The sequence below is a fragment of the Panthera uncia genome (genome assembly GCF_023721935.1).
Source record: "Panthera uncia isolate 11264 chromosome B2 unlocalized genomic scaffold, Puncia_PCG_1.0 HiC_scaffold_24, whole genome shotgun sequence".
In the NCBI taxonomy this organism is placed as follows: domain Eukaryota; kingdom Metazoa; phylum Chordata; class Mammalia; order Carnivora; family Felidae; genus Panthera; species Panthera uncia.
The window spans coordinates 68,680,603-68,824,781 of record NW_026057580.1 but is presented as its reverse complement, the minus strand read 5'-3'; the positions used below and the strand labels follow the sequence as shown (position 1 = coordinate 68,824,781).

Below are 144,179 nucleotides of genomic sequence, written 5' to 3'. Positions count from 1 at the left end.
AAATCATGATTAAAATTAAGGAGATAGTGAGACTTAGAATATTTTTCAAAGCTACATAATATGATGTAAAACATAAGATGTGATAGAGATTTTTTTGTCTTTCACAGAGCTATGGTTTTTGTCCTTTGGTAACTTTACTGGAGCAAGTGACTATATGTAAGAATTAATTTTATTCTTTCATCCACCATGTGTCAGGCACTGTTGTAGACACTGGGTATAGAATGGTGAACAAAACAGAACTCCGCCTTGTCTCCCAAATTTTGTTTCCTCAAGGAGTTTATTTTTTAAGAGTTTTTTAAAAAACGTTTTTCATTTTATTTATTTTGAGAGAGAGAACACGAGCGGGGAAGGGGCAGAGAGAGAGGAAGAGAGAGAATCCCAAGTAGGCTCTGTGCTGTCAGCACATGGAACCCAATGTGGGGCTCGATCTCATGAGCTGTGAGATCATGACCTGAGCCCAAACCAAGGGCTTGACTGAGTCCCTTTCCTCAAGGAGTTTAAATTTGAGAGGACCTAAGTTCTAGTCCTGGCTATGTTACAGATTAGCTAGGAGTCCTTAGAATCTTCAGGTTTATATACTCCCATCTTTAAAATAGGGACTCTATTGTGTGTTTGTTTGTTTATTTATTTTATTTTTTTAATATAATTTATTGTCGAGTTGGCTAACATACAGTGTGTACAGGGTGCTCTTGGTTTTGGGGGTAGATTCCTGTGGGTCGTCGCTTACATACAACACCCAGTGCTCATCCCAACAAGTGCCCTCCTCAATGCCCACCACCCATTTTCCCCTCTGGGACTCTATTTTAAAGTACAAGATCTTTTGGGGCACCTGGGTGGCTCAGTTGGTTAGGCATCCAACTTCATTAGCTCAGGTCATGATCTCGTGGTTTGTGAATTCCAGTCCCTGCTTCGGAGCCTGCTTCGGATTCTGTGTTTTCCTCTCTCTCTGCCCCTCCCCCATTTGTGCAAGCTCTCTCTCTTTCTCTCTCAAAAATAAACAAACGTTAAAAAAAGTTAATGCACAAGATTTTTAAATTCTAAAGGACAAGATCTTAAAGCTGATTTAACCACCTATTCTAACTCTAAGAGGTCAGTAGTACATATAGCACAGGCTAGGCACTGTATTCATTCTTTATGGTTTTGTAGCAAATTGCAACTAATTTAGTGCCTTACAACAACAGATTTATGTTCTTACAGTCTGGAGGTCAGAAGTCTGGCGTGGGACCTCACTGGGCTAAAATCAATGGGTTGGCAGGTCTGTGTTCCTTTCTGGATGTTTTATGGGAGAATCTGTTTTCTTGCCTCTACCAGCTTAAGAGGGCATCCACATTCCTTGGCTAGGGGCCCCCTTCTACCATCTTCAAAGCCAGCAGCAGTAGGTCAAGTTCTTCTTACCCTACATCATTCTGACCTCCTCTTCTTCCTTCTTCCACATTGAAGGACCCTTGTGGTTATATTGAGTCCACCAAATAATCCAGAACAGTTTCTCCATTTTAAGGTCAGCTGATTGGCAATCTTAATTCTATCTGTAATCTTCATTCCCTTTTGCCATGTAAGAGAATGCATCCACAGATGCTGCAGATTAGGTCCTGGATGTCTTTGGTGGGGGCATTATTCAGCCTACTATAGATGTTTTTATTTTTATGTTTTAATTTTTTTTTTTAACGTTTATTTATTTTTGAGACAGAGAGAGACAGAGCATGAATAGGGGAGGGTCAGAGAGAGGGAGACACAGAATCTGAAACAGGCTCCAGGCTCCGAGCTGTCAGCACAGAGCTCGACGCGGGGCTCTAACTCACGGACCGTGAGATCATGACCTGAGCCGAAGTCAGACGCTTAACCGACCGAGCCACCCAGGCGCCCCTAAGCCTACTATAGATGTTTAACGAAAACATGAACCAGCATTTCTCTGACTTTTGAATTTCCTAAACTGTTTAGATAAATAAGCTGTTTTTAGTATGTATTTCTGTATTCTCAAACTTAGTGGTTTAAAGCAACAAAAATCATTTATTTTCCTCACCTATCTGCAATTTGGGCAGCATCTGTGGGATTCATCTCTGATCCATGTAGTATCAGTTGTGGAAGTGGGACTGGAGCTGAAGGATCCACTTCCAGAAGGACTCACTCAGTGACTGACCGGATGGTGCTGGCTATCAATTAGGAGCTCATCCAGTGTATTGACCAGAGGCCTTGCTTCCTTCCTATATGGGCCTCTCCTCGTGGCTCCTTGGGCTTTCTAACAGCATGACAGTTGGGTTCCAAGAGTAAGTGCTCCCGAGGTCCTAGGAGGAAGCTGAAAGGCTTTCTATGACCTAGTTTCAGAAATTCTAGACTATTGGGGCACCTGGGTGCCTCGGTCGGTTGAGCGTCCGACTTCGCTTCAGGTCATGATCTCGAGGTTCGCGAGTTTGAGCCCCGTGTTGGGCTGTGTGCTGACAGCTTGGAACCTGGTGCCTGCTTCAGATTCTGAGTCACCCTCTCTCTCTGCCCTTCCCCCCACCCCATGGTCTCTCTCTCTCTCTCAACAGTAAATACACATTAAAGAAAATTTAAAAAAAGCGTCCTAGGCTGTTATGTCCACTATATTTTATTAGCCATGTAAGTCAACAAGGCCAGCCCAGATTCAAGGGGAGACAAATTAGATCGACCTCTCAATGGGAGAAGTGCCAAAGAATTTGTGACCATCTTTAAGCTACTACACACACGAATAAAAACAAAATCGCAGACAAAAGGGAAGGCTAACATAGCACTGCCATATTTTATTTTGATGGAGAGGAATATTAAACAGCAAAGCCAAAAATGTTATCATCTATTACATTATCCCATCTGTTTCTTAAAAGCAAGTCCTTTTTTTTCCACGAAAAAAGTAGAAAGGACATAGTCCCAGAACAAATGGTAGTTCTCCAAAATTAAGCAAATTTAGCTTCATTAAAAATACACTATGCTATACTTGTTTTTCTCATTTCAAGCCAGGTTAAAAAAAACTCGGTTATGGAGAAGGGCATCCAGACAACCCACCAGGCATTAGGCACGAATGCCTCTGGGGTTCAGAGCAGCAGTCTAGTGCCACCCCTTTGGCATGGTTTGCAGCTAGACTATCCAGAATCCCATGTCCTGCTGGCTCTGGAGGTTCACCGCCCTACTCGGTTCCTGGGCCCCAGGGAGCTGCCAATGGGCTCATAGGCAGGAGGATCTCCCTGTTGTCTAGGGTTCGGTTGGGGTGGCAATGTTGGGGCTTTTCTTCTAGCAACGTCAGGCTCTCCGGCCACAGCTTGAACTTCTTTCAATGTGGCTTGGGCTTGGTGAGCCGGGCTCTTCCGACCCTGCAGGCCTAGACAAGGCACTGATACGACTGGCCTGGGGCAATGTGAAACTTGCCCAAGACCATCACCATCTCGCCATCTGAGCTTATCAGAATCCCTGCGGGAGGCTTTTCAGTGCCAGCTTCCACCCACCTTACAATTCTGGCACCTCTTGGGTACTGTGGAGCCTCCCGTCCTGCAACGGAAGTGTTTTTGCTAGATCAACAAGGGACCTTTACTTGGTCTTCTGCGACCAAGAATGCAGAGACCTCTAAGCCAAGCCAACCCTGTGCTTCTAGGCCTTGGCCACCTCAACCAGACCTGGGAGGTATTAATTAATAAGATGGTTCTTAAAAGGATGACCGAGGTTTTTACCTGTAGAAGGCAATTACCTGCTGTTAGCTACTCAGGTGGTTGAGGATTGATTTCTTAAGTGTTTCTGACCTACACAGAGAAGTGGGGAACCTTAGGGTCCGAGTCAGGAAGATTCATACCCTCTGGATTACCTCCTCGCTCCAAGGCCTTGGCGGTTCAGGGAAGCGGAGGCCTTCTCTATTTTCATTTCACAAATGTCAGAGTGGGATATTTCTAGAATTCTTGATGTGGAGGGAGGAGCCAGTGTATATTATCCACCCTACTCCTTTTAGGTAAATTGTTCCCTCTTAGAAAAATGGCCTCAACCTGGATTTCTGTAAATGAGAGGTGTATGGAGTAAAAGGACCAACTAGAAACTGGAGTCATGATGCTATTCACGAGGCCTTATTTTTAATGACAAGTGAGATGAGGGGGAGAGAGCACGTCCCCTCGGTGTTTCTCCTGATACAGGAGAGCAGGGCTCGGGGTTGGAGAGGTCACCCATCTAGTGATGCATCGAAGAAGCAGGTCAGCCGAGTACAGGCCGGCACAGAGCCCTCTGTTTGCAATTAGCACAAAGAGCCAATTCAACAGCCCACAAAGCCCGTCCTCCATAATAGTTCTAATTAGAAACATTATACATAGGAGGGAAACAATTCACACCAACTCCAGCATGAGCTCATGGCAATAGAGTTGTCTGTCAGCCCTGAGGCTATAGACACACACGGCCCCCAAAATAATGCATATGTATTTTAAAGACTGATATTTTCACTCTAGAAAACCATGGCAGCAGCTATATGCTGTGCCAAAGCAGCCTCAGTCACGACTGGCCCCCGCCCCCCATTTTCCTTCCTCTGCTGTCTGTCTTGGTGAGTGTGAGGGTTTTGTTAGTAGCTTAATATTTCAAAAAATAATTTACAACCTGTTCTCTCTTCTCTGTTCTCGTATAACCTTGAAATTGAAACATCTTTCCATCTGCTTTCAGTCCTTTTCCACCAGGCAGACCCTGATGATGTTTCCCTTGCTTAACGGAGCAGAAATCAGCGTGCATTTCTGTTTAGCAGTCATGCTGCCCGGAGCGACAGTCAAGTAAGCGTGCTGTGTGTTAGCACTGATGTTACTGAACTGTTGCTAGGGGAGCCAGAGAGGGAAGACAAAGAGCTTAAAACACAGCGTCTCGCCGATACTTTGCCATCAACACTCCTCTTTCTGGCTCATTTGGACCGGGGATGTTGGGGTTTGTTTTGTTTTTTGTTTTTTGTTTTCTTTCTCTCTACAGTCTCTCTATCTGGTGCAGTGGAGAGGAATTCTCCATCCGGGCTCTGGGAGATTCACAGGGGATGTCATCTGAGCCACACCTTCATTAGAACCCCACCTTCCTGCCCCTTTTTTTCTGCCTCCTGCTCCTGTTCGCCGGCTCCAACAATAGCTGGTGGGTAAGTGCATGGTCTGTGTGTAGTGTGGGTCCACTCGCTGGCTCTCGCTGTATGATCTTGGGTCACTTAAACTCTCTGAGCCTGTCTCCTCCTCTGTGAGACAGGATAGGCTGGTCCCTCCTCTTGGTACTGTTTCGAGCATTAAATGAGATACTGCACGGAAGAGCCTAGCATAAAGTACTGCGGGGTTCAATAAACATCATTTATCTTGTCATTAATATTCTTGTGGCTTTCTAGATTTTCTTGGCGACTGGTCCTCAGTGAAACTGTGATAGCGGAGGATAACAGCGTGTTCAGAGTACACATCGTAGATGCTCAATAAATTCCATATGATGAGTACCAATTTCAGTTAATCCCCAAAACTGTGCTGGACAGAATGCCACTCCAGCCCAGTTGTCCCTGCCCCCTCCTCCTCGCCCAAATTAAGGCCTTTTCCCGTGGTTGAGATAAATAGTCCCCCCACTTCACGCTGTAGGGGCACTGTGGGGGAGTATTAAGTAACACCCATTAAATTGCCTTAAAGACAATGTTTGAAATCATTCTTCCCTCAGTTGGATAGAAGATGTATTTTGCCACGAGGATCTTCCTGATGACCCAATTTTATTTTCCCACTTTTTTCGGTGTGAAAATTCTCCACTTTCAGACTCGCATAATTTAACTCTCTGAAAATTTACACATTCACAAAAGTTAAAATAATCACCACCGTGTGTACAGAGGGGTGGTTTCTGACCACTACAAAATTTCTTTATACAGTGTTTCCCTAGGTGGACTTTGCCCTGGCCCCACCTCCTCCTCTGGGAGCCTGGCCTGGTTCTGGCCACCCATCAACCCCAGAGGTGTCAGGGAAGGGGTAAAAAAGTGCAGCTGAGTGGCTCAGGCCATTGCCCGAGCCCTGAACTGAGGAGCAATTGCAAGTAACTCCAAACACTAACACTGCACTCACAGCACAAAGACAAGTTCCGTTCCTTTGTGCCGCCCAGAGCCTTTGCCAACTCTTAGGTCACGTTGCCCGGAACCATGTGCTTCTGCAATGAAAGGCCCCATTGTGATGGCTAGTCAACAAGGCAAAGCAAAGTTTGCCCCATGCATCAAAACCTGGACTGTCCTGACTTTTTACGTGCTGAGAAGTGTGTGCCTGGTATCGTACTAACGTAAACGGGGAGGGGGCAGTTCCTAAAGCAAAGAAAACTAGACACCTATCTGCTCAGTATCTCAAATTGGAGGCTTTTAAAATGACCTGAGAAATGGGTTTATTGCTTTCATTGTTTCCTTCCTTCTTCCTCCTCCTTCCCTCTGACATTTGCCCTCCTCTCCACAACTTCCTTTCACAATGAGCCCAGGTTTCTGTCGGGAATGTTCACCCTGCTGCATGGATAAACAAGCAAAACAGACTGTTATACGTGCGCTGAAAACACGGACAAAAAGACGTGGGAAAGTTTCTGATACAGAAACCCAGCTGGGTGTGAAGTGGTTCTTGTCGGTAAACAATGTAGTGAGCTGAACATGTATTGAAACTACAGCCTCATTAAGAGCTGACTGTTTAACACTTAAACACATCGTTTCTCAGACACGGGCATCTGAGTGCAAAACCAAGATCTTTGTCCTGCTTGGGTGCACCAGTGAGCCTTCTGGTCCCAGTTTTCTTGTCTATACAATGATGCATTTGCTCAGATGATCAGATGATCAAAGGCTCCCTTGGAAAGTCTTTGGGGTGTGAGCTGAAATTCCAGTTCTACTATCTGCCTTTTCTTGGTTCTGAGATGCCACAATATCCTTCTAGAAGACTGAGTTGGTAGGGGATGTTGGTAAGGAATGAGAACCTCTTCATTAATGAGAAACTGAGGGAAGGGGCCAACATCAATGAAGGCATTAAACATGGCAAATGTTGAAATGAGGACAGCGAGAGCAATTGACTCTACTTTTTGACACAAAAGGAGCCTTGATTTAAATTCCTCGAGCCCCCTCTTTTCTTCTGGGAGCTCATTTCTTTCAAAACAACTTTCATCTGAAGTCAGGAGAACTGGCCCAGCTCGGGGTCTGCCACAAACTCAGGCAGGTCCTTTCCCACCTCAGTTTCTTCACTGGTGAATGGGAAGTATGGAATTAACTGATTTCTAAAGCCCATTTAAGAGCTAACATTCAGATTCTGAGAATTTCAGGAAATGCACATTCAAACCAACATTCTGAAACAAGTGAAAAAACAGATCAAATAATTGAACCAATGATTTTCAGACATTGGACCACTGGCAGTGTGTGACGGTGATTCCTGGGAGAGAGGAAACAAATGAGGAAAATCCTGTGATTGCCCCCAGCTGACTACCTAGAGAGAATTTCCAGACCACAGTGCAAGGAAAGGGAATATAAGTGGGGCCCAGTGGTATCCCTGGGTAGAGGGAATGGAGCTGGGATCCCAGGGAGACCAATGAAGCTAGAATTCACAGAACAGAATACTGGAGAGGAGGGAGCTACACACAGAGAACACTGTGGAGTTCTACAGAGCATCCCCTTCAAGTCTTCAGCTGAGTACTGATCAGCAAGTGCATGTTAGGGAACTCCATAAAGCCAGGGAAAGAACCCCCCACAAGGATTATGGGGAACAATCCAGAGAGCTCACCCAACACAGGGAATAGTCCCCATTCCCACCAGCCAGAGTTGAAAACCTTGTAATTCACAGGGCATTTAGTACTCAGAAGTCTCAGGAATGAGGCCTAATTAGCCTAAGATTAAAGGCTGCTCTGGGCATTTCTAACGAGGCTTAAAAGCAAGCCTTTAAAGGACCCAACTATTTCCAAATTACCATGTCCTAGAACGACACCCAATAATATCTTAAAAACAAAAGAATATCCAGCACTCAGTAGAGTGAAGTTCAAGCAAAAGAAACATGAAAGAAATTATACCAAGGCACAGCATAATCAAATTGCTCAAAACTAGTGAAAAAGAATCTTAAAAGTAGTCAGAGGGAAAAAAAATTATGTTATGGACAGAGGAACACAGGTAAGGATAAAAGCAGAATTCTTGTCAGAAATAAAGCAAGTCACATGACAAAGGAACAATGATCTTTGAAGAGCTGAAAGGAAAATATTGTCAATCTGAAATTCTATACCCAGCAAAAATATCTTTCAAAAATGAATGCAAAAGGAAGACTTTTTTAGACACACAAAAACTGAAAAAATTTATTCCTAGCAAACCTGTATTATAAGAAATGTTAAAGAAAGTCCTCTAGGCAGAAGTAAAATAATACCAGATAAAATTCTGCCTCTGCACAAAGGAATGGAGAAATCTGAAAATGGAACTTCATTTACTTCAAACATTAAAATAACAAGCTATTAGGTGGGACTCTTTCTGTTGCCCTGGCCCTGGGTACCAGCATCAAAGAGTAAGAAAAGAGAATTACTCAATACTTGAGCCAACATCCATAGGAGCCAGAGAACCAAGGATTCCTAAGAGGAGACAGATGTGGCCCTGTTACCACCAATCACCACCTTCTATGTAATGAGATGAGGAAGGAGAGAGAGAAGTTGATCTAAGAGTCATTGAAGTACAGTGGGTATGAGGAGAGGCAATTCCTCCCCTTCCCATGGGGATGAGAAATAGGGGTAGCTGTATTTTTTCTCCATTGAGGGGGTTCTAAGAAAATCATTAATAAAGATTGGGGTAGAGTGCAGTTCTCCAGTGGGACAATTTACTAACAAAAGGATTTTCTGATTTACCAGTACATCATTAGGACCCTCAGAGGCATCTTAAAGAAAGAAGAGAAGGCACAAAGGTTGTGGGGAGAAGTTGGAATGCACCCAGTTTGTCAAGGCTAGGGAATGAGTTCTCTGTGGTTTATGTGCATGTTACTTAGCAAGTAGTTGGATTTGTTACATTTCCATCCTAAGTCAGTTCTCTCCTACTCCCCAGGGAGGTTGAACTCAGAGCCTTTAAGGTGCTGAAGAGCATGGAAGGGTTGAACATGGATTTACCATATCCCTGCCTTACAAGTCCCTGTGAAAAACTCACATGTATCCCCCAGGGGAAGCCAGGGTTTGGGTGTCCACCTCCCAGAGGGGATCATCAGTCAGTTTAGGTCTGTCAGAGAAGCAGCTGCCACAACTAGGCTATAGCAGTGGTCTGTTTATATAAGACCCTTGCTCCCTTCCCTGTCCTATGTCTTAGCTCAACACACTAGAGGAACCAGTCCTGGAAGGGGAAAGGAGAAGCAGCAGTATCCCAGAATGAGACCTCCAATCAATCAGGGTCCAAGTTGCACAGGGTGGGAGAAGTGAGAACATGAGAATAGAACCGAGTTTGGAATGGATGTTTTCAATTCTACTAAGGCTTAATATCTGAAAACAACTGGAAAATTATGAATTTGCCTAAGAGGCCATTAAGAGATCTGCTACCTACTGGAGAAGCTAGACTTGGTGTAGTACATTTGGAGAGAGTGTTTGAGAAAAGTAAAGAGCTTTAATGTCTTGAAAAAACAAACAAACAAACAAACAAACAAACAAGCAAAAACTGTCTTCCCCTAAAGGCACAATTACTTTTGTGAAGACTTTTCATCTTAGTGCTCTGGTTCCCAGCAGTGAGTGAGTGCTAATGAGGCCGGGGAGGGACTCATGAAACCATTCACCTTCTTTACCCTGCTCCTGTGGAACTCTCATCATGCCTGGTCCTCAGGCTGGTGACTTTTCTCTGCAGCTAGCTGTTCTTTTTTTTTTTTTTTCTTAATTAAAAAAAAAAGTTTATTTATTTGGGGGGAGGGGATAGGGACAGAGAGAGGGAGAGAGAGAATCCCAAGCAGGCTCTGTGCTGTCAGCACAGAGCCCAACATGGGACTTGAACTCATGAAATGTGAGATTATGACTTGAGCTGAAATCAAGAGTCAGACACCTAACCAACTGAGCCACCCAGGTGCCCCTGAAGCTGGCTGTTCTTTAGTGCATGGTCTGTCTGGCTGGAAGGAAAACGTGAGAGAGTGATCTGGTCCAGCAATCTCTGCCTGAGGGTAGAGTGGGGTATGTCTCTCTCCTGGGAAGTCCCCTTCACAGCAGGTCAATAGCAGCTGAGCTCTACCCCAGTTGAAGCCTTTATACTTGGTTATTTTATTTCCTTTTTACACTGCAAATAATACACATTCTTAGTTGAATAAATTAGAACATACAGGTATGTGAATGGATAAATAAATAATAAATACATACCTCTTATAATCTCACCATCGAACAGCCACTATTAATAACATTTTTGTGTATTTTCTCCCAGATTGGATGAGTGTATGAATTATATATAGACACACACAAACACAAAATGGATTGATATTGTGGGCACATATTATAAGACATTTATATTGTTCACAACTTACTGTTCTCCTAAATAAAGTGCAATGAATGAACACTCTTCCACATAAATCCTTGTGCATATTCTTTATAATTTCCTTTGCATAAATTCCAAGAAGGAAGCTGAGGCAGGGAGGTTGCACATTTTTTTTCTTTCTTTTTTTCTTTTTTTAATATATGAAATTTATTGTCAAATTGGTTTCCATACAACACCCAGTGCTCATCCCAAAAGGTGCCCTCCTCAATACCCATCACCCAGCCTCCCCTCCCTCCCACCCCCCATCAACCCTCAGTTTGTTCTCAGTTTTTAAGAGTCTCTTATGGTTTGGCTCTCTCCCACTCTAACCTCTTTTTTTTTTTTTTTTCCTTCCCCTCCCCCATGGGTTTCTGTTAAGTTTCTCAGGATCCACATAAGAGTGAAACCATATGGTATCTGTCTTTCTCTGTATGGCTCATTTCACTTAGCATCACACTCTCCAGTTCCATCCACGTTGCTACAAAAGGCCATATTTCATTCTTTCTCATTGCCACGTAGTATTCCATTGTGTATATAAACCACAATTTCTTTATCCATTCATCAGTTGATGGACATTTAGGCTGTTTCCATAATTTGGCTATTGTTGAGAGTGCTGCTATAAACATTGGGGTACAAGTGCCCCTATGCATCAGTACTCCTGTATCCCTTGGATAAATTCCTAGCAGTGCTATTGCTGGGTCATAGGGTAGGTCTATTTTTAATTTTCTGAGGAACCTCCACACTGCTTTCCAGAGCGGCTGCACCAATTTGCATTCCCACCAACAGTGCAAGAGGGTTCCCGTTTCTCCACATCCTCTCCAGCATCTATAGTCTCCTGATTTGTTCATTTTGGCCACTCTGACTGGCGTGAGGTGATATCGGAGTGTGGTTTTGATTTGTATTTCCCTGATAAGGAGCGACGTTGAACATCTTTTCATGTGCCTGTTGGCCATCCGGATGTCTTCTTTTTAGAGAAGTGTCTATTCATGTTTTCTGCCCATTTCTTCACTGGGTTATTTGTTTTTCGGGTGTGGAGTTTGGTGAGCTCTTTATAGATTTTGGATACTAGCCCTTTGTCCGATATGTCATTTGCAAATATCTTTCCCCATTCCGTTGGTTGCCTTTTAGTTTTGCTGGTTGTTTCCTTTGCTGTGCAGAAGCTTTTTATCTTCATAAGGTCCCAGTAATTCACTTTTGCTTTTAATTCCCTTGCTTTTGGGGATGTGTCGAGTAAGAGATTGCTACGGCTGAGGTCAGAGAGGTCTTTTCCTGCTTTCTCCTCTAAGGTTTTGATGGTTTCCTGTCTCACATTCAGGTCCTTTATCCATTTTGAGTTTATTTTTGTGAATGGTGTGAGAAAGTGGTCTAGTTTCAACCTTCTACATGTTGCTGTCCAGTTCTCCCAGCACCATTTGTTAAAGAGACTGTCTTTTTTCCATTGGATGTTCTTTCCTGCTTTGTCAAAGATGAGTTGGCCATACGTTTGTGGGTCTAGTTCTGGGGTTCCTATTCTATTCCATTGGTCTATGTGTCTGTTTTTGTGCCAGGGAGGTTGCACATTTTTATGGCTAGTCACTGAATTTCTGTGATGGTGGAGGACCAGAAGAGGTCGGGGGAACAAAAAGGGCAGGACCTCTGAGGCTGGAGAAGCTGCTTTGTCCTTTTCTTCCTTCTGTTCACCTATTTAATCTACCCCTTCTTTCTCTAGTCTCCTCTTTTCTCTTTCACCCTTTAATTTCTTCATCCTTTGCCCCTTCTGCCATTTCAACTCTGGATTATTCCCACCGTTCCCAACCAGTGCTCAAATCCCATTCCACCTTGGGGCTTTGAACCTTCTCTCCATTTCTCAGCCCGCCTTTGCGCTAGTTTCCTAAGGGCCATGTGATGATAACACGCCTGCACTGGCCTCAGCTTCACACCATCTCAGATTTGTCTATGGCAGAGACGAGTATCTTTTCTAGTGGTTCCCACAATTCCCTAGTGACTCTTTCACTGGATTCAAGGTCACGTGCTCATCTCTGAACCAATGACTGTGGCCAGAGAATACGGCGTTTTAATTGGCCACATCTGGGCCACTTCTCCGAGCCCTGGAGTTGGGGCGAGGGGTCACCCAGCACACAGGAGGTAAAACTAGAAGAGAGGTGGATCTAAGGATGAAAATTGATGAAAATCGAGCTCTGTGCTGGGAATAGTGGGGATGTCCTGGGAATGTAGTGGAATGCTTGTATATAGCAGGAGAAACTATGACAAAATAAATTATGTGAGAGCATTTTGTTTTGAGTGTCGGAGTCCTACCTGAGGAGTGACTGGAAATAAATTAAATATTAAATCTGAGGGCATACATTAGCTTAGTTAACACTACAAGGTTTTTGTTTTTGTTTTCTTCTCTTTTAAGAAAAAAAACCCTCATGTGCTTCTAAACAAAAGAAGATTTTGAATGAAGGATAACCTAGTCTTTTTCAACCAAATTTATAGTGTTAAAAATAATTTCACTATTAATGAGAACTTTTTCAGTGCCAGGTTGTGCACTAGGCTCTTTACATGTTTTTTTTTTTTTTTAATTTTTTTTTTCAACATTTATTTATTTTGGGGACAGAGAGAGACAGAGCATGAATGGGGGAGGGGCAGAGAGAGAGGGAGACACAGAATCTGAAACAGGCTCCAGGCTCCGAGCCGTCAGCACAGAGCCATCAGCACAGAGCCCGACGCAGGGCTCAAACTCACCCGCCATGAGATCATGACCTGAGCCGAAGTCGGACGCTCAACCGACCAAGCCACCCAGGCGCCCCTTTACATGTTATTTTTTAATCCTACTACAACTCTGCAAATAATAATCCCATTTTAAAGATGAGGCAACTGAGGCTGAGGGAGGGTAAATAATTTTCCCAGAGTGACCCAACTAGTAGCTCCCCCTAAATGATTCAAGTATTCAGGTTGTATACGCCAGGGTGTCTTTCTCTGCCAAGGAAACGTCGAATTCCCTAAACCTATGTGTGGCTGAATTTCTGAGGGATTTTAGTGCTCAGAATGCTTTTGCAGCTTCAGAAGCCACAGCTTCAGTTGCTTTTGAACATCTCAATGGCCACAGGGATGGAAATAATGCTGAATGGACAAGGGATTTAAAAGAAGAGTCTAAGCTTTCAGATATTGTGTAGACCAAAAGGTGCACTACTTGGGTCTTTTCAAATGGATTAAAGGATGCCACACCTAGGTTTTCCAAAAGAACTTTCCTTTCGGTGTGCCTGGACGGTGAGGTGTGTGTGGGCTTTGTAAAAGCATTCTGATGCCATCTCTTGGTAAGGCCAAGGGCTTCGGAACTGAAATGCACAAGAAGGGAGCACTCAATGGAGCAAGTTACAGTCTGTTCTCTTTGGCCTTCCACGTATATCTGCGGGCTGGTTTTCTTTTCATTTTTGCATCGCATCACCAATGTTTTTGGTTTCCCGAACCTCTTACTCACGAGATTTCAGGTTGGAAGTGATAGTTTTTGTTACCATCTTATCTGCTCCCAGAGTCCCCTTTCTGTGACAGAAATTTGGAGCAGGAAAATTGATGCTTTCCCCAACAGGTGAGTCACCAAGAAAATGTCTGAGCCCTCAAAAGGGGACGGATCCACTCCAAGCTGGTGAATTCCATGAGCAAACAAAGCTCTGTTTGTAACCCTGTCAGATAAGAATAATCTGGAGTGTGTTTTCTGTTTGGTACAGGAAATAGGAGGTAGGTGATTCCACTTTGTGGAATTTGGCAGTCTTCTCTTTAGTCAGTATCTCTTATTTTGTTACTCATATTTTAAAAGAGAGAAAAGAGGTCTTTTAGAAAACTATGAAACCCATATTTTGAATGGGGTAAGGTAAGGAAGGAAGTGTGGGATGTGTCCAGAGGACAGACAGCTCATCTGCTTGGCTGGAGCAAAGGGGATGTGGCGGTCAGGAGGAGGTCAATGTCAGTTCAGGGAGGGCATTGAAGGTTCAGCTGAGGAGTTTAGGCTTTATTTTCAAAGTAGCAGGAGCTCCCAAGGGCTTTTGGTGAGGTGGATCAGAACTGTGTTTGAAGCTGAGCAATTTATTCACAGTATATGAAACAGAATGGAAAGTAGAGAGAGTGGAGGCAGGGAAACCTGTGAGGGGTCCCCCAGGGTCTGCCAGGCTGACGCGGGAAGGCGGGAATTAGCATCTGGAGAGGGTGAGAATGGAAAAGATGTCACAGGAGCGGGGGACAGCTACTGTAGAGACAAAAGTTACAGGATCAGGGTGCATATGGAAGGCAAAGATCGTGCCAACACTTCTGCACAGGGTGAGTGGGAGGATGGTAGTGCCATGTACAGATATGGGGAGGACACCAGGAAGCACAAGCTTAAAAGAAGAGACCACGAGACCCCTTTGGGACATGCTGAGTTTGGGGTTGTCAATGGGACATGTAGGTGGGGTTGCTTAGAAGGTGACTGGATGTGTGCACCTACAACTCAGAGGCTTAAACTATTAGCCAAGCTTTTAGACCATGCCACCTGCATTGAGGGGTTGGTTGGAGCCATGACGCTGGATAAGAATATGAGAGATTTCCAGGAGAGCAATCAAAACTAAGGGGAACAGAGCAGGCCCTTAAAGAATCTTGATTTAGGGAATGGGAAGAAGGGGTTAGAGAAACAGACCAACCAGAAAAGAACAGGGGTCCGGGAAGCCGAGGGAAGAGTTTTAAGAAGAGGGTGGTCAGTAGCATCCAAGTTGGTGAAGGGACAGAGAAGGTTGACGTCGGAAGCTGCCGATCTTTGAGAGAATGCATACAGGACAGGGGAGAGAGGGTGGAAACCAAATGACAAAACATTGAAAAGTAAGTGGCTGTAATTAACACCACTGAAACATACATTTAAAGAGGGTTAAAATAGCAAACTTTATGTCCCAAAGAAGTCCTCTTCTCAAACTTTGAAAGCTTCCAATGAAAAACTGTTCTTGGAGGTGGGGGCAGCGATCCTCCCTGGGAGCATGCACCTTGTGCTAATCCACACGGGCCAGGTGATAGGGGAGCCTGGGACCTAGGGGGGCAGCAAGTGGCAAAGGGAAGGGCTCCGGGGAGGCCCGGAGGTGGGCCTGCCCCTCACAACTGTGATGCACATTAGTTGCTGATTTCAACCATCCCAATCCTTCTGAATTCCAGTGACGGGTGGGCCTTACTGCGGGCCAGGCTCGCCGGGGGACAGAGATATCTGTCTTCCCAACCCTGGCAGAGATGGATGTGGGCCAGGATCCTCGTCCCGGCCAGAGCTGAGGTACTATTTTGAGGCCTGAAGGAGGGGAGTGGGGCTGGCATGCTGGGGAGGCCGTGTCCTCTGAAAGTCCACACTCCACCCAGTTTTCCTGTGGCCACAGACATGACTGCTGAGTAGGGTGGCCCTCGGGGAGAGCACAGCTCTGACAGGGTCCTCCACCGCCAACGCTGTAATTCCCCGGCCCCTGAGCCTTTCTCGGTCACAGTCTATTCGCCCCCCACCCCCATCCCCACAGCAATGCACCAAGTCTTTTTGCTTCTCTCTCACTTGGTGCACCTCTCTCCTTTCCTTCTCATTCCTGCTACAGGTGTCCCTATCGGGAACCTTTGGTCTTTGTCTCTCTTGGTCTGCCCACTGCCTGCTCCGCTGTCCAGGTCTTAGTGCCTGCTCACTGCATGCAAAACGCATTCCAGGCTCCTTGCCCCCCCCCCCCCCCCCCCTGCCCTCTGTAACTTGGTCCCCATTGACAGCTCCTGGTCTCTGCATAAACCTCCCGCTTTGGCCACACAGGGCTATTGTTTCCTTAACACGTGGCTCTGGGTTCTTGCTCGTCCTGTTTCCTCCACCTGGAATGGTGTCCCCACGGACCTAGCCATGCATTTCCTTTAAGACCCAGCTTTCCTACTTTCTCCATGAAGCCATTTCTACCTATTGTAGTCCACAGAGCCTTCTCTGTCCTGTGAAAGTTTCTGGTTCGGTGCTATCGTCCCGGGCCCTGACTCACTTTTCATCTGCCTCTGATAATTTTCATGGATGCAGGTGCACTCTCATTCACTCTTTCCTACATTTGTTCAGAAAAAGAAATGCACCATGTGCCAGGCATTTGAATATAGGTGAGTAAAACCTAGTGCCTGCCTTCTGGGAGCTTCGGGTGTGGTGTATGCGCTGGGTGTCGCCCACTGGTTCTCCCACATCCGTTCTCTGCCCTGCTCATGCCTGAGAGGCTGACCTGTACAGGGCCATCTAGAGGCCCCGTTGCCCACCCTCCCCCCACCCCCCCAGCTTCTGGTGGGCTCCCCTGTAGGCGAGCAAGTCTCTGTGTGGTAGCGGTCCCGCTTCTCCGGCTCCTCGCTGTAGAATTGCCCTGGTTGGTCTGTGTCACTGCTTTTTCTCTCTGGGACTAGTAACTGTTGGTTGCCTTCAATCCTCAGGCAAAGGGTGGCAACTGTGCCCACTGTCGCGAGCCCCATGCCGTCGCACCACCCATCCCTGTGGCTTCCCCACACCTGCTCACACCTTTGTGGGTGGTTCCTCTAGTCCATGTCCCCAAGGTGTGTGAGTGAGCCATTCATCCCCTTGACCTGCATGGGTGGAAAGCCTTTCCCAGGGGAAACCTGGAAGACGGAAGCTCCTAGCCTGAGGACAGAAGACGCTGCCACACGGTGTAACCTCTGCATATCAGAGTCTTGTGCCACAGAGTGGATGCCCAACCTTTTTTGCTTTCATGTCTATTAAAAGAAATTTACTCTAACCTAACCCATACCCCACTCTACTTCCCGTATGGAGCATTTCATCATTGCAAGACTATGAAAATAATTACAAAGTTTAAACAGCATGCTTTACTGAGGAGCTTCTGGCTAAGAACCTTGTATCTGTGCCCCTAAGGCTGTGGGGCAGGACTCTAGCTGGGTGGCGTAAGACTTGCTGTCCTCACGTGGGTGGGAGTTGCTCGAACAGGGACTGTTCCGTTTCATTAACAGAGCAAAGCCTGCTGTCACCAGGCATCAATGGCCATAGGACAAGATGCAACCAAATCTGACTCTGAAACATCCAGTCCTAGCCTCGAGCAAACTTCCCCTGTAGGGGTTTTCCGGGAGAAGAATGGTAATCAGCCAAGGAGAGCCCCCTTGAAGGGGAATTATGTTGAAGTCGATCTAATGTGTTCTGAACATTCAGCTACCCTAAAACTGCCCCAAACACTGTTTGCTACAAAGTGGAATTCAGTATCCAGAGGGACGCCTTGGACTTCACCCACGAGTTTAGTTTTTGAAACACCTAGAGGATTGCCAATATATCTCTGGGGTGAGTGTGGGAGCCAGATTCCAGAGCGTTATATCGTCCGTGGATGCTTTAACACCCCGCGGAAAGAGAATTTAACAGAAAGAAAAGATTGTTCAGCTGGAGTAGATGTATCTAAGAAGTAAACCTTTCTTAAGCCCCACTAATGTACGACCTCAACCCACAACTGGATTCAATTACTGCGGGGAAAGAAAGGCATTTTCTCATAAAGCTGCTCTGTTTCCACGCCTGGCTGTGAGCTGGGGCGGTCATGACAAAGACAGGCCTGTGCGTTGTTTTTGGTTGTTTTTCCTTTCAGGCTCTTCCACTGTCAGTGCCAGGCCCCAGGCCGTTTGGATCAGTTATGTGGGGGCCAGTTTACTTGTTTTGGCTTTCAGCCTTTCTGTCCAGCATTGATGACAGAAGAGTGAGCCTGTGTCCTGAGTGACCAGTGGAACTGATGGGCCACGCAGCATGATTCAGTGGTCGCGCTGTGTCTGTGTGCCTCTTAGGAACAGTATTTGTGAGGAACATCTTATGGAAGGAGAGTGGGACAAAGTGTAGGGGACTGGAGAGGAGTCTGGCCTAAATCAGTCTGGGTGTACCTGTTCTCAGATATTAATAATTATAGCTGACAGATACAGTGCTTACTAGGTGCGATGTGCTACCTTGTCCAAAGAGCTTTGCCATTAACTCACTTAATCCTCCCAGCAATCCTCTGAAGTAGGTATTATCATTATGTCTGCTTTCAGATGGGAAAACTGAGGCACAGAGAGGTGATGTAGTTTGCCCCAGGTTGCACAGTTAGTAAGCAGCTCAGAGCCCAGGCTCTTGTTCACTACATTGTCAGGGAGTATGTTGCAGAAATTTTACAACCACGATTGGCATTTATTTAACTACAAAACATATCCATTGTTCATGATTCTTAATTCATCCTTACAGTATTCTTAATTCATTATTTTTCTTGATGCCACTAACAGACATATTAGTATTGTTAAATATATATTTTAAATCCTAAGACTGGGAGATCCATTTGGTCCAGCCTGCCTTGGGTAGAGTAGGAATGATTCATATGGAAAGGCAGTGGACTTTCATAAAAGCTATTGCACAGAAGGAGGCTAAGAACCTGTTCGCTCAGCAGCTGAAGCTTCCTGCATGGGCTTGGCTCTCTAATAGGAAAATCCAGGGCAAACCAATGAACATAGGTGTAGCCATCAGCTTAATTCCCTGTGACAGTTGCCAGTTTATTGTCTCTCAGGTCCCATTTCACCCTTTATTACCTGCTCTGCAATAATGGACCTGGACCTTATTAGCAGTTCTCCTTTGCCGGCTAGTGTGGTGGTAAGTTTTGTCAGCAGAGGGTCCTAAAGGGAAACTGTGAAAGGTTCTGGTTCCAGGGGGCTTGCTTTGTCAGGATCCTGTAGCATGCATAGCTCTTTCCTTCCTGTAGGCAGTTACCCTGGGCATCTCCCTTTGAATGATGTCTGCTGGAACCCTCACAGGAGGTTCACAAGAGAGTAGCCAAAGGTAGGATGTCTCTCCTTGGATGACTTCCCTGGCACCCCATTGGACTGGTTTGTAGTGATTTCTGGGGCATGGTATCTCACTCAATGGATGGCTTCCTCAACATGGGGCGCCTGGGTGGCTCAGTCGGTTGAGCGGCCGACTTCGGCTCAGGTCATGATCTCGCGGTTCGTGAGTTTGAGCCCCGCGTCAGGCTCTGTGCTGACCGCTCAGAGCCTGGAGCCTGTTTCCGATTCTGTGTCTCCCTCTCTCTGACCCTCCCCTGTTCATGCTCTGTCTCTCCCTGTCTCAAAAATAAGCCCCTTCTGAACTTTTCCAACATTCAGAGAACCACAACTGTACCCTCTCCAATAAGGTCTAGATCTCAGCCCTGGGAGGTGGTGGCCTCTTCCTCAATGTTCTATCTCAGCCATAAGGGTGATAGCTGTTCTTTGTGTCTGCTACTACTGTTTTCTTTAGAACTCTCTTTACTTCTTACTAGCCAATCTCTTGTTACTCCAATTCCCTATTAATAATTCTTTATAGTTAACTTTCCTTGTAGAAATTACTGTGTGGTTTCTGTCTCCTGTTTGTTCTCTGATATATTTACCTTCTTTTTTTAGTCGCCATTTTAAATAAAGATGTATCTTTTCTATGGAAAAACATGTAAGAATTCATGGAGGCAATGAAAACAACATAAAAACTTTCACCATAAATTTACTAATACATTCTAATAAATAATAAATTTAGTAATTAGTTAGAAAACTATTCTTTTAAAATTCTTAGCTGTGTATCTGCATGTCTCTTACATAATTGTAACCCTTGTACATAATTGAGTCTGTAATTTATGCTTATCAGTCTGACATTAGTTTATAGAGTAGTTTGATGCAATCTCATAATCCACATGGAGCCACAGTCCACACAGGCTTGCATTTATCATCAGTCATGGCAAGATCATATTCCATCTTTTTTTTTTCAGATGCTGAAGTTTGCTTAACTGGTTCCTAATTGGTGGATGCTTGGGTCGGTTGCTGCTTTTCCCTATTACAAAAACGACATCTTAAAATATCTTCGTTCAAGTTGTGTTAACCCCACCTAATTTTTTCTCTTGTCTCCCCCTTTCTTTTCTCTAATAGCTGGGCTCACACATTAGACAAGAGATTATAGGGAAAGGAAGGAGAAATACAGGGAGAATGTCTGCCCAAGAAGGATGATGGAGCTTTTTACTGGAGTAAAAGCTTCAAGGAGCAGCAGGTTATACTCTGGAATAGAGTACTCTGCCCAGAATAGAGCCAGTCTCAGAGGGAACAATAATTCTTTGGATGGGGAGCAGGAAGACTAAGTATTGGGAAGAAAGTCATTCCAGAGACCAAGACTGTCTTTTCTTGAGTCTCTCATACTGTAACTTGTGACTAATGCATTAGTCATACTGAGCACATGGAAACTGCACAATATATACTAGAAAAACATTTTAGTTCTCAAGAATAGCCTCAAAATCAGACAATGCTTGAAGTAATTGAGAGTGGGAAGCACATTGTGATTACTGCTCTCTGACATTTTAAACCACCAATAACTCAATTGTTTCCTGAATTCCCATGGAGTCAGGAACACCAAAAACCTTCTTTGTCACTCAACTAAGTAAATGTTAAACTCCTGCTTAATTTTTTTTTTTTCCACAAAAAAGCATTCCTGGTATGATGCCCAGAAAGAAGCTTAAGCATAGCACCCTTCATATTGTTCATTTTTTGGTTCACATATCATGTTTATCTAAAAATTATTTATTCCACACTGATTCTTTTTTTTTTTTCAATGTTTATTTATCTTTGAGAGAGAGAGAGACAGAGGATACAGGGGAGGGGCAGAGAGAGAGGGAGATACAGAATCTGAAGCAGGCTCCAGGCTCCGAGCTGTCATCACAGAGCCCGCTGTGGGGGAGAACTCACGAACCCAGGAGATCATGACCTGAGCCGAAGTCGGATGCTTAACCGACTGAGCCACCCAGGTGCCCCTATTCCACACTCATTCTTAAAAGGAGTTTTGTGGCACATGTAATTCTGGGTTATTTTCTCTTATCACCTTGAAGGTATTATTTTACCATTTTCTGGTTTCTGTTTCTGTTGACACCTTTATAGGTATCTGCTGACAACCTGATTGTTTCTTTGTAGGTGATCTGCCTTTTTTCTGCTTGTTGCCTTCAAGATCCTCTTTTTTGAGTTTAGCATTCTGCAGTTTTATGACAATGTGTCTGAGTATAGATTAAAAAATTTTGTTCAATCCTGCATGGTCTATGTTGTGCTCCTCTGTCTGTGGATTCATATCACTTTTCATTTTGGACATTCTAATTCATTATCTCTTTGAATAATGCCTTTCACCTATCCTCTCTGGTCTTTCTGGGACTCTTCTGATCAGCATATTAAAGTTTCTCATTCCATCTTCTTTCATATTTTCTATCTTCCTGTATCTCTGTGCTGTATTCTGGGTAATTTTTTCAGACACGTTAGTTAACTCTCTTTTCAACTCTGTCTTATTTACTGTTTAATCCAGCCACTGAGTTGTTCATTTCAACAATTATATGTTTTACTCATAAATGTTTTACTTGTCTCTTTTTCAAGTCTGCCTGGTCATATTTCTTGGTCTCTTGGTACTTTCACAACTATGATTCCGTCTTGGAATATTTCATATATGGTATTAAAAAATTTGCATTTGATAATTCCAGTACTAAAGCCCTGGAAATAAAAATGTATTGTCTGTTCTTCCTGCTTTCTCTTACATGTTGTGGCTTATTTTCTTGCTGTTTGGTAATGTTTGATTTTGAACTCATTTTGCTTCATCTGTGGGTGTGCTGAGGGCCTAAATTAGAATTATTTACTCTAAAAGAGGTTTTCATTTGCTTCCTCCAGGACCTGAGGGCTGATTTAGCTCCCTTCAAGGGTTAGAGTTGAAAGCAGGACTTGAATTTGGCTTTGGCATCTTGCAAAGGGCCCAGGACTCAGTGTTCAATTTGGTCCTGTGCTTGCCACCCTTACTTGGATTTCAGCTCACTGCTCATTTCTTTGGACTCTGGAGGATTCCTTTTCTATCTGCAAGCCCAGTAGTGCACATTAAAAATGACACTGTCTTGGGGCGCCTGGGTGGCTCAGTCGGTTTGGTGTCTGACTTCAGCTCGGGTCATGATCTCGCGGTTCGTGGGTTCAAGCCCTGCCTTGGGCTCTGTGCTGATGGCTCGGAGCCTGGAGCCTGCTTTGAATTCTGTGTCTCCTTCCCTCTCTGCCCCTAACCCACTCACGTTCTGTCTCTCTGTCTCTCTCAAAAATAAACATTAAAAAAAATTTTAAATGACACTGGGTTTAGGATCTAATAGAATTGTAGCAGGAGAGCCTTTGGATGATCGGCTCTGCCATGATACTGGGAATGGATATCATGTGTTCATAATATTCAGGGCATATGGACATAGCAGCAAGATATACACATGCAGAAGCAAACATAGCCTGCATGTCAACATTTTAAGATAAAATAAAGATATGAGAAAGAAAATTTCAAGGCTCTTTCTGTCATTCTTCATAGGTGTGTGTGTGTGTGTGTGTGTGTATACATACATTACATATATATAATAAAACAGTTAGTGATGAGTGAAGAGCTCATACCCAGAGTATCAGCTGTAAGGGACTGAAGCTGGTATTCAGGGTGGAGTAAACAGCATTAACAGAGGCACCAAGAAGGAATAAATAAGGGCTTATCTTTGAGTCTGTTTATAAACCAGGCCTCGCCTCACTGTGATTTTATTCCTCTGGCTTCATAATTATAAGACTTAGCTAGTAATTTTTCATATGAATATCCCTTTTAAAGTCCCCTGTAATTTCCTTATTTACAAGAAGGGTGCTTATTAGAGTCCTCCTGGTCTTATCAGGTGGCTTACATACGTGTATACTGAATGAATGAACCATGCCATTTACCCTCCTTGATGACTTTGTAGTTAAGGGTGCTGAAATCAAACAACAATACCTCAAAGACACACACCTTGTTTCCTACCTCTGTGTGCAAAATGAATGCTTTTTCCTTACAATATCCACTTACTGAGGAGAATTTTTAGAATACTGGTTTCTGTTTTTTAACACTAAAATTCCCTCTGACACAAATATGCCTCCCCCTTGGTATGGAAAGTCTGTTTGGCTCAGCCTCCATCCAGATCTTTGGTGCCATCTAAACTTTGTCGTTTCTCTAGTCTTCAAAACAAGACGATCCAAAACAGGACCTACTTCTGGGTTGGAAATTAGTTGTAGAAAATCTGGGCTCTGAACAAAAACCACATTTGAAAGAGTATGTCTTTTCTTTTATTGGCTTTTGCTCTAAAAAGCAAAGGCTGAAAAACAGCTGTTAGCTGTTTATACAGTATTTTTTATTTAAGTGTTAGACAATAGCTGTTTTCTTCTCCACTTAGAATGGCACATTTTTTCTTGGGCCATTTAAGTCCTCTCTCCGTGTGGCCACAAGTATTGGTATGCACCCCCTCCCTCTCCCTAGGTTTCAGGAGGAGATTAAGGAGTCTTTCTTTCCTTGCTTCTTTTCTTTTCTTTTCTCTTCTTTCTTTCTTTCCTGTTTTTTTGGTCTTGAAGTCAGACTTTGGTTTTGCAGAATAGATGGCTGAGTTTCTTACTCGGTCAGAGCTCTGCAGGTTACCTTTGGGTCAGTTTGACACAGGTACTCACACAAGACACTCTAGATGCAAAGTGTCTATAGGTTTGGGACTAGATAACATAAACCCAATTCGATATGGACTGAGTTATTGCCATTTATTCTTGAGCCCTGAACACTGATAGTTGGTTTCCTCCATTTGGAATTCGGAAGATAATTCTTGGCAATTCTCCCTTCCTCAGACATGCTCTAAGGACACCATCCATTATATCACCCTCATGGTGCAGAGCAAAGCAGTATTAGCAGGACTCAAGGAAGCCTTGTAGATGAGTAGAGAGCCCTCCCTAACCTGCAGAAGGACTCAGCCAAATAATTTCCTTGCTTCCTCCTCTCGTGCTACCATAGCAATTCTGTAAGACAATGGTTACAACACCAAGTTTCATGTTATTTCAGATCTTCCTGGGATTTTATTTGCCTGCAATCTGCTTCCTTTTAATAAATTTAGCTTCATTCAGGTCATCAACCTGCATTGATTTACATATGAGGGAATAGTCTAGTCTATGACTTTTAGCAAGGGCAGCATCTTATACCTCGCTAAGAATAGACAGTTGCTGGGTGTCTCTCCCTGAGATATCAGGCATTTAGAACCTGCCTAAAGAACATCGAGCCTCTTCATTTATCAATCCGTCACATCATGAGCCAGGCTACCTCTAAACCAGTTTTTAGAACTTGGAGATTTCCTACAAGGTGACATCTGAGAAGCGTTGTTGAAATAAAGGTGCAGCTGGATGAGAAACAAGTTTTGTACCTTTCACTAGGACCCTAGGTATTTGCAAAACTATAGTGACAATGCCACCTCCAACTCTCTAGTAACACTCTAGAGGTATCCCTCAATCTTATTTTTTTGTCACACATGAAAAACCATTTTTGCTCTTATTTAATAAGGAACAACACATTATCATTTTTAAATTAAACTTATTTATTTTTACTGTAATTCCAATATAATTAACTTAGCGTATTATATTAGTTTCAGGTGTACAATATAGGGATTCAACAATTCTATAGATTATTCAGTGCTCATCCCGGTAAGTATACTTTTAATCCCCTTCACCTATTTATTGCATCCATCCCTGCACCCACCTGCCCTCTGGCAACCACCAGTTTACTCCCTGTATTATCTGGTTTTTGATTGTCTTTTTTCATTTGTTTTGTTTCTTAAATTCCACATGTGAGTGAAATCACACAGTATTTGTCTTTCTCTGACTGACTTATTTCACCTAGCATAATACCCTCTAGATCCATCCCTATCATTGCAAATGGCAAGATTTCATGCTTTTCTATGGCGGAAAAATATTCCATTGTATATATATACCACATCTTCTTTATTCATTCATCTATCATCGGACACTTGGACTGTTTCTGTAATTTGGCTATTGTAAACAATGCTGCAATAAACATAGGGGTGCGTGTTATCTCTTTGAATTAGTACTTTCATAGTCTTTGGGTAAATACCCAGTAGTGGAATTCCTGGATCATATGGTAATTCTATTTTTAACTTTTTGAGGAACCTCCATACTGTTTTCCACAGTGGCTGCACCAGTTTGCATTCCTACCAGCAGTTCATGAGGGTTCCTTTTTCTCCATATCCTTGCCAACACGGTTGTTTCTCGTGTTTTTGATTTTAGGCGTTCTGACAGGTGTGAGGTGACATCTTATTGTACTGTTTTGATTGTATTGTATTGTTTTGATTTCCATTTCCCTGATGATGAGTGATGTTGAGCATCTTTTCATTTGTCTGTTGGCCATCTGGATGTCTTTGGAGAAATGTCTGTTCATGCGTCTGCCTATTTTTAATTGGATGATGTGTTTTTTTGGTGTTGAGCTGTAGAAGTTCTTTACAAATTTTGGATACTAGCCCTTTATTGGCTATATCATCTGCAAATATCTTCTATTCAGTAGGTTGTCTTTTCATTTTCACTGTTGACAGTGGACAATCAAGTAGACAGTGACTTGGGCCACTGCACCACACCACCTGGATGCCAGCTTCCTGAGTGCGGAAGCATCGATCTCAGTCCAGAGATCAGGAATTTACCTTTGAGATCAAATATTTACCTTTGTAAGATAGTGTGCCTATGTTCTACCCTCTCTCCCTCTGGCATCTGGGTGCAGAGTAGGGGGAGCAGAGGGGCAAGGAGGAGGTGGAAGGAACTGACATGTTCTGGCCCGTAATTCTCTTGAGCAGAGAGAGGCCAGTGAGACTTTTCAAAGGAGGCTGATTTCCATTTGCCAGTGAAATCCATGTGTGTGTATCACTTTTGCCATGCATGCCACAGATTGCACACGGGCTGCGGGTTTACTTGGTTACATTCATGCCCACGTCCACTGCACATTCACACCCTTTGCAGGGATGAAGTAAAACGTTAAGAATGGTTGCATAACAGTCATTAGTTTCATAGCTGGGAAAGTTATGCATAACAGTGTTCTCAGCTGTTTGGTTACCAATCCGCCCCCAGGAGCAAGATGAGGCTGATAAAATGTTTATGGGCTAGTAAATTTTTTCTACTAATTTGCAAGGCTATAATAAAACCCATGAACTTGATGGCCTACAGGAAACATAACAAGAACTGGCAATGTACAGTGATGTGGAGGTAGAAGGCCTCTTAAGGCCCTACAGGAAATGTCTGCCGGAAAGGAGATGAATCGCTATTTTAAACAGAAAAGAATGATGCTACATTTGTACTTACCAGTTATAGCCTGAGAGAAGATTTTCCAGAAGGATATGGTGGAAATATTCTGCTTTCAATTATTCTTGCTTCAAAGAGTAGAATTAATTCAAGTATATAAGAACAATGTTCAAATGAAAACAGTTACTGAAGCACAGTGTATCCTGTTGTGTAATACTAACTTTTAGGATTGTCCATTGTTTCGTGCAATATACACAGTCCCACTGTGCCCTCTTGTGGTAGAAACATTATTATAATTAGAATTTAGAAGATGTCCTGGCCTATTTTATAGTTATTCATTAGATTTGTTTTGTGAAAAGCTTATTCAAGGGCAAAGATGGTTTGCAGAAAAAGGTCATTGCTGGGGCACTGACTGCATGTACATTTGGGTGGGGTTATCCTTCGGGGAGCAGGAATGGAAAGAAATCATGACATTGTCACCGATGCATAGAAATACCCATTACAGAGAGCTGGCATTTAAATTTTCTGCTTAATGTTAAAACTCACTCACGTTAAATGTTTTATAGTTATCCAAGTACTTTATATACATTATCCCATTTTATCTCGGAACTATGGGGTTATATAGGGAAACTGAGGCTCAGAGCTATCAAGTATGTTTGAGTTTCTCCAACTAGTGAATGGCAGAGCTGGGATGTGAATTAGTCTTTCCCTGATTCCATAAACCTGCATACTTTCCATCGTGCAGAGTTGACTCTCTAGCCAAATATGTCTCTTTTTAAATGTTTATTAATTTTGATCGAGAAAGAGAGTGAGAGAGAGAGAGAGAGAGTGGGAAGGAGGGGCAGACAGAGAGAGGGAGAGAAAAAATCCCAAGTAGACCCAACATGGCGCTCGATCTCACGACTCCAGGATCATGACCTGTGCCAAAATCAAGAGTCTGACACTCAACTGACTGAGCCATCCAGGCGCCTCGCTAGCCAAATATTTCTTGAGTGTTTGACACATGTGAGACACTGCTGCTGGGTGCCTTAAGACTTATAAAGTATAAGATAGTCCCTATTCTTCAGGAACTTATAGCCTAAATATGGAAATAAAAACATACATGGATGCTTAACAGTGAAAACATTAAAGCTTTACCTTTAAGATCAGGAACGAGACAAAGATGCCCAACTCTCACCACATTTATTCGTATGATATTAGGAGTCCTAGCTGGAGTAATTAGGCAAGAAAAAGAAATAAAAAGCATCCAAATTTGAAAGGAAGAAGTAAAACTGTCACTATCTGCAGATGACATATTATATACAGAAAACCCTAAAGACCCTACCAAAAAAACTGTTAAGAGAATGAATTCAGTAAAGTTGCAGGAAACAAAAAATTAATATACAGAAATCTGTTGCATTTCTTTTTTTAAAGATCTTATTTTTAAGGAATCTCTACATCCAGTGTGGGACCTGAACTTACAACCTCAAGATCAAGACTCACATGTGCTATCAACTGATCCAGCCAGCACCCCAAAGAAATCTGTTGCATTTCTATATACTAATAATGAACTATCAGAAAGAGAAATTAAAGGGGCACCTGGGTAGTGCAGTTTGTTAAACATCCGACTCTTGATTTCAGCTCAGGTCATGATTTCACGGTTGTGAGACTGAGTCCCACAGCAGTCTCTGTGCTGGGTGTGGAGCCTGCTTGAGATTCTCTTTCTCCCACTCCCTCTGCTCCTCCCCCACTTGCACCAGTGCGCTCTCTCTCTCTTAAAAAAAAAAAAAGAGAGAGAGGGGCGCCTGGGTGGCTCAGTCAGTTGAGTGTCCAACTTCAGCTCAGGTCATGATCTCACAGTTTGTGAGTTCTAACCCCACGTCAGGCTCTGTGCTGACAGCTCAGAGCCTGGAGTCTGCTCCAGATTCTATGCCTCTCTCTCTCTGCCCCTCCCCCACTCCACTCTGTCTCTCTCTCCTTCAAAAATAAATAAACATTAAAAAAATTTTTTAATTTTTTTTTCAACGTTTTTTATTTATTTTTGGGACAGAGAGAGACAGAGCATGAACGGGGGAGGGGCAGAGAGAGAGGGAGACACAGAATCGGAAACAGGCTCCAGGCTCCGAGCCATCAGCCCAGAGCCTGACGCGGGGCTCGAACTCACGGACCGCGAGATCGTGACCTGGCTGAAGTCGGACGCTTAACCGACTGCGCCACCCAGGCGCCCCTAAAAAAATTTTTAATAAAAAAAGAGAGAGATTAAAGAAATAATTCCATTTACAATTGCATAAAAAATAATAAAATACCTAGGAATAAACTTAACCAAGGAGATTAAAAACCTGTACTCTAAAAACTATAAGACGTTGATAAAAGAAATTGAAGACAACACAAATAAATGGAAGGATATGCATATTCATGGATTGGAAGAATATTGTCAAAATATCCATACTATCCAAAGCAATCTACAGTCAATGTAATCTCTGTCAAAATTCCAATGACATTTTTCAGACAAATAGAACAATCTTAACGTTTGTATAGAACCACAAAAGACCCTAAGCTATAGCAGTCTGAGAAGAACAAAGCTTAAGGCATCACTCTCCCTGGTTTTCAAACTATATTACGAAGGAATAGTAATCAAAACAGGAGGATACTGGCATGAAAAGAGACACATAGATCAATGGAACAGAACAGAAACCCAAGAAATAAACCTATGTGTCTATGGAACATTAATTTCTGACAAAGGATGCAAGAATATACAATGTAGAAAGAACAATCTCTTCAATAAATGGTGTTGGGAAAACGGGACGGCCACATGCAAAAGAAGGAAACTGGACCACTGCCTTACACCGTCCACAAAACTTAACTCAAAATGGATTAAAGACTTGAATGCAAGACTTGAAACCTGAAAACTCCTAGAAGAAAACATAAGCGGTAAACTCCTTGACTTTGATCTTGGATGATTTTTTGGATTTGACACCAAAAGCAAAGACAACAAAAGCAAAGATAAACTATATCAAACTAAAAAGCATCTGCACAGCAAAGGAAACCAAAAACAAAATGAAAAGGCAACATACTGGATGGGAGAAAATATTCGCAAATAACATATCCAATAAGGGGTTAATATCCAAAATATATGAAGAACTCCTATAACTCAATAGCAAAAAACTAAACTATCCAATTAAAAAGTGGGCAGAGGATCTGAATAGACATTTGTCTAAATATCCTATACAGACAGCTAACGAGTACATGAAAAGATGCTCAAATCACTAATCATGAGGGCAATGCAAATCAAAATCATGATGAGATATTACCTTATACCTGTTAGAATAGCTATTACAGAAAGACAAGAGATAACAAATGCTGGTAAAATTGTGGGGAAAAGGGAACCCTTGTGCAACGTTGGTGGAAATGTAAATTGGTGCAGACATTATGGAAAACAACACTGAGGTTCCCGAAAAAGTTAAAAATCGAGCTATGCCATCTAATGCAGCAATTTCACGTCTGGATATCTATCCAAAGAAAACAAAAACACTAACTCAAGAAGATATGTACCATCATGTTCATTGCAGCATTATTTACAATAGTCAAATATGGAAACAACCTAAGTGTCCATTGATCGATGAAATGGGTTTAAAAAAATGTAAAGGGGGCACCTGGTGGGCTCAGTCAGTAGAATATGCTACTCTTTGATCTTGGGGTTGTGAGTTCAAACCCCCCACTGGGTGTGGAGCCTACCTTTAAAAATGTGTGTATATATATATATATATATATACACACACACACACGCGCACACACACATATATATATACACACACATATATATAATAGAATATTATTCAATCATAAAAATAATGAAATCTAACCATTTGTGACAACATGGATGGACCTTGAAGGCATTATGCTAAGTGAGGTAAATCACACAGTGAAAGACTAATACTGTATGATCTCACTTATATATGGAATCTAAAAAAAGACAAACTAAAACATAGATAGAGTGAACAAGTTCATGCCAGAGGTGGGGGGTGGGGGGAGTGGGCGAAATGGGTGAAAGGAGTCAAAGGCACAAACTTCCAGTTATCAAATAAGTCAGCATGAGGACTATAGTTAACACTGTATTGTGTATTTGAAAGTTGCTAAGACAGTAAATCTTGAACATTCTCATCACAAGAAAAAATAATTCTGTAACTATGTGTGGTGACAGATGTTAACTAGAATTATTGTGGTGATCATTTCATAGTATATACAAATATCAAATCATTATGTTGTACACCTGAAACAATATAATATTGTATGGTAACTATTCCTCAATAAATTAAAAAAAAAAGCATACATGGAAAAGATACCACCATGCAAATCAACATACAAGAAATAACTTTGTAGAACTTTTTAGAAAAAATTTATTTTGAGAGAAAGAGAGGGAGAGCAAGTGTGTGGGAGCAGGGGAGGGGCAGAGAGAGAGGGAGAGAGAGAATCCCAAATAGGCTTCATGCTGTCAGCTCAAGGCCAGATGTGGAGCTCAATCCCATAACCATGAGATCATGACCCAAGTTGAAATCCAGAGTGGATACTCAACTAACTGAGCCACCCAGGCACCCTTGTAGAACTATTTTTTTATTTTAAACAGACAAACAAATAAACAAAGGATTTCTATGGTCATGTACATTTTTCCCCCATCAGTGCAGAAAAGCTATATGCTTTCTTTAAAAATTTCTTTTTCTTGGGGCGCCTGGATGGCTCAGTCGGTTGAGCAACCGACTTTGGCTCAGGTCATGATCTCACGGTCTGTGAGTTCGAGCCCCGCGTTGGGCTCTGTGCTGACAGCTCAGAGCCTGGAGCCTGCTTCGGATTCTGTGTCTCCCTCTTTCTCTGCCCCTCCCCCACTCATGCTCTGTCTCTATCTCAGAAATAAACATAAAAAAATTTTTTTAAATTTCTTTTTCTTTTATTTTCAAATTTTTATTTAAATTCTAGTTAGTTAACATACAGTGTGATACTGGTTTCAGGAGTAGAATTTAGTAATTCATCACTTACAGGTAATACTCAATGTGCATCACAAGTACCCTCCTTGATAACCCATCACTTATTTAGCCCATCCCTCCCCCCTCCTCTCCTTCAACCCTGTTTGTTCTCTGTAATTAAGAGTTTTTTATGATTTGCCTCCCTCTCCTTTTCCCCCTTCCCTATGTTCATGTGTTTGGTTTCTTAAATTCCACAGTGGAGTGAAATCATGTGGTATTTCTCTTCCTCTGACTGACTTGTTTCACTTAGCATAATACACTCTAGCTCCACCCACATCATTGCAAACAGCAAGATTTCTATATATTTTCTTTCATTGTTCTATTGCTTTTGGCCTTGAGTGTGGGCAAGACCTGTGGCTTGTTTCTGATCAACAGAATATGGCAAAATGGATGATATATATATGACTACGTGTGATTACGTGGTTATGTGACTTAAGATTTTAAGTTCCACTTTGCTGGGGTCTCTTTCTCTCTAGTTTCGAGGAAGCAAGTATTCACGTAGGGAACCCCTCATTGTAAGGAACTAAGAGCTAGGAGCTAAGAGCAGCCTCTGGCCTGTGGCCAGCAAGATACTGAAGTCCTCAGTCCTACAGCTGTAAGAAACTGACTTCTGCCAGTAACTGTCTCTAGTAGAGTCTTGAGTGAGACTATCGTCTGGCTGACATTTTGACTGCAGTCTTGTGAGACCCTAAGCAGAAGATTCACCTACCCATGCCTGGACTCCTGACCTGAAGAAATTGTGAGATAACAACTGTGTGTTGTTTTAAGCCACCAAATCAGTGGTAATATGGTTACTTAGCAATAGATAACTAGTACAGTTATCTTTTTGAAGTTATATAATTTTAACTCCTTTGTGTATACCTTTGATCTATTTCAAGTTAATTTTTTATAGTCAGATCATCATTTTCTCTTTTTTTCCTTTTATCTTTCTTTCCTTCTTTCTTTCTTTCTTTCTTTCTTTCACCATCCAATTATTCAAGCACCAGTTGTTGAAAATATTATCCTTTTCCCATTGAATAGCCTCGGGGTCTTTGTCAAAAGATGATTGACTGTATAAATGTAAATCTATTTCTGGACTTTCTGTTCAATTGCTCTATATGTCTATCTTTATGTCAGCACACACTGTCCTAATTACTGTAGCTTTGTAATAAATCTTGAGGGGTGCCTGGGTGGCTCAGTCGGTTGAGTGTGTGACTTCAGCTCAGGTCATGATCTCACAGTTCATGAGTTCAAGCCCCACGTCGGGCTCTGTGCTGACAGCTCAGAGCCTGGATCCTGCTTCAGATTCTGTGTCTCCCTCTCTCTCTGCCCCTTCCCCACTCATGCTCTATCTCTGTCTCTCAAAAATGAATGAATGTTAACAAAATGTTTTATAATAAATCTTGAAATCAGATAATACAAAGTCCTCCTTTGTTGTTTTTTCTTCTAAGGATTTTTGGCCATTCTGGTGCTTTGCATTTCCACATAAATTTTAGAATGCAGATTCATCACAATTCAAAAGTACCCCCCCTGCCTTTTGCCCTGCTGCCCCTGGCTTCTGCCTTTAAAGCTTCCTCACCCCTGAGTCACCTGTGCCCTGTGTCTCACAATTTCCAGGAACACATATCAAGCTCTCTAAGGGGTTTTCTGGAAGCTCTTCTTACTAGATTTGAGAGAGGCATCATCACACTTCATAGCATAGCACAGCTCCCACCAGGGAAGTCTTCCCACAGCCCCACCGCAGCAGGGTTCCAGGTAGAAAGTCACTGTGCTGTTTTGTGTCTTCAGTGTATTGTATTCTTGGCCACCTGTGATGGACATCTTTATCTTGGTCTGTCTCATAACTCGCTTTGCATCTGATATTTATTGCATTTTGGGGTCTCACTCAAAACTCCTAATTTAACATTTTGTTATGTATTTAAATTTAGATAAATGAAAACACTTAAATAATTTCATCTGGCATCTTTAGTTGTTTCACAGGGGGAAGGTTGTCCAGAGAACTGAATCTGTAATACAGAAGGTCTGCAACTGTATTTCACCCCATGATTGCTACTATTTTTCAGCTACCATTATAGTCACATATTAATTGTATGGAAGGTACAGATTATTTCTCTGCGGTGCAATCACATTATGAACACAGATAGAACTTACCTGTTTGGAGGGGCAGAAGAAATAGAGCGAGATGCTGCCTTTTGAATATATTGGAAAGAAAAGAAGTGACCAGAAGCCAGTAAAACCTGAAATTTTCTGAGTCTTTTTCAGCATTTAAATCAGCTCCTGTGAGCCCTTGAGCCCACCGGCCAGCCGGGAGGGTTACGCAGCAGCATTTAAATGGGAGACGAACAGTCTGAACCACATGCTGGCTCTGTGGCAGTTTCCTGCAAAACGACTATGTAAATCCAGGTGAATACTTGTTAAACACACAATTATACACCCAGAGAGCTGGACTGAAAGCACCTAAGCAGATGAGAAGCATTGTGGGCACAGTTTCTCAGGATTAATAATATGGCTATAAAAGAACACACACACTCATGATAAAAATTGTGCAGCACCCGAGTGTAAAGTAAAAAGTAAATGTCCTCCCCTTCATCTAACCCCTATGTTCTATTCCCCAGAAGAAATCAATTTATCCATTCCTTTCAGAGATATTCTGTATATATTTAAGCACATATATGTATTCCTTTTATTAAAACACATTTCCGTTAGGCAAAAAGGATCCCCCTGTTTCCCTTTTCACAGAACATCATGAACATCTTAACATTTGGTACATATTGTTCTACCTACTCATTATCATTGTATGGATGCACCATGATGTATTTAACTACTTTCTTAAATTGCTTTTTTCATCAACAATATGTTTTCAAGATCTTCCTGTATCTCCCGTACGGATCTCCTTCATTTCCCCCGTGGCTTGGTATTCTGCTGTAGGAATATACCTCAGTGTATTTATCCACTGACAGGTTGTTCCCAATCTTCCTCTATCACAAACAGTAACATTTCTTCCTCTTCTTCTTTCTTTCTTTATTATTTAAAAAAATGTTTTAACGTTTATTCATTTTTGAGAGACAGAGCGCAAACAGGGGTGGGGCCGAGAGAGGGAGACACAGAATCCGAAGCAGACTCCAACCTCTGAGCTGTCAGCACAGAGCCCAATGCGCAGCTTGAACCCACAAGCTGTGAGGTCATGACGTGAGCCGAAGTCGGACGCTTAACTGACTGAGCCACCCAGTTGCCCCTAATTTTTTAAAAAAGCCTATTTCTTCATTTTTGAGAGGGAGAGATACAGAGAACAAGCAAGAGAGGGGCAGAGAGAGAGAGAGAGAGAGAATCCGACGTGGGCTTCTGTACTGACAGCAGAGAGCCCAACGTGGGGCTCAAACTCATGAACCGTGAGATCATGAACTGAGCCAAAGTTGGACACTGAGCTGCCCGGGCACCCCAACAATAACCCTTCTCGTACATGTTCTCTTGTGAGAGTCGCTCTAAGAGTTCTGCAACGGTTCCCGTATTTCCAAAGGATCACTCTGGCTGTTGTGTTGCGAATAGGCTGGGGTCAGCCAACAAGAAGGAGAGCAGGGAAATGGGTTGAGAGGCCACTGCAATAGCCCAGAGAAGTGGCAAGGATAGTGGCAAAGAAGTCAGCGGCTGGAATGGGGTACATTTTGGAGGTAGAGGTAACATGATTTGCTGATGCTTACAGGTAGCCTGTGAGAGAAGAGTCAAAGAGATTCCAGAGTTTGGGGCTAAGAGATTGAAGGTACCACTCACTACGATATAGGACCCTGGTGGATGAGCAGTCTTGGGGAGAAGCTCAATTATCACAAATTCTGTTTTGGAAAACATCAAGGTTGAATGCCCATCCGACTTCCCAGTGGAGATGCCAAGAAACTGGAGTTCGGGGCAAAGCTCAGGGCCAGAGATCCTGATTTGGGAGTCAGGGCTGCACGGATGGTATTTAAAACCACGAGACCCATGAGAGAGTGCAGGCGCAGTGAGAAGAGGTCCATGGGCTCTCAGAGCATTCCAACGTTTAGAAATTGGAGAAAGGAAAAAGACCCGGTAAAGGACACGGAGAAGGACTCGCCATCGACAGAGGAGGAAGCCAGGGGAGAGAGAATGCTAAGGTCAAGATACGGAGACATTCTTGTATGCAGAGGAGAGATCCCAAGCTGAGAGGGGAGTGCGGGAGGAGAGAGGAGGTAGCTGCATGATTGATGACCTGGAGTAGGAGAGAGGAGATAGGGACGCAGCTCACAAGTTGCAGGGCTGGCCTGAGTTAGAACAGAGTCCACCCTTCACAGCAGTGAGAGAACAGAGTATGTAGGCATGCGGCAGGAGCATGGGTAGATGTGGTGCTGGGAGTGTGTACATGTCCTCGACTGGTTTTTTCTCTACTGTGTCCTTAGTGCAGTAAGAAATAAGAATCAGCCAAGACTGAGGGGCTGGGTGTTGAAGGCAGTCCCACCAGGGGTGAGTGAGAAGTTTTGCCTATGATGGAGGACAGCTGGTTAAAGCTGTGTCATAAAACATAAGTGAATTGGCAAGGAAAGACTGTTGTGCCTACTGGCAAGGCAGGGCGGTGAGCTGTTCTAGAAAACCAAAGAAATCGAAAGCCAGCTGAACGGGGGGAGCCTTTACTGAGCAATTCAGTTACCTTTTGTGGCATTGCGTTCATTGTACAAACATTGGCTGAGAGCCACCACCAGGCTAGGAGGTCAAGATGTGATAATGGATGAGATTCCTCCCAGAACATAAAACCTATGGAGGTGTATTTTTCTGTAAGAATAAATCTCAATTTATAACTGAAGTAAGTGGGGAGAAAAGGGAGGATATTCTCCGGTATCTGCTGAGAGCAGGTGGAGAGAAGGAAGCTTGTGAAAACTGAGGAATATATTTGCAGGGGGGTGGGAGGCACGCATTTCACAACTTGGAACACAACGTTCCTCCTTAAGCTCAACTATCCTTTCAACCTAAGTTACCCAGAGTTACTTACGACCCACTGTGCTACTAGCTGACTGAGGCCTTTGAGAAGTCCCTTAATTTATGTGCCAAGTACATTCTAGATGAGGTGCTCTCTGCGGCCCCACCCCACGGTGCTGTGATTCTGCCACGGAACCTACTTTTCCATTACGAGCAGTAACTGCGTAGGTTGTTTTGTCAAATTGCTGTAAGAAAATCCATCCCGAACATGAACTGTTTTTGCAGACCTCTCAAATTATGCTGCCCTTTTCTCCTTTCACGGGTTCCAGGTAAATCCAGGAAGGTCATCATCACAGAAGCCATAGTTGTAAAGGACACACATGCTAGGACTTAGTGTGCTTTGTAGGCAGTCATCACACCATGAGCCCCACAGGGTTCCATTCCATCATATTCTGCGATTCTTGTTTTGGTTCCTTTCTTTCATTATTCCAAGCAGACCCATGCTGAGCTCCCACACGTTCAAAAGGACCATTCGTTTCCCATACTGCTAAAAGTTGTATAGAGTTTTCTACTCAGGGCTGTTGCTGTTTTCTCACAGCACACTTCTGTCTCAAAGCTACATTATCCAATGCTTGTCTACATGTTATGATTTCCGCTTGCTTCTTTCCAATGCTCTTAATGGATTTTAAGTAAATACAGTTCTTAGCCAATTAAACTTTTCCCCGCTTGTTTTTCATCTCTACGCAGATTGACTATTTCCTTATTCCATTGGGAAAAAAAAACAGTACTAGGCAATGATTAATTCTAGGCAACCACACCAAAGGAGCCATTTAACCATTTCCCATTAAGAGCTAATTAATAAATACTTGGTAAAGGCAATAATAATCTTTTCATTTTATTGTTCTGACCTAACAAATGTGTTCATTCCTGCACATATCCTTGTGTGGTTTGATCATATTGATCACACAGTGCTAAAAATTAAGTGATTCTAAGTTGCTTCTGCTCTTGGAGGAAATTGCTGTGTGATTGCACAAATCATTCTATATTTTGCAAGCTGGGATAAATCCTAAAATACTTTTCTTTGTGGATGGAGATCTATGTATAATTGAAGTTTATTATGAGTTTTTCGTAATCTTTGTATCAATTAGTATTCTGTATTGTAAATAACTCAAAGTAGCTTAGACAATAAAGAGAAATCATGGCTTATCTAACAGAAAAGTCCACAGGTAGTTAGCTTCAGGTAAGGTTTGATCCAGCAAACAATGTCATGGAGGAGAAAAGGATTATAAAGAGTCTCAGAGCATTCAGTAATAACACAATTAGGTAAGTTTTTGTGATTTTTTTTTGTATTTGTCAGCTTTTTGAAATTTGTAATGCATTGTGATTTTTTTCCTATTCTAAATATATTTTTTTTATCCTTTAGAGTGGTTTCTGCAATTGCATAAACTGTGGACTTCACAAAACCTGGATTTGTTCCTGCAGAAGAGAGGGGAAGAAGGTTGCTCCCAGAAGAAAATATTTTATAAAAATGAGGGTGAAAGGACATCTAGTGACACAAACAAGACATGACCACTAGGTTTTAAACTTGTTTTGAGATTTCTTAGCTTTCAGTTCTGCCTATACGGGTCTAATGAATGGTTTTGTTGGTAATGAAGCTATTTAAGGCAGAGACTATGTGTTAAACTTTTCTGGTTGATCCCCCCAGTGATCAGCAAAGTAGTTTGTGTATAAAAGCATATTGATTTATTAATGCTTTTTTCCAGGAATGTGATTCCAAAATGATTATACTTTCTTTTTATTTGGCCATACACAAAAATCTCATGGAGGAGTCCAAGTTCCAGAGGAGTTCAATCATAAACTCAAAGAATCCTATACAGAAATACTATTACAACAATAGCAAAACATGGATAGAGAACAAAACAATGACCTAAGCCTTGGCCACTGACTCTCTTATTTCAAGTAATTATCTATTGGCTATGTCCCTGATATTTGTTGAAACAGAACTTTCAAGTAAAAAATCTTGCCTGATATAAGATTGTTATTATGTTAGGAAATTACTAAAAGTTGACTCAATGTCTTCTCACATCCTTGAAGAGCATGAGTTTAGGGGCACCTGGGTGGCTCAGTCGGTTAAGCATCTGACTTTGGCTCAGGTCATGATCTCACAGTCCGTGAGTTCGAGCCCCGTGTCGGGCTCTGTGCTGACAGCTCAGAGCCTCGAGCCTGTTTCACGTTCTGTGTCTCCCTCTCTCTGACCCTCCCCTGTTCATGCTCTGTCTCTCCCTGTCTCAAAAATAAATAAAACGTTAAAAAAATTTAAAAAAAAAGAAAGAAAAGAGCATGAGTTTAAGGGTTGACAAAGAAAATGCATTTTCATAAAGAGTTAATGTGAAATTATTTGGGAGGAAAATAATTGAATTAGACTGCTCACCCTGGCCTTTATGGGAAAGGTCTGGGATTCATGTTCAGTTTTGTCATGAGCTAAAATTCATTCTCAGTAAGAAAGCTTGTGAGAATGAACTTGGTTAGGTTTGTCTAGAGATTGTTGTCATTGGTCTGGAAAGGTGAAGATCTTACCCTCAAAGAATCTTTGGCTTCTACTAGGAAGACTTCATTTGGCAGTTATGGGTGACCCTTTGGTACATTATTAAGTAACCACAGCTTGGGTCTCTTTGGGCCTATTGGGAACAACTCCAAACAATCGAGGATGCACCTTGTTTGTACTTTGCTGTTTGCCTAGTGGACTCTCTCAGCACAGCGTCTTTATCTGTAAAAACCAGAGGCTGTTCCAGAATGATCTCCAAGGTTCAAGCAGCTGTGACAGTCTGTCATTCTAGGATCCTATGATAGGATATATATATTCTATATACTATATTCTATAGTACTCTATAGATTATGATATACAGATAGTCTCAGACAAATGTTGAAGACTTAACATGAGAAATAGTTCCCTGAAACTCAGGAATCTTCTTCAGCTTATTGTGAATGTACTGACTTTAATTTTTTCTGTGTTTTCTGAGATTTCCTAGAAGGAAGGAGACTTTTCTTCCCCCTCAGCTGTTAAACCAGCCTGCCTCAGACAATCCTCTTGGATTGGGAATATTGATGTAAGTGGGTTTGTAGGCCTCAGAATGGGTGTATCAAACACAGATTGCTGGGTCCCACTCCCAAAGCTCCTGGCTCAGCTAGTCTAGGGTGGGGCTTGAGAACCTGCCTTTGTAACAAGTTCCTAGGTGATGCTCCTGCTGCTGTGGGACCATGCTTAGAAAACCACTAATTTATTGAATTAACTCATTTAGTGGATTCTTCCCTTGAAAGGTGGAGGACATTTAAGGTCTGTGGCAATTTGTGGCATGAAAGATGGGGGATGAGACTAGAAAATACTATCTTCTTTCACCAGTGGTTTGTACTGGGAGACTTATTTAAGTCGACTGGAGCCAATTAGCATGCCTGACCTTTCATCCAGTTAATTCTATAATGGTTCTTGTTTAATCCTGAAATTCTGCATTTCATCCATCTTTTTATGTATCTGCCCCATCCATCCATCTAATTTATAATCACCCTAAGAAAATGGAAAATGCATATAAGTAAGAAATAAAAATATCCAAAACTCATTTAGCTCAAGAAAATCACCTCCAAGCTTTTTCTATAACTAAAGAAACACACATTAAAAAACGGGATCATATTGCTCTGAAACATGCATTACCATCTGTTGTGAACATCCTTCCATGTTAACAAATATACAACTACACCATCATTTAGTTTTTATTTTAAAATTATATATTATTTACTATAAAAGTAACAATTTCCTAGTGCAAAAACTTCAGACGGTTTAGGAATGTATAGTAACTGAAAGTCCTGGGGCACCTGGGTGGCTCAGTCTGTTGAGTGGCTGACTCTTGATTTCAGCTTAGGTTGTGGTCCCAGGGTGGTGGCATTAAGCCCAGTGTCGGGCTCCATGCTGAGCGTGGATTGGGATTCTCTCTCTCTCCCCCTCTGCCCCTCTCGCCTGCTAGCATGCGTGCTCTCTCTCTACAACAAAACAAAAACCCTGGAAGCCCTATTTTCCCATATCAAAACATCATTTTTAATAGCTGCACAGTATTTTATTATATAGAAAACACCATAATTTAACCAGTCCTCTATGAATAGTTAGCTCTTAAGTTGTTTCCTTTTTTGCTTTCATTATAAATAATACTGTATTGAAATATTTTGCATATAGACATTTGCACATTTCTCTGATTATTTCCTCATTTTAATGATATTTTAATATCCTTATGGTTATAAGGATAATGAATGTTACCATATTTGGAAATAATAACAATATTTTTACCTAAGGCAGTTAGGACAAGTAGGTGGTTAACTGAAAAAGTTGGTAAAGCGGGACGCCTGTGTGGCTCACTCAGTTGAGCGTCCAACTTTGGCTCAGGTCATGATCTCACAGTTCGTGGGTTCAAGCCCCTCATCGGGCTTGCTGCTGTCAGTGCAGAACCCACTTCAAATCCTCTGTCTCCTCTCTGCTTCTGCCCCTCCCCCGCTCATGCTCTCTCTCAAAAATTAAAAAAAAGTTAACATTAAAAACATTTTTAAGAAGTTGGTAAACATTAAAAATAGTTGGTAAAGCAAGGGATCATTAAAAAAGAAGAATTTTATGAACGATGCAGATGACTCTAATGCTATTTAAACTGTTCCAGAGCCTAGAAAGAGAAATAAATTATTTTATATGAAGCCAACATAACACTGATAATATGCAATAATGATTACACAAGAAAACTGTAGAAAAATCTCACTTATGAATGTCAACCCAACAATCCAGAATAAATATTAGCAATCAAACTTCAGTAGCACATTAAAAGAACACTAACATTAACAATTAGGAATTCCAGGAATGTAAGGACTCTTCAATTTTAGGAAATCTAATTTTGTGATAGGAAAACATTAATATTATCTTTCCAACAGGTATGAGGAAGGCATTTGATCAAATTCAATATCTATGCCTGGTAAAGATGCAGTAAACTTAGCAATAGTTGGACACTTTCTTAACATGATTCAATAGATCTATCTTAGTCTAAAAGCCAGCATTTAGTGTAATGGTGAAATAATGTATGTTTCCATTAAAGTCAGAAATGAGGCAAGGATGTCTAGTAACATTACGATTATTTAACATCATTCTGCAGGTATTAGCTAATTCAGTTAGGTAAAAGAAAGAAATTAGAGGAATACTGAAAGAAAGAAGGGGTTAACATAACCACTATTACAAATGAGGTAATGTTATAGGGCACCTGGGTGGTTCAGTCGGTTGGGCGTCTGACTTCAGCTCAGGTCTGATCTCACCATTTGTGAGTTTGAGCCCTGTGTCGTGATCCGTGCTGACAGCTCAGAGTCTGGAGCCTGCTTCGGATTCTGTGTCTCCCTCTCTCTCTGACCCTCCTCCACTCACACTCTGTGTCTCTCTCTCTCTCTCTCAAAAATAAATAAACATTAAATTTTTTTAAAAATGAGGTAATGTTATATTTAGAAAGTTTAAGAGAGATTCATCTGACAAATGATGTTAAACAATATGGGAAGTAATTTGGCTTGGTTAAAACACACACACGCAGACACACACAGAATAAACAGCCTTTGAAATATAAAAATAATAAAAAATAATAATCAATTCGAAGATGTAATGGAAGACTTTATTTACATTGTAACTGAAAAAACAAATGAAAATCAATATGGAAGTTCTGGTTGAAGAAAAACTTCAGAACTACATGAAAGATGTTCGACACCACTAATCATCAGGGAGATGCAAATTAAAACCATAATGAGATGTCACCTCATACTTGTTAGAATGGCTGGTATGAAAAAGATAATAACAGGTGTTGGTGAGGATGTGGAGGAAAGGTAATCTTCATGCCCGGTTGGTGGGAATGTAAATTGGTGCAGCCATTGTGGAAAACAGTATGGAGGTTCCTCCAAAAATTAAAAATAGAACTGCCATATGACCCAGCAGTTCCACTAACTGGGAAACATTAACTTGAAAAGCTGTATGGACCCCTATGTTCATTGTAGCATGACGTTCAACAATAGAAGTTTAGATAAATGGACTATGGTATATTTATAGAATAGAAAAATATCATGCAGCTATTTAAGAAGGAAATGTAGTCTGGGTCCCTAAGTGACTTAGTTCAGCCTGTGACTCTTGATTTCAGCTCAGGTCATGACCCAGGGTTGTGGGATCGAGCCTGAGGTGGGGCTTCCTGCTCAGTGTGGAGTCTGCTTGGGATTCTCTCTCTCCGTCTCTCTCTCTCTTTCTCTGCCCTGCCCCACTCTCTCTCTCTCTCTCTCTCAAAATAAATAAATAGACATTTTTTTAAAAAGAGAAATATTTGCCCAGAGAGTCCAGTTTGCACAATGGAAAGTGTGCAGGCTTATGGAATCAGGGGAAAACTAATTCAAATCCCAGCTCTGCCGTTCACTAGTTGGGTAAATTCAAACATACTTAATAGCTCTGAGCCTCAGTTCCCCTATATAACTCCATAGTTTTGAGATAAAATGGGATAATGTATATAAAATACTGTTATTTATAGATATGTGTGACTATAAAATGTTTAAAATGAGAACCAAACATGTGATGTAGGCCAGCCAATCAGATCATTCCCTGCCCTGCCTTTGATGAGAGGCTTTCGCTCATCTGGGATTGAAATCTACACAGAAAAGCAGAGAAGAGAAGAGATGGAGAATAAGAGAAAGGGAAACCCAAGGCACTGTTTGTCCCTCTGGATCACATCACATATCCTGCTAGCTCTACCTTTGGACTTCTCCCACAGTGAGTCAAAAAAGTCCCTTTCTGGCTTTAGTTTGAGCATGGTTTGCTGCTATTTGCAACTGAAAAAGTATCAAGAGCACTTTACAGGGCTTAGCTAATTGACCTCACCACTGTGCCGTAAGGTAGGACTGTTACTTGAATTCAATCATTTTGACCACGTAGTGACATCAGAGAGATGTTACTTGGCCTGCATGTCAAAGTTTTTAAGTGATGGAGGTGGAATTTACAACCAGGTTGTCAATTGCAGAGCGTGAGCTCTTAACAGTGCATTCCAAGGCCGTTCGGGTCAATGTACCCATTATTTTCTGTGTGTCAGGCACAAGACTGAGCTCAAAACATGCCTGCTCTCATCCCATCAGCTTCTTTGACTGTCCACATTGACATAATTTTACTATTTTTCTGTCTTCATTAACATGACTTTACTGTTCTAGAAAACTCTTGCCAAGGAAGATAAAAGTTACAAATACCTTATTGTTCATTTCAGGAATTTCCCCAAAGCATTTAAATGATCATCATACTCTTCAAATTCTCAATAAAAAGCCTGAGACGACTGTTTACTTCCCAAGACTCTTTATATTTTTAATTCATTTTTAAAAGTTTATTTATTTGAGAGAGAGTAAGTGGCAGACAGAAGGAGAGAGAATCCAGTGCAGGCTCCATGCTGTCAGCACAGAGTCCAATGTGGGGCTCAATCCCACAAATCATGAGATCATTACCTGAGCTGAATGAACCAAGAGTCGGTTGTTTAACTGACTGAGCCACCCAGGTGCCCCTACTTCCCAGGACTCTTAATGCCTTGCTTCAAAATCCTTACCTTTCTGTGCTCTCCAATTCTAAACTCATATATTAAGATCCTTTTCCAAGCCCAGTCAACCCCATGGAAAGACCTTCCTGAAACTAGACTCCAAGACCTCACCTGCGTTTGCCCTTCCCCCTTTGAATGCTACGGGGACGCTGGCAAGTCCATGCTTTCCCTTACCGCAGCTTTGCTTGACTTTATCAAGTAGTTTTGGTGGTGTTTTCTGGGTTCCAATACTGGTGAGTCTGCTCAATCAAGAGAGAATATAGGGCAAGAAAAGAAAAAGGCCAAAGATAAGAAATGCCAGAGACAGCATCATTCACAGGCAGTGGAGGAGCCGAGATATTTTTTTTTCCTACAAGAGGACCCAATATTAATATAAATTCCATCTAGAATCACTGGCTTTGGGAAGCAGGGCTTTGACAGAGGAAGAGGAGGTAATTTTAGCTGGGAGCCTTCAGGCGGGTGGGACAGAGTGAGGGGGCTGTGGGAGTGGAAGTGGTATTTAGAGATCAGCCCCAGCCTGGAGCCCCGGGACAGAGGTGATAGGGTCCCTGGAGTGGGAGGGAGGTGTGGTCGGGGAAGTGAGAGGATGCCAAGACAAGCTCTACTCCAGAAACTCCCCTCAGGCAGGCTCTGCCTGGGCTCTGCTGAAGAAGGACTTTGGTTTGATAGCATGTGGCTGTCTGTCTAGACCATGGGGAGGACAAGGTGCGACAGAGCCTTTGAGAAATGGTTTGCAGACCTGCACTGGCAGCAATTTTGTGGGCTTCTGCCTGTCCCCCACCACATCAAACAAATCCCCTTCCTGCTCATGTTGGTGATTTCTTAGCCATGGGCAGAAAATCTGTTTCCACACATTTATTACTAACTTTATAATCTGATGTGTACTTAGCATTTTATAAATAAAGCTCCAGGTCACTCTTGCCCATCAATGAACTTAATCACCATTTGCTCTTTGGTTTCTCTCCAATTTGTGGATACCTCTTAGATACCTAGATATAGTTCCAAAGAGACTTTGAACAGAAACTCCAGGCTGGTGGGTAGCTCAGTCAGTTAAGTGTCTGACTTTGGCTCAGATCATGATCTCGTGGTTTGTGAGTTCGAGCCCCACGTCAGGCTCTGTGCTGACAGCTCAGAGCCTGGAGCCTGCTTCAGATTCTGTGTCTCTCTCTTCCTCTCTGCCTCTCCCCCACTCATACTCTGTCTGTCTGTCTCTCTCTCAAAAATAAATAAACATTAAAAAAAAGAAACAAAGAAAGAAAGAAAAGAAAGTCCAGGCTGGGATGAGAGTTGGGACCTGGAAACCATGAGGCCACAGGACATCGGAATACTTACTCATGTGCCAAGGAGTTCAAGTCACCCAATTAAACAACTAACCATTTAGATTTAGAAGGATACAAAAACGTTGTTTTTTCTTGGGTTCCTGCCTTTCTCCCTTTTCTGTTCCCCTATACCCCTTCTACTCGCTGGAAGAAATACATCTGCCCTGTATTTGTGTTAAAACGATCTCACTGGATTTCTAAGAGGGCAAGTGCGTTGTTAGAGGGCTCCTCTTTAGGAAATCTCAAGATTTGCCTGAGTTGTGTGTAGGGTTTGAGCCAGGACCTTAGCCTTCTTCCATTCATGTGTGGATACACTGGGGCTCTTAGAAAATTGTGTGCATTTTATTTCATTATTCCTGATGTTTGTATTATGTTCATTCATTCATTCAACATATACTTGCTGAGCATCTACTGTATGTCAAAGTCCCTGCCCTCATGGAGTTTATATTCTATAGCAGTGATATCAAATTATATATACACATGCCAGGTTGAAGAAAAATAAAGCAGGATAGCACAGTAAGGGGCTAGAGAGTGGTGAAGACTGATATTGTAGGAGCAGCAGAGAAATCTTCTCAGAAGAGGAAACATTTGAACTGACTGAAGTAAGGAAATGAGTTGTGTGATTCCTTGAGAAGTCTCAGGTAGAAGAAACTGAACTCATAGAAACAGAAAAGAGATTGGTGGTTTCCAGAGGTGGGGGGGGGGCAGTTTGGGAGAAATGGGTGAAGGTGGCCAAAGGGTATAGACTTGCAGCATTAAGATGAATAAGTCCTAGGGATGTAATATATAGTATGGTGACTGTAGTTAACAACACTGTATAATACTGTATACTGGAAAGTTGCTGAGAGAGTAGATCTTAGAATTTCTCACCACATGCACACACACACACACACACACACACACGGTAACTATATGAGATGATAGGTGTGTTAACTAATTTTACTGTAGTAACAATTTTGTAATTTATACCTGTATCAGATCATCACATTGTACACCTTAAACTGACATACTGTTATGTGTCAATTATATCTCAGTAAAGTCCCAGACTCTTGGGGGGGGGTGATTTATTTGGGTTTATTTCCCATCTCAGTAAATGGCACCTCACCAGTTGCTTAGGCCAAAACCCCTGGTATCTTCTTTCATCACTCTCTTGTTTTCATGTTCCATATCCTTTTCCAGCAGAAAATTCTGGTTGCTCTGCCTTTATGATAGAACCTGATTCTGTGCACTTCTCTCTACCCCTACTACTAACCTTCCTGTCCAAACCATCATCTCCAGCCTGGATTGTGCAACCCCCTCCTAATTGGTCTCCACGCTTTCTCCCTTGTCCCACACATCTCCCTAAAATATAGTTGTGGCTGTTTTATCTGGGAAGGGGTGCATATTTTTAAACTGAAAAATAAATAGAAAGTCAAAGTGGAAAAAAAAGTTTCAAGCAGAGGGAAAAGCAAGTGTAAAAGTGTGGGGACTGGAGTATGGTTTACAATGGGCAAGGAGGCTGGAGTGGAAGAGTGGTTGAGAAAAAGGTGGGAGATGAATCAGAGAAGCAGACTGCACCATGCTAGGACTCTGATTTTATTCTAATAGTGAGAGAAAGCTGCCAAGCAGAGGAGTGTCTTACTCTGAATTATATTTTGGGGAGATGTGGGGGGCAAGGGAGGAAGCATGGAGACCAATTAGGAGGATGTTGCCTAATCCAGACTGGAGATGATGGCTTGGACAGGAAGGGTAGCGGTGGGGGTAGAGAGAAGGGTTCAGAATCAGACTCTATCATAAAGGCAGAACAACCAGAATTTTCCATTGGAAAAATATGTGGATTGTGAAAACAAGAGAGGGATACAAGAAGATACCCAGGGTTTGGCCTAAGCAACTGGTGAGGTGCCATTTACTGAGACAGGAAATGCTGGAGAGGAGTGGGATTGAAGGTGGCCATGGTAATTTTGAGGTGGCTTTTAGACATGTGGACAAGGGGTGGAGAAGGTAGTGGTATTAACAAGTCTGGAGTGCTGGGCTGAGGTCAGCTTGGACACATAGATCTGGGAGTCATTCATACATGTTTTGAAAGCCTTGGGAGTAGATCATGGGTTGACAAGCTTTATCTATAAAGGGCCAGATAGTAAATATTTTAGACTTAGTGGGCCATACACTCTGTCACAGCTACTCAAGTCTGGCATTGCGGTATGAAAGCAGCCATAGGCAATATATGAATGAATGAACATGATTGTGTTCCAAAAAAACTTTATTTGCTAGAGCAGGTGGCAGACCAGACTTGACCTGGCCTCTGTGGTTTGCCAACTCTTGAACTATGTCATGCTACTGAGGGAGAATGTAAAAAGTGAAGAGCTCAGAGCCCTGGGGCACTCCAACATTTAGAGAAACCGGGAAAGGGAGGAGGAGCTAAGAGACTGAGATAACAACAAGTGGAAAGGTGAGAGGAAAATCAGGAGACTGGGGTACCCCAGAAGCCAAGGAGGATGTTTTAAGACAAACCAATATTGTGGTACCAGTAAGTATTGTGAGACACTTTGAGATGGGAACATTCTTTTAGAATACTCTTCACGGTTATCTTCATCTTTCATTATTTTTGATGAATAAATCAAAAATTTTTACATTTTTGTAAAATGTAAAAGTTTTACAACTTTGTAAGTTGTAGAAAACTGATAATAATGCAAATTGTTCTTGTCCATAGAAATGAATTGTGTTTAGTGGAATGCAATTGATACATTGGTGGAATTGGTGAAATGCCATTGCCTGGTGGACAGATTAGTTCTGCATCTATTTGTAACTTCGTACTAGCATTCCTTATTATTTTTATATGTGGGGTTCACTGAATTCTTCTTTGAACAGATTGTAGCATCTTATTGGTTCCTTCGTTAATTAATGAGTGAAATAAAATTACTGATTTGTTCATTTTATATTTCTATGCGAGTCATGATCATACCTTGTAAAATAATTTTTCTTTAACAGTGGACATTAAGTAAGATAAGGATTGAAAATTGACCATTAGGGGCGCCTGGGTGGCGCAGTCGGTTAAGCGTCCGACTTCAGCCAGGTCACGATCTCGCGGTCTGTGAGTCCGAGCCCCGCGTCAGGCTCTGAGCTGATGGCTCGGAGCCTGGAGCCTGTTTCCGATTCTGTGTCTCCCTCTCTCTCTGCCCCTCCCCCGTTCATGCTATGTCTCTCTCTGTCCCAAAAATAAACAGAAAACATTGAAAAAAAAATAAAAAAAAAAAAAAAAAGAAAATTGACCATTGGATTTGGCAACATGGGGACCATGGTGTCTTTGATAAGAGCTATTTTGGAAGAGTAGTAAAAGTTTGATTGGAGCATATTGTATGAAACTATAATAATAAAGACACATGGGTATAGGGAAAAATAAATAGGTCACTGGAGCAGATTTAGAGAGCCCAGAACAAACCCACCCATAAATTGAAACTTCATAGATGACAGAGGTGACAATGCAGAGATAGAAAATGCCATAAATGGTGCTGGACAATTTTTTATTGTATGACAAAAGCCCCAGACTGGATCTCTATCTTAAACTAAATGATCTTTCAGTGGATTTAAGACCTAAATGAGAAAAGCCAAAAGCTATAACTTTGAGAAGAAAATAGAATATTTTGTGACCTCATGGTAAAGCAGAATTAAAAAAAAATTTTTTAATGTTTATTCATTTCGGGGGGGGGGGTGGGTAGGGGCAGAGAGAGAGGGAGAGAGAGGGAGACACAGAATCTGAAGCAGGCTCCAGGTTCTGAGCTGTCTGCATAGAGCCTGTTGAGGGGCTGGAACCCATGAACCCTGAGATCATGATCTGAGGCCAGGTGGGATACTTAAACAACCGAGCCACCCAGGTGCCCCCGGTAAAGCAGAATTTTTTAAACAAGATACAAAACCACAAATTATAAAGGAACATATGTATGAATTTGACTTCATTAAGATAAAAAATACCACTTCTGATCATCGAAAACACCATAAATGGATTGAAAGTACAATTTCTCATAACACTTAACTGACAAAGGATAGGTATCCAGAATATACCAGTAGGTGAGGGAAGTATTTTGGGAGTGAGCTTTTCTCTCTTTTTCAAATCCTGCTCAAGTACAAGTTTCTTGTTGCCACTGTTCTGCTTGAGCCTCTGCCCAGAACGTTCTTTAGCCCTTTGGGTGACATAAAAGCTTTAACACAGCCCTGCCAGATCCTGTCACTTTTCGGGGCCATCAGAATCCGTTCTTTATGCTCTGCTCTTGGAGACTCTGTCCTGGCCCTCAAACTGTCGGCCTCGTCTGAGAGAGCGGTTTTTGTCCCAGGCGAGAGTGGAGTCCAGAAACGTTACACAGAAAAATCAAGTACCTGCAGTAGCCCCTTCCCGCAAGTCTGAGTGCCACGCTTGTGAGGCGTGTCTTTCCAAAGATGCTAGGTTCTTGCGGCCCCCAAACCTAACCCCGGTCTCTGCATTGCCTCCTCGGGCAGTCCCGAGGCACCGGCACGACCGAGAGAGACAGAGAGACAGAGAGAGAGGCGACCACGACGACGCGGTGAGTGTCCCACAGGAGGGAGGGAGGGCGCGGGCGCGACGGCGGGCCCCGGGACCACGGCGGCGGGGAGAAGCCGGAGGCTGCGCGGGCGGGGAGGGGGGAAGCGAGCCCGGCCCCGCGAGCCGCCCGCTGGCGCGCGGGGGACTGCCGGCGGGGCTGGCCCCCTGGGGCGCGGCGGGCCGGGGCGGAGCCGGGCGGGGCGGGGCGCGGTGCCTGCCGTCCCGGGCGCTCGGCGCGCTCGGAGTGTCCAGCTGGGGAGCGCAGCGCACGGCGGCACCATGAAGCCCCACAATTTGGAGTTGATTTTTGACCACGTGGGGCACTTCGGCAGGTAGGGAGTTGGGGGTGGGCAGGGGGGAGGGCGGCGGAGGGGAGAGGGAGCCACGTGGAGGGGGCGCCGGTGGGGTCTGTTTCTTTCCGTTGCAGTGGGGGGGTTCTCGCGCGGCGCTCCCAATACGGAAACCTCTCCCGCTCTTTTCATGGGGTAGTCGGGAGACCCGCGTCCGGACTCCGGGCCCAGGGCTGGGCTTGTCTTCTCGGACTCCGGCGCCGGGGTCTCCCCGACAGCGAGCAGCGGGGCGCTGGGACTGGCCTCCGGAGTGGTGGCTGCTGCGAGCAGGTGGGACCCGGGGCGCGCCCTCTGCGGGAGCCCAAGTCCGAGGTCGGGCCGGAGCGGCCGGCTCACACGAGTGGAGGAGTGCCTGCTCCTGGCGGCCCGTTTCTCCAGTCCGCCAAACCGGCTCCTCTTTCACTTCCCCGGACGACTGCTGACCAGCTCTGCCCCGTAGGGTCTCCCTCTGTGCCTGGCAGGCAGGTATTGCCCCAGGAAAACCCGTTAGTCAGATTTTGTTGCCATTTATAGAAGCCTAAAGATGTGCCAGGTACATTGTGTCGGCTTGTTACACACAGAGTTTCATTTGATGCCTTTGCAAAGGAGGTGTTTGCATCCTTATTTTAATGATTGGGAAACTGAGGCTGGTAGGGCCAGGGTCCCACAGGCGCCACACGCTGGGGCCCAGATTTAGCCACGTTGCACCCCCCTTTCATTCGTCAAATTAATTAAGACATTAAAATATTGCATTCATGCATTCATTCATTCATTCATAGAGAAACGCTCCTCTCTGACCTAGAGGCTTTTGGGAGGAGAGGCTGCTGGGTGAGGGGCTATACAGTAAGTATGCCGATCAGAGGTTTGGAGCTAAGTCCTAGCCTGCTTCTTACCTCTAATATTCTGGTAATATTGTGCCTCAGTTTCCTATCCACAAAACAGGAATCACAATAATTCCTGCCTTACCTCCCAGGCTTGTAGTGAGGAGATGGTGTGGTGCTGTTTTCCAAGTCGGAAAGTTGCATAAATGTTGGTTATGATCCTGCGTGGCGGGAGGGAGAAGGTGGTTGAGCAGTCCTAGGAGGGGCAGGAGGTCCCAGCTCTCTCCTGCTTCCTCCTAATACCTGTGTTTCTTGAACACTGATCTGTGCCTGGCTCTGTCAGAAGCTTTTGGTACGGGCTACCTTCTTTCGTCTTCTCTACAGCTCCGTGAGATTGGTAGTATCACTCTCATTTTACACCTGAGAAAACTGGGGCTTGTGCGTACGTCACAGATCTGGTAATGGCAGGGCAGAATTGGATGTCGTTGGAAGTCATCAGTGCCCATAGCCCACGCTCTCAACCATGATGCTCTCCTGAGCACGGTTAGGTACCATCCCCAGGACTCCATCGGGCTCTTTATATATTACCTTGTTTTATCCTTGAAGCAGAATAGCATGGGGAGTACAAGATCCGCTCTGGGGGTTGGATGTCTGAGTTCCAGTCCTGGCTCTACCACATACTGTGTGGTCTTCAACATTTCACTTACTACTTCCTCATCTGTGAAATGAGGGTAATTGTTACCCTCCAAATGCTTATTGTAAGGACTCCACATGCAGCCTCTCATTACATCCTTACAGTAACCCTATGAGGTAGGAGGTGCTAATACCATTCTTTCCCATTGTATTTTAGAGATTAACAAGGTCATTGTATCAGTTGGTGTTTGGCTAACAGAGATCCCTCAGTTGGAAGTTTGTCCCTCTCCAGTAACTATTCAGGGTAGGTTCTTCCCACGAGGTCATCCAGGGACCCAAGTGGGTGAGGCAGCCCTGTCATCCACAGCATGGGGCTCTCTCTCTCTGTGCTTGGGACATCTGGTCCCATTGTCCTCACCTGCAGCGGTCAAACGGTCAAACGTAGCTCTCCATGGTGGGAAAAGGAGAGAGTGGATTTGGGGAGACAACTCTTAGCTGGCTACAATGATGTGTGCAAAAGTCTTAACATTCAGTAAGTTCTCAATAAATCGTGGTTATTATTGTTACCCGAGTCCCCATCCTGGTAGGAAGGGTTGGCTTGTGAAAGCAGCATGTAGCGAGGCAAGGGTAACAAGCATGCTTACAAAAGGTGAAAACAGTGTGACCATGGCATGGGATCCCCAATTTTCTCTGATATTTGCTGTAATTGTGCTTTTTTATTGTTTATAAATAGAAAGGGAGGTTATCGTGTTTCGTTATTTAGCCTTCTTTTAGGGAAACCTAGTGAAAGTGTTAAGTAGGGAACCTTAATTATCTTTCATTTAGCATTAATCATTTCTAAGGGGAGGAAGCACTATCCTAGTCACCTTTAAGAGAGGGAAGCAGGACACCTAAGAATTAAAAAGCGGTTCCTGGTCTTGTCCTGAAGCCATAACTTCAGGACATAAGTTTATGTCCTGAAGTTCCATAAACTTCATGGATTAACGCCCATGTGAGAGGGAAATGAGGAAGCATACTCAGGTATCTGTGCTGGGATAATCTCAGAACTGGTTCCCTGAGTTGTCTTGGCTTAAGGGGAAAAATAACTTAAAATACTAGAGTTGGAATGTGGAGCCTGTAGCTGATTTACACCTATGGACATAGGTAGTTTTGTTTTTTCAATATATGAACCTGCTTTGGCTCATCTTCTCTGACTTCACCTTATGAACATCGTAATAGCCAGCACTTCTGTGCACTAACAGTGTGCCATAGTGCTTTACATTAACTCTTTTCATTCCCTCAACATCCCACTTTTCAGATAAGGAAACTGAGGCACAGAAAGTTTAAGGATCTTGCCCATGGTCCCAGGTGGTAACAGACACAAGATTCAAACCTTAGTAATCTGGCTCTGGAGGCCATGCTCTTGACCACAGAGGGGTACCACCAGTTACGTTTCTTTATACAGAATGATATAAATCTAGGACTGAAGGTAATTTTCTTCACCTGTCACCCAGATTGCATGGGTCCATTTCTGGTCATCTTTGCTTTTCCTTGCCTCTGGGGTTTCTGCCTACTGTGTCTGTATGATTCTTTTTTTCCATTAGTGTGCCTCTTTAGCTGTGAACAGAGTGCTGTGTTATATCTATAAGTGTTATCCCAGAGGGTCCTCAGGTTGGGCAGATTGATAACACCTGTTGGATCGTAATCTTTGTAAGGGAGAGAGTGGTATGTCAGAATGCTAGATGCCTCGGGAAGTAGGGTCTCGTTTTTTCCAGAAGTTATCCTTGCAACGAGGCAAGGGAAATTTGAGTTGCAAGGATACTCAGGACCTTTCCAGCATGTAGAAAGCATATTTCTGTGAACCAACATGGGTTGTTTGGAAACTGCGAAGAGGCGTATTATTCCTAGAGTATAAAGTATGAGGGCGACAGAAGGGAGGTAAGTTCACAATCATCTCTAAGAATATTTTTCTGTGGCATGCTGAGGAGTTCAGGTATTAGGAAGGTCACTTTGCAGAATGGAAGGTGCATTGGAGGGGCAGGAGTTTGGGCAGAGCCCAGAGAAGACCTAGGTAAGAGCCCAGGCGGGAGATAAGGAGGGGGAGTGTGAGCAGGGAGGACTGGACAGTTTTGACAGGAGGGATTGATGGGGCCTTCTGGTTATAAAGGACAAGTGGGCAAGATACCCCCATTCCATGCATCCTATTTCTGGTTTGTGTAGATGATGGTGTCCTAAACTCAGAAACAGTTACACTCCAGGTGGGGCAGGCTTGGGGCTTGCATCAGTTTGAGAGTCTTGTGGGAATTCCAGGTTGAGGCATTTAACAGGCATTTGGATAAATGATGTATTGCTCAGGCAAGATGCCTCCTTGTCAGTATGGGTTGGGTGGCCATTCAGGGCTGAAGGCACAATGTAGGCAGACTGGGTATGACTTGGTACCCATTCCAGTCAAGCCTCAGCAGGGCATTGCCGAGTACTTTTCCTGCTCTCTGGGCCTTGCAGATATAAAACGTTTAAATTGATATATTACATGTATACAGAAAAGTATGCACCATACTCTACAACCTGATGAATCATCATAAAGTGAACACCACCAGACCACCCCTTCTCATGCCCTCTCTCAAGCAATATCCTCTCCCCTCCCCCAGCCACCACTGTCCTCATAGCTATGGTCACGGGTTAGTTTTGTCTGATTCTAAACTTAAATAAATGGAGTAGAAAATCATAGACTTTTGGTTGGGCTTCTTTTGTTCAACATCATATATGGGGGGGGGGGTCACCCACATTGAGCGCTATGGTAGTTTGTTGATTTTCACCAGCATACAGGATGTCATGACACGAATATTGCACAGTTTATTCACTCACTGTTAACAGACATTTATATTGTCTCCAGGTTGGGTTTATCACACATAGTTCCTCTTGTCTATGTATTTTAAGGTCCTTGTGTATGCATTTCGTTGGGTACGTACCTGGGAGAGGAATCCCTCTGGCCGAGTGTGCATGTGGTCAGCTGCCAGACAGATGTGCGAAGTGACTGTGGCAAATTACACCCTCACAAGCTGTTTAGGAGAGTCCCAGTGGCTCCACAACAGCTGTTAAATATTTTCAACGTCAAATCTTGTATCAACAGATAATTCAACCGAAGATTTTGATTTCCCGGGGTGGTGTTTCTCATCCATGTCAGAGTCTCTTAGGAAGCGTTTTAAGCTTGTATAGAGTTCTGGATCCTACCTCAGACCTCCTGAACCACAATCACTAGGGGTGGGATAGAGAAGACAAATCCTAGTCTCAGAGGTTGCTGTGGTGGATGCTCTGTTGGTGTGTGTGTGTGTGTGTGTGTGAGTAGTTCTAGTGTTGACTGTGGGATTCAGGCTGGTTGGGGAAGGAATTGAAGCCAGGAAGGTGGCAATAAACTAAAGAAGCTGGTGGGATCCAAAGACTGGGCACCTGGATGGTGCTGGGGATGGGGTCAATGGGAAGGACTCGGGGATATGGGGGAGAGTGGGAGGTTACGGTCAGCAGAAAGTGAACTTTTCAACGGTGGAGCCATTCCAGGGGAAGAAACTACTTAGGTACCAACCCAGATGCTAACGTGCGTGATCCAACATACAGTGTTAGTAGAATAGGCACAGTAACCCACCCAGACAGTGCCGAATAAGGTGTCCTGTATAGCACAAGCAGCAGGTGTAACCTGGATGAGGGAAATGGGGAGCCTCTGCTGTGTAAGAACAGGCACAGCCGAATCTAGAATCTGCCTGACAGAAGCAGAACCACTCAGATGGAATTGTCTAACAGGATCCTTCTATCCTGTTATCCATCATCCTTGCAGGCTGGAAAGGGCTTCCTGAGAAATTGCGGGGGAAGGAAGAAACACTTCCTGAATTCACAAGCCTGTTCCCTGGGGCAGGTGACCCACCAACCACGCCAGGTGCTCACAAGTAGCATAGTGTGTGCAGGCCAAGGGCAGAGCCTGACCCTGTGGCTCTCCAGTGATATCTAGTAGCCCATGCATGGGGGCTAGTGACCTGCAGGGGTGAGGGTTCAGGCACCACCATTTCAAGCTGTGATCTTAGCTTCTCGGGGTCTATTGAGTCACAGCAACTCAGGCTTGTCTTCCCAGCCTGCTGTTCCTACCCGGCCCCTCTGTATGGAATAGACCGAGGCAGATTTCTGATAGTTTTTCTTCGGGCAGGGGCACCTTTTCTAGAAAAACAGAGCTGGCTCCTTTTAGCTGCAAGGACTCAGGCTTTAGTGCTCTAGGCTCTTTTCTTGGCTGCCCATCCCATACTCTGAGAATAGTATTTGTGTGTTCTCCCTCCCTTTCTGTTGCTAGAAAAAAGCCACTTGTTGCTTGCTTGCCTTTTGCTTTGTGTTTTTCTTTTCTGAACTAGCTGCTGGGGCCAGTGCCAAATACAGAGTTCAGCCTTGAAACCGTGGCCAGCTCCAGCGTGTGGTGTCTTGATGGCCACAATATGTTACATTGATTCCATTTTACTTCTTTATCGACGTGGGTTTCTATGAGAAGTGAGGAACTGTGGCCACGTGCCAGCTTGGCAGTCATCCCCGAGGACTTGGGGACGTTGCCAGCTTGACAGCTTCACGGCACCACTTCTATGACTTTGCTTAGCGTTGCCACCTTGTGATAGTCTCCCAAGTGGGGTGTGTTCACCCCTCTGGTGGGCAAAGATGATTCTTTGGAGCACCATGAAAACACCTACTTTATACACGAATGTATACGTGTAAGTAAATATATATGACTTTATATTTCCATATGCATCATATGTATGTCACTGTAATCTGGGAATACGTGTATCCAGATATGCTCATTTTATACATCTGTGCCCACACACACATTCATTTTTTTTGCTGGTGGAGAACCCAGTAAAAATTTTTTATACACTGGCCTCTTTTTTTTTTTTTTTTTTAAGTTTATTTGTTTATTTAGAGAGAGCGTGTGCAGGGGAACGGCAGAGAGAAAGGAAGAGAGAGAATCCCTTGCAGGCTCTGTGCTGTCATCATGGAGCCTGACGCGGGGCTCAAACCCATGAACCATGAGATCATGGCCTGAACTGAAATCAAGAGTCAGATGCTTAACTGACTGAGCCGCCCGGGCGCCCCCATACACTGGCCTCGTGAACACCTCTCCTTACCAGAGGTACTGAGTATGCATTAACCTCAGCACTGTCCCTTTTACCCGGAGGGATTCTATGACATTCTGTATACATTGCACAGCACACCATTCTGGGCACCACGGGATAGACTAACGTGATTGAAGTACCGTTCCTACCTTTATGGGACTGTCGTTCAGCCTTTTGTGGGATTTTTTTGGTGGCTGTTGATTTGGTAGAGGACTAGAAAGCATTCACCTGACGTTCGTTAAAAAGTACACGTATTGGGGCGCCTGGGTGGCTCAGTCGGTTAAGTGGCCGACTTCGGCTCAGGTCATGATCTCGCGGTCCGTGAGTTCGAGCCCCGCGTCGGGCTCTGTGCTGACAGCTCAGAGCCTGGAGCCTGTTTCAGATTCTGTGTCTCCCTCTCTCTGACCCTCCCTGTTCATGCTCTGTCTCTCTCTGTCTCAAAAATAAATAAACGTTAAAAAAAAAATTAAAAAAAGTACACGTATATAACAGAAGGTACTTCAGCTGTATACGGTGGTCAGAGAAGGGAAAGAAAGAAATGGGGGAGGAGATGAGCAAATGAGAGGTGGCGGAGCAGGGGAAGCAAATAGAAACGGTGGACCTGAGAGAAGCAGCAGTGGGGGATAAGGAGGGGCCGGATGGAGGCGGTTAGCATGGAGGGAGCAGAGCCGTGGAGAGGAGGTGCTGCGGCAGGAACAGGTGAGGCCAGCAGTTGTCATGGTGTGAGACCTGCACATCTCTGGGTCTGCAAGATCCCAGCTGCTGTCATAGTAACACAGAGACATTAGTTGACTCGTTTAGTCTCACTCTCTCATGAAGGCACAGTGGAGTTTTCCAGAGGCTAGCCGACATGTGAGAATGCATCAGATGGAATGCAGACACTGGTATGAAAAACTAGCTGTCTTCCGTTAATCTAAATTAAAAATTTTTTAATGTTAATTTATTTGAGAGAGAGGGAGAGAGAGAGAGGAAGAGAGAGAGAGAGACACAGAATCCGAAGCAAGTTCCAGGCTCTGAGCTGTCAGAACAGAGCCCAACATGGGGCTCGAACTCACAAACTGTGAGATCATGACCCGAGCCAAGTCAGACGCTTGCTTAATGGACTGAGCCACCCAGGCACCCCATTAATCTAAATCTTAAATGTAAAACAACACCATGCTGCTCACTAGTTTTGTTTCATTTTGTTTTGAAAACTATGGCTATGTGTTCTTTAACGGCTTATTCCTGTTATGTTTAAGTGGATGAATAAATGTTAAAAATTTTCTCCTTTTTAATTTCTAATACATACTGACGACTCACATAAAGAAAAGACCCTTGGGACCCTCAACACTTTTAAGGACACAAAGCCTCCTGAGAACAAAACATTTGAGAACAAGTGAGCTACAGGAGGGTCAGAAATGCCTTCCAGATAGAAGGCACACCAGGACCAGGGCGGTGGGCAGCTCCGAAAAGCAGGCAGGGAGATAAAGATTGTATGTATCAACAGTGCAGTTTGGCTCAGTGTGATCTGACAGGACCTATTTTCTACTTCCTGTTATAACGGTTTTACAGTAATGTTCCTCGTTGTCCGAACTGATCATTTTAAAATTGAATATTGAAACCACCTGCCCAAAGGGGGCTGTTCTATCTTGATTCCAGGGGTCTGAAATTAATGGGGAAATCCACATTTTATACATTTTACCCTGCCGTCCTATGGGCACAGTTGTCCTTGTGAGACGATTTTTACTTCGGAGAATATGTCACTGCTTGTTGGTTTGAGTCTGTAAATTTGGAGACTTTACATTTACTTTTAAATTTTGAATAAATAATTTTTGGATCATTTTAGATTTACAGAAGAGTTGCAAAGATAGTTCCTGTATGTCCCTCACCCAGTTTTCCCCATTGTTAACGTCTTACATCACCACGGCATATTTGGCAAAGTAGGAAGCTGACATTAGTATATTACTATCAACTAAACTCCAGGCTTTCACCAGTTTTCCCACTCACATTCTCTTCCTGTTGCAGGATCTAATCCAGGGTATGACACTGCATTTAGTTGATAAGTTATTCCAGTCTCCTCTGGTCTGTGGTAGTTTCTCAGTCTCTCCTTGTTTTGTTTTTAATGACCTTGGTGGTCTTTAGGCATATTGGCCTGGAAACCTGTAGAATGTCCTACAATCTGGGATTTTTTACTGTTTTTCTCCTGGATAGACTGGGATTATGGCTTTTGGGAGATGTCGCCGAGGTGTGAAGTGCTTGATGATCACATCATATGATCATTGGGAGTATTAACCTTCAACATTTGGTTAAGATAGGATTTACCTGATTTCTCCCACTGTAAAGTTACTATTCTTTCCTTTTTCCTTCTTTGTTTTTTTTGTTTTGAGAGAGAGAGTGTGTGTGCATGAGAGGAGGAGAGGGGAAGGAGAGAGAGAGAGAGAGAGAGAGAGAGAGAGAGAATCCTAAGCAGGCTCCACACTCAGCTCAGAGCTCCACACAGGGCTCAATCCTATGACCCCAGGATCATGACCTGAGCTGAAATCGAGAGTCCCATGCTCAACTGACTGAGCCATCAAGACACTCCCCCTTTTTTTCCTATCATATTCTTTGGAAAGGAGTCACTGTGTCTTAGACTGCCCTTCAGGAGTAAAGGGTAGGAATGAAACTCCATCTCCCATAGAGGGGGAATATCTGCAGATAGTACTTGGAATTCTACTAGAAGAAAGATTAGTTTCATCTCTCGTTTGTACTTGTTTGTTCAACCATTTATTTATACCAAGTGGTATATTTATCAGGATTCTCCAGAAAAACACAATTGATAGGATATATAAATAGAGACACACAGATGTAGATAAGAGGAGATCTATTACAGGAATTGGCTCACACAATTATAGAAGTGAGAAGTCCCACAGTGTGCTGTGTGCAAGCCAGAGACCTGGGAAAACCAATGGTGCAATTCAGTCCCAGTCCCAAGGTCTGAGAACCACAGGGTTGATGGTGTAAGCCCCAGGCAGAGTCTGAACCAGGAGCACGGGGGCACGAGATGTCTGAGGGCATGATAACATGGAGGTCTCAGTCCACGCAAAGAAAGTGAATTAGTACTTCCTTGGCTTTTTTGTTCTCTTCAGGTTCTCAACAGGTTGGATGATGCCCACCCACATTGGTGAAGATGATGTTTACTCAGTTTACAGGTTCAAATGCCAGTCTCGTCTGGAGATCCCTCACAGACGCACGCAGATATAATGTTTTACCAACTGTCTGGGCATCCCCTTGGTCCAGTCAAGTTGATTCATAAAATTAACCATCATAGGTTCACCCCTTGTCAACTTGCAACCCATATGGATCTCTTTACACCAAACTTGATCTCTAAATAAAGACAATAACAAGGTCCTAATTCCACCCAACATGATACAACTATCCAACATACAACTAAATACACTAATCCCTTTCCCAGAAGGGGACATAAAGTCCTTGGATGATGCTTACTCTTTTTTTGATATCCCGTAACTTAAATATTATGGTGTAAAACTATTTAAATACTTATATGTCAATACATCTTATGTTATATGAGGAGACAATAAGGAAGAAAACAAAGATATTTGCTTAATATGTGTCTATATATACACAAGCATTCATAACAAAATAAAGAAGAAATACTCGCAGTGCCTGGTGGCTCAGTTGGTTAAGTGTCAGACTCTTGATATCAGCTTGGGTCATGATCTTGCGGTCATGGGTTTGAGCCCCACACTGGGCTCTGTGCTGATAGTGCAGAGCCTGCTTGAGATTCTCTTTCTCCCTCTCTGTCCTCCCCTCCCCCACTGACACACACACTGTCTCTCTCTCAAAAAATAAACTTTTTTTTTTTAGAGAAGAAATACTCATGATAATTACAGCCCTTGTTTCTATAACTGGTCATGTGGTTGTAGGTGGTATTTAGTATAACTACCTTCTTTTCAGGACCCATTCTCTATTCCCTTTGCCTTAAGCAAGAACCTCAGTTGCCTGTGGACCTTTACCTGATAAAGTGACCCACCCTTTAATCCTTGAAGAGTCTGGGCCATTAATATTCCTGCCTGGATTGGGTTGTTGTAATTTCCCATTGACCTAATTCACAGGGCATGGTAATGCTAAGGAGATACCCTAAGGAATCTCCTGTATTGCAGACATACTCTTTCTTACCTCCATCGTGGAGTCAATTTCCCCTTGATATTCAGGATCCTTCACCCCAGCCAACACTGTAACTCCCTGCTTTGCCTTTTGATTCAGACGCCTGAGGAACCCAAAGTGGTCAGGCAACAGTCTTTATTTCCAGGTCAGTGGAATCGCTGTTGTGTCCCCTGGTGGCAGTATTCTTCCCTCTGGAACTAAGATCTTGAGGCTAGCAGAGCGTAAGATTATGGGAACAGGAAGCGAAAATTTTGTTAGGGGATCGCTAGGTGTAAAAGTGAGTGCTACAGCCCTCATTTCCACGCCTCGATTCCTGGGCCGTGAGTGCTGACTATTTGAGAAATAGCACCATATATTGGACACTGATTTGGGGCATATGCAAAGAGGCCAATTAGGCATTGTCATTCAGCTGCTCACAGGATGAGGTTCTGTGTTTGATTTTCGGGCCTGTGGCTACAGGAGATAAGGATCTCTTTCAAGACACACCTTAGAAATTCTTAGGTTGTTTAGGCATTGCTTGAGCTGGGGATTCAAATTCGTTGAGCTCATCTGTTTTCTTTCGTTAATTTATCCAACGACAATAGGAGCAACCAACCAATGCCATTACATTTCTTTAGTTTTCAAAAAATGGTTGAAATTTTCAAATACAGAGTCACTTAGCCCCTTGCTTCTTCTAAGTGGTTGATTATGAGCGTCCAACACAGATATTTTGTGTATTTCTCTAAACAGTGCACACCACGGATTATCAGTGTTCTCTACTGCTGGAAATAGCCATTAGTGCTTTTCAATCTAATCAGATTAGACAACCAATTCCAGAAACCCCAGTACCAATTCAGAAAGCTCATTCTTAAAATTCTGTTCCTTTAGAACTACTTTCAGTACCAAAACCTGTAGTCATCAAGATCTCCTAGAAAAACAGAACAAATAGGACATATATAGAGATGCAGATAAGAGATTTATTGTACGAATTTGTTCACACAGTTATGGAGACAGTCAAGTCCCACAATGTGCTGTCTGTTGGCTGGAGATCCAGGAAAGCTGGTGGCGTATTTGTGAGGTCTAAGTCTGAAGGCCTGAAAATTGGGGGGCTGATGATGTAAGTCCTGGTTCAGATGCTGGCAGGCTGGGTTCGAGGACCCAGAAGGGGTCCCACAGGATCAGCCAGGAAGGTCCTTGTCTGTGCACAGGATAGAAATCAAACTCGAGCCAGCAGGAGGTGAAAGCAGAGTTTATTCAAAGTATAGAGAGACTGCCAGTACAGACAGAGCTTCTGGAAGACTCAGAAAGGAAAGGAGGAAGTCTTGTATTTGTTCGGGGTCTGGGGGGTTTTATTGAGGATCGTGACCTGGTGTATGTGTCCTCTCAGGCATCCAGGACTCAGAACAAAGATGAGGGCCCAAGTGCTATTGCTTGGAGCCAGGGGGCCTTGGCGTCGAGATGTCTAGTGCTGGTGGTCTGGAATATGTATATGACAGCTTCATTGGTCATTCTCACCTGGTCCTTCCTTAGATGTTATCCATTCTGAAGAAATCATTAACTCCTCGTACCTTACAAGGAGGACATACACTGTTTGCATTCTGAGGCATGTGTAAAGTGGGGGGTGCAGGTGCTAGCAAGAATAGAAGCAGGAAAAGGAGCAAAAGACAGGTTTTTATGGAGTCTTCAATTTCCCTGTATCAGCCTGAGTCCAAAAGCCTGAGAACCAGGGATGCCAATGTCTAAGAGTAGGAGTAGATGGATCAAATTTGCCCTGCCTCCACCTTTTGTTCTTATTCAGGTCCTCCCTGGATTGGATGATGCCCGCCCACTGATGAGGGCCCTCTTCTTCACTCAGTCTACCGATTCAAATGCTAATCCATCCAGAGACAACCTCATAGACGGATCCAGAAATCATGTTTACCAGCCCAGTCATGTTGACATAAAATTAAACATCACAGTATAGACTTGTATATTTATTTTATACGTTGGGATATACCATGCTATTTATTTTGTTGCTCAAATTGTTTCAACCTTGCCCATTTGGGAGGTTTTTCAGATTGGTTCCTGTGTCCCTTTAACATGCCCCCATCATTTTGTATTTTGAGCGCTTCCTTACTTTCTGATACCGCAAGCATACCTAAAGCATTAGGCATGTTTTTCATTTTCTCTGACTTGGTCTTAAATGAGCCATTTTTCCTGGTTTCTTTTATTGAAGGATGGTATTTAGAAAACAAGATCTGGGCACTGGGTGTGCTTGTTGCTGTTGAGATGTTGATGCAGGCTGGCTGGGTTTGAGGACCAGCCAAGAGGGTCCTTGGCTTCGTGGAGAATACAAATCAAATGTGAGCCAAGAGGAAGTGAGGACAGAGTTTATCGAAGACCTAGAGAGAGCAGATATAGACAGAGCATCTGGGAGACTCCGAAAGGAAAGGAGACTGAGTTCCATATTTGCTTGGAGTCTGGGGTTTTTATTGGGGACAGTGGTCTGGTGCACGTGTCTTCTCAAGCATCCAGGACCAAAGACGAGTGTTCAGGTGTTCTCCATAGGTCACTTACGACCTGGAGCCAGGTGTCTTGATGAGTTAGTGGTCTTGGTCCTACCTGGTCACTCCCTCGATGTTATCTCCCGTGCTGGAAGACTCCAAAGAAATCATTAACTCCCTGGCCTTTACAAGGAGGACATATATTACCTGTTCTATAAGGCATGTGTAAGGTGGGGGTATAGGTCCTAGCAAGAATAGAAACAGTAAAAGGAGCAAAAAAAGCAGTCCCTTTAGTTTCCCTGTCTCAGTGTCATTGCTTCTAGGCCCTCCTACCAGACAGAGCTATGTGTATATACTAACATGTTATGTATATGTATATATTGCATATCTATAATTATTTCTGTATTTATTCATCTATATATATATTAAGCTAACCATGATGAACACCCTTCATATTTGCTTATAGTCTTTTTTGGCCTGTAGGTTGGATATAATAACTTGCTTTTCTTCTCTTTGCAGATTTCAGATATTCCTCTATTTTATATGTGCTTTCCAGAACATCTCTTGTGGTATCCACTACTTGGCTTCTGTGTTCATGACAGTGTCCCCCTACCATACCTGCAGGCCCCCAGGCAACGTGAGTCGGGTTCTTTTCCACAATATCTCTAGTTGGAGGTTGGAGGACATCTGGATCCTGTTTTTCACAGGCCACGAAGATCACATTATAGTGCAGCTACAGAACGGTGAGGTCTGGGAGCTCACAAGTTGTCACAGATTCCGGAGGGATGACAAATCTGGTTTGAACTATGATTACAGTGGCCGTAAGAGTAGCTTTCCTTGCATGGATGGCTACGTCTATGACAAGAGCAAGTGGGACAGCACCGTGGTGACTCAGTGGGATCTGGTCTGTAACCGAGAATGGTTCGCAAAGGTGATCCAGCCTGTGTTTATGGTGGGAGTCCTGCTGGGAGCGATGATTTTTGGCTACCTTTCTGACAGGTAAAATGAAATATTTAAGTTTGTTGCATCAGGGTTCATTTTCCTATCTGGTTTTCTTAAAGGTCAAGGAATTATGTTCAAAGCTTTAGTCATTTTCATACCTCCTATCTAAATACCTGCCTCTTTGCTGATCTGTTATTTAGAGGCACACAAAAAACCATAGTGTTAGAGGATGGGTTTTGAAGACAGTCTGCCTGGGTTCAGACCCTGGTTCTACCACTTATTAGCCATGAGCCCTAGGCAAATTGCATAACCTGTGTTTCAGAAAGTAGTCTATAAGCTGGTGATGAAAATAATAGCACTCACTTCAAAGGGTTATTGCAAAAATAGTAAAAAAAGTACCTTGGACATATAACCACTCAATAAATACTGGTTACTATTTGAATATCAACATATATATATCTGTATCTATCTATCTATCTATCTAATTTTCTAAAAATAAACTTGTTTTTTAAGAAGTGTAACCTGGTTCTAAGCAATAATATCTATGAAATTGTGGGTTTGATACACCAGCCATATTTTCTTAAAAAAACACACACACATTAAAATGAATACATAGCCCTTAAATAAGGCAAAGTTCATCTCTGTGTGGACAAGGACTGTACTTAAAGTACCTGTGCTAAAGCACAGAAATGAACTTCTCTGATCCCCATAGTTGTGAGTTTTACAGCCATATGCTGGGCCCTGGGAACCTGAGGACAACAGCTTAGGTCCACATCCCACCCTTGGGGTGTGTTAGTCTAATGGGACTGACAAACATGTCCAAAATAAAATGATAGGGCTTTGTTGTGGCCAGGGCCATAGGAGAAGTGAGAACAAATGGAGGCAAAATCTATGGAAGCCTAAAGGGAGGAGTGCCTAGGTCTTCCCACCCCTAACCCTATCCCAGGAGGTGGCATTTGAATAATGAAATTAAGGCAGAAGTGGAGTCTAGTTATTATTTGGTGGATGAAGTTATGTTACTATGTTTAAGAATCTTCTATTCCAGGGGCACCTGGGTGGCTCAGTCGGTTGAGCATCCGACTTCAGCTCAGGTCATGATCTCGCGGTCTGTGGGTTTGAGCCCTGCGTTAGGCTCTGTGCTGATAGCACAGAGCCTGGAGCCTGCTTCAGATTCTGTCTCCCTCTCTCTCTGCCCCTCCCCCGTTCATGCTCTGTCTTTCTCTCTCTCTGTCAAAAATAAATAAACATTAAAAAAAAAAATTAAAAAAAAGAATCTTCTATTCCAGGGCACCTGGGTGGCTCAGTCAGGTAAGTGTCTGACTTCAGCTTAGATCATGATCTTGCAGTTTGCAACTTCGAGCCCCACATTGGGTTCTCTGCTGATAGCACAGAGCCTGCTTCAGATCCTCTGTCCCCTTCTCTCTCTGCCCCTCCCCTGCTGGTTATCTCTCTCTTTCTCTCTCTCTCTCTAAATAAATAAATAAATAAACTTAAAAAAAAGCATTAAAAAAGAATCTTCTGTTCCATAACCATCTTCCTGGAATGTGGAAATTAGGTCCGTCAAAGCCAAAAACATGATTAAAAGGTACCATGAGTGAGAGTCAGTAGAAGCAATAGGCCCCCAAAGCAGACCTTCTGCACAAAGAAGAATTGAAATACTGGAATTGTCAGGCACAGATAAAAATTCACTATGCTTACTGCTGTTAAACAAATAGAAGACAAGCCTGAAATTATTAGTAAAAATCTGGAAATTGTATTTTATTTTTGTTTTTTAAATATTTATTTATTTAGAGAGCGAGCATGCACACACGAGTGGGAGAGGGGCAGTGAGCGAGAGGAGAGAGAGAATCCTAAGTAGGCTCTACACTGTCAGCACAGAGCCTGACACGGGCTCTGTATTTTATTTATTTATTTATTTATTTATTTATTTATTTATTTATTTAAGTAAGCTCTTTGCCTAACATGGAGCTCAAACTCATGACCCCAAGATCAAGAGTTGCATGTTCCGCTGCCTAAACCAGCCAGGTGTCCCTGCAAATTGTATTTTAAAATGACATAAAATTGAAGAATAACTACCTAGAACATCTAGGAAAAAAAACATAATAAGTGACAAATTCCTGGGCAGTTTTAGCAACCTATTACATATAACTAGAGAAAGAATGAGTAAAATTGATAAGAGCTCAGAAAAAATTATCAACAGTAAACATCAGAGAGACAGTTGGAAAATATGAGAAATTAAAATTCATGAAGGCAGAGGGATAAGGTCTGAAATATACTTAATATTGGAAACTTACCAGGGACGCCTAGGTGGCTTAGTTGGTTAAGCCTCCGACTCTTGATTTCCACTCAGGTCATGATCTCACGGTTTGTGGGATCAAGCTCGGTGTCCTGCTTGGGATTCTCTCTCTCCCTCTCTCTCTGCCCGTCCCCTGCTTGCATGCTCTCTCTCATAAATAAACATTAAAAAAATAATAATTAGTGGAATTTACCACATTAATAGATTAGAAGACAAAATTCCTATTATCCACTTAATGAATACAGGAAAAACATTTGATAAATTTCAAAATCCATTCATGATAAAAACTAAAAGTGGAAGAATGTCCTTAACCCAATTACAGGTGTCTACAAAGAGATCTACCATGAACATCTTAACTGTGAAATATTGAAAGCTTTCCCTTGGAATCAGGAATACATAAGGATGTATGAAACACTGCTTCTGCTTAGTATTATACTGGATATCCTATTACTGTAAAGCAAAACAGAGAAATAAAAGAGAGAGGGAGAAGCAGGGGTGGGGGGAGGGGGAAGGCATAAATGGAAAGAAAGAAGACAAAAAAGTCATTATTTTTAGCCATTACAATTCTGTATGAAGAAAATCCAGCAGAAGAATTATTGGAATTAATGAGCATTTAATGATGTTGCTGGATAGGTTATCAATATATATAAATTAATTATGTTTATATCTGCTAGTAACAAATATAAAAATTTAAAAATACCATTACAGAGCCCAGAAATAAAGTCACACTTATATGGTCAATTAATCTATAGCAAAGGAGGCAAGAATCTAAAATAGGTAAAAGACAATCTATTCAATAAATCGTGCTGGGAAAACTGGACAAGAATGGAACTGGACCATTTTCTTACATCGTACACAAAAATAAACTCAAAATGGATTAAAAACCTGAATATGAGACCTAAAACCATAAAACTCCTAGAAGAACACATTGACAGTAATCTCATTGACATTGGCCTAAGCAACATTTTTCTAGAAATGTCTCCTCAGGCAAGGGAAACAAAAGCAAAAATAAACTATGAGGACTACACCAAAATAAAGAGCTTTTGTGCAACAAAGGAAACCATCAACAAAAGGAAGAAGATATTTGCTAATGATATATCCAATGAGGGAATAATATCCAAAGGGTATAAAGAACTTAGGCAACTCAACACCAGAAAAAACCCTCCAATCTGATTAAAAAATGAACAGAAGATATGAATAGATGTTTTCCCAGAGAAGACAGGCAGATGGCCAACAGACACATGGAAAGATGCTCAACAGCACTAAATGTGAATCAAAACCACAAGAGTTGAGCATCTGACTCTTGGTTTGGCTCAGGTCATGATCCTGGGGTGGTGGGGTCGAGCTCCACCTTGGGCTCTGTGCTGCCTGGTTGGGATTCTCTCTGTCTCTCTGCCCTACTTGCTCTCTCTCTCTCTCTAAAATAATGAAAAAAAAAATAGCTCACTTTTATGGACCATTCACTATGAGCTATTTTAAATGTCTTGTGTATTATCTCATGTAATTACTTAAAAAAGTCTGTGAGGTAAACATCATTGGCCCTATTTTAAATACCAGTGCGGAAAAGGAAGGACAGAAGGTCAACTTGGAAAGTAAAGCAGCGGAGCTGGGATTTGAAACCAGGCCGGGGCACCTAACTACTATATTGTATTGTCTCTTCCTTTCTGCCACGAGACCCCAGAGGATGGTCAGAAAAGGCTGCACCTTTGACCTGGCTTTTAAACACACAATGGGGAAGGCTTTCTAAGGGAGAAGGAACAACTTCATGTCTTGAGAGAGCCTGGCACATTCAGGGAATTGTGAGGAGGTCAGTTTGGCAGAAGCATAGGATGGATAAACCAAGTGATGCAAAACCGCATCTGGGATTGTTTTATTTCTGGGCAGTGTGGGGGGTACACTGGTGTGATGTTAGGAGGACTGGGTGGGAGGCCCTGAGGATGAGGGCTGTAGAAAATGGTGAAGGTCTGAATGAAAGCAGGAGGGGCAGAGAGGGAAGGATGGACACATATTGAGGGGGTATGTATGTATGTATTTTGAGAGAGAGAGAGAGAGAGCACAAATGAGCAAGGGGCAGAGAGAGAGAAGGAAGCCCAGGAGGGGCAGAGGGGGAGAGAGAGAGAGAGAAGCAGGGCCCATCCGAAGCAGGGTTCACCCGAAGCGGGGCTCGTGCTCACCTGAAGCGGGGCACGAGCTCACCCAATCCAGACTGAATCATGATCTGAGCTGAAGTCAGATGCTTAATGACTGAGCCACCCAGGCGCCTGAGAAGGCATTTCGAAACTGACATAATTTGGTGGACTTTAGGAAATGCCAGCATGGAGACAGGTAGGCCACCAGGGTGATATGAGCCAAACCTGGAGAGTGGGGTTCTACAAGCTGATGGAGAGCAGTCCCTCAGGAGTGGGTGTGGCCAGTGGCACTAGAGAAGGTAAGCAAATAAGGACTGAGAGAGGCAACCTGGAGGTCCCTGGTGACTGGAGAGCTAATCTCAGAAAAGCCAGTTGCAACCTGATGGTCATGGCTAAGGAAATGTAGGAGTTGAAGAAGTAGATATTCCTTTCAGAGATGCCATCAGTGGAGGAAATGCAAGGTGCAATGAGGCCGAAGGAGTGATGGGATCCAGCGGTTCTTGTCTTTGGTTGGAAAAGAGTTAAACTGAAAGGGAAGAGTCAGAGGAGAGAGAAACATAGAGGGAAAAAAAAGTAATTGTTAGAATAAGTTCTCAGAGGAGGTGGGAAGAGGCATGATCCAGTTCAAAGATTGCAAAATGGTATTTGGAGAGAAAAGTGTGTGTGTCCCTGGAGAGGAGAGAAGAAGAGAAAGCTGAACACAGATTCAGGTTGTGTTGACAAGTGGGCAGAATAGGAGGTTGTGGGGCTTTCTCTTTGATGGTCTCTGTTCTCTGCAGGAGATGGGTGGTGGAGACATTGTGGGTGGTCGAGGAAGTTGATTGGGGACGGGTAAAAGGTTTGAAACGGCATTCAGGGCTCAGATGAGATTGAAGCACATGCACGTGTAGGACCAACCATCCCTACTAGTGTGTGGGGGGAGCAGAGAAGGCTGAGCGTGTACAGAGGACAGTGTTTATTTGCTTACATATCCTCTGTTCTACTAGGCAAACGTGTTGGTTGGAATCTCAGGACTATATTCTTTTGCCTTAAAATTATCTGTCAGGGAGAAAATATTTGTAAATCATGTATCTAATAGGAGTCCAGTATTCCAAGTATATAAAGAACTCTTACAACTCAACAATAAAAAGACAAATAACCCAGTTTAAGAATGGGCAAAGGATTTGGATAGACTTTTCTTTTTTTTTTTAAATTTAATGTTTTTATTTATTTTTGAGACAGAGAGAGACAGAGTATGAGCGGGGGAGGGGCAGAGAGAGAGGGAGACACAGAATCCGAAGCAAGCTCCAGGCTCTGAGCTGTCAGCACAGAACCCGATGCGGGGCTCGAACTCACAGACCGCGAGATCATGACCTGAGCCGAAGTCGAATGCGCAACCGACTGAGCCACCCAGGCGCCCCAACAGATGTTTCTTTAAAGAATATATGCAAATGGCCAATAAGCACATATAAAAATGCTCAACATCATTAATCATTAAGGAAAATGTCAATCAAAACCACGATGCGATATCCTTGCACACGCACTAGGATGGCTGTAATCAAAAAGACAACGGGGCACCTGGGTGTCTCAGTCAGTTGAGTGTCTGACTCTTGATTTCAGCTCAGGTCATGATCCCAGGGTTGTGGGATCAAGTCCCAAATCAGGCTCCACAATGTGGAGCCTGCTTAGGATACTCTCTCTCTCTCTCTCCCTTTCTCCCCACTGCTCCTCTCCCCTGCTCACCCGCATTCTCTCTCTCTCACTTAAAAAAAAAAAAAGACAGACAATAATAGACAAGTGTTGTTGAGGATGTGGGGAAATTGGTCCCCTTATACATTGTTGGTAGGACTGTAAAAATAGGGCCGCCACTTTGGAAAAGTTTGGCACTTCCTCAAATGTTAAACAAAGAGTTGTCATATGATCCAGAAACTCCACTCCTAGGTATACACCCAAGGGAAAACAAGTTCACACAAAATCTTGCTCACAAACGGTCGTGGCAGCATTATGCCCAATTGCCAAAAAGTGGAAACAGTCCCAACTGTCCATCAGCTGATGAATAGATAAACAAAATGTGATACAGCCATAAAGGATTATTTAGACACAAAAAGGAACGAAGTACTGAGACATGCTACATCACAGACGAAACTTGAGGACACAATGCTAAGTAAGAGCAGCTGGACACAGCAGGTCACCTATTGTATGACTCTGTTAATGTAAAATGTCCAGAACAGGCAACTCTGCAGAGAAAGAAAGTAGGTTGGTGGTTGTCAGGGACTGGAGGGAGCAGAGAGGGCAGAATGATGGTTCCTGGGTGCAGAGTTTCTTTTTGGAGTGATGAAAATGTCCTGGAATTAGTAATGAGAGTTGCACAACTTTTTGAACATACTAAAAGCCACTGAATTATATACTTTAAAAGATTGGATTTTATGTGAAGTATATCTCAATTTTTAAAAACCTGTCGGGAATATGATTTGTTTGCTTTTTAGACAAAGAAATGCCCCTCCCAATTATGAAAATAATAGGGCAGGTAAGCACCTTATTCTTAGGAGCAGAATGTGGCAAGAGCTCTGTTTTTAGAGGGGCCTGGCAAGAGCTGACTTACCCCTGTGGGCACAGCCAGCCTGACACGGAAGATGATCCGACAGATCCGAGAGCAGAAGTCCTCTGAGCGAAAGGACACATCCTCCCCACTCTCCCTCGCCAATCCTGGGTTAGGAGGTCCTCTGGGCATCACCCAGGGTGATCATGTATGTATATGAGCGGCTTAGGTAGAGGCCTCCCCACTGAAGACCGGCCTCTTGAAGAAATCCTGCGTTAACTCGTGATTTCCCCCAAATGAATGGATGGATGACAACAATCAATACAGAAGCTATTGAACACATAGATCACGCTCACTTTCATGAACTGGAGTGGATGTTTAAACTCTGATAACCATACCTTGCTGCTTCTACTGTGTGCTTCTTATTTTTCAGGATAGGAAGACGATTTGTCTTGTGGGCCACAAGCACTGGCATATTTTTATTTGGCCTTGCAGCGGCGTTCTCATTCGATTATTACAGCTTCATGATCGCACGCTTTCTTCTCGCTATGGTGAGTTGTGGGGGGCGCTTTTGTTAAACCTCTAATTCTACTGCAGTATTTTCATATTAAACCTTACTCTCTCTGAGTGTGGGTCCTTTAGAATGTGGTGAGAGAGATCCGGGCCTGATCTTTGTTCATTCCACTGAGAAGTCTTTCTGCAGAATAGTAGTGCTCTGTGTTTGAATGAAACTCATTAAAATGAAAAATGGTTGCTTACTAGGCAGAACCTTTTTGTTTGACTCCATGCCTGGCACATGACCCACATTCCATGACTACTAAGGCATTATTTTATTTCTGAGCAATTTTATCGGCCTGGTCAGGGCCTGCACACATGGGCCAAACAGACATTTAAGGTGTAAACAAAGTCGTTTGCGTAATGCACAGTAGGAATGAAAACCAGAGGCATTTGGCTTTTCTGTTATGAGGAACAGGGACGTATAGTTTGAATATCCACTTTGTCTTATTTGGGCAAACATGTTGTCCTCTTTGAGCCGTAGTTGCTAATCTATAAACTGTAGAAAATAATACCTGCTTCACTGGTATTGATAACTGGTTGTGATCAGGATTCAACGAGATTAAAGAAAACTTCCACAGTGTGGCAGCTGTCACGAAACAGGCCTTCCTTCTGGTAGCGACTATTGTAGGAAGTGGACCAGCCAGTGAGGAAGCGTCCCCACACTTGGTGAGGCTTCCAGACAGGTTCCCCAGCTGCCAAATGACAGCAGCAGCGACTCTATTTGGAGGTCACTGGTCAAGGATAATGGTGTGAAGTTACCGTCTGTGGGAGGAACATGTGGCCTTGCTGAACACAGAGGTGGGGGTGCATCCCCTCTCACCAGGGTATATGAGCTAAGGGTCCAGCAAGAAGCCAAGGACTTTGGTCTCAGAAGAGGTCACTGCAGCCCCTCACGGAGCAAGGTGCTGTGTTCAGTTTCGGTGTCTTCACTGATGGCTGGAAAGCGTTCCTAGGAAGCCACACAGATGGCCAAGGGTAGGGACGATGCATAAAAAGAGAAACATTTAGGAGAATGGGAGGTGTAGCACCTTTAAAAAAAGTAATTATATATATATTTAGGAACGTAAAGAGTGTTTAATACAAAAGGTAACAACAGCAGTCTGTCTCCACTGAGGGCAGAGTAAGAGGAAATGGCCCTGTAACTGATGAGATTTGATAAGAGGCCTTTTGGTGGGACTGATGGTTCCAGAGGCACAGGTATGGGAGAGGGTGAAGGTCCTCTTTTGGAGGACGTTCTGAAAATAGCTATTTCAGTCTTGCAAATAAAGTGTTTGTTTTCAGAGCTGAGAAAACAAGCCACTCATTGAATGCATTTGTAAAATGTGACCTTAAGTTTCTGCGGCTCTTGTCTTTGATTTTCACACGAAATGTTGTTGTGGTTGAATTCTGAGTAGGGAAGATGCAGACAGACCAATTTACTCACCACATTTATTGATCTGCCCACAGAATGTAATGCTAAGTAAGCAGACCAGGCCATTTTAGTAACCCTACAGTGTGGTGGGAAGGCAAGACACTGAGGGGCCATCTTCAAAAATACAATGTTGACAATGGAGGCTCGACAATGGAGTGGTTTAAGTTGGGGTGGGGCAGGGGGAGCAGTGGAGAGTCTGGAGAGTCAGGGCTTTTTAGTTCTGAGGGACCGGTAAGAGAAGAATGTTCCAGGTAGACGCAGCAAGTGAGAAGGCCCCAAGTTGAGAAGGAATGAAAGGTCCAGACGTCTGGAGAGTAGAGAGGAGGTGAAATACCTTGATGAGGCCGAAGGGGAGGGAGATGGTTAGGCAGAGGCTTAGAAGGTGATCAAGAGTTTGCTTGACTTCTTAAGGGCTGTGAGAATCTCCTGAAGGGGTTCAGGTGTGGTGAAGTGACCATTCTGGCTGCTCTGTGGGGGTAGATGTGAAGAACAGAGTGTTACTAGTGGAGGTGACAGGTGTGAAGGGATCCAAGCAGTCTTTGGGGATAATATAGGCAGTTGTGTACAGATTGTCTGAACCCAATGACAGAAGTAACCAATAGGAAGTGGGAGTGGACTCAAGAATTAATATGGAAAAAAAAAAAACTTGTCATGGACTGATGTTACTGCTTAACTTAATGGAGAAATTTATAGTATTTTACAATGATCACAATCTTTGTTTGGGTACCGTAACAGCAACAAACATTTACCAAACAACAAGACTCTTGGATGTGGGAGTCCTCATTATCAGGGTTCATCGTCTGAGTGTTGCAATTATGAGGCTGTATGGAGAAATGAAGGCTGTTGTCACAAAAATATTAAACTGAACTTTAATGCGGAGGCCCCACTAAGCACACCCCTACTTACTACTATTGTCATCCTGTCACAGGAAATTGCTTGTAGGTTAGTTAGCCTCTTTGTGACTCTCTGATGCAAGGTGAAATTGCAGGTCTTACAAAGGATGTTTGATTACAAAATGTCTTTGAAAACGATGGGGGAAAACTGAATCCTACCCAAATCCCTTGGCCAGTTGGGATGTGGCTGAGATAGACAAGTTAACTTATGAAGAAACTGACGTCCACAGGATAATGACATGATGAGCCTTCAAAAGAGTATGATTTGAATATCAAAGGATTAGGAGATGCCTTTGGCTTTCGAATAATTTTGCAAAAATTAACTTTATGATTTGTGTTATAAAAGTCAAATGTGAAATAATCCTGTAGGAAAAATTCTAATCCTTTCGTCATGCCTCCCACAAAAAAAAAAAATCCATCATTTGATTTGTTCTTTGTTTACTCCAGCAATGACCACATAATATTATTATAGTCTAATTTTTGATAAAGATAGGCTTAATTTCAAAATAATTTTCCCTGATTTTTAAAATTGTAGTTTCCCATTCCCACCAACAGTGCACATAACATAAAATTTCCTATCTTAATCATTTTTAGGTATACATTTAGGGTCATATTAAGTATATTCATGTTGTGGTACAATCAAAACCACTATCCATCTCCAGAACTCTTTTCATTTTGCAAAAATTGAAACTCTTATACCCATTAAACAGTAAGTCATTTCCTCTTCCACCCAGCCCCTGACGACCACCATTCTACATCCATGAAATCTACATGATTTCGACTATACTAGGTACCTTATATAAGTGGAATCATACAGTATTTTATCTTTTTGTGATTGGCTTATTTTACTTAATATAATGTCCTTAAAGTTCATGCATGTTGTAGCCTGTGTCAGAATTTCCTTCCTTTTTGAGGCTGAATGATATTCTATTGTATATACCACATTTTGCTTATCTATTCATCTGTCGATGGATGCTTGGCTTGCTTCTACATTTTAGCCATTGTGAATAATGCTGTTACCAACATGGGTGTGCACATATTTCTTTGAGATCTTGCTTCCAGTTATTTTGGGCATGTATCCAAGGTAGGGCTGCTGGATCATATGGTAATCTATTTTTAGTTTTTGGGGGGGAATCCCCATGCTGTTTCCCACAGCAGCTGTATCATTTTACATTCCCACCAAAAAGTGCACAAGGTTTCTGATTTCTCCATATCTTTGTCAACACTTGTTATTTTCTGTTTTGTTTTTGTTTTTTTTGTTTTGTTTTTTTTTTTTGTTTTTTTTATAGTAACCATCCTGATGGTTACGGGGTGGTATCTCATTGTGATTTTGATTTGCATTTCCCTAATGGTTAGTGATGTTGAGCATCTTTTCATGTGCTTATTGGCCATTCATATATCTTTTTGGAACAATTCATATCCTTTGCTCATTTTGAATTGGATTGTTTGTTTTCCTGTTGAGTTTTGGGAGTCTTCTATATATTCTGGGTATTAATTTCTTATCAGATATATAATTTGCAAATATGTCATTCCATACATTGCCTTTTCACTCTGTCGGTAGCATCCTTTGATGCACAGATGTTTTTAATTTTCATGAAGTCCAATTTGCTTACTCTTTTCTTTTGTTGCCTGTTAAAAAAAAGTTTCAGTCAAATCTTTTTCTTCCCATCAGTTGCCATAATTTTTTGTCCCCATTTAACAATTTTGGATTTAATAATAAGGGCCTCTTGTATATAGGTAAATTGGTATGCACATTCACATTTACATTAACTGGGAAATAAATTCACACTGTAGAGGAATACTTACATGAAACAAGAGGTAGGGTCTAACATGTATTGTACATATCCACTCGTTTATCTCATACTTAACCTCTCAAGTTTGGCCATTTGGGGAAGCAGGGGTGGGGGAAGAATGAAAAAACCCATTTGAAGAAGAAGGATGGATTGGATGAAACACCATTTTATAAATGTGGTATGGCTTTCAGAAAACAATTTTTGTCATTTTCTTTCTTGCCTATGTGTGATTTACAGAGAGATCAGACCCCTTAGCAGTTATAAATATGACCTTAAATCTGGACCACCCTCCCTGCTTTGTTTTTCAGTCTGGAAGTGGCTATCTCGTGGTGGTGTTTGTCTATGTGACGGAATTTATTGGCATGAAGTCTCGGACGTGGGCATGCATCCAGATGCATTCCTTTTTTGCAGTTGGAACAATGGTGGTGGCTTTGACAGGCTACTTTGTCAGGACCTGGTGGATCTATCAGATGGTCCTCTCCACAGTGACTATCCCCTTTGTCCTGTGCTGTTGGATACTCCCAGAGACACCTTTTTGGCTTCTCTCAGAGGGAAGATGTGAAGAAGCACAAAAAGTAGTTGATACAATTGCCAAGTGGAATAGGGCACGCTCCTGTAAGCTGTCAGAACTGTTGTCACTGGATCTAAATGGTCCCATTGGTAATGAACCCCTTGAAGTTAAGAAGCACAACCTGTTAGATCTATTTTATGACTGGAATGTTGGAACAAGGACACTTACTATTTGGCTGGTTTGGTTCACTGGGTGTTTGGGATTCTACTTCTTCTCCTTGAATTCTGTTAACTTAGGAGGAAATGAATATTTAAACCTCTTCCTCATGGGTAAGTAGTTAAATTATATGTAAGTGTAGCAATGAAGTGACATTTCTACCATGTTTTTAGTGTGTTTTCATTGTCCGTTCTCTACCAAGAACAATACTGCCAACCTTATTACTATGGTCTCTTTTAGGGTTTATATACTGGAACACAAGTGTATATTTTCTTTCAAAATAATGCAAACAGTCAGAAGAATTTAGTCCCTTCTTCTTTCCCTGCTTCTGCTCCTTGCTTGCTTCCTTCCTGGAAGCCCATCCCCTCAGAACTGTCTTTGAGAGGTAACATCTATTACGTCTGGCTTGTACCCTTTTAGATCTCTTTCTGTGCATTTCCAGACATTTGTGCAGATAAAGAGATCATTCACTGCTTATTCTTCTTTGTAATTTGTTTTCCTTTTAAAACTTAATATGGCTTAGAGATCTTCTGCTGTCTTTCTACCTTCAAAAGTCCTTAATTTAGGCATTTCAGGCAGTAAAATCACTTAAATGCAACTATAATTTCGTTGTCATGCTTCTTTCATTTTAGTATAGCGGGTTAAAGTGGATCCAGATTTTGCTGTGACATCTTGAAGCATGACTCCTAGGGTCAACCAAATTCAGACCAAACATGAGAGAAATATGAGAAACCTATATTTGTCTGTCTAGCCTTAACTCCTGGTTATTTTCACATAGGCTGCCTGCATTTGATATTATCCTCAGAAAAGCTTGCTTTTACATTTTCACACATTGATATCATCCCTTCTCATTAAAGTGCTCTGATGACACTTCTGTGTTTGTTTATTAGAGCTCAGCAGGAATTATGAGAGAAGTCGTTTTAAGAAAAGAAAAAAAAAAACCTTTTTTTTCTCTTTTTGGGCAAGCCAACAAGTTTGCAGAGTCCGGCTTGATTTCAAACCCATTCTATGTGCCGGTTTGAGAAATGACACAGAATTCCTAGGACAGGGCAGCAAATGGCAGGAGAACCAAGTGGGGCAGGGTGTGACATAGGGACGCTTTTGGCAACCTGGAGTTTTAGAGCGTTACAATATAGTTTCTTAATTGTAATGGAGATATAAATTCTCAAGAAACTGGGACATCCCCTAAATATAAAAATGTCTCTAAGATAAATATACATGGTTTTATATTCTCTACTGTCTTGGATTTTTCCTGTCATCACCCTTCCCAGAAGTCCTCTTGCTGACAGGTGCTTCTAGTTGAAATTCCTACGCTGGAAAATTTTTGAACGAGTTTTTATCTCCGGAGATGGGCTGGGGCTGGTGGGCATTTCAGCTCAAGTTTTGGGTGATAAATGCTTCAGTAGCTTCAAGACATCCGGGGATAGGAGTGGAATTGGGCCTGAGTGATTAGAGAGATTATATATTATAGAGTGAGGAAAGTAATGGCAGATTGTCCTAATCCCGTGACGCTTGGGCCTCACTGCTTGTGCCATTTATATCCCAGACACTTTCAAAATTAGATGTAGTATCAGTATCCTGAAGTGACAACTCAAGGAAAACCAGTGTAGGGTACTTTAAATGCTCTTCAGCCATTTCACAGTTGCTGCCCAAGTGTTGCTAGACTCCAGGAGTCAGGCAGGGTGGGGGGTAGTGGGGGAGGGAGGCTGCAGGAGAGGAGTCTTGGCTCCTGAAGACCTTGCTTCTAGTCCCTGAGCTGTCACTTACTCATCCCGCTCAAAGCAGTTAATCTCCGTTGTAAAGTGGGGACACTAACCCAGGGCTCCCCCCATGTGGCTCTTTTGTGGATCGTTGTCTCTTATTTGACCTTGAAAAGTGCTTGATAAAGTCTTGAAAAAAAAAAAAAAGAGTAGAGTAACAGATGTACAGACTGATCCGGCCTGAAAGCATGGACTTTATCACAGGGTCCAGAGTCTGTGGCAGGGAGGCATTTCCTCCAGAGGTGTCTGTTTTCCATTTCAGTGAAACAGAGAGACCGGCTGTCAAAGGCGGCTTATTTTTTGCCTTTGCCTGAGCCACTGTTTTTGAGCGGCGGCAACTGAGTTTAGTTTCTAATGTACTACTAAGACCATTCACTCCGAAAATATGTTATCTACCCCTGTGACGTGTTCAGAAGCTGTGGGAGACGTACAGATAGATGCACACCTGCCTCTCCAGGTGTTTGTGGTGTTCTGTAGTTGCAAGGACAAGTGCAGGTCGCTCCTAAGAGGTGGTCGCCCGGTTGTGTCCCGAGCTTAGGTGAGCTGCAGAGGGAGGAAGGAACTTGAAGACTGAATTACATGGACGATCTGAGCTGCGAAAAGATGGCAGTTTCCTAAGGGCGGTTGTGGGGTTTGTGCAGCTGGGTCGAGCTTGCTCCCTGTTTCATTGTGGCGGTAGATACATAGCTTTTTTGCTCTGGATCTTCGATGCAAACTTTGGTTTTGCAAGAGAAGAGCTTTTAAGTCAGTTATGGACTAGATCCAGCTCTTTACTTTTGCTGTGGGGCAGTAAGAAGAGGCCAGAGGAAGTTTTTGTTCTATAGGGGATTTTTTTTCTTCAAGTTAATTTATTTGGTTTGAGAAAGAGTGAGCACGAACAGGGGAGAGGCAGAGAGAGAATCCCAAACGGGTTGCCCACTGTCAGCACACAGCCCCACATGGGGCTTGATCCCACAAACCCTGAGATCATGACCTGAGCTGAAATCAAGAGTTGGATGCTTAACCGACTCAGCCACCCAGGTGCCCCTAGTGTTAGATTTTTAAATATTTTTTAATGTTTTATTTTATATTTGAGAGAGAGAGAGAGAGAGACAGAGACAGAGCGTGAGCAGGGGAGGGGTGGAGAGAGAAGGAGACACAGAATCTGAAGCAGGCTCCAGGCTCCCAGCGGTCAGCACAAAGCCCGATGCGGAGCTCTATCCCACAAACCCTGAGATCATGATAGGAGCTGAAAGCAAGAGTTAGAGGCTTAACCGACTGAGCCACCCTGACGCCCCTTGTGTTAGAGTTTTAAATGTTTACTTTTGGGTTTGAAACCCATCACACATTTTCATTAGTTTGTGTAGCTAGCCGACACTGAATTTTCTACTTAGTTCCTAAATTTGAAGTTACTAATATAGAAGTTTTCCTAGTTCTGCCAAGCACGAGAAACCAAAGAGCAGAACTTATCAATGTCATCTATGAATTTACTTATTTATTCATCCGACAGGTCTGTCCTCTGGACACCACGCTGTGTACTGGGGAGCTGACAGCCTGGTAGGGGGCAGGATCCCTGGGACAGGTGATAAGTGCCAGGTGGATTGTGTGAGCATCAGTGCCCTTCACAGGAAACATCCTCCTCACTCCAAGGGATTTAAAAGGGTTAGGTCTTGCCGCCTTTCAGGCAGTCAATGGGTGTTCTTGGGGGCTCCTGGAAGTGGGGAGAGGGCTAACCATTCCTTTTGGGTGGTGGGTTAGAAGGAGAGGTCCCCTTGTGCAGTTGGTTGCCATGACTTATAGAGAGCCCTTTTGCTCAATGACAGGTGCAGTGGAAATTCCTGCCTACATCTTCATGTGCTTGGGGATGGACAGTATAGGGAGAAGAAAAGTTCTGGTGTTCTCCCTTATCTCAGGTGCACTGCTCTGTGGTGTCATTATGGTGATCCCCAAGGTGAGTTATTTTTTGTTTTATTTAGGGCACGGTTAGTTATATTATGACAGGAAGTACGAAGATCCATTCAGACATATGAACAGCATATATACATAACATTTTTAAATGTTTTCTTTAAAAAAACCATTCTTTCTGTGTTATATAAATAATACATGTTCATTGTAAAAAAAATTAAGGAAAAATATGTTAAAAAAAAAAAAAAGCCCATAATCTCACTTCCCAGAGATGGCCCGTGTTGCATTTTGTAAACACAATGATCCTGAATGAGGAAAGTAGATCACGCCTTCCAGTGATTATCATTATCTTAAACATTCATTCATTTAACAAATATGTATCTGGCATCTCTTATGTGCCAGGAGTCCTTCTAGTTGCTGGAGACACACAGTGAATCAAGTTTCTAGAAGTATGAAGAAAAACAAAACAAGATAAGGGATAGAGTGTATTTGTGTGTGTGTGTGTGTGTGTGCGCGTGCGTGCACGTGTGTGTGACATGTGTACTATTTTATTTTATCCAGGGTGATGGGGGATGGTGTGCTTCTCAGAGAAGGTGACAGCTGATTAGAAACCTGAAGGAGGGAGGAAGCCATAGAGACATCTGAAAGATAAAATGAATTTTATATTCAGGACTATTTTAATTTGAATATCTTGTTTTTCATTGCAGTAGATTAGTCGTTTCCAATTTCTAGTATGTCTAAATCCCACAAGGAGCTTGTTCCTAAAAATGCAGTTTCTCACTGAGAAACTACTCAAACAACTTTCCTATTCCTGCATTTGGGCAAACTCCGTCCCCTAGAATAACTCTTGCGTCAAAAAGGGCTCCTTTTCTTCCCTTCCTCCCTGCCCAAATGTTATCAGAATCCATTTTCATTCTTGATTTGGAAAATATAGTCACTATAACAATACTTTAAAATACCTTCTATAATTTTCTGTAATGATTGTATCATTATCTAGCAATAGTATCTCAACATTTAGAGCAAGGCATTTTAAGTTTTGCATATTGTTTGAAATTTACTTTAAGTTACCCAGTGACTTCCTTTTGTAGTAATACTCCATTTAATTATCAAGGTTGGCAAATCAAATTGTTTATGTACCTGAAATTTCCAAGCGATTGATACACAACTAATATGAATGCAGTAAAAAGACTCAGAGGACCATGAGGGGACTTCATCCATACCGTTTTTGGTTTGTTTAAAAGAAATTTTTTGAAGTGTATTTATTTAATCTCATGAACTGTGAGATCATGACCGAAATCAAGAGTCGACGCTTAACCGACTTAGCCACCCAGGTGCCCCTAGTTTGCTTTTTAAAGTAATTTGCAGCTATACTAGTTGAGTGATGGCAGCTGCTTTTGAGCTGGTGAAGATTTACGGGAGCCCCAGAACCTTTGAGTTACATAGTGGTTAAGCCCCAGTGGTAATGGGGAAGACAGGAAAGTAGATGACGGGGATTTCTAGAAACAGGGCACTAACACTTACCTACAAATTTCTCCCTTCTGATAAAATCTCTCCCCAAATGGCAATGTCAACACACTTCGGTTTTTTCAAGTGACATTAATTCATTCAGCAAATAACTGTCTACAAAAGGGACTGTCAACAAATTCATTCAGCAAACACATAGTTCATAGGGTGACAGTGTGACATTAGTTGCTTTATTAGAGGCATCATCAAATCTCAGTGATTTCCCAAAGCAGATATTTATCTCTCGTTCTTAGAAAGTTTGATGTGGATGCACCTGGTTGTTGGCAGAAGTGGAGGGAGAGTATCTGGCTCCATGGAGTTATTCAGGGATTCAGGTAGACCAAGGCGCTGCCATCCTCAACGTAGGGACTCCAGGGTCACCTGAGTCTCAACATCCAGCTGGCAGATAGGGGAGGAGAGAAAAGATGGAAAGTGGGAGGTCTTTGTAAACACAGCGGAAAGTGGAGCACAGCAGGGACAGCAGAAACAGAGTTGGAGGCGCTGAGGGGTTTCACTGTTGAGGAATGTTATCAGTCAAAAGAAGAAAAAAAAATGTTCTAATAGTTCTGTTTATCTCACCTTCAAATTATCTTCTGAAGATAACTTATAATCTAGAGGATTACTGTCACAAAGGACACAATGTGTTTTTATGGCTCTTTGATTCCTTCTGCTGGATCATTTCCAGAAGGAGTAGGTCAATTACTTGTGGAACCAGGACCATCTGGGCATGTCTCATTCCAAAGCAGCCTCTGCAAATGGCTTTTCTAATTGGGTAATTTGAAATCTCCAAGGCTGGGAGGAGGCACAATTAAACTTTTCCCTAAATTTCAAAAAGATGGAAAGCTTTTCCAGACCAGGAGTAGAGATTACAAAACAAATTCAGAGAAATAAAACTTTTTATTGTTCTGAAAAATCCTGGGTAGTTAGAAAGCTTTAAATAATAATGTTAAAGATTTTATATTTTCTGTTTAAAAGTATTACTTACGATGGTCTATTTTGCTAATCCATGTCTTTTCAGAATTACTTTATTTGGACTGTGGTGGTGACCATGGCTGGAAAATTTGCCATAGGGGCAGCGTTTGGCCTCATTTACCTTTATACAGCAGAGCTGTATCCAACCATGGTAAGGTAAGAACTACTTATTTTTCTTCTGTTTCCTTGTTGTCTTTTACTTACATGTCATTTCAATATATTTGGCCTTTGAGTATAAATGCTTTCTTTCGGTAGCAGTTACTGGAGCGCTGAGATAATGGGAAAGTTACAGGATGACGCTAATTCCGAATCTGAGGCTTTGTCTACACTTCATTAGCAAGGATATTAAAGAAATTGTTTGTGAAATCACACTCTATTATTCTAGAACCATTCTAAATCTCAAGTGCAGTTGACTTACACTGACTCTCCATACGACTCAAGGCTAATCTTCTCAGGATGTGTCTCTTGATGTTCTGATGTCACTTGTCTTAATTTTTAGGGCTGCTGTAACAAAACACCAAAGTTTGGGTCAAACAGCAGAAATCTTTTTTCTGGAGGCTAGAAGTCCAAGATCAAGGTGTTTGGCAGATTTGGTTTCTCCTAGAGCCTCTCTCCTTGGTTTAATAAGAGATTCTTATGCACTTAAAAAATACATTTTGTCCTTCTTACTAGATATTCTGTAAGGTTTCCTTACATAACTTTTAACAAAAAGCACATTAAGGTATTGCTTGGGGCTCCTGGGAGGCTCAGTTAGGCCTCCGGCTCTTGGTTTTGGCTCAGGTCATGATCTCACTGTTTCATGAGATGGAGCCCCAAGCACTGGCAGTGCAGAGCCTGCTTGGGATTCTCTCTCTCCCTCTCTCCCTCTGCCCCTGCCCTGCTCGCACTGTCTGTCTCTCTCAAAATAAATAAATAAACCTAAAAAAAGATATTGCTTGGCTTTAAAAAATTGAAATAGAATGTTCCACAGGTATAAATCTTCCGTTCTCCCAAATTCCCATTCCCTACCCCAAAGGAATTCCTGCTCTAGAAGGCTGATGTTATTCTCAATGTTAGACTGAATGAATATACAGAAGGGCCTCATCTGCGTAGCAAAGGAAGAATGGTTTATCTTTTTTTTTGGTCTTGAACTCTCTGTATGCTTGTATACACCACTGTTTCACAGAACGTGGATATAGATCACAAGTGATTCTTGAAACAGTGTGAAATGATTTTCAAGTATATTAGGCCGAGCGTAAGTGTTCTTAGGTTTATTCTGTGCTGGGCGTGCGGACAGGGGCTGCCTCTGTGCTCCGCTGGGCTTCAGTTCTGGCTGCTGTCTTTTTTTTTTTTTTTTTTTTAACATTTTATTTATTTATTTATTTATTTTTTTTGAGAGAGAGAGAGAGAGACAGACAGACAGAGCACAAGTGGGGGAGAGGCAGAGGGAGAGGGAGACACAGAATCCAAAGCAGAGTCCAGGCTCTGAGCTGTCAGCACAGAGCCCGATGTGGGGCTCGAACTCACAAACCGAGAGATCATGACCTGAGCTGAAGTCGGACGCTTAGCCGACTGAGCCACCCAGGCACCCCGTGGCTGCTGTCTTAACGCTCCTCCCGTTTGCAGGTCGCTGGCCGTGGGAAGCGGCAGCATGGTGAGCCGCGTGGGAAGCATCATGGCCCCGTTCTGCGTTTACCTCTCCAGCATTTGGAACTTCCTACCACAGGTGTCCATCAGTTTATAGGCCCTCACTGAGACAGCAGAGAGGCAGAGCAGCTAACTGCCTTCTATCTCTTTACTCATTGGAAGTCAATTTGTAATTCAATGATGGAGGTTTCTAGAAACGTGATTAACAGCTCACCAGGCGGTAAGTAGAGTGGTGGCCGCTGTTTTCCTGTTGGTCGATCCCTTCCACCACTGGTGAGCTGTTAACCGCAATCGTGCCCACTGTGAAGGGACCCTCTCCCCTCCCATCTCATGCAGCTGCGTGGGGAGAGCTCTGTTGTCCGTCCTCCCTCTGGGTTCCCGCTGCATGCCTGCTGGTCAGGGTCAATTCTGGAGGCTGCCTGCCGCTTGGAGGGTTCTGTGGTGCCTGGTGGAGAGGTTTAGGGTCCTGGTTTTCAGCTTACCTGAAACTTGACAGGCTCTTCATGGTGAGGAGGAAGAAGATGGGAAGCAGGTGGGGTGGGAGGTTAGGGAGGCAGGGAGGGTTTGGGGGCGGCCCGAGGTGCTCTGAGACTAGGGGGAGAGCCCTGGGTCTGTGGCCCTCTCCCCCTTCCTTCAGGTGCCCTCTCCTGAATTTCTTTGCCGTAGCTCAGTCTAGGCTGTCCCCTCTCGTCCTCAAGGTTCCTCATTCTTTTCCTGGGTTCCCCTTAACTAGACTCACTCTCTGGGAGCCGTCCTGGCTATCCTCCCCAGTCCCTGCATGGATAACCTCTTCTCAGTTCTTCCTTCCCTTCCAAGCTGCAAACCCACCCTTCCGCTGGGCTCATGGATATTCTCCCTGGGTGTCTCACAAACGAAGTCAGCTTTTCCCAGACTGAAGGGGTCAGTGCCTTAGAGCCCTTCTCCTCTGCCTCCCGCTTTGGGTTAGGAGTCCGTGGCCTCCAGCCTGACACTTGAGCATCAGCGTTTCATTTACCCTGTGCTTCTGTCCCCCTCTCCTCCCAACCCATGACCCCAAATCCTCCCCTTCTTTCTCAAAACCACCCCAGCTTGCCTGCTTCCAGTTCAGTTGCCCCCACCTTCTGCCTCCCAGATTCTCTCCCTGCGCTCACCCCCACCCCATCAGAAGAGTTTGCCAGACCACAGCTCTGACCCAACTGCCCCGTCACCTTCGGAATGGACTAAACTCCAAGCTCTTCCGGATGTTGAAGTCCTTTCCAGATGGACCCCCCTGCAGATCGCCCCTATCCTGTTTTCTTTCCTCACCCACTTCCCTCCTCTGCACCCTTCTCTCCTCCTATGCCTGCTCCCCTCTGCAGAGAAGCCTCCTCCCATCTCTGCTTGCTAAACTTGCATGTACCCTTTAAGAGGCAGAGCAAACCTGACTTCTCTGAGAAAGACCCGGATCCGTGACCCCACCTCTCCCTTCCTCAGTTTGCGTAGCATTTCATATGTGCCCCTTTCCCAGCCCACAGCCACAGTCTGGCTTTATTATCTTCATGCATGTTTTTGTCCCCCTCCTTAAACTGTTGGCTTCTTGCAAGACAGGGCACTTTGTATCCCCACAACTGTGTCCAGCCAAAGCATTTCCCTCACCCTGTGTGCCACTCACGTTATAATTTATTTGATATTTTAAATCAAATAGACTGGCTTTTTAAAATTAGCTTTGTCTTCAACACTATTGTCAGAGAAGTCATGTGTTTTGCTAGTTATCGGTTTTTCAAAATACAGTAACAAAATCTCACAATAGAACAAAGTGTGTGGTGCTACCTTAAAAAAATCACCTTGCACGCACAGGTACACCTGCTCTTTGGATGTCTTTGGGAATCTCACGTTCCAGCAACAGGCACCCAGTCAAGTTTGCTTAACTGAGGTGTTGGGATGCCAGCATATTTTATGGGCTGACCCTGAGGTTGAGAAACGATATGTGCTGTCTAGCCTGTGCGGGGAGGTGTTTTTGGAGAGCCCACCATCCTTTTTAGGGCATGGGCTTTTCTAGAAGCATCTCCTTTAGGCTAGCACTTTGTGTTCCTCATTAAATAAAAAGAAGATAAAAATGGAGAAGGCGTTTTTGAAACCAGTAAGCTGAAACATACAGAAGACACATATATCTATAAAAGCAAGCTACTATAAAAATACTAAAAACTAATAAAGATGAAAAAAAAAAAAAAGACACCCGTAAGAGTCAATTAGGGGCTATGTAGTCAAAAGGGATTTTAAATTTTATACAACAGATACTTAAATGGCACTTGTTATGCAAAACCACAAAAAATGGTCTTCATAGAATGCAGATACTGTTCATTGCTATCCCCATTTTACAGATGAGGCTGATGAATAGAAAGTAATCATTAACCCGAGGTCACATACCCTAGAGGTGACAGAGCTTGGATTCAAACCAAATACCAGATTTTGTTACTGTATTTTGAAAAACCGATAACTAGCAAAACACCCATGAGGTTAAACAAACAGTACAAAAGGGAATACAAAAAACTGAGCTCCTCCTCTACCCTGACCTGGAACCGCCCTAGTCCCCTTTCCCCAAAATGACCCCTGTCAGGAGGATCTTGTATATATTTGCAGGACTATTCTGTGAATATGGTTCCTTTGGATGCAACAGATGTTGCTTGTTGTTTTAAATGAGTAAAAACAATAAATGATTAAATTTCTCATTCAGCTTATTTACGGGAGTCAAACTGCCTAAGGAGCCAATATTTTCATTTGAAGGAATGGAAATGCTAAACTAAAAGATAAGTTTGTCTTTCTCTTTTGAAAAGAAGCACATGAAAATCACTCATTCTGATGCTTCTCTTATCAACCGTTGTTTTCTGGTAATCTGAAAAAGAGTGGACTCTAATTCATTTCAGTTTTGAATTCATCATTGAGTTTGGCAAAGATTTACTGAGTGTTGATTTTGAACCAATCCCTCTGTTAGGTGCTATGGAGCAGAGATGAGAGAAACAGCCTCTTCTTGAGAGACATCGGTCCAGTGTGGTGGGGAAGGCCGAAGAGCAAACCATCCTGAGCCTCAAAGACAAGGGCTATAGATGAGGGCTGCATGTAGGGAATGCCAGAGTTATGAGTTGTAGGAGAGGGCGACCAACCCAGGCTAAGGCCAGAGGGGAGGCTTCCTGGAGGAGGGGGCCTTTAATCTGTGTCTGGAAGAGCCAGTGAGGGTCAGCCAGGGGACAAGGAGAGAAGGGAATTCTAGGCAGGGGGAATGAAACAGGGTGCTGTTGAAAAAAAAAAAAAAAAAAAAAAACAACACCAGACGCCGAATAGAAGCGAGGCAAGATTTTATTCACGGCTGGGCCAAACCTGATCTCCTGATCTTAAGGAGAAAAAAGTGCAGAGAATGGCCCCGAACAAAAGTAGCAGTGAGCTTATGTGGATTTTAGCAAGTCAGAGTACGTCATTATTTAGTTAACCAATTACAATTTATAGCATTTCATGGTAGCCATTCATATTGTGACACAGAGACGTTAGTCTTGGCGAGAACCTATCAATTTAAAGTTCTTTGTCCTAAGAGGGTTTAAAATGACCATAGTTAGACACCTAAGATACCGTGGGGAGTGAGTTCGTGACTTTTTACATGTTGGTCTTGTCTAGGCTAGATCTTGGTAGAAGGGGTGGGGGAACGTTTTGCAACCTAAGTTATCTATTTAGCAAGCAGGCGAGGTTACAGAAGCGAGATAGGGTGGTTAGTAATTTCCCATAACCCTAATAGGGAACTACATAAGCTTTTTATCTCAATTATTCATGAAAGGTGAGTTTAAGCCAAACTCATGTACAATAAGCTTTCTGATATCTTTTAAGTTGACCTATTACAGGGAACAGGAAGGCAACAGCTTACAAGAAAAAAGGAGGGGCGCCTGGGTGGCTCAGTCGGTTAAGCGTCTGACTTCAGCTCAGGTCACCATCTCACGGTCCGTGAGTTCGAGCCCCGCGTCGGGCTCTGGGCTGATGGCCCAGAGCCTGGAGCCTGCTTCCGATTCTGTGTCCCCTTCTCTCTCTGCTCCTCCCCCGTTCATGCTCTGTCTCTCTCTGTCTCAAAAATAAATAAACGTTAAAAAAAAAAAAAAAGAAAAAAGGAACACGACCAGTTTGGGTTTGGGGGCGAGCTTATTGCTAACAGCTAGGGTGGGTTGTGGGTGTCAGGAGATAAATCTGGAAAAACAGGCAGGGATGTCAAAGGAGGTCAGAAGGGAGGTGCATGCCTACTACAGTCAGCTTAGAGATGACAGGATGGAAAAGTCGCCTCCGCAGGACCTGGTGACCCGTTGGTTGTGCTGGAGGTGGGAAGCAGGAGGGATGCCAGAGCCATTCTTGGGGCTGGAAGGAACCCAGGAGGAGTCACAGGGTTGAAGTGGGGAAGGACAGCGCCCTGGAATTATGTGTGATGAGTGTGAGGCACCTGCAGGACGGCCGGCCGGCAGAGGCGTCTGGGAGGCAACGCCTTTCCAGGTCTGGAGCTGGGGGGGTGGGGGGGGGAGTGGGTGTGGGAGTCGTAAGGGAGGGGTGAGCAGACTGAAGAGCAGAGCCCTAGGAACGATGGCATTTAAGGTGTGATGGAAGGAGGGCCGGGGTGCGGCAGCCAGGGAGGTGGGGAGGTGACCAGGACCCCAAAGGAAGAGAGGAGGTGAGGAAGGCAGGAGAGGACAGCGGCCAAGAAGGACCAGGACAGGAAAATGTCTGTTTGGTTGGCAGCTAGGAGTCTGTGGCTTGGGAAGCGCGGCTCCTGTGGGTGGAAGGAGAGGGAGAGAGGACAGCGGGAAGCAGTGGCCTCCGTGCAGGGGATGAGCCAGCAGCCAGAGTGGTGTAGGCCCAGGCTGAGGGCCTCTCTGGCTTCTTTGAATGATAAAATCACATTTATTGACTGCTTACCGTGGTCAGGCACTGTTTAAGTGCCTTAAATGTGTCCTTTAATTAAACCTTTCAACCGTCCTCTGAGGGAGGTACTATTGCTCTTTGCATTTTACAGATAAGGAAACCGAGGAGCCGGAAGTTTAGGTAGCTTGCTCAAGTTCACACAGGTAGCAAGAACAAGTTCCCAGGAGGAGTGGGTACAGAGATTATAAGAGGCTCGAGAACTGTTGTTTTTACTGAAGGAAAACAACCAGTGGAAAGGAAAAGGTCAAAAACCTGTGAGAAGGAGGGAGGCCTGTTGATAGAGGAGCCCCCTTCTGAGGCTGAGGCCGGAGGCAGTGGGGTCTGGAGAGGATGAAGGGGGAGTGAGAGGTGGGGCATGAGGGGTAGGGGCTTGTGAGGAGGCTGGAGGGGCTGGAGGGAGCTGAGCAGGAGGCCGGGAGACCAGGTCTTCTGCTGATAGAGAGGAGGGGCTGGAGGGCTATGGGTTTGTGTACTGCGGGACTCTTCTCACTGCCAAGCCAGAAAGAAAACCCCGGTCCTGTCTTGGATCTTCCAGTGATCCTATTTCTCGTTTCGACTTATTCGGTGGGTGTACCTGCTACTTCTCGAGGCACCAAAGATACCTTCAAGCGTCCTTTGGAGGATCGCTTTGAATTCTGCTACTGCTTCTAGGCTTGCTCATGTCTTTCTAAGAATTAGGTTAGCAGCGTTCCACAAAACAAAACCAAGCCCTGTCTTCTCAAGGCCACGCGTATTGTTGAGGCGGCCGTGCATCACGTCGTGGTTGCTCTGTGTGCTTTGCGTTTCACATTCTCAGAGGTGGTGAAAGCACCAAGTATGTGGATTTATCGGGAAAACCATCTAATTTACGGGCTCTTCCCAGGCAGTAGTTTTGGCTGGACGAGTTTGAATTACGTAAGGATGGAACACATTTTTACAGACTGTGTGGAGGTTTAGTTCCAGAATCCACCCAGCACCTCATACGGATCAACAGAGAATAGATATATAGATTTGCATTTTAAAAATTGAGGTAAAATTGGTGTAATGTGATTTGCATTTTTTAAAGGCACACACCTTGGTGCTAATCTAAAAGGTTGCCTTTGATGTGTCAAAATTTGGAAAGTAAAGAAATACTGAATTTTTTTTAAGGAAATTAGATGGATCCTTACCCCCCCAAAGTAGCAATTAGTTTTCATTTGCTTTTGTTTGGTTTCTCCCTAAATTCTGTAGGCTTTGGTTCATTGAAACATTCCATTTGTGTGTTCATTCATTCATTCATTCATTCTGTGCCATTTATTGAACACTGACCGTGTACCAGTTTTGGGGGTAAGGACAAGGTTGACCAAGGCAGTCTCTGACCATTAAGTCCCAACCCAAGGCTCAATTGCTGGGTTTCTCTATAAGACTCTGGAATCCGGGAAGATGCAATAAGGACTTTTTTTTCTCCATGCATCTCCTAGGACAATGCCTGCAAGAGTACTACTCTAGGCACAACTGGGATTTATTGAGTAGGTCTCCATAGTGGTCAATGAAGTGATGAGTGACCATTATGCCAGACTGCATAAGTAACCGAAGCCTAGTTCTGTAAAAGTAACCAAAGATTTCACCAGGAAATAAAAGTGACAACTGTTACATCAAATTTAATTCTATTGCCTCTGAAAAAGGCTCAGAAATTATTCTGAAGGGTACGTTGCTTTCTGGGTGTGTCACTTATTATTGTTTTTTTAAAATTCCTTCTAGTTGCTTGTTGGGATTTTGGCCTTCATCAGTGGAGTGCTGTCACTAATGCTTCCAGAAACCATGGGAAGGCCTCTGGCAACGACTTGGGAGGAAGCTGCTAAACAGGATACAGAAAAAGATAGTTCAGGCAAATTATTTCCCACAACCAATAATACTGCGTTGGAAAAAATAGAAGTGATTGACTCAGGGGTTTCTGGTCTTAGTGAATAAATGTGCTATATGTGCCGTCTAGCACCTGAAATATTGTTTACTTTCATGACTTTGTATTAGAGGAATATTATTCTCATCTCCTGAATGTGATTTGTATGTGTCTTTTAAAAATTTTTTGTAAGAAAGTCTTAAAATGATAATTTTGTAAAAGTAAAAGAAATAAAACCAAGATGAGAATTCTTATTTTTTACGCCGCTTTATTGCCACAAAATATTTCTTCCTATTTGTTCTTATATGTCATTGATTCTCAACCTTCCCCCCTGTCCCCTGCTGTGCCCGCCTGGGGGAAGACCCACACTGTCTTCAGGACCAGGGTCCTTGGGAACTGTGGACCGGGAAAAATGGGCATGGGAGCTTTTGACAAAGCCCTTTGAAGATTCTATTTCTGATATTCCTTTCCCTCTTAGGAGAATCCTAGCTCTAAATGCAGGTTTTATTCAGAAATGCTCTGTCAAAAAATGTTTGTCTTCATAATTTAACCGTGAAAACCATAGCTGCAGAAAAAACGGATCTTGCTTTCCAGCACCCTTGGGACACAAGGCATGAGTTTTCTAGTCTGACATTCTTATCTCTCCTAAATTTGCCGGACGCCCTCCCTAAGTCTCCTTCAAGCTACAGAGAAACTGTGGCATTTTAGTGCACTGCAAAATTTTTGTTTGCAGATCATCCAGGAAATTGACTCTAAGTACCATTTGGATCTGTCACCAGTGTAAAAACAAACAAAAACAAAAACATTAAGTATTCATTTTTGAGAGGTTTTTTTTTACAGGAAGATTTTACTCTTTTTTTTTTTTAAGTACTAAGTTTTGTTTCCTCAACTTTATCTAAAACCGTATTTTGCAAATATGTTCAGTTTATATTTTGCAAATATGTTCAGTTTAACATCCTGAACATTTCAACAGCAAAATTTGGGCATAATTTTACCTTTAGAAGAATACATTTCAGACAAGTTTGCTGTAAGTTTTGGACTTCTTCTTTCTTATGGTTTCATCAGAAGCTCATTATTTTTTTCTTCTTTGCTCTAGAAATCGAGCTGTCAGATACGCTTTATTGGAATTGGTGAAGTACTGGGGCACCTGGGTGGCTCAGTCAATGAAGTGTCCAGCTCTTGACTTCAGCTCAGGTCATGATCTCATGGTTCATGACTTTGAAACCTGCATCCGGCTCTGTGTTGACAGTGCAGATCCTGCTTGGGATTCTCTCTCTTTCCCTCTCTCTCTCTCTCTCTCTCTGCCCCTCCCCTGCTTGCGTGCGTGGCGCACTCTCTCTCAAAGGAAAAAAAAAAAGAATTTGGTGAAGTATTAGTGGCAGAGGCAAGTAAAAGGATTAAGACAACTTTATAGATACTGGTTTTTAAAAAGCATTGCTAAGGGGGAAAAAGGGATTTGCCCCGAATTATTCAGACTTTTTTATATTAATTCAGTTCCCTGGATAACCTCAGTTCTTCACTTGGCCTTATCACTTGGAAAATAAAAAACCCCCCAAACCTCTCTCCCTTTGTAAGGAAAAACAAAATAATAGAAGGATATAAGAGGGAGATTTTCTTTCTCTTTTATCTCACCTCTTCTTGTGTCTCTTTCTTTTTTTCCTTTAACTTTAGCTTGTTTTTCTTTTTTTTTAAATTTTTTTAATGTTTATTTATTTTTGAGAGATGCAGAGTGTGACTGGGGGAGGGGCAGAGAGAGAAGGAGACACAGAGTCTGGAGCAGTCTCCAGGCTCTGAGCCGTCAGCACAGAGCCCAATGTGGGGCTCGAACTCACAACCTGTGACATCATGACCTGAGCTGAAGTCGGACGCTTAACCAGCTGAGCCACACAGGGGCCCCATTGTTTTTCAACTGTTACTTAGGTTTTTCCCTCTTAGTTAATCTTTGGTGTTTTCTCGACTTTCTTTCTATGGTCTATATTAGTTTGCTAAGGCTGCCATAGCAGAATACAGACTGGGGGGCTTCCACAACAGAAATTTGTTTCTCACAGTTCTGGAGACTGGAAGTTTGGGATCAAGATGCCTGCAATGTAGCTTTCATTTTAAGGCCTCTTCTCTTGGCTTGTGGGCAAGCCAGGGTCTCCCCATGTGCTCACATGACCTCTTCTTTGTGCCTGTGCACAGAGAGAGCGAGTGAGCGAGAGAGACAGAGAGAAAGAGAGCAAGCAAGCTCTCTGGTGTCTCAAAAGGGCATTAATCCCTTCAGGAGAGCCCCCACTGTTTTTACCTCCTCGAACCTCACCAACATTTGGTCTCTAACACCCATGTATGTGTTTCTGTATTTATAAGTGTCCAGAAGCGTTCTGTCCAAAACAGAAACCCTCTGAGCTATTTCAGGCATAGAATTTAATACAGGGAATAAGTTACCAAAGTGTGGGAAGGACTGATGGAACAAAATGGAAGAAGTTACCCAGGGACCAGGAAGCCACTGCCCTCACTGGGCTAGGAGTCCCCATGCCTATACTCTCTGCTTCCACTGCTCATCCAGAAATCACATTTCTGTTGCTGACAAGAAACAAAGGAGCCCACACTCCCACTGATGCAACTGAAACTGCCTGGCATGGTTTCAACGTGAGTTGAATTTTTAGATTCATTTAGAAAATTTCCGTTGTTTCTGGTATTGACTCTTCTATCCATTATCATGGGTAATGTCTTCATTTAGCTGGGCTATTTTAATGTCTTTCAACGAAGTATAATTTTCTCCACAAATCATGCACATAGCTTGTTATACTTAGTCCCGGGGATATACATTTATTACTGGAAGTGCTGAGTTTCTAATATATTTTCTATTGCTTCTTGCTGGCATTAAGGAAGGTGGTTGGTTTTTGTGTGTTGTTATAGCCAACAACCTTGATAAAAAGTGGTTTTAAATCAGTAGGAGATGAAAACTTTATTGGGAGAAAAATTGAGCTTTTCATCATGACAATTAAAAATATTAGTCATACAGGAAGCCAAATATGCTTTGTTCCTCCAGCATTTCTTAACATGCACAGTCTTCTGATTTTATCCTTGCAAAATAGTGATATAGATCTTTAACAGTTGGACCCTTGTCATAGCACATCAGATGTGTCTCTCCCTGTAAGTATTTCAAGGAGTACTTTACCATGGCGCCGGAAAGCTCAGAGAACAACCCGTACACAAGTAGGTGAACTTCAGGCAGATGACCTCGTTATCAGTTCTGTTTAACTGAGGTCTATGCATAAACCTGATGATGAAACACTATATCTGCATCAATCACCCTGCACAGCTCTGATGCTGTACAACATTATTTCTCCCTGCTCCGTGTACCATTCCAACACTCGGTCAAGGAGAGTGTGGCAGGTGACCTGTCCAGTCTTGGTCTTGGCCAGTGGGCATGTGGGGCCCATTCTGTCAATACTACAGCATGCTGTCACTGTCCTGAGTTGGTTGTGCCCTCCAACATATGTTGTTTCTCTCTTGAGGACCCTGCTATTCACATTGTTCTGGTGATTAGTCTTGGCCCGTGATAGCTGCAGGGAAGACCTCCCGTGAGGCAAGCCAACAAAGCATGAACTTCGGGATCGAGTCCCACCCTTGCCCAGGCTCTTGTGAGAGGCCTTAATAATGGGCTCGTTGGTCATAAGTTTTTGTAAACTCTTGTAAATTTTGCAAAAGGAAGATATAGTTACTGCAATCAGTTAAGAACGCTGGCTCTTACCACTCTATTTCCCTTCTGTTACATTTCGCCTCTGTCACATGACATCAAAGTGACCACAGGCACTTTTTCTGTTATGATTCTGTATATTTTTTTCTTAAAGGGGGCTTTGAAAACTGTATAAACTTCAGACCCCACAAAATCTGTCCCTCTTCCCAACCGTTGTGTTGTTAAGGAAGTCCATATTGAACTTGAAAATATACTCTGAATGTATACCCTGAATGTATACCCTGAATGAGGGGCTTGATCAGTTCTGTTCTCTTCTCTCACACCTGTCAAATATTTACTGACAACATGCTGAACACAAAGGGTTCATTCTATAATATGACACATCCAAGGGAGTACTTAATAAATTCTTGCAGATGGTGAAGAGGAATCTTTTCTTGTTTAAGATCGTTTAAACTGACCAGGAAAGCCAAAGCCCATTGGTAACTTTCCCCAACAGAGATGAATTATCTGAATTTGCCAGAAGTCCGTAACAGCTGCTCGCTTTACCTCTAAAGTCCACATTGCACCAGTATTTACTGACAACTGCTAGTTCCCTAAGTAAATTCATTTTTCTCATTTATTCCCTGTCTCTCCCTAGGCTCACCTACTTGGGTTCTTTAATGTCTTTCTAATGTCCATCAGGAGATTTTCATGGATGTTCCAATAAGTAAGTCTTGGAAGTCCGATTATTTTACAAAGAAGAAAGGGTTCCATTACAGAGTCTGCCCTACTTCTGTACCTCAAGTCAGGGCTAGCCCGTGTATCAGAGAGTTACGTCACCCTGAACTCACTCCTCCCCCATTTCCCTGCCCCAACCCGTGGCCTATATGACTGAATCCCTGGCCCCCACAAGCCTCGCTTCCTTAACAGCCTTCAAAAAGATTCAAGTTCTGTTGGTTTGAAGCTCTCCATTTACTGGCGGACTAACATACCAGCAAGGCCAGCACATCATAAGCCATTGACACCCATGGAAGCAGAGCAGGAGGGGCTGGGTGGCCAGGGAGGCCTCCAACACGCTGCATAAGGGCGGCTCTGTGGACCTCCAGAGCCCACAGTAAAATGTCTCTGAAAAATTGTTGAGGAGGAATGCGATGCTGAGCTCACCTGCATTCTCAGGGGGATCACTTCAACTTTTTGGCCCTCAGCCACCTGCCTGTAAAATGATAACACAAGACCCCCCTAGATGGTCCCCACTGCCCCTTTTCAACTCCCACCCTCAGTGACGCCTAAATCAGTTTTCCAAGTGACCCCTTTTTTGAGTCACATTGCTACAAGTCTGTAAAGCAAAACTACCTAAGCTAAAAGACCTGTTGACGCACGTAGCTTGCGTTCTTGGTTTCATTTCTGAATGTTTCCTCTTCTTGCTTTCATAGGAAAGTAGAGTCCTGACCCAGGTGGGAAGAAGGAGCCCTCTCAGGTGTCTTCCATGGTTCCCATTACTTTTCAAACGCTGTCCTTCATCCTGGCCAGATTCCACACTCTGCTCTCACCCAAACCTCCCCATGGAGCCACACCTTGTTTCTTCAGCATTCTTGAAGCTTCCTGCCTCTGTGGCTTTGCTCACACTCTCCTCCCTCCCAATATGTCTCTCCCTCCTCCTCCTTGTCCATCCACATCCCACTCATTCTTTGGAACCTTCCTCATTTCCCATCCTCTCTCCTGGGCTGGCTACGTGGGTCCACCGTGCTGCCTTCTCTCTGAACCCCCACAGCACCTACACTTGGTGCTACATAGTAGAGCACTGTCTATTTTGCCTTCTTTCCTTTCTTGAGGGAGAAAACATCATTCCAGAAATCCTTAAATCTCTGATAGTCCCGGCAGCATGCTTTGGACAGGGCAGGTGCTCCATAAATGTTGGATGATTTTATAGTAGGTGCTCAATAAAATATATATACCACCTCACAGACAGTTTTGCATATTTCAACTCAGCAGATGCTCACCACAACTTGTAAGAGAAATTAGTTCACCCCCTATTTTCAAAAGGGGAAACTGAAAACTCAGAAGTTAAGTGACTCACTCAAGGTAAAACAGACAGGTCTCTTGATGCCATAGTGTGTGCTTTGGTTAAGACCTTGAGCCTTGGAGTCTGACACTCAGACTGGGCATTGCTGCTTAGGAGACCTTGGACTCTTCCTTATTCTCTTGGAGACTCAATTTACCTATCTAAAGAATGGGGATAATAATAGTACCTCACCACTTCAGAGGGTGGTTGTGTTCTATGGTGTCATACATGCATGTAGCACATGGTTAATGCTAACTCCATATTAGTTACAATATTATTTATTATTTTGATTCATCAGACTGCTTCCCCATCGACAACTTGTTGACCACACGGTGGACAATCAGCAAATATTTGAATATGCGGGTTAAAGAATCATTTGGTTTTTATCCTCAATTGTCTCCTGAATAATTTTCCCAACTGCAATCAGGTCATCTTCTTAGTGATCAACAACATTATTCTGCCCTCACCCAACCCCCATTCCTGCCCCCGCCTGCTGACCCAGAAGAGCCAAATGAGGAAACCAGTGTTGCTTCTGGCCAGAACTTGTTGGAAATTGGAGGAATTCAACTGTTATTTACTGTGCCTGTAAATCAGCTGGAGAAATCCCAGACTGTTGGAAAGACAGAGGGTTTGTAAACTAGGAAGAGAAGAGCTGCTGAGGGTGTACCGGCTCCCAGGGGCTCGGCAGAGCCACAGCTCCACACGGCTCCACGCTCCACGAAGCTTACAAAACGAAGTTAATCCCTCCTTTTTCCAGGGAAATAAGTTCCAGAGACACGGGGGTATGGGCCAATGGAAAGTGAGTTTAGAGAGAATGTCCTTAATAAATTCCCCAATGGGAAGCAGTTTTACTTTCCCTCTGTCTCTCAGGGCACTAGACCAACCACTCACTGGGAAAACAAGTGTTGGTGCCAGAGCCTTCTGTGGGTTCCAAGACTGCTTTTCCAGACTCAGGTACTTGAATCCTTGTGCTTGCAGCTCAGGGGTCATTCTGTGCATACTCTGGGAGTTTGGGACTGTCTTAATGGGATCAGGTGACAGTGATTCATAGGTCATTGGGCTAGGATGTACCCACCTTGCTGGCTCACTTTTCTCCTCCCTGGGAGCTGGTTATTCTCAGCCACAGATTACTTTCCCCTCTCAATTTATTACAGCTATTTTGAGAAAGTTGGTAGGCAGGGGAGCCTGTGAAGTAGGAAAGCCACCAAGGGACAGGTGAGTGCCTCCTACCTCCAGGGGACATGTGTGGGACTATGCTCTTCCAGCTTGCCCCCTCCACTGGTCTCCTCCTTGCCTTCTCAGTTAGCCAGCCCACTGGGGAGCAAGCAAATTAATGGCCAAATAAATGCATAGATTGCTTGAGAAATAAAAATAACACACATTAAACCTCATTGGAATGACTTTAAATTATCCTAGAGCCAGAGACCTTCAGAGCTGGAAGCTGAGCCCGGCCATGTTTGCCCTGCTCACAGCAGAAATGCCCCACCCGCTCCGGGGGAAGGGTGAATTTTATGGGCAGGTGGCCATGATCTGAACCACAGCCTATTGGTTGCCCTGTGCCAAGATGCCCCGTCTATTGCTGATTGGATGGGAAAGGACAACTGTGCCAAGAGCGCGTTTACAGGCTGGCTTAGCCCAATGAGCTGATCTGGTGCTAGAACTTTGGTAAGGATGATAATGACCAACTGGAATAATTGCATTTTTTTTTTTCTCTCTGGAGACCTGAGACCTACAGAGAGCCTTGGAGAGTGGGAACAGAAATGGAAAGACAAGCAGGAAAGCAACAGGGGTCGGGAAAGCTGACAGCAGAGCAAGGCTCGGTGGGCTCCCACTGCTCAGCGGTGAGGAGGAGAGAGGGTGTTGGGCCCTCACCAACCCCCTAGTTCCCACGCTGGGTGCCAGTCTCAGGCTTCTGGATATCTGCCTCCTGCATTTCCATACCAACCCTCAGAAGGAGCCACCTTTGTGAGACAACCTGAGCGGGTCCTTCTTATTTCCAACCCAAACGAGTTAATAAAGAATTCACATGGCCTGCTTTACAGATGAGGGAATTGAGGCTAGGAGCCCCTGGGTTGCCCCCCAGTTTACAGAATCAGCACCTGAGTCTGCGAAGGAATCCAGTTTCCTTATTTGGGAAGTCTGCTTTCAGAGGGTGCGGTTTCAGGCACAGGAGTGGAGGGGAGGGGCATGGGGTGGGGGCATGGAGTGGGGAAAACAGTGACAGAGTCAAGGAAGGGGAGAGGAAGGTTGGTTTCCAGTTAGAGTGGGGGGCAGGAGAGGGGACGTGGGGTTCAGTCATTCAAACTTTTTGTCTTGTTGTTATAACTAAAATCCAGTTTGTAAACGGTAAGAGCTGAGTTCTGAATTTGCCCATGGGTCAGGTTCCTCAGGAAGCTTCTGGGAGTGGAGACGGCATCTCTTCTGTTCTTGTCTGCCTTCCTAGACTGTGCCCAAAGGAAAAGTGGTTTAGGAAGGGGCTGGAATGAGTAGCAATTTCCCCCTAAACCAAACCTATTTACCTGTCGTGTGCTCTAAAGGCAACTCCAGGCTGGTTTTGGGCTAATGTCTAACACAAAATCGAGTCGAGACCCTGTTGCCCATACCCCAACATTTAGCAGAAACAGAGCTTATGGGGAGTTCTCTTGGTCCCATGAGAAATGCTGACAGGAAAGGCGTTATTTTGAGAGGCTGCGGACCTAGGAAGAGAATCCTCAGGGCCGGACTTTGTACCGGATGCAATGACCCTTAAACAAGGTTTATAGCTCACACTTTTTCTCCTCACAGGTCCATGGACCCGGTACGGATTGCGGTTGTGGGGGCAGGCGTGGTGGGGCTCTCTACTGCCATGTGCGTTTCCAAACTGGTGCCCCGCTGCTCCATTACTGTCATTTCGGACAAGTTCAGTCCTGATACCACAAGTGACGTGGCAGCTGGAATGCTTATACCTCATGTTTATCCAAGTAAGAGGGATTTTAGCTCCTCTGTCAGATATGATTCCTCAGTCAGAATTCTGTTGACAGAGACAGTTGGATATGCATGTAACTTAATGTTCACTTTTTAGAAAAAAAAATCTTTTTAAATGTTTATTTATTTTTGAGAGAGACAGAGCACTAACGGGGGAGGGGCAGAGAGAGCCAGAGACACAGGATCCAAAGCAGGCTCCAAGCTGTCAGCACAGAGCCCGACGTGGGGCTCAAACTCACAAACCGTGAGATCAGGACCTGAGCCAGACGCTTAACCGACTGAGCCACCCAGGCGTCCCCTTAGTGTTCACTTTTAACATCGTACTGGTTCATCTGTTAGGAAATGCTCAATTATGCTGTAAGGCAAACACAACCTCCAAATCCTAGCAGCCTAAAAAGCAAAGGTTCGATTCTTGCTGGGACCGCATGTCAACTGAGCATCGGCAAGGGCTCTGCTCATCATACGTGATGGGGCAGCCACTGTCTTGGATGTCATCAGTACCTGTGCCTGAGGGGAAAGCAGCTCTGGGGAGGTCTCACCTCAGCTGGCTCTGGCCAGGATGCAACTTTCATTACTTCTGATGGCCGGTCATTGGCCAGCACGAGTCACATGCTCCCACCCCTCAGAATGTGGCCAAGAAGTGCAATCCTATAAGGCTCCCAGAAGGCAGACAGTCAGAAGGATTTGGTGAACCGCTCTCATGACTACCATATCTGGTAACTCTAAGTCTTTCCACTGATACCAGTAATGACCACAAGGTCAGAAATTACTTGTAATGGGACTAAAATTATCCACACTTCTCAGCTGGTAGACAAACAATCAGTCAGTATGTATTTGGGCCTAAAGATGCATTGATTGTTTTTTTTAATGTTTATTTAATTTTGGGATGGGGAGAGAGAGAGAGAGCACAAGCGGGAGGGGCAGAGACGGGGACAGAGGATCTGCAGCGGGCTCTGTGAGCTGGATGCGAGGTTTGAACTCACGAAGCACGAGATCATGACGTGAGGCAAAGTGGGATGCTCAACCTACTGAGCCACCCATGTGCCCCTGCATTGAGTTTTTAAAACATGGTCACACATCCTTTCCAGCTGTATTCTTCTTGTGAAATGGAATAGAATAGAATAGAATAGAATAGAATAGGAGGAGGGAAACAGCATTAAATAAAAACCCAAATCACTTTGCAGTCAATGAGGTTTATACTCACTGTCTCCACTTCCTCATTCCCATGCTTTTATTCCCCTTTAATTTTAGCTTTTGTTTTCTTTTCATCAAAGTTACACATGCACAGGATTAAGCACAGGAACCTGGCGTGTTTGCAGAATGCTAGTTCACACTTCCTGGGCACCTTTCTTGTGACCAGAGTTCTTATGTCCATTGTCCAGGAACCCCTTTGCTTGCATCAGGCCTGGGTGAGTGGTTAGAAGGCTGCATGATAGTCATGGAATCGTCTTCAAAGAAAGAGGCTCGTCTAAGAGTTCCTCCAGGCCATTGGGGCCCCAGCTCACCCTTTGGCTAGGTGGTTGGGGCCCCTGGATCAGAGAGTGTTACTCTCTGGTGCTTCCAGATAAGGACTTTAGTCTTCTCTTTGGGCTTGTTTCAGACCAGCCTCAGTGATAACAGTGATATCTTCTGTGCTCATAAATATCAGTACCGTATGGGGACCATACCTATCCGATAGGGTTGCTGCGACGATTAAATATATTTATACATGTAAAGCATTTAGCACAGTGCCTGGGACATAGTAAGTGCTGTATCAGCAATTGCTATTTTTACCACTACTCCAGCTACAGCTTTCTTTTACCAGCACTTGAACATAGAGTAGATCACCAGGCTTCTGGCTCTATCCACTGCTGAACTGGAACTGTCCATTCTTTTGGGATGACTCCTACAGCATGTGAGCCGCAGCCAATATTTTGTTTCTAAAGTCTGAAATGGCAACAAGGGGATGCGTTTCAATACAGCCCCATACACTGGCTTAGATTGTTGGGGTATAATCCAATGTGAGGTCTAATTTAGCTCATTTTGCAGCTTATTATTTCTTCCTTATTTCTAAACCAGTGGCCCAGTCTTCAATTTTGGAATACAGTGTTGAGTTCACATGGGCACGTGTTTAAAGATGACAGCACAGATCCACTATTAAATATTTATTGGCACTTTAACAAGTGAATTGTTACAAAACCCTGCTATTGAAATGCCCTCATTGACTTGGGGACTTGGTCTGGGGGAGAAGGATGTCTCCAGGGGCCTTTTCATCTCTACTGTGAACTCTAGGAACATCTCTCCAAGCAGAGCTTACCCAGTGTCCTCTCTGCCTCAGTTCCTTCACCTCCTCTCTGGCTCCCCCCATAGCAGCCCCTTGGGATTTTCATTCCCCAGTCCTTCGTTTGACCCTGGATTCTCCCTCATGACCCTTCCATAGGGATTGGATGGCCAAGTTCTTCACCCCATTTGGATTTGTCTGCCTGTCCAGATTATGCTTGTTTTCTGTGCCTACACTGGACACTATTATTTTGGGGCTTGAACCATGACCCTTCTTTCAACCCTGACCCTTATTTCCTCTCCGATAAGTCTGCACCCTTCCAGAAGCTGGATGTGGGTCCAGCCTCTTGTGCTCTGGCAGGGATGCCTGGGTGACAGGAGCACTGATCCACAGGACTCTGCCAGAAAGGTGTGCCTCGTGTGGTCCCTGCATGTTCTAGTGACCTGGGGAATGCTACTCTATGCTATTGCATGATTCCACAGAGTGGAAGGGGATGGACACAATGGCAGCCTTGGATGGGACTGCAGGGAGTCCTTCCTGAGGAGCTCGGCTCCACAATGCAGACCTTGTCTCCTTGTATCAGAGGGTGAGCAATCTGGGCTTTCTCTTGATGTTCAGTTATTCTCTGTTCTGGTTGACCTGGGCCCCACAGATCTTCCCTTATCACCCACCATATTTTCAGGACCCATGAGAGAAGTTCTGGGTTCTTTCTCCTATCATCTCAACTGTGTGGCCAGCTGGATACCTCGGCCATGAATTCACTTCTGCTCAGATTGGTTATGAACCTGTCAAGGTCTGGAAAATATCTAATGCCAAAGACTACCTTCCAGATGGCTCATATGTCAGATTTTGTCCTGATCGGCCATTTTACCCTCTGATGATTAATCTTTACCTGAACAGAAGTCAACAGCATGTGTCAGCATTCAAAACTCAGGTTGCTGATAGATTCTCCACTATAATGTGGTACCTTATCTAAATGTTCTTCTCTGCCTCTTTATTTTCTCCCGGCTTCTAGGAAGGAGATTGTCTGAAGCATAGTTATCATCATCACTTCCTTTCTGTTCTGCTTTGTTCCCCCCCCCCCCCCCCCCCCCCGCCCTGATTACAGACACACCCATTCCCACGCTGAAGCAGTGGTTTCGAGAGACCTTTGATCACCTGTTTGCAATCGCCAATTCTGCAGAAGCTGAAGATGCTGGTGTTCATCTGGTATCTGGGTAAGAGAGGATATCTGAAGTTATTTTAGAATTCAGAATGATCTTAACAGACTTTAAAATTCAACATAAAATTGGGGCGCCTGGGTGGCTCAGTCGGTTAAGCAGCCGACTTCGGCTCAGGTCGTGATCTCACGGTCCATGAGTTCGAGCCCCGCGTCAGGCTCTGTGCTGACCGCTCAGAGCCTGGAGCCTGTTTCAGATTCTGTGTCTCCCTCTCTCTCTGATCCTCCCCCGTTCATGCTCTGTCTCAAAAATAAATAAACGTTTAAAAAAAATTCAACATAAAATATTGTTGGGTACTGCTGTGAGCAGAGTGCTGAATTCAATGCAGGAGGATTTTGAAAAACATTTTCAGCTTTACTCCAAAGAACTCAAGAAAGACAAGTTATTAGTATAGTAATTGTATATTACATATCAGTATATATAGCATTCGACTTTTAAACAACGATTACAGTGTCTCATCACCAATACTAGTGTGAGTTTCCTCAAAGATTTTGCAGTGATTTGCAAATACGGCTAAAAAAACATGCAGCAGGCAAACACTGAGCATCGGGATGATGTGGCTGATGGAAAGCCAACAGGTGTGATATTGAAGAATGAGACATCCCCAAAAAGTAAATGTTGTAGGTCACTAAAGTGACCTTTGAGGTGCCATTTAGGAACTATATTTCTGAAATGGTTAAGGCACTTCTATTTGATTCTTAATATGTGATTTCAGGGGACATGCATAATTAAATGAAAGAGTTAAAAAATCCTATTTGAGGGGCGCTTGGGTGGCTCAGTTGGTTAAGCGTCCGACTTCGGCTCAGGTCATGATCTCATGGTCTGTGAGTTTGAGCCCCGCGTCAGGCTCTGTGCTGACAGCTCAGAGCCTGGAGCCTGTTTCAGATTCTGTGTCTCCTTCTCTCTCTGCCCCTCCCCTGTTCACGCTCTGTCTCTCTCTGTCTCAAAAATAAATAAACGTTAAAAAAAAAATTTTAAAAAAATCCTATTTGACATTTCTGGCACAAACCAGCACTTAGAATATGACAATATCTTTCTTTATCTTCTTTTAAAAAATATTTATTTTTGAGAGAGAAAGAGCATAAACGGGGGAGTGGCAGAGAGAGAGAGGGAGAGAGAGAACCTCAAGCAGGTTCTGTGCTGTCAGTGCAGAGCCCAATGCAGGGCTTGATCTCACGAACCATGAAATCATGACCTGAGCCAAAATCAAGAGTTGGACGTTTAACAACCCAGGTGCCCCTCTTTCTTTATCTTCTTAAAAAAAGATTACTAACCCTTCTATCACTTTTAGTTTATGACATAACACGTATGTCATCTGTGTTACCCCACGTGCTAACACAGTAATGCCCTATACCTTTCTGAAGAGCAGAGGGATGTTTGCTTTTTACTAAGTTCTCACAACCACTGCATCCTTTGTACTGTATAAAAAAACCTGTCCTCTCTCCTCCTTTGTGATCAGGCTGTCTGCTTACATTTCTGGTAGGAAACACACCTGCAGCAGGCAGGTTTCTATCCTTTTCCTCTTCTTGCCCTCCCTCACCGTCATTAATGGTGTTGACATCACTAATTTCCCCCAGTCTATACCCAAAGTAGCAACTTTTACTTCTCCATCTTCTGAGGATGAATTGATACTATAACTGTCCCCAGATCCAGCCGATGAGTCACAGAGAAAAATTGTCCTTATTGATTTATGGCCACACTTCATTTTTGCTCAAAACCAATTAACTCACAAACGTTGTCTCTAAGTAATTTTTGAAAACAGATGTGTCTAAAATTCAAATGTCCTTTCAAGACTAAGATTTTGCCACCATTAAGGATATTAAAAAGAATATACTTTAAGCTAGGCTAAAAGAGAGTTATTTATTGCACTCACATGAATGATTTTTCTCCCATTTGCTTCCAAAAAGACAATTTGAATCAGTCAAATGAAGACAAGGGCCTGCACCTCTTTGGCATAAGTGTATAGCCTTATTCATCTGTTCGTCTATACATTTCTTCAAAACAATTTATTCAGCATTCACCTGTATCAGGTACTCTCTTAGATATTGGTGATATAGTGACGAGCAATTTAGCACATACTGTTTGGCATATGGTAAATGCTTAATAAATGTATGTTGAGTGAATTTTTAAGAAAAGAAGACACGGACCTGTTCTCATACAGCTTATGGTCTGTAAGGAATGTCCTAAACGTAACTAGCTGCAAAAGACACGAGTTACCAAGGGAAGCGTACAGGGTACTATGGAAGAATATACTTGGAGAATAAACTTGCTCGGAGGAGTTATGAGAAGCAACCTGGAGCAAAGTGACATTTCAGCAGAGACCATCCGGATGAGTGTAGGTTAACGTGGTGACATTATAGAGGTGAAGGGGACAGAGACAGGGCCGGGGACACAGGAGGCAAACCATTCCAGGTAGAGAGAGCAGCATAGGCATAGACGTGAGTCGAGGGCGACTGTGGTGTGTTGGAGATACTGGAGGTCATCCAGATTGATGGGAAGCCATTGAGGGATTTTACACATTGAAGTAACTGATCATGTTTACATGTCAAAAATATGCCTACAGTGGGGAGAACAGGTATGTGGAGAGAGAGATGGTGGTGCAATAGATTAGGTGTTGGCAGTGGGGACAGAGAGGAGACGGACTTGAGAGAAGCCTGAGAGGAAAGCTGATAGGGCTTGAGACTTGGTGGTTGATGGCATGTGGGCTTGTGGGGAGAGAGAAAGTCACTGTAGGTCTGGGTCTGGTTCGGGAGCTCAGGAGAGAGAGAGGAGGGCTGGAGGTGGGGCCCCCTGTTTGGTCTATAGGTGATGGTGAAGATATGGAAGGGGAAATCTAGCCCAGGGAGAGTGCACGGAATGAGACAGTGAGAAGGCTCTCATGGAGCCCCACAGCAAACATTTATACTTTCGCCGGGGACTGCTTTGAATAAATTACTTAGAGGTATATGAATTCTGGTGTGTTAATGACCACATCATTAACAACCACATACAGCATTCAGGTGATTTTCCTTGCTCTTTTAGAGCAGCCATGATTTATAACACTTACTCCGATTGATGAAAACAACCCAATACTTACAAATCCAAACATATGCCCAGCAGCTATCGGCAGCACTATTCGGGCTTGTTAACAACCAATATCATTCCAGCCTCACCCATTCCAGCCATGCTGGTGGCCTAACAGTAATGGGGTTCCTCCTGACAACCCAGTTTTTCTTACCAACAGTGTGAGGTGATGACCCACATCTTAACCGAAAATTCACACTTAACTCATAATTCACAACTTAACTCGTAATTCACACTCCTGCCTCCTGTACACCCACCACTGCTCACTGTAATTTAGATGTTTTGTTCAGAATTGAGGCCAACCTTTAAACTTTTGATGGATGCTTACAATTTATGTGAAATGTTATACGAAACACAAAAAACCTTCATCAAAAATGCATAGTCATAAGTAAATAAAATCTGAGCAACAGATTTTTAGGAAAAAAAAGAATTAAATTAAAATTTTAGAACACAACTTTTTAAGTGTCTTATTCTCCCCAATCGTGACTATTTTATTTATTTTTTATATTTTTTTAATGTTTATTTATTTTTGGCAGAGAGAGAGAGACAGAGCATGAGCGGGGGAGGGGCAGAGAGTGAGGGAGACACAGAATCCAAAGCAGGCTCCAGGCTCTGAGCTGTCAGTACAGAGCCCAATGCGGGGCTCGAACTCACAGACTTCGAGATCGTGACCTGAGCCAAAGTCGGACACTCAACTGACTGAGCCACCCAGGTGCCCCACCAATCGTGAATATTTTAAAGTGTTCACTTATTTATTTTTGAGAGAGAGAGGGAGTGCATGAGTGTGGGAAGGGCAGAGAGAGAATCCCAAGCAGGCTCTGTGCTGTCACTGTAGAGCCCGACGTGGGGCTCAAACTCACAACCAGTGAGATCATGACCTGAGCTGAAAGCAAGAGTCGGATGCTGAGCCACCCAAACCCCCCCTTGAATATTTTAAATTTAGCTGCTGAATTATCTGAACCCAAGGGAATGGAAGAAGAGATCTTTTTCTTTTCTTTTTTTTAACGTTTATTTATTTTTGAGACAGAGAGAGACAGAGCATGAATGGGGGAGGGTCAGAGAGAGAAGGAGACAGAGAATCCGAAACAGGCTCCAGGCTCTGAGCAGTCAGCACAGAGCCTGATGCGGGGCTCGAACTCACGGACCACGAGATCATGACCTGAGCCGAAGTCGGACGCTTAACCGACTGAGCCACCCAGGCGCCCCGATCTTTTTCTTTTTATGGGTATAGGAAGTGTGTTTTAAAAATGCTTTAGAGAACGTCTTGCAGGGTTCACCGGAAATGTGTTATTTCACAAAATTTCAGGAAATTTTCCCACTTATGTATTTGAGTTGGCAGATATTTCAGAGCATTCCTGCTGAAGAAGTGCCATTCTGGGCTGATGTGGTTCTGGGGTTTCGAAAGATGACCAAGGCTGAACTGAAGAAATTCCCCCAGCATGTGTTTGGTCACGCCTTCACGACTCTGAAATGTGAAAGCCCTGCCTACCTCCCATGGTTGGAGAAGAGGTCAGTTGAAATGGCTCTTTGCTGCTTCCTTTATCCTTCATAGCATAGCCATAAATAATTGCATAGCTACTCACAAAATATAGATGGAAAATTCCCTGTGGTTCCTCAGAGCTCTTTTGCATTGTGTCTTGTTGCTCACAACGGCTAGGGTTTTGTCAAACAATCTGAAGACAGTGCTATGTCCGAAGGAGTAAGTCATACCACGCTGGTAGTAACACACCCATCTTCTTCATCTAGTGCTTGATGCGTGATTCTTCTTTGTCATGCATGATTTGGTTCCCTGCCCACCAGTAAAACCCACTTTATTGAAACAGTGTCTTAGTTTCCTCATTTGTAAACTGGAGAAGTTTGGGGAGTATGCTTCCAGCTATAAAATTATATGATTTGCTCCAGTTCTTTGGATGGAGAATCTTAAGCTTATTATAAATTGTTTTTTGAATTTTTTTTCTCAATGGTGATTAAGAAAATGGCTTCGTTATTTTCTTTGTTATAAATAAGATCTCTAAACCTGAGAGGTCTTAGCTTATCTAAATCAGGTAATTGCTTCCTCACCAAGTCCAGTCCAAAATACCTTGAACTTGTATTTTGGCTTGGTTTTCAGGACTTTCTGATTCCAGTTAGTTAGGAAATGCATCAAGAGCATCTTTATTTGAGATGTATCAATAAATCTCTCTTTAGTTTAGTCTGGAAATTGTAAGCATATTGAGGGTTGTAAAACATTGGCCCTTTCAATCCCCAAATGTATGTATTTGGTAGGTAAATAGGGGCAATGTGAACTATTGTGTAAACATTGGAAGAGTGACTTGAGGCAAGCAGTGGCCATGATAATTGGTCCCAGATGTGGGCTGTAAGGTAATTGATTCAGACAATTCATTAATCCCACAATTCTGTGTTGAACACCTACGTCTGAACTTGGCACTGTGTTAGAAGCTGGTCAAAAAAGAAGGATAAAAATATGATCACTTTTCTTAAGGAATTCACAGTCTAATGGCGGTCATGGGGTGTATGTATGCGTATGTGTGTGTATGCATGTGTTTGTTTATATACGTTAATTAACAATCACAGTAACACACATGATATGGGGTTGTACCGATTTTGAGGGTGGATTGGGATCACAGAGGAGGCAGGCTGCATCTATTAGGCACATGTCAGGAGCACCATGATACATTTTTGTAGCCTTATGAGTGCTCTTCTCATTTTTATCTATTAGCAATTTATATGGGACATTCTCCTTTTGTAAGTTTCAGTTTTCATAAAACCCACACTCTTATGCTTTGTTCACTGGGCCCTAAAGCACAGTTGCATGCCAACCTCGAACCTAGACATCAGCCGATACTCAAGCATTTTGAGCTATCACGGGATGAAGTTGCCCATCAGTCAACATTCAAGTTTCAGCAGCAACACGGTCTTTCCCTCAGTGGCAATACCGTGTAGTTTTCACTTTTGTCCTTATAGTATAAAAACGACTGGAAATAGGAAATTGGAAGTGTTAATGCTAGTGATTTAAGATGGAGGTATCATATACTTTATCTTAATTAAATTCGGATAAGGGGAATTATTAGCTGCCATAAGGGGCAGCGCTTTACTCTCATTATGGTACATAATTCTGTTTGATTACAATAAAAAATGGAAGAACATGTACAAAATGTTGGGTATAAAAAGGTGTCATTACAGAGTTTTATAATTTGAGGCTAAACTTTCATTATTACTCCCAAGTCTATTGTTTGGCTCCCTCATCTTGGACTTTTTTCTCCATGTTCAGGAAGGTCTATAGAAAACCTGGATGGATCCCTGTGGTCTTTGGAAGATCAGACAGAATCAGGGAAGGGAGGATCCTGCAGAGTGTTCCGCACCACAGAGACTATCAAGGGCTTCCCCTTGGCTTCCCTGTGTGGAAATGGCTGGGGATCAGGCATGATGATGGACATAGAGACAAGGAAAGTGGATGAATGAGCTCTTATAATGCTTTATGCAGATGCCTAACATTTTCTTTATCATTTTCTCTCTCTCTGTCTCATATATATGTATATACATATATGTGTGTGTGTGTGTGTGTGTGTGTGTGTGTATTCCCCCCCCCAGAACGATTTAAGAGTAAATTGCAGACATGATGCCCCATGATTTCTAAATATTACCATGTGTATTTTCTAGGAACAAGGATGCTCTTTTACATAAATAGAGAGGTATGATAAAAATCTAGATATTTATACTGATACTGTAGTCTATGGATCTTATTCATATGTTGCCCAAAAAGGACCCAATTAGGTCCTTTATATAGATATATTTGGTCCATGATCCAATTTGTAGTCACACATTACATTGGTTGTCATGTCTCCAGTCTGTAGTCTGTCTTTGTCTCTTATGACCTTTACAGCTTTGAAGAGCACAGACCAATTTCTCTGGAGAATTCAGTTGGGGTTTGTCTGACGTTTCCTCATGATCAAATTGAGGTTACACATTTTGGTGGAACCCCGTAGAAGGAACGTTGAATCCTTAGTGCATCGTAGTAGGAGACACGTGGTGTTGGTTTGTCCCCTTCCAGTGATGTTAACTTTGATCACCCAGCCTGCCAGTTATCTCTAATGTGAAGTTACAACTTTTTTCCTTTGTAATTACTAAATGCTTTGTCAAGATACACCTTGAGGCTGTGTAAATATTCTGCTCCTACTAGTTTTAGCATACATTCATGATTCTTGCCTCAATCATTACTATAATGTTTGCCAAGTGATAATTTCTTTAAAAATTTTTTCTTGGGGCGCCTGGGTGGCTCGGTCGGTTAAGCGTCTGACTTCAGCTCAGGTCATGATCTCACAGACCGTGAGTTCGAGCCCCGCATCAGGCTCTGGGCTGATGGCTCAGAGTCTGGAGCCTGCTTCTGATTCTGTGTCTCCCTCTCTGTCTGCCCCTCCCCCGTTCATGCTCTGTCTCTCTCTGTCTCAAAAATAAACGTATAAAAAAAAAATTAAAAAAAATTTTTTTTTCTTAACATAATTTTTTTTGAGAGAGAGAGAGAGAGAGAGAGAGTGAGCAGGGGAGGGGCAGAGGGATGGGTTCTCAGCTCATGGGCTGGAAGTGAAGGAGGAGGACTCTGGCTGGGTGCTCCCCGTGGCCCCACATACTCATTTCTCATGCACAGCCGGAGAAGGGCCAGAGTGGGGTCCTCTAAGTGGCCCAGTGGAAGGAATGTACAGCTCAGGTTAGCCAGGATCATGTTTAAGTCCTAGAAATAGTCTTGAGCTTACAGTAATCGTATGCATATGTTTGCGTGTACATGTGTGTGTGCACGTAGTTTCTCCTGTTTTTTCAAAGAAGCATTGGCTATAAAGTCTAGACAGAAAACTGAAACAGAAATTCTTCCTGGAAGAGAGCATACATTGCTTTCATGAATAGTAGAGAAGGTTCTTGGAAGATGGGGAGTTATGATGGGGCAGAGAGGGAGCCTGAGGGCCCAGGGCACCTGAGTAGGTGGTATTGCTGTGGGAGGGGGCAGAGGCAGGGAAGCCAGCATCACCCCCAGTGTACATGTTCCTTCTCTGAGGGGTCTTCGTAAGTCTTGCAGTTTGCCTGGGGCTGCCCTGAGCAGTGGGAAGCTTCCCCCTGGGTGGGGGAGGGGCATCCCCAGGAAGACTGTGAGGGCCAATCCCCAGCATGGCCACCATCCCAGCTGCCCTCCCACTCTGGTTGAGAATAAATGTGTTAGCTCTGCAGACCACCCTCAACCACTTTCACAGGAAAACAAATATTATCTGAACGATTTGTTCTGCCTGCTTCTAAAGTTATCACCTGGAAAACAGGACCCTGTTTCCATAATAACGTTATTTTCAGGCCTAATCTCTAACTGTGGGATGAAGACCTGGGAAAAATCCTGCTACCTTCTCATTAGTCGGAAGCCTGGTGTCAGCGTTTTACTCTACTTAAAATAACCCCGAGTCAGTGGTACTTTGTGCCAGTGGGAGCCACCTCCTGACAGCAATGCCATTGGCCTGATGACCAGTCAGCTGGGGTTCGTGTCTTGGAGCACGTTGCTTCCTGTCTGTTTTTAGGTGACAGTCAGGGAGAAGAGGCCTGAGGGGCTGCTCCTGTCCTGGGGAGGTCTTTTTCAGTCCATTTCTTGGATATACACATCCACCATGATAGTGGGCTGGGACGTGATTGCCTCAGACAGACAGTGTATACACGCCTTTGTCCCACCAACCCTCCCGTCCCAGCTTCTGTGCCCCTGAACCTTCCTCTTCCTCCTGGCCCCCAAAGCAGGGCCTGCGCAGATAGCACACAGGGTCTCCTCTCTGTGGAAATTAGCTGTCTTCTCTTCTCTCAGGGCCTGGCATCTGGCCAGAGGGCCAACATGGGGGAAGAAGAGAGCCACATGTCCCTTGTTCTCCTGAGTGAGGCTTTGTGGGGCAGGGACTCCTCTACACCTAAAGCAAGGCTTTCAGGCAAGGATTTCAAGCCAGGTGGGAGGCAGGGCAGCATTGTGGTGAGGGGGTGGGACCCCCAGGGTTCATTCTGTGGGCTGTCACCTGCTCTTCTCCATCAGGGTGAAGCCAGCTGGGGAGCCACACAATCCCTGCTTGTTCCTCACCCCCGGGGTCTGTTGTATTGCCTCCTACGCCCCTTCTGCACAATGTGAGTGTTCAGCCTACAGTGTTCTGACTCAAAAACAGGCATTTCACTCAGTAAGCCACACAAAAATGTCTCCAACCTAAGCTCGATCCTTCTGAAATCATATAAATTTCCAGGAAAGGGAAAAAAAATGTTTTTAACCACAAATCAAATCTTCAGCTTTTTTTCAAAGAACAGAAGGGATCATCTCACTCTCAAAAAAAGAAACAATGCCCAATAATATCCAGAACAAACAAAAGAATAAAAACCCCTCAGAGGTTTAATCAGCCATGCAGATCATGTTTTATATCCTCAGCCAGTGGAGTCATATTCTGCTGCTTTTTACTTGCCCCTTCCAGGAAATGAATCATAGAGGCAATAATTCAACTGAGACTGCTCTTCGCCAGACATTCTACCTAAATAAATCATCCCAGCAAGACCAGGCTCATCCTGTCTTTGACAACATCCAGAAAGCTGGGTGCCTCATTTCAGTGCCAGGGGCCCTGTAACTCGGGTGCATTTCTTTCTCAGGAGGCCATGCTTTATCCTTTGGTCTTGATAAGGCCCACACTGACCACAGCACTCACCACACTGAGCTTCTCTCTCTGTACTTCCTTCCCACTGGTCTAATAAGGCCTCGCTGTTACTTTCCCTGTCTCCCATCTCCTTAGCTTTGTTCTCCCACTTGGCCTGATTCACAGCAGTGCCTCTGAAAGAAACTCATGTGGCTCTCCCTGCAGTTGGACAGAAATATGGATTGTACATCAGGAACATGACAGATAACCCTGTCTTATAAATGCCCAACTTGCAAAGGTGCCTTGCTGTGCACAGCAGCCCCCTCGTCCCCAGGACTAACACACACCTTGCTGCTGGAGCATGGCCATCCTTCGCCAGGCCTCTAGTTGTTTCTGCCCCCCCACCCCTCCTGGCATCTGCCAGCTCTAACCAGAGGAGCCGGGGGCAAATGATGGTCCTGGACACAGGTCGAATGTGAGCACCCCATTTTCTGCCCAGGTATGCAAGGATAAAGTGGGAGGGTACCAGTCAGGAAGGTGCAAAATGCTGGTATTTATTTCTTCTGATGATGGCAATAAGGTTAGCCAGAAATAGATGGAGGCTGTGCGCTAGCCTTAGGAGCCTCCACTGGGCCTTCAGTAGCTGCCCCAAGGTGGCTACACAGGTGAACTTGTTCCCCAAAACCTCACCTGCTGGTCTGACTCAGGGTACACAGCTGCTCCCCTCCAGGACCACCCTGCCCACAGAAACACTGAGGCACCTCCACACCCCCTTCCCCAAAGGGACCAGAGGCTACTCTACCCCTGAATGGAACTTAGAGCCATCAATACAAGTTTGTGGAGTAGTCAAAGTGAGGATAGCTATTCCGAGAAGTGGGGAATAGAATGCACTTGGTTTTATTGGAATAGGCATTGCAAGGAAATGAGTGAGGAATGTGGTCATCAGGGGAGATCATGTTGTTAGGTCAAAATCAGACTATATATAAAAATACAAGAAATGCCATGTATTCTTCACTCAGATTCCCCAAATCTTATACTTAACATATCTGCTTTATCCTTTTTCCTCTAAATATATACTTTTTCCCTGAACCATTTGAGAGTAAGCTGCAGATGTGATGCCCCTTTACCCCAAATACTGAATATGTATTTCTTAAACTCATGGTCAGTCTCTTGTATCACTAAAGTCAACTCATCAGAATGAGGGCATTATCTTAACACAGGTATATTTCTTTTCTTTTCTTCTAATTTCTTCTCTTTTCTTCTCATTTCTTCTCTTTTCCCTTTATTTGTTTCAGGAATAGAATTTAGTGATTCATCACTTATATATAACACCTATCACTCATCACAAGTACCCTTCTTAATACCCATTACCCATTTAGCCCATCCCCCTACTGAGCAACCCTCAGTTTGTTCTCTATAGTTAAGAGTCTCTTATGGTTTGCCTCCCTCTCTGTTTTTATCTTATTTTATTTTTCCTTCAACATGGGTACATTTCTGAAATCTACAGACCTTATTTGGATTTTGCCAATTGTCCCAATAATATACATTGCAGCAAAAGAAAATCCAAGATCATATGTTGCAAATATATATATTATGGATATAAATATTCATGAGAAGCAAGTGACTAGGTTCAGCCCACATTCAAAGAGAGGGGCATTAGGCTTCAGCCTTGAAGGGTTCAAAGAATTTGTGGATATATTTTGAAAACATCACCATTGACCTTCTGAGTACAAATTGTTTACATTCCTATCACATGCAAAGTATGCATATATATGTAAGCATATATATGTACATTTAAAATCTAACTCTTGTAAGCTATTTTAGGTATAGCTACATCAAGTATCACTATGAAGAAGAGTAGACTTTTTCTATGAATCTGTGTGCATAGTTCTATTTGCCAAATGAGATTTTCTTTTCTTTTTTTAAAAATATAATTTATCGTCAAGTTAGCTAACATACAGTGTATACGGTGTGCTCTTGGTTTTGGGAGTAGATTCCCATGATTCATCGCTTACATACAACACACGGTGCTCATCCCAACAAGTGCCCTCCTCAATGCCCATCACTCATTTTTCCCTCCCCTCACTGCCCACCCCATCAACCCTCAATTTGTTGTCTGTATTTAAGAGTCTCTTATGGGCTTGCCAAGAGGGCTTTCCCCCAATGTCTTCTGTTAAGTTTTTCAAGTTCCACGTATGAGTGAAAACATGATATCTGTCTTTCTCTGACTGACTTATTTCACTTAGCATAATACTCTCCAGTTCCATCTATGTTGCTGCAAATGGCAGGATTTTATTCTTTCTTATTGTCAAGTAGTATTCCATTGTATATATAAACCACATCTTCTTTATTCATTCATCAGTTGATGGACATTTGGGCTCTTTCCATGATTTGGCTATTGTTGAAAGTGCTGCTATAAACATTGGGGCCAAATGAGATTTTAAATTAGGTTTCCTTTTTATCTTATTTTCGAATAGATTGAGCATAGTTAATTTTCTGATCATTGTCATTAAGGTGTCATGATTCAGTCTTGAAGCAAGGATTACTTTTATTATTATTATTATTATTATTATTTATTTTTATATTTGAGAGAGAACGTGTGAGCAGGGGAGAGGGGCAGAGGGAGAGACAGAGAGAGAGAGAGAGAGAGAGAGAGAGAGAGAGAATTCTAAGCAGGTTCTATGCTCAGCGAGGAGCCTGACATGGGGCTCCATCCCATGCCCCTGGGATCATGACCTGAGCTGAAGTCAAGAGTCAGATGCTCAACTGACTGAACCACCCAGGTGCCCCAAGGATTAATTTTTTTTAATTGACTGCATCTAATAATTCATACATAATACATAACCAAGTGCTTCTCAAAGCCAGCCCCCCACCATGTTCTTGGCCACCATCCTCTCCCAGCCTCCCTGCATCTCTCCACATCTTTAGCAATGTCTTCCTAGCTCTTCACTCTTTCTCTCCACTCCAAGGCATCCTCACATCAGTGATGCAAAAACTCAATGCTCTTTTCCTCATTCTAATGAACTTTGAACTATAGCAGCCATGGGGAGAATTGTCTTCTTTCCAGCTCTGACCCTGGGGTTCCACTGCATGGCAGTCCTGCTCAGGCTCAACCCTCATCAGTTCTCCTCAAAATCAGCGCCCCCAGGCTCTGGTCCTCAGGCTCAGGCTCTTGTGCCTTGGTGAGGATGTTCCAGCCAGTCTGAGGAACCAGCTGGGGAACAGACACTGAGTCATCCCCTCTTCCCTCCTCTCTCCTTGGTGGGGACCAATTTTCCAAAAGCAGTCTGGTTTGCAGAGAAGTAGCCTGGCTTTCATGCAGAAATTGTGGACCCTCTCACCCCAAAGTCATCTTGGACCCTTAGAAGAGGGTTTTTACTTTGTATTTGTGTAATCCACAGACCTATTTGGATAACATTCCCAGAATAAAGGTACAAGCTATTAAAATGTTACCAAAGGAGTGTTAAAATGTCTACCTTTGGCAAGCGCTTAGAAATTTTAAATGACAAAAAGAGTGTTTTCCCCAGTTTCTACTCATTAGGATTTCCCCCCAAATTTAGGGTGTGTCAGCGGGTGAATTCCAGGTATGCATGGGTTCCAGGGCAGTATCTTGGCTCTGCTGCACCCCTCGTTCTGTCCCTGTTGGGCTGCACCCCACATCCTGCCCTGCCCTCCCACTCCCTGCAGCCCTGCTGCCCAATCCTGCTGTCAAACCAGCCCCATCCCTCATTCTAGAGCCCTTGTGTACCCCATTTCCCCCAGTGGGTCTCCACGCTGAACCCCCACTTCCCTATTTCGTGCTGCCCAGGATTTCTCTCTTATATGGCTTAGGCTGCGGCAGGCAATGGGAGGTGGGGTGTAGGAATGCCTCTAGTCCCAAGAGAAGGGAGAGGGTGAGAGGACTCCCCTTTTCTCCTGGGATGTGGAGTGTGTGTGTGTGTGTGTGTGAGTGTATGAAGAAGCACTTAGTGGAACCCCCATCCCTCTCAGGGCCACACCTACTCAAATTCCCTCTTGCTGACACACCCAGAGAGTTAAGGAAGGGCTCCAAAGACAACCATCCCCCAGGTTTGTTGGACAAGCTGACTTTTAGGCTTGGTGAAAATGGGCACTCTTGGGTTTTAGCGTGATGACCAGAAGACATTGGTCTGGGGCTATTTAGTGAGCACAACTTCTTGAGTCCCCCATCCCCCATTTCCTCATGGGAGGTTGGGACAAGGCATTCTCCCAATCTAGAATGAGGTCTTGTTCAGTTTCAGGAAGCCCTACGGGGAACGTCATCAAGTTGATATCCCCGACCATGTCATCCAAAACCTCCAGAATAACTACCTCATATGGTTGTAGAAGTGCTTGGTTTAACATCCAGCTTCCATGTAAGGTTTCCTCCTACACCCCGGTGCCCCCTGATACATTGCCCATGGGGTACACAATAATGACTGGGCATCGCCACATGGTTGTATTGCAGCAGTACAAGGATGCCAGGTTCTGGCACATTCCATAAGTTCCCTCCTGGGGTGCAGACCTGTGAGGTATGCAGCACAGCAAGCCTTCCAGGGCCTTCCCACAGCCCGGCTGCTATGATCATTTCAGAAGTAGAAAGTGGACTTTCATCAGTAGCGACCAGCAGGGGCCCCTTGAAAAGGAAAAGAAAGATATCTGCATGTGTTGAATTCTTTTTTTTTTTTTAAGTTTTATTTATTGAGAGAGAGAGAGAGAATGAGCAGGGGAGGGGCAGAGAGAGGGAAAGAGAGAGATTCTCAAGCAGGCTCCACACTGCCAACATGGAGCCCAATGTCGGGCTTGAATTCACAAATCATGAGATCATGATCTGAGCCAAAATCAAGAGTTGAATGCTCAACCGACCGAGCCACCCAGGCACCCCTGAATGTGTTGAATTCTTACAGAATTTTTATAAAAACCCATGGTCTCAGCATTCTTATCCCTAGGTGATAGTTGAAGAAACAAGTTCAGTTCAGTCATGCCCCAAGGCTGGTAAAATTCCTTTATTTCTGTGAATTAGGAGAATAATTCTGAGTTCTAACTAGAAGAGTTGGAACACAGAACATCATGTTCAACTTTCAACACGGGGAATCTCCAATCTGTTAAAAGCAAAGCCAACATAGTGTTCAAATAATAACCAATGTAAAACATTTTTTCGAGGTCCAAATGTCATTCTTACAAGCTGTTAAGCCATTGGATGCCAGTGATAGATGGGTGTGGAAAATAGGCATACCCCTATGTGAGCTACTGGCTCTTGCATTTTATAGGAACATAGCAACTACAGCCTTCCCCCCATTAGAAAAGATTACTGAGGAACCACAGTGCGTTATGGGCTGCAGCAGGCATTTTCCAAATGGTATCTCATTTCATTTTCACAAGCACCCTATGAAGTCAGTATTGTCTCCAAATTACAGATGGAAGATTAAAAGTCCACAGAAGTTAAAGAACTTGACCAAGGTCTTATGATTGGTAAAGGATAGAGCCCTCCTAAACTCTTTTTAAGGGACTTTTCTTGGGGTGGCTCAGCTGCTTGAACACCAACTTCAGCTCAGGTCATGATCTCATAGTTTGTGGGTTCAAGCCCCGTATCGGGCTCTGTGCTGACAGCTCTTAGTCTGGAGCCTGCTTCAGATTGAGTGTCTCCCTTTCTCTCTGCCCCTCCCCTGCTTGTGCTCCCTGTCTCTCTCTCTCTCTCTCCCTCAAAAATAAACATAAAAAAAAGACTTTTCTTCATATTCACTGTTTTAAAGAATGTAAACACACGGCAATATGTTAGTGTCACCACAAAATTCATAGGTGAATATATTAAAACTAATGCCATTGAACTATATACCTAAAAATGGTCAATGGAGTGAGTTTTATGTTATGTGTATTTTACCACAATTAAAAAAAAAGATTTACAGGGCCTAGATAAGCCATTTATTTTTATTATCAATATACTTGGTCCAAAATAACATTATTAACCATAACTGTCAATCCATGAGCTGCAAATACTTTGCGTTCCTCTCATGCTATCATCCCAGTGGTAGACATAAAAAAGTGACTGCTGTCCCAAACAGCTAGTTAGGGAGACCAGAGTTACAAAGGAACATGCAAGAGTTAACAATATGACACAAAATGTCTAAGGCTACAGATTTAGGCACTAAATATGACACAAAAAAGATATGCTCAGGGATTTAAATGACTGATTAAATTAGCATTTATTTAGCATCTAGTATGACATAGGAACTTTATAAAACATAAAAAGGACAAGACATTTCTTTTGTTTTGAATTTCTGAAACAGGTTTTTATTTAGGTTGGAGTTTAGGAATCCCCAGTTTGGGATGTGAGGTAGTTGATGGCTGGAATTTGGCCTGTTTGGGCCCTGGATGTGCTCATGATCTTGTGCATCATTTCCTGTGAGGGGCAGCACAGGAAGCTGCTAAGGCTTCCCTGATGGTCCCTCTCTTTCTTCCAAGGTTAAAAGGCAGTGGGGTCCTGATACTCACCCGACGAATAGGAGACCTGTGGGAGCTTCATCCATCCTTCGACGTCGTGGTCAACTGCTCAGGCCTTGGAAGCAGACAGCTTGCACAAGACTCGGAGATGTTCCCCGTGCGGGGCCAAGTGCTCAACGTTCGGGCTCCCTGGGTGAAGCATTTTATCCGAGATGGGAGTGGGCTGACATATATTTATCCCGGCACATCCAATGTAATCCTGGGTGGAACTAGGCAACAAGGAGACTGGAATCTGTCCCCAGATGCAGAAATTAGCAGAGGTATTTTTTCCCGGTGTTGTGCTCTTGAGCCCTCCCTCCAGGGAGCCTGCGACATAAGGGAGAAGGTAGGCTTAAGGCCCTTCAGGCCTGCAGGTGTGCGGCTGCAGACAGAGTTCCTCGCCCAGGACGGCCGGAGGCTGCCCGTGGTCCACCACTACGGCCACGGGAGCGGGGGCATCTCCGTGCACTGGGGCACTGCTCTGGAGGCAGCCAGGCTGGTGAGTGAGTGTGTCCAAGCCCCCAGGACCCCCACTCCCAAGTCAAACCTGTAGGTGACATGACATGACGGCAAATGGCCCCAGACACTATGGATCGAAACACAATTTAAGCACCAGAATGGATTCCAATAACTTTTCCACTGCATGAAAAGTTAATGAGGTCTATCTTTGTTTTCAAAATTAGAAATGATGCAATATGAATCAGTAGCCTGAGACTGGTACTCATCTGTAGAACTAGACTCAAGTCTAGTGCTAATGACATAGAGCATAAAGTTCTATTTTTGTTAAAAAGACTTGTTACAGAATAAGATTTCTCTCAGACCTGGCGTTCAAAGATCTGTGCTAATTTTCATGGATGCTGGAAGCTGTAGGGATGTTGAAATTTTGGGGGCTAATAAATCCCCAGGAAGAGACAATGTACGGAAAACACCTAACTCACTGTTGCAAAGCCGCCCATGATGTTTGTAGGTTGCGCTCAAGTGAGCATTATAATCCCTCTAAATAAAACACACAGTGATCGTGTGGCACAGGCTTATTCCATTTAATGGCAGACAAAGCATGATTCCTGCCAGTACCCGAGGCAGCCTCTTCCACCCCTCAGCTGGTCATGATGCTTAGAAGACAGGGATCAAGTTACCTATGGACATGCCATCAACCCAACGGCTGCCTGGGGTCAGTCACCTAAGGGTCGTACTCTCCATTACCACAAATGATGGAGCGCTAGCTTGTTGTGTGGTTGACTTTGCCTAAGCGTTTTTGAAGATTGAATAGCAGGTGCAGCCAGAGAGCTAATTAGCTGATTAGGATGGAACAATCGTTCTGAATGAAATATATCCAGAGTTTTCCGCAGGTTGTTAAAAAACAAAAACAAAAACAACTACTGGGGAGGAGGGGCCATGTGTCATGATCAGATGAATTTGGGAATTGCTGATATAAATCAATCTAGCCTGATTTCTTGACTCCGGCCTGCTCAGAGGCTCTAATCTGTTCACGTGTATTGTGGACGGTCAGGAGGGTTTTGGCTTTAGTGAATGGTAAAGGAGGAGCTCCTCACTGAGGTAAGGAAGCTTTGGAGAATTGTACGGAACTTTAATTTTAATTTTGGCAGGAGATGGCTTGTGCTTAGTGATAATAATTCTCGTTTGGACATCCCAGGGGGGGGGGTGGGGGAGATATGGGGTTGGCAATGAGAAGGTGGGGAAGAGAAAGTCCCCAGCAGAGCTCCATTTGATTGTTTTGTTCATTGAGCTTCTGCATATGATTTTCTCTAGGAGAACATTCTGCTGGTAAAAAGAAAGAGGGAGAGACAGAGAGACAAGGAGAGAGAGACAAGGGGATGAGAAAGAGAGAGAGAGAGATCTTAACTTCCTTTGCGGTATTAAAAATTCTCCCTTCAGTGTGCTTCTTCCCCATAGATTTCCACCAGGGGGTGATATTGTATCAGAATCAGGTAAATTGGTAAATTTGAAAATTTAGAAATGACTAGAAATTTAAAAAAAAAAAAAAAATAGAGACCAGCCTGTGTGGAGTGAGCGTGTGATTCTTTTAAGGTTTTGGAGTTTACATGCCCCAGATGTAACTGTTTCTGTTTAAAGTGTTTGAGAGACGTACAAGCGTAGACACAGTTAAGAGCACGCACCCGTGTGTGTGCTCATCACAGCCTGTGAGAAATAGTAAGTTACGTTAACATGGCATTTGAAAAAGATGCAACAAGCTGCTTAATGGTTAAAATGGAAAGGAAGGCTGCTGCTCGAAATAGGTAGAGCTCAGCTGTGTTTGCCGTGGTTTTAAGCGCACACGTTTGCTCCTCACGCCCTCGGTTTAGATCCTGCAGCGTTTTCATTTCGCACACACAGGCTCACGCTCCATGCTGCTGTCTATGTGCTACCCTGTTTCAGTCCGCATTTGATTTTTCTAGTCCAACATTGCAAGACTGAGAGATTGGAGGCTTCTTGAGAAAGTGGTCATGGCTCCATGCCCTGATTTCATTGTCACTAATAGCTAAATATTCGCTCCCAGCGTCACTCAAAGGTTTATTCACTGTGGTCAGCAGCTGCCAATGTGGGTTGCACATTCGCATCACCGGGGAAGTTTTGAAAAAAATACTGATTTCTGGCCTGCTATATTAAATTAGAATCTTTGGAGGGTGGTGTGGGACCCCGACATCAGTATTTGCTCATACCTGCCCACGGGGTTCTAACCTACAACGGCAGCTGAGGGCTACTGAGCCCTGTTCCCTCCTCTCCTCCTAGGACTCCGGTGCTACCATAACCACTACCCTTCCCTTCCTTCTTCGTCACCTTGGGGCACTGAGTTCAGAGGGATGTGTCCACGTTCAGTGGTGTGCCCTTAGCACTTCTGGGCAAGGTGGCCTGTGGAATTAGCTATCGCTCTCAAAGTGGCTCTCTAGAAACGCTGGGAGTTACCTTGCTGGTTGTAGGCCAGCTGCCCAGAGTCAGCTGTCTTTGAAAGATGAGAAACTGAATATACAAACGGATGATGGCCAGACTACATATAAAAATAGAGCTCTGACCTACAACCTGCAGCAACCTGTGCAGGAAGCCAACCCCCTTAATCTACAATAAGCAGCCCAGGGAGCCTGCCTGCGATAGGTCAGCCTCCCAGGGGGCCAGATTACTATCTGCATCGTTAGACCCAGAAAACTAAACAACCATTTCTGAAACAATTGGCCCCAAATGGCCAGGGCTTGATTATTAATTGACAGCTTCCCTAATTTTCGTCCCACTTGCAACTTAGGACCAACTAGAGAAAGCCAATACTCACCCCTAATCAATGACACGGGATGCCCCATTTCTACTTAGCTTGCTTACAGTTTCCTTGTGACAACAGTGTCTATTTAGGGTACACCTACAGTCTTCTCTTTTTTCCTACTATAAAGCTTTCCCACTCCTCAGCCTGTCTTGGAGCCATGGCGGCTGGCTCCCTTGCTGTAGCAAACTCTGGATAAATCGTCATTTTTTTCACATTGGTGGTCTTCATTTCCACAAACGTTTCCTGTTTCTTTCTTTTTTTTTAAATTTTTTAAGTTGATTTATTTATTTTGAGAGAGAAAGAGAGACAGCCAGGGAGGAGCAGAGAGAGAGGGGGAGAGAGAATCCTAAGTAGGCTCTGTGCTGTCAGCACAGAGCCCGACGTGGGGCTCGAACTTACAATCTGTGCGATCATTACCTGCGCTGAATCCAAGAGCCGGACGCTTAACCTACTGAGCCACCTAGGCGTCCCACAGGTTTCCTGTTTCTGTGAGTTGTCTTCTTGGGGGATCTGTGCTGAGGCCAGAGAATAGAGTATTTCCCTCCCCACCCACCCCCCATTTTCTATTACAGACCATTTAAACATTTTTTTCTGAACACGGAGAACAACCGATTTCTTTCTTAAATCTCTTCTTTCAAGTGTTTGACATTTGTGGCTAAGCTCGGGCCTGCTGTGCCTGTGACCCAGAGGGACACGGCCACTTGAGGGTACAGGCATTGCAAAGCTAGGTGCTTCTTCACCATCAAAGGTTACGTACATACTTTTAGGATTTTATCCACTTGGGAAGAAGTTAAACAGAAAGACCACAGTCCAGAAGGACACGGTTGTATAGAAGAAAGGCTACTTTTAAAAATGGCATACCTTGTTCCTTTTACTGAATAGATGCATTCAAACCAATTGATATTTGAACCAGTTTTTTTCAGTTCATTAAGAGCTTTTAGAGAAAAAGAAGAAAAATAATGGCGGGATCTGAGTCCTCTGGGAGTTGTAGTTCTGTTGAAAACCTGTTCCAGGACTCTCCTAACTTGTCAGATATTTCAAATGAATGTAGCGCTTTTAGTATTTTTTTCTTGGTTCCTCTCATCTTTCTTCTTGAGGGTGTGAATTATGGAGACACATTTGAAACCTGTTTCCTCTGGGTATCATTCGCTCAGGAAAAGCCAATTGAGATGTTTTTTAAGTGGTCCCTTTCTTCTTGAAAAATCTCAGCAGTTTCCTACCAGGCCTGGGGGCTTTATTATCCTAAGTGACTTTGCTGCCTATAAATTACAGCCCTAAGTAGCCAGAGGGAATGAGTTAACCAGATCTCTGAAAGAATGTAACCAACGTTTCTTCAATTATTAGCAGAACAGTTGACTTCCATCTGCTCAGGGCACCTGCCGACCTGGCCCGCAGCCATGCTACCCACAATTCCATCACTCAGAGTCTGTTTCTTTTGAATTATAATTTTTACCTTGGTGCATGTTCTACGATATCAGCCCACCCCCAAATTTTACATGTATCCTAGTATGTCCCTCCCTTACAAAGCCAAGTGGGCCGGCAGTGGACCTCAGCCAGTGTTGCGAATACTCCACATGGTTTGCCTGCTCTGCCCAAGCCCACTTTCCCGGGAAATCTGCTCAGATCTGGGGGCTCACTATCTGGGCAGTATCCCCCATGTCCTGCCTCTCTGGTCACAGCTTATTGGATCAGAGGAAACTATCAGGTTTACGTTCAGTTGCAAGTAACAGAAACTTCCCCAAATAGTTGCTTTAACAAGATGGGCATACATTTCTCTCACATAAAATATGCCTGGATGTAGGCAGTTCAGGGTTGGTGTGGGGACTTCCTCAGTAACCCAAGCTCAAGGATGTGGCTGTTGTGCTCTTGGCCACCACATCATCACATCTAACCCCAAGGAAACTTCCCAGAAGACTTGCTACACTGTTGCTTCTATCTCCTTGCATAGGATTTAGTCTCAGGGCTACACTGAGATTCAAGGGAGGCTGGAAATGTCGTCTTTTGGCATAGTGATAATGTAAAGGTCAAGGTTTTAGCAGGCTCTTCTAAAAGTATCCAACTATAAATTGGATTAAGCCAGTCAGATTCTTAAGAATTTACACCAAGGGATCCTAACACTGTCTCCTGGTGATGGCAGGCTCTGGAGACATGTACGCTTGGGCCAATGGGCTAGGTTGTTCAGATTTTGACAGAGGAAGCCAGGCAAGAGAGGATGCAGGGGAGAACAGAGAGGGAAGCCCAATGGGCCGTGTACTTCTGGGGAAGCATTGAGAATGACCTCAGGTCCTGACCCAGTTCTACTCCTCATGAGGTCTGACTGGGCAGTCAAATCTGCATTCCTCAGAAACCTCACATTTTAAAAAACTGTTTTTTAAATATATATATATATGAAAATGTTTTTATTTTTGAAAGAGAGAGAGGGAGCAGGGAGGTGCAGAGAGAGAGAGAGACAGAGAATCTCAAGCAGGCTCTGCACTGTCAGCACAGAGCCCAGTGTGGGGCTTGAACTCACAAACCGTGAGATCATGACCTGAGCCAAAATCAGGAGTCGGATGCTTAACTGACTGAGTCATCCAGGCACCCCTTCAAAAATTGCTTTTTAAATATCATTGTATTAAGGAGGGAGAATGAATGGGGGGTGGAGAGTTTCAGATTTGCCCCAAAAGAAGTTATTTTTTCTGCAGTAATTTCAATAATAAGGATACTTTTATAGCTATAAGAGTAAAATCTAAACATCACAGAGCAAATTCAGCATTTGGTCACTTTTAGCTTTTGCTTAAAAATCTTGTCCATTCTTTTCTTACCACCAAGAGGGGACATTTTATATATCCTTAATCTCCTTTACCATTGTTATCACCTATTGTTAGGATAAACAAAGTCAAAACTACCCAAACAAAGCTCTTGTGTCTCTCAGGCAACAGTTTTTCTTGTATCAGTGCCAGCTCTTGAATATGTTATTAGTTCCTGGTCAAGATCTTATTGTAACCAATGGTGTTCTTAGTAATGCAGATGATGTTCTTTAATTAAAAGAATTGAGTTATGGCCAGTTTGTATGGCAAAAGCTCAAGCTATAGGAGCAATGCCTATATATAATTTCTTGTCCATGGATTCCATGAGGAAAAATCCCCCTTTCTCCTTGAACCTAAGTAGATCCTCTCCTTTCAACCAAAATCCCTTGTGTAAGTCAGCTAACAAAAACCAAGTGTTTCCTTGAAATGGGAAAACATATTTCAACTATCCAGTAGACCAGGGATTGGCCAACTGCTCCTGTGAAGTGCCTAGTAGTAAATATTTTAGGTTTTGCAGACCATATAGTCTTTGTTACAACCACTCAACTACTCAACTTTGCCACTCTAGTCTGAGAGCAGTGAGATAATTTGTAAACAAATGGTCATGACTCTGTTCCAATAAAACTTTATTTACAAAAACAGGCAGAGGGCCAGATTTGGCATCAGGGCCATAGTTTGCCCTGCCCTAAACTATAATCTCCATGTGGGCAGGAACATGTCTGATTCATTTAACATTTTCTACCTGACTCTCAACACCAGGACTGGTACTCGATAAACATTTGTTAAGCTACTGGGTGAGTAAACTATCCAGGTGACGTTAGGAGACAGATTATCCCAGATTAAATGTGAAAAAAAACTACTCAGTCTCATTCAACACTCTTTTTTGTTGGTTTTCTAATTGATTTTCCTTAAAAACTGTGCAAACCTATCTACTAGTAATATCTTGCAGCTTGAGTATACCGCAGAGAATACATTCATGGCCTGGATTCTCAGACAATTGAATGATTTAACCAGCCAGAAGGCGCAGGGCAAAGAAAATTTTCTTAGGGGCAGAGCCATTACGTCAGTATCCTCATCCAGGCCTGCACATCCCAGTGGCATTATTCTACTAGGCTGGGAGCAGGAAGGAGAATAAGGATGTCCTCTGGTAAGGGAACAGATTAAAGCTATGTCTCCTCCCTGCTTTTGTGGTTTCTGTAAGCCTCCAGCCTGCTGTGCCTGGGATTTGGTTCCTAGTAGGAGAAGAATGAGATAAAAAAAAAACATGGGCCTAGAGTCAGGAAACTACCTCAGCAGAAAGGCTTCTGGGTAAGCTTGATACCTTGTCTGAGCTCGGCCCTTCCCACATTGACCCCTGCATCTTGCTGTCTGCCTAGCCCACCGAGAGCACCCAGAGTATGTCTGGTCTTCTCCCATGCCTGCCTTACCTTTGCACCCACTCAAATGTGAGCTAACGTCCCCGAACAAAATCCCGTTTGATTGTCTGGACCAGAGGTCTTCAACTCTGACTGTGCATGGGAAAAAACAAAACAAAACAAAACAAAAATTTGATACCTCGGCCTACCACAGACCAACAGAATCAGAATCTCTTGGGTGGGGCTAGCTGACATCAATATTTTTTAAAAGTACCCCCCACTCTCACCTTGGTGATTTTAATGTGCATCCAGGAGTCAGACACACTTACCCAGATTTCCAATACTGCCTGTACATCAGAGTCACCTGGGAAGCTTTTAAAAAATATATAGATTCCAGACCTAATAAATCAGAATCTCAGGGGGCGGTGGGATCTGGGAATGTATATTTTTGAAAGCTCCTCCGGGAGCTTTCTGATAAACAGCCAGGGTTTAGGCCATGCCGAGCACGTGCTGTTGTTACATGCTGGGATTGGGCACAGAGAGAGGGCACCTCAGCCTTCTGAGCCTGTGGGAAGGGCAGAAAACAAGACTAGGTCAAAAGATGGAGGTGAGTTGTGGCCTGCTCATGGTAATTCAGCCCACCCCGCTCAGGCCCCAAAGACCTCCGACCCGGACTCTCAACTTCAGTCCTTCAGCTGATTCTGTCCAAGCCTGATAGTGTAGGGGAGGCCCACCTTCATCCAAGCTCTGGGATGTTTAAAATGACAGACTTGAAAATGCTCAAGTTTCCTGGAAGGAACAGAATGGGAGAAACTGAAGATTCAGCCACAGAGAGTTAATTGATGTACAGATTCTTGGAGAAGACAGGGGAGGGGATGGTAGAGACCACTCTTCCGCTGAGACAGAAGGCAAGCCAGAACGGGGACGGGGTGGTGGGGGTGGGGAAGAGGGTATGTTTGTAGGTGTGGAATTCTCATTTGATGACCTTGCTTGTTCCCAGTCTTTTGCTGATAACAAGTGAGGAACCGCAGGACAGGGAAGGAGCTTGAAGATGGGGGGTTGGGGGTGGCGGTGGGTAGTGTTAGGAGAGGCATATAGAAGAGTTCTGCCCACAGGTTCATGAGATAGATCACTAATGCTTGGAGGTTGGTGACCCTAAATTGATGGTGCTCCAAATCTGCAAAATTCATTCATTCATTCATTCATTCATTCACTCAAGGCATATTTATTAAGTGCCTACAATGAGTCAGTACTGTTCCCAAATTGAGGGGGGAAAAATGGTGAATGAGACAAAAATCTTGTCTTCATGGAACTTATATTCAATTGGGGTAGACAGAGTACAAAAGTACATACCTTAATGTACAGAGGTGTTTCATGCTAAGAAAAATAGTTTTTTTTTTTAAACAGGGAGGATCAAAGTCTACTATTTTATATAGAGTGATATGGTTAGACCTCTCTGAGCAGGTGACATTTGAATGGAAGCCCGAGGAAAGTGAGGGAATTACAATCCATGTGAGCCTCAGAAGTCTCTCTCATGCCTCTCCCACTTTACATCCCTCCGAAAGTAACCACTTGTGATAGTGAATTTTTTGTGTCAACATCATGGGATGCCCAGATACCCGGTTAAATATTATATCTGGGTGTGTCTGTGACAGTGTTTCTGGAAGAGATTATCATGTGAATCAGTAGTCTCAATGAAATAGATTGCCCCCCTCCCCAGTGGGTGGACATCATCCAGTCCACTGAGGACCTAAGAAGAACAAAAAGGTACAGGAGGGGAGGCATTGCATTCCATCTCTCTCTTACTCTCTCTCTGTCTGACTGCTTGAGCTGGGATATCAGTCTTCTCCTACCCTTGGTGCTCCTGGTTCTCAAGCCTTGAGACTGAGACTGGAATCTACACCATCGGCTCTCAGGCCTTGAAACTACACCACTGGCTTTCTTGGGTCTTCAACGTGCAGAATGCAGACTGTGGGACTTTTCACCCTCCATAATCATACAAGCCACCAGTCAGAGTAGGGGCTTATGGATGTCAGGTGATCAATGGAGTATTAGCTCAGGTCTGTTTCACAGTGGGCCCAGTAGATCCCCAAACACACCCCATGATTATGTCCCCAGTTCTGGAATGCATGATTAGAATAGATCTGCTCAGCAGCTGGTAGAATCCCCACATAGGTTCACTGATCTGTGGAGGGCTATTATGGTGGAAAAGGTCAAGTGAAAGCCACTGGAACTGCCTCTGTCTAGGAAAATAGTAAACTAAAGGCAATATCACATTTCTGGAGGGATTACAGAGATTAGTGCCAGCCTCAAGGACTTGAAAGTTGCAGAGACTGTAATATACTCCTCATTTGAGTGTTACTCTGGCCCATTTACTAAGCGACCTGAAAAGCTATTAGTTTTGAGTGGGTCCAAAAACAAGAGAAGGCTCTGCAATAGGTCCAGGCTGCTGTGCAAGCTGCTCTGTCACTTGAGCCATATAATCCAGTAGATCCATAGATACTTGAAGTGTCAGTGGCATAGGGATGCCCTTTGGAACCTTTGCAGGCTCTTAGAGGTAAATCCCAGCACAGGACCTTAGGATTTTAGGGCAAAACCCTGCCATCCTATCGATATAACTACTCTCTTTTTTGAGAAAGAGCTCTTGGCTTGCTACTATGGTGTAGTAGAGGCTGAAGACTTAGCCATGGGCCACCAAGTTACCATGTGACCTGAGCTGCCTAACATGAACTGGGTGTTACCTGAGCCACAAAACTATGAAGTTGAGCATGTGTAACAGTACTCCATCATCGAATGTAGGTGGAATGTAGGTGATCAGGTCTAAGCAGGTCCTGAAGACACGGTAAGTTACATGAAGAAGTGGCCCAAATGCCAATGGTCCCCACTCCTGCTGCACTGACTTCTTTTTCCCAGTCTGCACCTATGGACTTACGGGGAGGTCTTTCCGATCTGTGGAAGAGAAGATTTAGTCCTGGTTTACGGAGGGTTGTGCATGGTATGTGGGTACCACCGGAAAGTGAACAGCTGCAGCATGGCAGCTCCTTCCTGGGACAGTGGTGAAGAGAAATCCTCCCAGTGGGTGGAATTTTGAGCAATGCACCTAGTTGGCCACTTTTCTCGGGAAGGGAAATGGCCAGATGTGTGATTAAATACTGATTTATGGGCGATGGCTAAAAGTTTGGCTTAATGGCCAGGGACTTGGAACATGACTGGAAAATTGATGGCGAAGGGATTTGGGGAAGAGATATGTGAATAGACGTCTCTGAATGGGCAAAAAGGGTGAAGATATTTGTGTCCCAGGTGAATGCTCACCAAAGAGCACCAAACCTCAGCTGAGGAGGATTTTAATAATTGAGCTGATAGGGGCGCCTGGATGGCGCAGTCGGTTAAGCGTCCGACTTCAGCCAGGTCACGATCTCGCGGTCCGTGAGTTCGAGCCCCGCGTCAGGCTCTGGGCTGATGGCTCGGAGCCTGGAGCCTGTTTCCGATTCTGTGTCTCCCTCTCTCTCTGCCCCTCCCCCGTTCATGCTCTGTCTCTCTCTGTCCCAAAAATAAATAAAAAACGTTGAAAAAAAAATTAAAAAAAAAAATAATAATTGAGCTGATAGGTTGACCTGTTCTGTGGATACCAACCCACTTCCTTCTCCAGCCATCACTGTCATCTCCAAACAGGCTCATGAACAAAGTGGCCATGGTGGTGGAGGTGGAGGTCATGCATGGGCTCAGCAACATGGACTTCCACTTACCGAGGCCAACCTGATTATGGCAACTGCTGCAAGTCCAATCTGCCAGCAGCAGAGTCCAACACTAAGTCCCTGGCGTGACACCACTGCCTGGGGGTGATCAGCCAGCCACCTGGTAGTAGGTTGATTGCATTGGACCACCTCCATAATGAAAGGGGCATGTTTTGTACTTACTGGAATAGACACTTACTCTGGATATGGATTTGTCTTCACTGTACACGATGCTTCTGCCAAAACTACCATCTGTGGACTTACAGAATGCTTCATCCACCATCACAGTATCCACATAGCTTGCTTCTGATGAAGGAACTCACTTCCTAGCAAAAGAAGCATGGCAATGGGCCCATGTTTCTGGAACTCACTGTTCTTGTCATGTCCCCCACCCATCCCGAAGCAGCAGCAGAATGGCCTTTCAAAGACTCAGAGTGCTGTGTAGGTGGCAGTACCTTGCAGAGCTGAGGCAAATTTCCCAGAAGGCTGCCCTATGTTCTGAATCAGCATTCAGTTTATGGTGCTATTTCTCTCATAGTTAGGATTCACGGATCCAAAAATCAAGGGGTGAAGATGGGAGTGGTAGCACTCACTATTACACCTAGGACCCACTGAAAAAAGTTTTTGCTTCCTATTCCCACAGCTTAGCCTCTGCTGGGTTAGAGGTCTTAGTAGTTCCAGAAGGAGGAATGCGTCCATCAGGAGACACAATGATCCTTTTGAATTGGAAGTAAAGACTGCCACCCCACCACTTTGGGATCCTCATACCTCTGAATCAACAGGCAAAGAAGGGAGTTATGGTATTGCCTGGGGTGATAGATCCTGTTTACCAATAGGATAAATAGGAAGAGCCATCCCTTATGGATGGAAGGAAAAGTATGTTAGGAAAATAGGAGATCCTTTAGGGTGTCTTATTATTACCATCCCCTATGATTAATATCAGTAGAACACTACAACAACCCAATCCGGGCAGGACTACTAATGGATCAGACCCTTCAGGAATGAAGGTTAGGGTCACCCCACCAGGTAAAGAACCATGACCAGTTGAGGTGCTCTCTAAAAGCAAAGGGAGTATGGAATGGATAGTGGAAGAAGGTAGTTTTATAAATGCCGGCTTCAACCACGTGACCAGTTATGGAAAAGAGGACTAAGGGGCACTTGGGTGGCTCAGTCGGTTAAGCGGCCGACTTTGGCTCACGTCATGATCTCATGGTCTGTGAGTTCGAGCCCCGCATCGGGCTCTGTGCTGACAGCTCAGAGCCTGGAGCCTGCTTCAGATTCTGTGTCTCCCTTTCTCTCTGACCCTCCCCTGTTCATGCTCTGTCTCTCTCTGTCTCAAAACTTAACATTAAAAAAAAAAATTTAGAAAAGAGGACTAAAATAGTCATGAGTATTCCTCCTTATATTGTTATCTATATTCATATATACATCCATGTATATATATATATATACACACATACATATATACATACATGTATATACATGCACATATATACACACATATGCACACTGGTATTTGCAGCACAGTAAGCGATGTTTATGGTTATGGTTTTGGATCATTGAGAACAAAATAAATTGACTGTGGTCCTTTTTATCATTATCTGAGGCTGGGAAAAGTGGAAAGCCCTTGAAAAAATGTTTCACAGAAAGTAGTTGTAAATAACGTGATTTAGTACTTCAAGATTGGTCTTCGGTCTTACTGGAGCTTCACTCATTAGAAATACAATGTAGTAGATTTTGTGAATTGTTCAACACTTCTGTACCGTAGAGTCTTGAAAGCCAAAAACTGCATTTCCTAGACCATCTTACAGTGAGCATTCCATATGTGATTTAGGTTCTTTTGGACTGACGCGTTTGCGTGACACTTGGATCTGGAACTGAGTAGAGTGTTGGAAGAAGCAGGACCAGAAACATCCACTCCTGCTGGAGCAGACGGTGGCAGAGGCATCACAGTGCAGAACTAGCCACTTCCTGATTCTCTTGCACCCGATAGCAATGGCAGCTACTCTTCCAACAATGGCACAGGCAGTTGTAAGTTGTTCTCCGTAGCTCAGTCAGCACCTGTTCCTCTACTTTTCCACGCTTTAGGAAGCCACATAATACTTGGAAATAAGTACCTTTCTGCTTACGTTAACTCATAGGTAGCATCTGTTGTCTGCAACTGAATGCTGTATACCAAACATGCCCGTCCCTGAGAAGCCATCACCGTGTTCTGTACCTCTCAGTCCCCGGTGCCTGGAAGCATGCGGCCCTGTAATCGGGGTTAGGTTAGCCTCTAGGTGGAACAGGGAGCACCCAAGGTGAGTGACTTCAGGGGATGCCCCCTGTTCCCTGAGTTTATGGCCCTCAAATTTCACTCGAAATTCTACTCTTAGGATTTCACTTAATTTAAAGCCTTCCCGCACTCCCCTCCAAACCGTTCCTATGTGCGTCACACCCCTGTTGGACCATCTCTTATAATACATAATGATTTTTAACAGCAATGGAATTTCCTCTCTCTTCTGCTCACTGGGGATGATAGGTTGTGGGAGAGAATATACAAGCAGGACCGGGAGAGAAGGTGTATCAGAGTCTGAAGGAGAAGAATAGGAGGTAAAAATATTTAGGAGGGTGTAGCTCCCTAAACAGATACTAGTGACTTACAACTGAATGTGAATGTTTTGCAGGTCTTAGGTGAGAGTTGGTTTTGATAATGTAGAATTTGGGGGAATTTAGGTGGGAAGGGCTCTGGAGTGGAAGGTAGAAATATTTGGGAAATCCACATATATTGGGTCAACAGAAGTGTCTGTTGCCAAGGATGCAGAATCCCGGGCTTTTAATTGGGAGAGGGCTGTGAGATGGGATCATGATGAGTATTTCAAAGTTCCAAAGAACAAGCTTATCCACAAAGCGTGCCCCCAAGTCTTCCCTAAGGAGAGTTAGAAACACTTTCACAATTATCTAATTTTAATCTTTGCAACATCCTTCTGAGGTAGGTAAGAAGATAGCTTCTGACACTTTTTTTTTTTTAACAGATCATAAAATTTCATGACAAGTAGTTTCCAAAGAAACCACGTGGGGCCAAAGTGTGAAGCCAGCTAGAGCAGTCTGTTTTCTGAGAGCAGAGTTACTATTCTTATTGCGGAAGCATTTTGTGTAGCCTGTGCTTTCTTCTTCTCCTTCCGATCGTGTGGCCATTGATGGCCTTCCGTGCAGTAACGCAGGGCTTAGCATTGACCTATAACAGATTCAAAGAGTGTTAATTATGAAGGCTTTCCTATGGTTCTGAGACTAGACTGCATATAGAATCTTTTTTTGTTTTGTTTTGTTTTGTTGATAGGCACTTAGGTTTCAGGGTTGCAGAAAACTTCCCTGGTACGTGAAGCTGTTCAACCTAGGAACTGTCTTTTGTTCAGCAACTCAGAAAGCGTTTTCTGGAGCACAAACTGCTAATGAAAGGCAGAATTTTTTTTTTTTTTTAATGACATTGCTAATCATTATCTTCCTAACTTCTACTGTCTGAGGAGAGAAATAATTCTATTGATCTGCCCAGCTAAGATTTACCCCTGTCAGTAACAAAGACTTAATTTCTAACAGTGGCGGACAGATAGTAGACAAACAGCCAATTTATCCTGGGATGTTAAAGGCTGAAAGATAATGGAACCTCTCCCCTTTGTTTAACATGGGATTTGAAACGAGCCACACAGAAATAGTTGTATTTCATTAAAGCATGGTGGTCAAGACGATAAGGATTTTTATGGTAAAGAGGGTTTCTCTGTTTTAAAGAGATCTGGTGGTGACAGATTTCGGATTTAATTTTGAGTTTCATTTTTTATCCATGAAACCATCAGTCATCTCCTTTTCATACTTAATTTAATTGTTAAAAAAGCTTGGGGCTGGAGGACTCCTGTGAAATCAATACCCTTTTGCTTTCAAATCAGCATTAGGCAAAATGAAGGACTGGGCTGGTTTTAGGTAGGTACCCAGTGCTCACCAGTTGTAGTAATAATCTCATCCTTGTTCTGAAATTGAATGCTGGAATAGGATTGCATTCTGCGGCTTACAAACTAGTTTCGTTACTGTCCACCAAACTTAGGAGTGCTCTAATCTAATATATTCAATACACGAAACCAAGATTTCCTTAAAATGTCATCAACTTTTAAGGGTTTCAAGAAAGATACTCTAGGAGGCGCCTGGCTGGCTCAGTTGGTACAGCCTGCGACTTTTGATCTGGGGATTGTGAGCTGGAGCCCCACGTTGGGGGTAGAAACTACATGAAAAAAATAAAAAATAAAATCTTAAAAAAAAAAGGACACTTTGGATATACGATAGCAGCGCTATGAGGCTATTCTCAGGGCAGTCTCTGAAGCTGCAGCCAAAGTGAGAGGATTTATTCTGAAGCAATTATGCTAAACCATCTCCTAGTTTTGTGTGAAGAAAATGTATAGTTGGGCAATGGCCACTTAATTTTGTTAGATCTCTGTGTTTGAACCTTATCAAATTCTATAACTATCGGGGAGAATGAAGAAAGAGATCATGGCAGCCTTGGATGGGAAGGAAAAGCAGAGACAGGCGTGGAAAAGGATCCTGTTTTCTGTTTTCAGAATTTTGCATTCAGAAGATACAGAGTTGAGTTTTTTCAAAGTCAATATATCTGATGTTTTGTGTTTCACCAGTTGGTACTGCTTTCACTTTGAAGCATATAAGGTGAAGGTTTGGGAGTGTCGTGATCTGCATTCTCAGGGTCTATAAAGGTCTTCATCACATTCTACCTTGAATCCATACTAATGTCTCTGGTTCCAAAACCATCAGTGACTCCCCACTGCTCGTTCAATAAAATCCAAATCTCTCAGCCTGCTCTTTTCCAAACCTGCCCACGACCTTCCCATTTCCAGAACAGCGCGATCCATTCAGGCAGTAAGAATAGCATAAGCAAAGGCCTAGAGGCAGGAAAGTGCAGTGGGTGTTTGGGGCATAGCCAGTGGGGGGGGGGGAGGGGGGAGAGGGGGTGCCTGGAGATTGAGTTCATATATACCACGTCCAGCACCACAGGGTTCTTGAAATCCTTGGTTGCACACATTTTCCTGAGCCCCTCTCCCTGCAAGACACTGGTTCCTGCGGGGAGACAAAAATAAATAATTCCCCACCCCCACCCCCACCCCCACCCCCATCCCTGCATCTGCTGTGGGACTTAGGCTGGTGAACCTTTGCTGCAGAGCTGGGAGCTGGGATACCTGGTTGGCCACAGTTACAGCAACAACCGGAATTCGCTTCTTGATTTTTACCTACAACTTCCCCGCATTAAAGGCTGAATTAAAAACCCACAACGATGTTAAAATAAGAGCGGCAGCAATTAAAAACCTATTCCACTGATCTCATACTTTGAGGTTAAAGCAGCTAATGGTAAGTACACACCCACAATATTAGCAAGACACAGAAACCCCGGCCCCTCTTCTTTGTCGTCCGGCTTTGAGCCGCTTTTCTCCTGGCTGCCCTTTGTGAGGGGAACTGTTTCTCCTGCTTCCTCTCCTGGCAACAGCAACATTCTTTCAGACAGCATTTGTCTCCCCTCTCTGAGCAACCGTCTAAGTCTCAGGGGAAGGTGGGGGTGAGGGACAGAGGAGGAGAAGGAGGGGGAGGGGGAGGGGGGTGGAGGGAGAATAGCTCCAGGCTTTCTACTCCCCTCCAGGGGCCCTCCCGGCAAATTCTCAGTGGGCCTCTGCACCAGAGAACATTCCTCAAAGAGGTGTTGGGGGATGTGTGCTCTGCGATTGGCGTCGTATCTAATACTGACAGTGCACGCTCCGGGTCAAGTGAGCGGGACGGGCGCTGTTCCGAGGGGCGGATGACAGGCAATCAGCAGCAAGGGCACTGGCACTGTGCGGAGCGCAGTGTGCAAAAGTGAGCGCGACCAACAGCTTGAGAAAGGTCAACTCGGAGAGGAGAGTGGCCTGTGGTTCCATGGCACCCCACGCCCGCAGAAATCAGAAGCACAAGGGAGAACGGGCATGTTTTGGAACACTGCAGGTCAAAGTGGGAAGGAAAAGGCCCGTCAGTCAAATCGGATCAAGATGCCTTCCCAGAAATGGTGGAGGGACGCCTGGGTGGCTCAGTCGGTTAAGCGTCTGACTTCGGCTCAGGTCATCATCTCACGGTCCGTGAGTTCGAGCCCCGCGTGGGGATCTGTGCTGACAGCTCAGAGCCTGGAGCCTGTTTCGGATTCTGTGTCTCCCTCTCTCTGACCCTCCCCCATTCATGCTCTGTCTCTCTCTGTCTCAAAAATAAATAAACGTTAAAAAAAAAATAAAAAGAGAAATGGTGGAAAGCATAGAAGGTATGCTGGTAGCTGATGGCTAGGTACCCAGACCTGGTAGCTGATGACTGTAAAGGAAAAAGACAGTGGGCTAGGTAGGAACAACAGAAGCAGAGGTGTGGGTTTCGTTTCCCCGCTTATGTCAGTGGAGTCAAGACCCAGTGGGCCCAAGCCCCAAACAAACAATTCAACACGAAGGCAAGAGGAATACACACCAGTGCAAAATGAAAACTAATGTCCTTTCTGACTTTCAATGAACGATAAGAACACATTACCAGACACGTGAAGCACTTACCGTGCACCAGGCACACTACTCCGAGTTCTTTATTTTTTAAATTTTGTTTTAAAGTTTATTTATTTTGAGAGAGAGAGAGGGGAAAGGGGCAGAGAAAGAGAGAGAGAGAGAGAGAGAGAGAATCCCAAGCAGGCTCTGCACTGTCAGCGCAGAGCCCAACTCTGGGCTCAAACTCACAAACTGTGGGATCATGACCTGAGCCAAAATCAAGAGGCACCCCAATTCCGAGTTCTTTAAATATAGCAATTTATATAATCATTACATAGGAAGTTACCATTATTATGCCCATTTTACAGATGGGGAAACCAAGGCATAGAGAGGAAAGGTAACTGGTACAAAGGCCACACTGCCAGTGAGTAGTTTAAGCTTAGAGTAGGGTCTTCTCCTTCCTGCTGACTTTTTGGCTATGTTCTTTAATCTACCTTCCCGAGACCACGTCTCTTTAACTCTCTGGGGTCCTCTAGTGAGTTGAATGCCTTTGCAGCCTCACTAGTGATGCGGATTTCCAGGTGCTACAGAAACAGGGGAGGGAGGGCAGGCAGGAACGAGTCATGGGGAAGAAGAGAATGGCTGCCATTCTCTTCTCATATGAAGACCCTTCGTTAATACGTAAAACTTTCTTAGTAACTGTACTTAGAGGCTTGAGAGAGAATATTTGCACCCATGGATACGTGGACACCGTGTAAGAACCGGTGACATTCAACTATTCACCCTTGACAGTCAACTATTTCCATGGCTGGGGAACTTCTGTGCCAAGACTTCTGACAGTTTGATCATGGACCACCTGAAACACATTAAAATAAAAATTTGGGGGACTCTCCTCTGACTGCCTCTCTGGAGGTGGGGCTTCTGACTTATCTTTAAACAGCTCCCCAGGTGGTTCTCATGCATGCTTGAGTGTGAGCATCCCCGCATCATGATCTGAAAATAATATGGTTTCTATACTTTCTGTAGGGCTAGAGCAGTAATGTGATGAGAAAGTAAAATGGCTTTTGACCTCTGGATTTTTAATATATTCACAAGCTCAGTTGAAATGACAGGGCCTGGAGATTTTTGCCTTTGGGCATGTTGTGCTTCACTTTACCCTGTCAGCTCCCTGGTGATCTTTTTCTGACCTTAAAAGATTTTTTTTTAAGCCCTTGACTTTGGGAAAATTTCAACCAGGAATGTTTCTGACTTCAAAGTGATCTGTAGCTTGGGAGATTATTTCTGGCATGTGTCACAATGATAAGATGAGCTGAGGGTGAGGGAGGGTAAATGCTCCATAGGTGGTCCTATGAAACAGGCAATGTTTTGATAATTCTTCACCTGAGCTGCTTTATTGTCATGAAATCCAGGACTGTCTCATTAAATAAATCTACCTAATAATATCTCAGATGTGTTTTCAGACTCCAGGAAAGTGTGTGTGTGTGTGTCTTTTATGAACTTCCTGTCCAGGTTGAGAGTTTACCTAAGAGCCATCAACCCCCAAAATTCCCATGCTGCCAAAGTACTGCTCTCCCCCCAGCCGTGTCTTTCATTTTGGTTCTTCTTTCCCAATGGCTTGTGTGAAGCATTCCGTGGTTCTTCCCAAGTCCCTTGGGTGAAAAAAGTACCAGGTTGGAGACATAACCTGTAAGCCATCCAGTAGAGGTTGGGGTATGATTCTTTTTACAGGCAGGATAGATGACAACAGGATCTGTTGGAAGAAATGTGGTATCTTGGGTCTGACTTCAGCCTGGTTGGGTGTGATGTCTGTTGTTTGTCAACAATTCCAGAGACGTGGCTGAGACCCATTCTATGCAGGGTGTTGCAGGGGTACAGAGGTAAGACTGCACCTGTATATTTGAGAAACTGCCTATGTAAAGGAAAGAGAAAGCAAGACCACACATTCTAGAGTAAGTTGAATACCAGGAATAGGAGAACACAGTGTTAGGAGATTCAAAAGAGGCAGGAAAGACTCATGCTGTCTCTCCCCAGGCAGGCTAGGGCATTAAGCCATTCCCCAGGCATTTTCCATTAGGCGAGCTCTGAGCCAGCTTTATTAGGTTGTGGATCAAGCAGTGGTATGATTTTAGGCAGGGATGCCAGCCCTGAGCAGCAGTTCCAGTGTCTGTCATTCTATTATAACTTCATTCTGCTAGGTCTTCAAAGCTTTCATCTTGGTGAGTTCTTCCTTTAGCATGGATACTTCCGATGGGGCCTTAAGTCATGCTGAACTGGTATCTTCTTATTTAGCTACACGTTTAGGGTGGGGAGGATGAAACTAATTGACAGCCGCAGAAACACAATCCTATGTAAGATGTAGCTCGTGATGAGGGGGAATCCAATGTGGGATCAAGTATAGTGATAGCAGAGTGGGAGGGAACTAAAAATAAACTGCTTGGTTCATCGTTTGGCCAGAGGCTGGCTCAAGCTATTTTTTGAGGTTTCCCACTGATAACAAAGGAATACTTGATGGACTTTGAATGGGATTAATCCAGGCTTCCCAGGCTTCTTTGGTGGACTGAAAAATTAATAATAGCACTTCACATCGAAAGATCTATTAATTTTGCCTTAAGTTAGCAATTCTATTCTTAAGAATTATAACTAATTACAAATGCACACAGACTTGATTCATTTCTACTCTTTAACTCAAGCATTATTTACTGAGCACATACGACATGCCAGGGAAAGTTCTAGGAACTGGTATTGTAGAAATAACTGAAGAAAAGTCCCTGAATTTATGGAGCCTCCATCCTAGTTGGGAAAGAGGTATTAAATAAGTCATCATGTTTCCAAATCTCATGGGAAGTTTTCATCCCACATGTTATATTAGACCTTTTAGTCTCTTCCTTCTAAAAATACTTTCTTCATTTGGTTTCTGGGACAACACGTTCTCTTCCCTTACTGTCTACCCGCTGAATTCAGTATGCTTTGTTGACTCCTCCTCATTTTCCTGACTGTAAATTGGTGGATCCAGAGCTGTCTTCAAATATTTCTTCCCTCCCTTATTTGACATCACTGCGCCCATGATCTAAAATTTGTATTTCTAGCCCTCGCTGCTCCCCTGAATTCTAGTCTTTTCAATACAACTGCCTACCTGACACCTCCACTTACATATCTAATGGGCTTCCAAAATTTAACATGACCACCCAAATCACACTCTTGATTTTACACCCCAAACTACTCTTACTTTTAAGTCTTTTCTTTCTCTGTTAATAGCAGCTTCATTCTTCCAATTACTCAGGAAAGTCCTGGGAATCACCCTTGACCTCTTTCTTTCTCTCTCAGTCTACCTCTGATCCATCACAGGTAGCTATAAAGATGTCCATCACAGCATTGTTTAGAATACTAAAGCTTGGAAATGATCTAATTGTTCAACAGTGGAAGACTGGTTACGTTTTAGCACATATGGCCATTAAAAATGATGCTATAGGTTAATAGCTTACTGTTTAGTGACATTTTTATCATGGAAAATTTCAAACATGCTCAATAATAGAGATCTGTGAACCCCATCATCCAGCTGCAACAATTATGGACTCAAAGTTAGTCTTGCTTCATTTATACACTCCGTTATCTCCCACCTCTTCCACTGGATTGTTTCTAACCAAATCCCAGACATCACATTGTTTAATACGTAAGTATTTGTACCATATACAAAAGCAGATTATTAAGAAATACGTATGATGTGATTTCATTTTTGTAAACTATGTACCTAGGTGCATAGGAAAAAGTCTGACAGGGCAGCTATCTCTGAATCGTGGTACGTGACTGTTGACATCTTTTTCTCAATGAACATGTATTACATATAGAAAAGACGGTGGGGATGGGGTGCGTGGGGGAAGATGTTGATGCCAGACATTCTAGTTCTATTCCTTTCCAAATCTGATTACTTTAATTCAGGCAAGATACTTCATGTAGTGAAAGGGAAATAACCACTTGGTAGAGGTGAGGATCCCTGTCTTTCAGCTTCTGTGTTCTCTCCCAACAGTCTGTAACTAAAAGTTGCCATATGAACAGCTATTGTTACAACAGGGCTTCTCAACTTCAGCTCTACTGACATTTGGGGCTGGATAATTACTTGCTGTGGAAGGCTCTCCTCTGCCCTGGATGAGATCTCGCAGCATCCCTGGTCTCTGCTCATTAGATGCCCCTTGCATCTTCCCCTCATCCTCACCCATTGTAACACCCAAAAATGTCTTCAGAAATCGCCAAATGTCCTTGGGGAGGCAAAATTACCCTGGACTGAGAACCACTACACTTTACAGCATGTGTACTCATTTAAATGCATGGTGTCTGGGAGGTTAGTGGCAAAAATGTTCTGTTTTACTCATTTTGCTGGCTGAGACCTCGGGAAGGATATAATTTGTGATCTGATGAAAACTGCTTTCATGGTTTACTGACCTGCACATTTAAGTAACCAACCTATGACTCCGTGGTTAATGATTATCATTTTTGAAACATATCCAGAAAGGAACATGACAGGTTCAACTCCATGAGAAAAGCAGATGTCGTGAATGAAAGATGGCTTGTCAGCTAAGACAGTGATCAGTTAGATTTTCCTCTGCCGCCTACCAACTAACCCATTTCACTATTCATTAAAATCCACGACACAGGGAAATGTGCGGAAGTTAAAAATGGGGGAATTCTTCCTAGAAAATTAATGATGCTACATACATATAAACAGTTCCTTTTTATTAGTAATAAACATGTGGGGACCATTGTAAAAGATGAGGGAAAAGGGCATTTAAATGTTGTACTTTATTTGGATTTTTTCTCATAATGGAAACATTATTAGAGAATCATAGAAATGAGATAAGGGAAAATATGAGGTCATCTTGCCCATTTTCTTCAAGAGCTATACTGTTCTGTGTGCCCCCTCCCAACCCCAGTCCAGAGCCTTATTAAATACCCCCCATTTTCATAATATAGGATCCCCCCCCCGTCCCCCCCCCCCCCCCCCGCGAGAGTAACTCAACAGATGAGCAGAGGGCATAAGTTAGTGGTTTTGTAATATTCCAAAGATTACCTCTTTAGCTAGCACTGTGTTGGTTGCATAGAAAATAAAACTTCTAGCAAAGTCTACACCAGACTTTGGTGATCCAGATTTATCAAGCACAATGTGCATCATGTCTTAAACAGCTTTACTGGGGCACCTGGCTGGCATAGTTCGTTAAGTGTCAGACTCTTGATTTCGGCTCAGGTCATGATCTCACAGTTGGTGAGTTTCCCGTGTCGGGCTCTGCACTTACAGCATGGAGCCTTCTTGGGATTATTTTTCTCCCTCTCTCTCTCTCTGCCCCTTCCTTGCTCGCGTGTGCACGTGTGCATGTGCTCTCTCTCTCTCTCTCTCTCAAAATAAATAAACATTAAAAAAATAGCCTTACACAATTATACAACTTAATGGAGTATATTTGTGAGCCTTAATCGTTGTTTCTTGCAACTGTTGGATACTCCTGATGCCAGACAATGTGTAAGATATTTATAAATCTCCTTATACTTTCTTACATTTACCTACTTTAGAATCAATGCTTAAATTTCATTTTTCATGATAACATCCAGGATTTTCTTTAATGGTAAAAATAATTACCATTAATTGAGTAGCTTCTGTGAGCCAGGCATTTAAGTTACTGAACATTTAATATTTTATGCAATCTTTGTAATCCTACCAGATATATAGGTCTATTTACACACGAGAGAATGGAGGCTGAGAGAGGTTAAGTACTTTGTCCAAAGTCTCACAGCTTCTGCAAGACAGGGTTCTGATCCAACACATAGGTCAAGTCTGACTATTTAAATAGTCACAGAATGTGAGATTTTCTCTAAAAATTTGTGTCAGGGAAATGTTACTTGCTTGGATTCTTTAAAACAAAGCCCATCTGCAATAGCCCCAGGGCTACATCTAAGAAAAAAAACAAGAGTCAATCATAATGAAACACTCAGGAGCCTGATGACTGGTGTGGCCCAGGGAATGGACTCCATTGTGTTGTTAGATGTGAAGAAAAATAGCCCAAGTGCTTTGTACAGTGACAGAGAATAGACTGGCTCTTTCTTAAGCTACAGAGGTTTTAGAGAGGAGGGCTCCTTGTGGAAAATTCCTGAGATTCAGGGAGTGGGGGAAGGGGACTCCATATTTGGTTTCTGTTGTCCACCCCGTGGGTAGTTGGGGGAGAGGATAGGACTGCAGGGGTAGTCTCATGTATAAGTATGGAAAATAGAAGCATAGAACATAAAAAGAAGTGGCCACAGCTAAAGAAAACAAACCCAAATCCAAACCTAAACCCCAAGCCCAAACCTCAAACAGGTTATGAGAAAGAATTGTAACCATTGGAAATGAACAGTCAACACCGGACTTCAGGCTGTGAGCGTTCAGTCTGATTAATTAAGGTCAAGGTGGTGATGGAAACACCAGCTGGGGAGCATTTTGCCTAAAGATAAATTTGTCCCTCTGTATCTCTGCAAGACAGCAGGGAGGTGTGTGTTTGGAGCTAAATTAATTTGATTTACATCATGCCATGGTAACTTCTGTTCTCTCTCCCTGCTGTCAGATGTCTTAGCTGGCTCTTTCCCTCTCCTTCACCCCCACACATTTCATAACACGGAGAGAAAGCATGGATTGGCTTCGGGCAGAATTTAGAAATGGAATAGCTCTAATTTGATTATTTTGTATCGAGTGCTATTTCCTCCCTCCCCCCCCCACCTTCTTTCTTGAGGGAGAGAAGTTGTAAACCCGAACCTAAGTGCGATATATTTTTATGCTGTGCTTAATGGCACAAACTGCTTGACAATCAGAACTTGTTCCGTGTAGCAAAACCTAGCAGCTCACCTACCTCCTGTGTCTCTTCAACAACACTAATGCTACAAAATGAAGTTACCAACCAGGACCCCGTTAGGAATGCGCTTTTTCTGGCCATGTAGCTTTTCAACTCCGCCTGGCGCCGGAGGCCGGGGTGGAGGCCCCCCCCCCCACCTCCTCGGGGACCCCGCCGGAGCCC

At 43.6% G+C, this 144,179-nt stretch overlaps 2 protein-coding genes across 2 annotated transcripts; both read left to right on the top strand.

The window, feature by feature from the left end:
- Positions 1-50,073: 50,073 nt before the first annotated feature.
- Positions 50,074-91,406, top strand: SLC22A16 (solute carrier family 22 member 16). The gene is made up of 8 exons (XM_049654164.1): positions 50,074-50,203; positions 63,899-64,378; positions 71,698-71,815; positions 76,228-76,759; positions 80,209-80,336; positions 82,812-82,921; positions 84,371-84,470; positions 91,016-91,406. The coding sequence occupies exons 1-8, from the start codon at positions 50,151-50,153 to the stop codon at positions 91,223-91,225; spliced, it is 1,731 nt and encodes a 576-aa protein (XP_049510121.1). The 5' UTR covers positions 50,074-50,150; the 3' UTR covers positions 91,226-91,406.
- Positions 91,407-97,759: 6,353 nt separating this feature from the next.
- DDO (D-aspartate oxidase) lies at positions 97,760-120,863 on the top strand. The gene is made up of 5 exons (XM_049654163.1): positions 97,760-97,831; positions 99,662-99,837; positions 103,210-103,318; positions 107,717-107,893; positions 119,470-120,863. The coding sequence occupies exons 2-5, from the start codon at positions 99,666-99,668 to the stop codon at positions 120,038-120,040; spliced, it is 1,029 nt and encodes a 342-aa protein (XP_049510120.1). The 5' UTR covers positions 97,760-97,831; positions 99,662-99,665; the 3' UTR covers positions 120,041-120,863.
- Positions 120,864-144,179: the final 23,316 nt, after the last annotated feature.

Excerpts from the sequence above, each read along its gene's own strand:
- SLC22A16 (XM_049654164.1), top strand. The coding sequence starts at position 50,151 with ATGAAGCCCCACAATTTGGAGTTGATTTTTGACCACGTGGGGCACTTC. Across the intron at positions 71,816-76,227 it reads CACGCTTTCTTCTCGCTATG|TCTGGAAGTGGCTATCTCGT; the intron begins GTGAGTTGTGGG and ends TTTGTTTTTCAG. Across the intron at positions 80,337-82,811 it reads TCATTATGGTGATCCCCAAG|AATTACTTTATTTGGACTGT; the intron begins GTGAGTTATTTT and ends ATGTCTTTTCAG.
- DDO (XM_049654163.1), top strand. The coding sequence starts at position 99,666 with ATGGACCCGGTACGGATTGCGGTTGTGGGGGCAGGCGTGGTGGGGCTC. Across the intron at positions 99,838-103,209 it reads TATACCTCATGTTTATCCAA|ACACACCCATTCCCACGCTG; the intron begins GTAAGAGGGATT and ends CCCTGATTACAG. Across the intron at positions 103,319-107,716 it reads GGTGTTCATCTGGTATCTGG|TTGGCAGATATTTCAGAGCA; the intron begins GTAAGAGAGGAT and ends TATGTATTTGAG.